At 41.7% G+C, this 122,654-nt stretch overlaps 1 protein-coding gene across 1 annotated transcript; it reads right to left on the bottom strand.

The window, feature by feature from the left end:
- Positions 1-23,701: 23,701 nt before the first annotated feature.
- On the bottom strand, positions 23,702-109,627 carry UVRAG (UV radiation resistance associated). The gene is made up of 15 exons (XM_064726291.1): positions 109,449-109,627; positions 93,921-94,038; positions 92,467-92,501; positions 90,548-90,709; positions 89,660-89,734; positions 87,412-87,497; positions 75,314-75,419; positions 73,354-73,480; positions 72,370-72,454; positions 71,816-71,903; positions 71,202-71,262; positions 69,014-69,179; positions 51,825-51,903; positions 33,848-33,939; positions 23,702-24,535 (listed from the first exon to the last, which is right to left on the bottom strand). Exons 1-15 carry the CDS (start codon positions 109,527-109,529, stop codon positions 23,833-23,835), a joined length of 2,064 nt encoding a protein of 687 aa, XP_064582361.1. The 5' UTR covers positions 109,530-109,627; the 3' UTR covers positions 23,702-23,832.
- Between the last annotated feature and the right edge of the window lie 13,027 nt (positions 109,628-122,654).

A 122,654-nucleotide genomic window follows, 5' to 3' on the forward strand; every position in this document is an offset into this window, starting at 1 on the left:
TTCCTTAAGGCCTCAGCAACTCATTCAAACATAGCATAGAGTCACAGAATGCTTTCAGTTTGAACAGACCTCTTAAAAGTCATCTAGTCCAACCCCCCTTTCCACTAGACCAGGTGTCTCTAAGCCCCATCCTACCTGGCCTTGAGCACTTCCAGGGATGGGGCAGCCACAGCTTCTCTGGACAGCCTGTGCCACAGCCTCAACACACTCCCAGCCAAGAAATTTCATTCCAGTATCCAATCTAACCCTGCCCTCTGTCAGTGGGATGCCATTCTGCTTTGTCCTGTCCCTCCAGCCCTTTGTTCAAAGTCCCTCTCCAGCTCTTAGAGCCCCTTTAGACACTGGAAGGAGCTCCAAGGTCTCTTCAGTGCCTTTTTCTCTCCAGGTGAACACCCTCTGCTCTCCCAGCCTGCTTCCAAAGCACAGGGGCTCCAACTCTTGAAGGATCTCCATGGACTCCTCTAGACTTGCTCCAAAATTCCACATCCTTCTTATTTTTGGAGCCCCATAGCTGGGCACTTATGCCCTGTGTTAGTTCCCTTGGGGCAGCATCATCCCTTGGCTTACAATTCCACATTCTCCAAAGGGCTTTGCTGATGCCAAAGATTATAGTAGGAGTCCTAGTAAAATATATGTATTGTATAAATGGCCTTGCCTGGATCCTAGTTGTTCTTGATGGGCTGCAGCTGTGATGTCCTTAATTGGGCAGCAGCTGTGGCTAATGAAGATAACTGGGATAAAAGGGGATGTGTTGGCCAGTCAGGAAGAGCCTTGGAGGAGTCCTGACAAAGAAGGAGGCATAACACTGCTGAGAGGGGCTGCTTGTGAGAAAACCACCCAGAAGGTATGGGGCTCTAGAAATATGAAATACAGCAAGATAATAGCAACAAAAGATGTTGTCTCTTCATGTGGCATGAAACCATGAGCCCTGCCTTGGGCTCATCAGTGAGCTGTGCTTCCCTGCAGAAGGGTACAAAGCCTGAGCTTGATGCAGCTCTCCATCCTCATCACCAGCAGGGGGACAATTTGGAAGTCAGAGCCAGAGCTCATAGTGCATCATCTGCATTAAGGTTGGCTCTGTATCCCTTCAAGGACAGCTGAGTAAATGTAATCCTGTAGGCTACTAGGATGTTATCAGGGAGCTGATCTGGAGTTTTGAGGTCACAGAGTGAGAACAGAGATCTCTCTGCATTACAGATAACAGGTGAATCTGTCATTTGCCTTTGCCAGTTTTCCCTCTTGGTCCTTCTTCTCCCTCTGGCCCTCTCCACATCCTTCTCATTGTGCTTCAGACCCAGAGAACAAGCTCCTGCACCAGGTTCCTTCAGTGACAGATTCAGCTGGCCCAAGAAAGCTCCTTATGCAGGCCAAAATGCCCTCAAATGCATCACAGGACCTTGGAGGCCATCCTACACGTCAGAGGAGATACAGCTCTATCAGATTTCCAGGCAACCCCTCAAAGGGAAGAATGATGAGGAGGACTCCATGATAGCAGAAGTCTAATTAATTACTTTATTGTACTATATTATTCTATACTATATTACACTGTATCACACTACATCCAAACTGAAACTGCACAAGCACACAGCTCAACTGAGCAAAACCTTGTGACTGCTGCCCGACAGTCTGGACACGCGCTTGGCCCTGACAGGGCAAGGAAACAAAACACCATCGCTTTGGTAAACAATGTCCATATTGCATTCCACTTTGGCACAACACAGGCACAGCAAAAGAGATAAGAATTGTTCTGATCATTCTTTTCTCTGCTTCTCTCAGGTTCAGAGAATGTGAATCCCACACAGCTCTTCTGCCTGTTTTGGTTTTTTTTTTCTCCCTAGGCTACATGATTCCTCCTTTAGGCTACATCTTTGATTTATTGCACTTCTGCACTTATGAGCACCTGGAAAGTGTTCTTGTCCCATTAATTTCAACTTGGAAGTTTCATTGTTTTCCAGAAGAAAAATAAATCACTCGGGATGGGAAGACATGCCCCACAAGCCTCCTCTCTTGTCTTCCACTTTCTTTTCCCTCCTACTGTTCCTTCTCCCGCTATTCCAAGAGGGAAGAGGGGTGATAAATGTGCCGCACAAGGTACGAACTTCACAAACCAGGAGCAGGGTAATCCTATCTGTGCAAACATTGCTTTGCTGAGCACCTAAATAAGGCTCTTTGCTCAGCACATTTCCTATTGCCAGAGATGAATACTGTGGTCCCAGAAAGAGGACAACCAGCTGCAGGGGTCTAATTTCTGCATGGGATCTGTGTTCACCTCCTAAATACTTGTCCCCAGAAGTTTGAAGCACTTTGAACACTCAGTATTCAGCTGAAATTGTGTTTCCTTTAAGGTCCCCCCACATGTGACTCTTCCACCACAATGGTCTCAAGACTCTCACCATGCAGTGCAGCCTCTCTCACCCTCCCAGGTTTCCTCCAAGCTTGTAATCATCCTCCTTGCAACAAAACAACCTACAGCAGCACTCACAGGACTTCCTGAACAGATGGCATACCCCAGATCAAGCCTTTCCCCATTTTATCAGACACTGGAAGACAATAATGAAATGTCCTGTACTCTTGTTTTTTATGGTCAGTCTCGTGCACCTGCCCCTGTTCTTCAGTCTTTGAAGAACATCAGCTGTCAGGTTGGACAGGGCTTGAAGCAGCGTGCTCTAGTGGAATGTTCCCTGCCCATGGCAGGAGGTGGAGATGAGAGGAGATTTAAGGTTCCTCTTAACCTGAGCTGTGCTATGATTCTGTGATTCCTTGCTGGAATCCTGCTGTGTAAGTTGAACTACTGCTATCTGCTAACTCCTGCTCTGCCCTGGGGCCATTGCTCCTTTGCTTTAGGCTAATCAACAACTAGGGTTTTAAAATACCCTCACCACATGGACAAGTCATTCAGATTTCTGCCAGTGATGAGCACATTATGGACAAATCAGATACACTTTGCACTAAAGGAAGTGCTTCAGAATCTATGCAGTGTTTGCCTAATCAAGATCTGTTGTAAAAAATCAAATTTATTTGAAAAATAGCCTCAGTCTCTAGATTCAAACCCAGGTTAAGATTTTCCACAATTTGTTTCTCCTCCATTCAGTACAGGAAATAGAGGGAAGGAACCCCCTGTGAGTTCATTTTGCCATTTATTATATAAACTTCCCCACAAGAATTTAAATTTACATGGTCATTCAATCTGTCATCTACCTGGCCCCCAGAGATTCCTCCACTTGTTGATTTTTCAAACAGTTTTGACAGGAAACTGAAGGTCTCCAAAAATATTATGGTCCTATTTCAACATTAAAATAATTATTCAGAGAAAGAAATTATTTCAAGCTAAACAATTTCTTCTTATTTTTATCCTATTAGCTGATTTCTACAGGGCAGGTGATGTACATAGCAGATTGTAGTAGACAAAATGCACAAAAAACCCAAGGGAATTTTAAAGGGGAAACAGAAAAAAAGGACAATCTTAAAATAAATCAGTTTAACAAGCCATCAGCTTTGAGACAGAAATCCATCACAATCAGACTCTGTTTCCTGTCATTCTTTGTTCTTCTCATTTCTGTCCGGACTTGAGTCCACTCAAACCCTGCTGGAAAGGCAATTCCCTCTGGTATTTCCGGGCTGTCTAGAAATATCTGAATAAAAAGCATCAGAAATTCTTCAAGAGCACACGTATTCAGATGGTTTCCAGTTATGTTTTGCACGCTGCAGTCTCTAGATAGAGGGTGTGCCTCACAACCAGGAGGCAAAAAAATGGTACTTGGTGCAGCACAGAGGCTAGAGCAATCAGTGCCTAACTGGTGGTGTGTCACAGACATCTGTTATGAAAAATCCTTTCCTTAGGATTTTTCCTCCTGAGAAGCTGAGAGGCCTCAGAAACAAAATGTGAACAGTGATTATCTGCTGTTGTGGAATGCAACAGGTGGATCTGTGACTGGTCTCGTGTGGTTGTTTTTAATTAATGGCCAATCACAGTCCAGCTGTGTCTCTCTAGTCAGACACAGGATTTTGTTATTCATTCCATTCTTTGCTTTCCTTGCTAGCCTTCTGATGAAATCCTTTCTTCTATTCTTTTAGTATAGTTTTAATATAATATATATCATGAAATAATAAATCAGCCTTCTGAAACATGGAGTCAGATTCTTGTCTCTTCCCTCTTCCTGGGACCCCTGTGAACACCACCACAGTGGTGGCTTGAACATCACCTCCTGTGCTGATGATAAAAAAAAAAGGGGGGAAAATGGACATTTTCTTCTAGGCTGGAGTTTTGAATTGCTCAGAGATATCACCAAGAGTATATGTAGCACATAGTTTATCTCAGCACAGACTCTGGCAGTACATTGAATGAATTACATCACCAAGTTTCTCTCCCTTAAAAGTGATTTGAAGGGCCAACTTCAAAGTAATGAAAGTAAATGAGACCAGAAAGATAAATCACTTCAATAAGAAAGTTGCTAAGAATCCAGGTCTCCTCACTGTATTGTCGTCTGCCCTTGCAAATTTACAGGGTGGCATTCAAGAGCATCAGAAAGAAGAGTCTTGTGCAATTCCAGAAGTACAGCTCAACAGAACTTTGCCTTGATCAAATTCCACTGGACTGTGAGGATTTCCTGAGGGAAAACCAGCCTAGGAAAGGAGAAGAGCAGGCAAGTGCTCTTGATGACACAAGACACACCTAAGTGCTCTACCTCCAGTGCCATGAAGTTGCACTGAAGAAATTCAGCTCCAGAGTTCAATGTCAAATACAGTGCTAGAATCACACTGCTTGCATTGTTAAGGGGACCCACTTGAGAAAGCACAGTAAACATGATTATTTAATAGTTCTGTAGTGCCTTTCATTCAAATATCTCCCAACACTGTACAACCATTTGCTGCAAACCCCAGGTGAAGCCACACTATCTTTCCTATGTGACAGACAAGGAAACTTGAGGTTACATTTTTTCCAGGAGGCTTTGACAGGGGCCAAAGTAACAGCCAAGCGTCCTTCCATTTATTCACCTTTGCCACTTGGGAATGATGGGAAAAAAGTGAAAATGGGGATTTGAGTCTGTGGTTAGCCTGTGGTCAAGTCAAGGGGCACTCCAGCAATGTTTTCTTTTGTTCCTCCATCAGGGCTAACTCAAGTGACGATACAGGGAATAAATGGAAGATATCAGGACAAGAAGCAAAGAAATCACAATGGAAATGTAGTCAGATCAATGGTACATTTGTAAATACTTAGAGACAGTAGGCATCACCCCAGACCTACAAGACACAAATGTTCTCCTATGCTGGAAGCTGGAAACCAAGGAAAATGCTCTACAGCATCAGCTTGCACTAGATGCCTACAAGCAGACAGATGGACCTTTTGATAACTTCCATCAAAAAGGAGTCTTTGTAGGTCTAATACCCAGACTCACACCACAAGGGAAAACAGAGTAACAGTTCATCTTGTCTTCAAAACCAGTGCTGGTGGACAGAGAATCTATTCACCTGCACACATCCTCCCTCCAAGCACCAGGATTTACAAGCACTTGTGATGGTGAAAAAGGCTGAGTTCAACAGGCTGAGGCTGGAGGCGAGGAGCCAAATCCTGTTCTCAGTAATGGTAAGTATAAAGTCTTTCTGCAAGAAACTTACATGAGATTTTGTCCTTGCTGAGGACATTCCAGTAAGACCAGTTAAAAAAAAGAGAGAGAAAAGAGCAAAAAGTGTTTTGTTTCATTTGCTGCCAAATTTTCAGCATTTTACAGTTTTGGAATACACTGAAACCTCTTCAGCTAGATGAAGGAGCCTTGCCTGAGCTGGGACAAGGTGCAAACAGCATGGCACAAAAGAAACATGGGTCACACCTATAATTTATGTTTAGAAAGCATCTTTGGTTCCAAGCACCATGTCTGTTGCTGCAGCCTCTCTCCATCACAGCAAAACTATTGCATATTGCATTGATTCAAATATATACCCTCCAAAGAAGACACATGTTGCACCAGGAGAGGTTTAGATTGGAAATTAGGAAAAACTTCTTCTCTCAAAGGATTGTTCAGCCCTGGCACAGGCTGTCCAGGGCAGGGGTGGAGTCACCATCCCTGAAGGGTTTTAAAAGCCAAGCAGATGTGGCACTTTGGGACGTGGTTAAAGTGGTGGGCTTGGCAATGCTGAGTTAATGGTTGGACTCAGGGATCTTAGAGAGCTTTTCCAACCTAATGATTCCATGATCCTATGATTCTCAGTCTCCCATGGAAAAGTCATGCACCTTAGGAGGAAACTTACAAATCAAAATACACCATGAACCGGGCAGAAACCAAATTTCCAAATTTCCTAACCACTTGTTCTCCAAGGGGAAAAAGCCACTTCGAACTTGCAGCAGGCTGGGCTGAAAAGCAAAAGCATTCAAAGGGCAGGGAGGGCTGCCAGGGGACATGAAAGGTGTGGAAACCCAGGACATCCCTCTGGCTGTCCAGGATGGCCAACACCCCTGCCAGGGGGCTCAGAAGTCCTGGCAAGGACCCCAAAACACCTGTGGGTTTGATTATGACCCATGGAGCAAATTACCAACCTTATATGAAGATCAGCAAGCCACAACAGTTTAGGTAGAATGATAGTGAAGTTATCACGGGGTGGAAAAGTAGATTTTGGGGTTTTTGATATGGGGGTTCAGGAGGCAAGATGGAGGGAACTGGGTGTGTCCAGCCTTTCTCCTTCTTCTTGGCCTCCATCTTCTGCTGTGATGTTGGCATCTACAGATTGGTCTAGAGTAGTGTGGGATCTCAGCACCTCAGGACTGAGGTGCCGAGTCACCGAGACCACCCTTGGGGGGCTTGGGAGTCCTGGAATGTTGCCAGAAGTGTCTGGTGGCTGGACTTTGACCCTACACAGGAGACGACACCTGTATGAGGATAGGAGGATTTCACCGGGGTGAATGGTGAAGGGATTAGTTAATTAGAGGGTGAAACACAGGGTTTAGGATTTCTGTACAGGGGGGTTTAGAGAAGATGGAGGAATTGGGGCGTGTCCTGTCCTTCTTCTTCTTCTTCTTCTCCTCCATCTTCTGTGGTGATGGTGGCACTTTGGGATTGGTCATTACTAAAAGTGCACCGGGCAATAAGGGTGAAAGGTATTGGGGAAAAATGATAAATATTGTACACGTAACTTTGGGTATAAAGATAGGTGACTGCCCGGAGGGCGAGACAGTGTGCTCATGGCTGGCTGCTGAGCAGACCTCTGTCGGGCCGAGAGAAAATCTTTTAGATAAGCAATTAATAAACACTGAGACCGAGAAAAGAACTGAAGCCTCTTCTCGTCCTTTGATACGCGGGCTGCCCCAAGGCCACCTCGGGCCTTTCCAGGCCCTCCAAACAGCCGAAAACCGGACAGAGTAGAAGCTCACTGTCTAACATAGGTGATAGGTATTGGGAAGTAATTGTGAACATTGTATATATAGTTTTTAGTATAAAGACATAACACCGCCCTGGGGGCAGGCAGAGTGCCTGGAACTGTCCTGTTGAGCTGACCTCAGCAGGGCAGGAGAAAATTTTTTATAGATAAGACGCCATAAACAACCTTGAGACCGAGAACTGAAGAGCTCTGGCTCAATTTTCAAGCGCTCGGGCTGGGAAAAGAGACTTTAACATCTCTCGGGGTCACGGCAACCACCAAAAGATCTCAAGAGAAAGGCAGGAGCATTTTTATCATCTTCAAATGTCAGAGACCCTCTCTCTGTCCTCCTGCATTGACCTTTTACCTTTGAGACTTGTCTTCCCAGACAAGAGAGCTGGCCCTCTTTAGGAGGTCATTGCTTTGAGGGGCAGAGCTGTTGCCGCAGGCAGCTCTTGCTCAAGAGTCAGGAGTGCATAGCTGAGGAGGAGAGCTTACAGGAAAACATTTCAGTAGTGTTTCTGTTCTGTGGGACTCACGGTTTGCATTTCTACCCCCTTGCCCCTGTGTGAAAAAAAAAAAAAGTGTTGCAATGACTCTTGGAGACAGGAGTGATGTGTGGGTCTCTGGCACCTTCCTGTTGGATTCTTTCTGTAAAAGAGCCTGACCCTTCCTGGGGAGGAGGTTCATGCTGATGGTGCACACGATAGGAGGGGAGCATCTGCACCAAGGTGGTCTCCCTGCATGCAAGAACCACCCACAAAGTGTCTTCTCCCCTCACCTTCCCCAAGCACTGCCTCCCAAAGTCCATTTGGTGCCGTGGCTCCTTGCAAGCATATATTTGTTATACAAGATTTGTCCCCATCACTCATCTCACAAACAAAAACTACTCACTCCAGTCATAAAAATCAAATCACAGAATGCTTGCAACATGATGATCTGATACCAGAAGGGTTGCAAATGCTCCAAAAGCCCGTGTTTAAACCTAGGCAAAATCCAGGAGTAGTAATAATAGAATATCCATTACGTGCATGCAGTGGGTGAAGGATGGTCAATGCTGTGGTTATCATTTTGCCAGAGCCAAGCCTCTTCATCTGCAAACCAAGGGGAGAAGCTGGGGCACAGATGAGATACCAAGGCATTTCCAACCATATAAGGCATTTTTTTGGACCTCAAATGAATGCAGAAACTCAGCAGCTTCCAACTTAGACAGGAATTTTCTCAAAAACATTGCCAAAAGAATTTCCCCCTGACATCTAGTGGCTGCTGAAAACAGAGAAAGATAACGTAGCAGGAGAAAACAAGCTGTGCTATAACCAAGAAGATTAATTGCAAGTGCAATAATATCCAGGCCTTCTGATGAAATATTTTACAGTATATTGCCCTCAAGAGAATGGCTTTTTTACTGATTTATTTTAACCTCCACATTACACAGATACGTTATAGATGTCTTCAGAGATCCCTTGGTGTTATTTTCCCCCTGACAGCAAATAATAAACTCTTTCTCAGCTATATAACATTTCTAAGGAAACCCTTGACATGACCAGAAAAATATCAAGGACAATTAAGCCACATGGCACTCACAGCCCTGTGGGAACAGACCTGAGGTCTGCTCCAGCACTCAGAGAGCAGGAGAAACCCTGGTTCAAGTCAAGTAGCAACACTCTTAGAGGCAGCAATGGTTAAAGATCTCCTGGTTAAAGATCCTCTGGGGTCTCTGTATTCTTTTAATAATGGTTCAAGTCAACTTTACTGCTTGCAGAGGAGCCTGGTCCCACAAAGGCAGAAGGGCTCATCTCAAGGGAATGCAGTGAGGACATAATTTTGTTCAGCAGGGAGAAAGGGAGTGTTGGTCACACATGTTTGGGAGTCCAGGTAAATTTGATGTCTCCCTTGTAGGCCCAATTTTAGTCTCACTGGATGAAGGGATATCATGGACAGAGGTTCCTGGGAGGTGGATGCCAGCATGGGGCTCCTATGGTTAAAACATGGTTAAGAGGATTCAGGCAATATGGGAGATTTCCAATCATCTGATCTGCCAGCCCACATGGCTTGATTTGTCCCTGTCCTTGGTTCCTCCTGTGTAACCCTCTGTAATTAATGAAGCAGCCATTTCCCCTCATTGTGGCTTTACCAGCTTTACTGTGTGTCAGCAGGGCCTGGCATTTGGCCACAGAGCCTGGCTGGGCCCCCACTCCCTGTCACACTCAGGAGAGGCCACTGAGAGCAGGGGAGGTGAGAAGGGTGACCAGACCCTGCTAATTGCACACTGACAGACCCTCAGCATCCCCTGGCACCAGAGGAAGGAGGCTGAGCACCCCTGGGCCCAGAGCTGTGGCACACAGCACACAGTGTTGGCAGAATGCCCAGCATGGCTCCCCAGCTGATGCTTCCCACCTCTGCTTTGGGAACAGAGAATCCATCCATCCTCACATCACTGGGGTTTGCAGGGTTCTGGTATCAGTGCTCCTGCCACTCTGGGTGCCACCACACCTCTGAAGGTTCCTCCACACCCGCTGAGCATGAACCTGCTCTTCCCCTCCCTTGCAGTCTCCTCATTCCACCCATACAGTAAAACCTCTCTTTAAATCCTTTGGTGACCGTCAAAGCACCTCAGCAAGAGGGTCTCACCCCATCTGACTCCACAGCCAATTTCTCTTGTTGCTGTTACTCTTGGCCTGATGGCACAGGATTAACCCACATTAACCCTTTCTGCCATGGGATTGTGGAGTAAATCTTGGCAGACAATTGGCTTTCAGCCAACTGAAGCCTGGTTGTGAACATTCACCTTCTCCATTCTGCCCCTCAGGGGACCCACACCCCACACAGAGGAAGAAATTAATTTCTAAGAATCCTAGCAAGTAATAATCACACCATAACTCCTGGGTACACCAGACCAGCCCATGCTACATCATGAAGACCTCAGTTGTTACAGCAGCAGCTTGCATCCAGGTCTCACCTGAATTCATGGTGATTGGACCTGTATCTTTTTACAGCAATTTGGGAGAAAATGGACCAAAGCAAAGTCTTGGTGGCCCAGAGGGACTGTGTGCCCACAAGGGAAGGAACAGCATCTACAGTCATGCGTTTTTCTTCTTATCCACAAGGTCTCTGCAGATTCTGGGCATGAGCCTGCTGGCTCTGTGTTCATAGGTAGTGGATGGTTATGGGTGTAAATAAACCTTCTGAGAAAATCATAAAGGTGGCCTTGTGACTCTGGGTTTTGACTATTTCAAAAAACACAGAGCACCTGGATATTTTCATGACCAAAGAGAATGATGCATCCACTGTGGGTGTTGCCCCGCAGATACAAGGTCCCTTTACCAACACCACAAACTTGAAGGGCAGCTTGCACAGACCTCTGATGCCTTTTTTTTCCCTCCACCCTCTTTCCAAGCCCTGTGGAACTGGAACAGATCCCTGTAAAACCACTCTGGTTGGAGAGCTGTTGTCAGGTCATTTTCAAAAGTTCACAACACTTTGCAAATTGTTCCTGCTGGAGGTTGTACAATAACAGGGTCATTACTCAAAAAGACATAGATCAGATCTCTTCACCCACAACAATATTCCATGGGAAAAAAAAGGAGGAAAATAAATTGTTCAACACAAGCTGGAGATGACAATGAAAAATTTACCCTTAATTATGTATATTTTTATGGAGAAAGGTTATCTATCCATCATCATATACTAGGACAGGAATGAGCCTGTGACTATTTAGATATAAGTATCTTGCATGGGTAGTTAAAGAGAAAACAATATCCTAGAGAGGCTGTCTCTACTCTCCTTGTCCTCTCCCTGTAGATGCCCATCACAAACACTGCATAGATATGTTGAAGCTGCTGATCTGACCTATTTTAATCATCTGTAATTGGGAAGTAATGAGTAGGAGTGTCTGTTTCTCTCCAGAAGCAATAAAGGGAGCAATTAGTCCAGATGTAAAAAACTGCATCACACCAGGCCAATCCCATTTATACATCTTATTTTCTCCATCTGTAAAGCAGAGATAATAAACCTGCCTTTGTCTCAAAAGCAGTTGAAGATCCTTGAGGGAAAAAGTAGTTGTGATATAGGGATGTTTCTCACAAAAAAAAAAAAAAAAACAAAAACACAAACCAACAAAAAAAAAAACCACAATAAGGTTAACAACAAGGTCAGTAATGAGTTCTTATAGAAAATTTGCAGTGGAATTGCAAAAAAGCCAAGGTTGCCCTCAGTTTGGAAAATCCAAGAATCAAAGATTTGGGTTGGAAGGGACCTTTAAAGGTCACCTAATCCAATCCCCTTGCAATGAACAGAGATACCTTCAGCTAGATCATGTGTATAGTCTCCCCACAGCTGAAACTGGATCCTTCAAAATGATTCTTTTTCTTTCTGTCTTAATGTGTCATTTTCAAAAGGCACATTAAAGAAATGTGTTTTTTCTGCAAGTCAGCCACTCAATGTTTCACAAAAGTTGTGTGATCACACTCAGCGCAATTACCATATTTTTCAGCATTTTGGCAAGTTGAAGGCAATAGGTTGACCACAACCTGTACAAAAATTAGAGTGTTCCTCTTTTTCTAATTCCGTTTTGACTGGTTTATCCTATTTATGTTCTCCCTTGCACCCCTGCTTGGACTCCTCAGCATCAATGAAATCCCTCACAGTGGAGAGCAACAGAGCCACCCCAGAAGGATTGTTTTTCCTGGGGCTCTTACACAGAGGATGCTGCCTCACCCCACCCTGTCTGGCTCATGGCAAGCAGCTGGTGCCTCGAGTCCCCAGCAAACCCAGACTGCCCGTGTCTGGTACTGCAGCATGAGCACAGGGCTCTGGGAGGGGGCTGAGACTACAAGAGCTGGGACCTGAGGCCTGGAACAACTGCAAAGAGATCCAGCCCTTGGAAAACCACCAGGTTTGGCTGCTCAGGATGGGAGGTGTAGGAAGGACGCAGGGTTTAGACACATCCCTGCATGTCCTCAGCCTCTGGGCTGGAGCCAGGACACCTGAAAATGCATGGCTGTAAGTGCATGTGCCCTGAAACAGGGTGAGACATCCCCTCCTATGCCCTTCACTGAAAGACTCACTGTGACCCTGTTCACAGGGGTTTTTAGTTGAGGGAAGAGAGGAGGACCTGACTCAATGTTTCAGAAGGCTTGATTTATTATTTTATTATATATATTACATTAAAACTATACTAAAAGAATAGAAGAAAGGATTTCATCAGAAGGCCAGCTAGGAATAGAATAGCAAAGAATGATAACAAAAGCTTCTGTCTCGGACAGAGAGTCCAAGCCAGCTGACTGTGATTGGCCATTAATTAAAAACAACCACATGAGACGAATTAAAGACGTACCTGTTACATTCCACAGCAGCAGATAATTATTGTTTACATTTGTTCCTGAGGCCTCTCAGCTTCTCAGGAGGAAAAATCCTAAGGAAAGAATTTTTCATAAAAGATGTCTGTGACAACTCACCAGTGAGCAGGGCATGGGCAGCCTCTGGTGACTGGGATGGTCTTGAGATGCCATGAGACCCCACAAAACCCATGATAATTATGAGAGACTAATTCTATCATTAGGGCAGGGAAACACCAGTGCTCAGACATCTCTCTGCTTTGTGCCCACACTCTCCATCAGTTCCTGCCCAGTTTTAGTGTGTCAAAGTCTCTGCAAGGGGCTCTGTAAATCCATCACCTTGGACCAAGTGAAGTTTTGCCACCTCTCTGGGTCAGGTCACAATCACACCCTGGGTCTTCAGAGGAGTTTCTGAATTTCCACAGAGTTCCACACCATTAATTTCCTCTCAATCAGTTTTTCGCTCTCCACTGATTAGTCCTTTCTGCCTTTAATACATTTCCAGGCTCTGCAGACTCATAAAACTTCATGGGGGAACATATCTGTGTGGTTGGTGTGGGCAGGAAATTACTGTCATTTTTCACTTCTTCAGCCCGGGAAGGTGTTTACTGGGCCTGTCATCAGAGGGCATTTGCACGTTGGCCCTTCCAGCACCATTCCCAGAGAGGTGTCAGCACCAGGAGCCAATGCAGAAAATAATCCAAGCTCTTTATTTTGACTGGCCTGAGAAGGAAATCTGGGCATTTCAGCAACACAGCTTCTTCAGACAACCCCTCATCAGCATCTCAGCAGGGTAGTGAAGGCTGGAGAAAAACTTCCTGGTCTCCACCAAAGGTTAGCAGCAACCCAAATTCTTCTGTTTATGGACAGAACACACGCTGCCCTGCTTCAGCTGATTGAGTGTGAGCACCCACATCCCTGGAATATTTCCATGCTTTGACACCTCTGATGGTGCCCCTGAGACTCCTCTGTGTCAGGAGACTTAACAGAGGAGCTTTGTGGCAGAGCACAAATACAAATGCAGGACTTGCAAATGTCCACCAAGCTTTGTCTTCTTCCTTCATTTTGATTAAGGGCTGGCTGGAAATGAACCTGGGGGTGCCCAAGTGGGCAAGGAGGACGAGGGCACCGGGCCTGTACCAGCAGTGGTGTGGCAGCAGCACCAGGGCAGGGTTCCAGGCACTGCTGAGGTACCTCCAGCCCTGGGGGCACTTCTGGGCCCCTCCCAGCACCAAAGGGCTGGAGCATGTCCCAGGAAGGAAACAGAGCTGGGGAAGAGGCTGCAGCACCAGGAGGGGCTGAGGGAGACAGTGGGGCTCAAACTGAAGAAGAGGAGGCTCATTCTCCACAACTCCCTGATAGGAAGGTGCAGCCAGGGAGTGGTCAGGCTCTTCTCCCAGGGAACGACGGACAGAACAAGAGAAAAGAGCCTCCAGTTGTGCCAGGAGAGCTTTAGGTTGGATATTGGGAAAATTCCTTCCCTGGAAAGGTTGTTCAGCCCTGGAAAGGGCTGCCTAGGGCAATGGTAGAGTCCCCATCCCTGGATGTGGCACCTGGGGACCAAGGTTAGCAGTGGCCTCGGTAGTTTGTTGGGGATTAGTTGGACTTGATGATCTTAGAGGGCTTAAAAGCCCTCTAAACAAGCTCAGTAATTCTGTGATTCATCACTTAAGAGGAACAATGAAAGGCAAAGACCAACATGTTGGGTTAAGAGCTTCCTCCTCCACTTGCTAAGTGGGGCTTGTGGGTAGAAAGACAACAGCTGGATGATGCAGTTCTTGGGAAAAGCTACAGGATGTGTTGAGCAGCTGGGGAAAGGTCCATTCTCCTTGGCTGTACAGTAGTTCCTCATGGGACATTCCTTTGTATTTTATTCAGGAAAAGCCTTCAAACTTCCACCTTATGAACTGCAACCCATTCTGTGGGAGAAAGAGTTTGCAATGCTCAGTTATTCACACAAGATGACAGGGGCAGAGCCTTGTCCTTTCCTGCCTGCAGAGCTGTGATCCAAGGTTGAGATGCCCATCCTGCATGGGATTTTTCTCATGCTTTTTAGAAAGAGGGACAAGAGGAAACACTTTAAGTTGCAAAAACACGTTCGAGAAATGTGCTTAGCCATAGGACTGTGGATTGATCTGCTGCAATTTAATGAGCTCCCCTTGAGAGCAGCACCAAAACCCTGTTCAGGAGCTGTGCACAGCTGGTGCCTCCCCTCCAGCCCCAGGCAGGAAGAGGTAGGATAAGACAAGGAAGGATAAGGCACCACTGGAGTGGGCTAAAGACAGTTTAACTGTGGCTCCAAAAATATTTTGGCATAACTTGCTAACCTGAATTTTATCTGTAAAGGGTTTAAGTCTGATACCACTAGGAATCCTGATTTTTCCAACACTTACCAGCAGGAAATCCCTGAGTGGAGGGTTTAGCTATAATGAACTTATTGTACATTCAAGCACTGAACGTCAATTTGGATCACAATGTCAAAAATAAGCTCTGAGAGAATGCAGCTGGACCCTGGGGTCACCTGTCAGGAATTCCAGAGTGAAATTCACCAGATAAAGACTAGCATAGCCTTCATTTATATTACAAATATAAATGTGCAAATATAACAGCTAAGACTGTACAGCTAAGACTGTACAAACATACTATGTCTAGGAGATGAGCCCCCTCATCCTCTCCCCAGCCCCTTTCATACTTTGCACATGATTTCCTGGGCTGAGAAGGCTTCATTAGAGGCTGCCCAAAGAGTTCTGGAGTGTTAAGATGTGTTGGGAGGCTAAATTCCCCTATTAGTGCCCATCTAAATCACAGCCACTTGTGTCACTCTGGGACCCTGAAGTGCCAGATGCAGTCATGATTCCCATCCTCCCAGACACAGGTGAGGGCAAGATCCCAGCCCCCGTGCTAAAGGCACACAAGAATTAATCCAGAGCATGGGATGCCAGAGGAGAGGTGCACAGGGGCAAGAGGGATAACACATCTTCCTTTCCAGACACATCCAAGGGCTGCTGACAGCTTGTGCTTGGGATTTCACCCACATTCCTGCATCAGCCTGGATTCATGTGGAATCAGGGAGGCTGGACTGGGAAATTGGGGAACTCCATTCATCCCTTATGCTCCATGCTGAGCACTCAGAAGTGAGAGCTAATTCTCTTCTGCCATCATTACTCACTGCACCCTCCCAGCAGCAGCCAGGGGGCATGCAGGGCAAGAAGCTCAGATCCACAGAGGGGTCACACCATCACACAGGGGTGGGAAAAGGTGCCCTACCAGGGGATGCTCAGAAGAACCTGAAATCCCAGGTACAAGACACATGCCAGATTTTAAAATGATTTCAAGCTGAGAAGAATTCAATGCCAATCATAGGATATCCTGAGCTGGAAGGGGCCCACAAGGACCATCAAGACCAACCAAGGGTGCAAGAGCGTTGTTCAAATACACACCATCTCTAAATAAATTGTTTTGGTAAAGTTTCTATTTGGTAGCTGCTAATGTTATTGTTCTTGGTATTCTCCCTAAGTAATATTCCCAAAAGTTTTCTTCTAAATTCTTCTCACAGAGATTCTCAACATTTTGTAGTTAGCTGGATGGAGAAAATACTTGGAGAAAAGAAAGGTGAAGTTTGGTTCTTCCAACCAAAGATTGTAGGACTGAAGTCTTTTAAAAATTTAAACAAAACAAATATAAACCTTTATTCGTAACTCTACCCCATAATTCTCTAACCTGTTTATGGTGAATCTGGGGATAAGACCAGAACTTCATTTGCTTTGAGGGAGCATTGAAATTCCTCTGCCTTGCACATGCACACACACAATCATCTGGCAGACCATGGCCATTCACCCCATGAATTACCAAAGTCAGCGATGGCATTTGCAGGGCACTTGGAGCCTCTTTTCTTCCCTGCAAACACTCAGCAGCATGAGGAGCTGGTCATCTCCATCCTCTGTCCACTCCTCCTTCTGGCTTCCAACCACTGGGAACAATCTTAGGCTAGAAAGCATTTGTCCTAGCCAAGTCATTGAAAATCACCCTTGGAAACTTCATGCTCCTCCTCCTCTCCTCTGTTCCAGTGACTGCTTGTGTGATTCACATTCCTGAGCCTCTAATTTGCTCTACTTGCACTAACTACACTAGCACCAAAATTAAAGTGAGGGACATTAGGTCAAACTAAACTCACATGCATTTCACAGTGGTTTTGTCAGGGAAGAAGGTATTTCACAGAATCATTTTGGTCAGAAAAGATCACTAACATGATCGACTCCAACCATTCCCACATCATGCAAACCCCACCACTTAACCTTGTTCCCAAGTGCCATATCCACACAGCTTTTAAATCTCTCCTGGGATGGGGACTCCACTACTGCCCTGGGCAGCCTGTTCTGGGGCTGGACAAGCTTGTAATGAAAATGATGGAAAGTTTTGGGACTGATTTGTTTTGGCAGGTAGAGAATGATCACTGGTGTCTGTTTTGCTTGTTTGTCCTATGCTGAAAATCACAGCTGAGGCACAAGTTTGAAGATGCTCAGCTAAAGAGCATGAAAAATGTTCCTCTACTCCACCACTCCTCAGCTAAACAAACTCTGCTCAAGGCAGCAACACTTTTCATTAAGGCTGCAAGCTTCACTGCACAGAGCAAACTCACATACTCCAGCACCTGATATCTGGCTAACATCAGGGAGGATTAAACCTTCCCTCTTTGGCCCCTAAAGCTCCCAGCAGAGCTGACATCATCTTGGAATTATCACCCAGGACAAATCCTACCCCAATTTAGCAAGCCTCCTCAATGGACAATAGGGTAGCCAAACCACTTTCTGTTGTCACACTATGCATTATTGACAAAGTTATCATTATAAAAACACTGAGCCAAGCCAGCTAGGGCCCTCCACTTACTCCAGCATGAGAACATTTCCTGCTAGCTCAGGGGAAAAGGCTGTTAAAGGCACACTTGGAGGCAAAGGTAATGAGTGCTGTGTACCTGCACTTGCCCTGTATCAGTGTTCAAAGTCCAAGGAAGGTGATCTGTGAAAGGAGGGGTCTATCTGGTAGATGAGGAAAATGAAATCCAAAGGTGAGATGTTAGAACAAAATCAGGTAAATGGTAAAAATGTGCAGCAGGAACATGGCTGAACATGCTTAAACTCACCAAGGAATTAAATGAGAAGATGCTGCAGTTTCAAGAGTTTTTAGCTGCCCAAGTCAGTACTCTGAACAGACACAGAATCACAGAATCATCAGTGGGAAAAGCTCTCCATGATCAAGTCCACCTGTTCCCCCAGTTCTGCCAAGGCCACCCCTAACCCAAGTCCCCAACTGCCACATCTGTTAAACCCCTCCAGGAATGGGGCCTCCATCATTGCCCTGGGCAGCCTGTGCTGGTGCTGGACAACAACTTTGGGGGAAAAAAGTTTCCCTGATATCAAATTTAAATCTCCTGTGGCACATCTTGAGCCTGTTTTCTCTTGTCCTATCACTTATTCCCTGAGAGAAGCTAACACCCACACAGGACAAATGGAGATGCGACAGACATCAGTAGGTGGAGAAGCCATACAGAATCCATAGGTCACTTGCCTTTCAAGGCCATCTGAAAAATATGTGAAGTTATCAATTTCTTTCCAAAACAAGTAATTTTTTATTTTTGCGGTTACAAATGTAACAGAAACAGAAAATAAGGAATGTTTTTAGAGAATTCCAGGTAACTTTCAACCTGCCCAGAGGATTTTAAAGAAGGTGTTCCCAGACTGCAGAAAATCACCATACAATTGCTTTCATCCTTCTCTTGCACAGGAACTGATGGTGTACTGCCTGAGCACACAACACAACTGGTGCTGGAAAAACCAGACTCCTGAAAGAAAAACCAGAAAAGCAAGGGCTGAAAAAAGAGACAGATGGTTTTCTGCAGCAGAGCTCCACCAAGGAAGGACAAGGAATTCTGTGCACTTCCTCCTTTAGAGACACCCTGTAAGGAAAAGGAGATTTTCTTCCCAAAAAAAATGCCTTGCTTGTAGCATGTATAGATCTCAGACAAAAATAAATGCACTTAGTATTGGCCGCAATCAACTGGCCAGCTAGATAGTGCCTTCCTGAAAGGAGAAGTCCAAAAAAGACTCATAAGTAGAACAGTCAACAAGAGATACTACTGCTGGGATTCAGGTCTGGGTAGGGGTAGGTAACCCAACTATCCATCATGATGTCACCATTTTGCCACCTTCTGTATGAAGCATGAAGAGAGAAACACCTCCCCAGGAACAGGAGTTCCGCTGCCTGCCCTGTCCAAAAGGTACAACCTCACACCCTTGTGCCTGGCAGAAGCACAACTGACCGAGCTACCTTATTGTTGTATTTCAAAATAAATGCATTCTGCATGAAACTTTGAGGCAGGTAAGAGTGTTCTATGTTTGTACATCTGTTTTATATAAATGTATGTATGCTAGTTCAGGAGTTGCCAGTTGGTTCTCATCCATGGTTCCCCTTAACACCTGAGATGAGACCATACAACCTGATTTGCAAGCTCCTTTTTAACAGAGACATGAGAAACACACTATGTAAGGCAGCTGGCCAGATGGACTCATGGAAGTCCGGGCTCAGGTCACAGTTCAAGCACCATTAGCAAAAGTATTCTTCCAGGAAGACCTTAGATCCCCTGCCAGTGCCTTAAGGGGCTCCAAAGGAGTTGGAGAGGAACTTTGAACAAGGGCCTGGAATGACAGGATCAGAGCAAATGGCTTTCCACTGCCAGAGATTGTTAGGTGGAATATTGAGAAAAAAATCCTTCCCTGTGAGGGTGGTGAAGCCCTGGCACAGGCTGCCCAGGAAAGCTGGGGCTGCCCCATCCCTGGAAGTGTTCAAGACCAGGATGGATGGGGCTCTGAGCAACCATGTCTAGTGGGAGGGCTCCTGCCCATGGCAGGAGGTGGAAATGGATGATGTTGAACATTCCTTCTAAGCCTATTCTATGATTCTAATAAAGTAACCCAGTAAAGCAAGACTGAAGAGTCCTGCAGATTATCTGTTGAGCCAGTCAATGCAATACAATCAACACTAAATTGAGCAGCAGCAGACATGACACCTCACAGTTATTTAGGGCAAAAAAGCTTTCATACTATTTAATGAAAAATTGTAAACCAATGTTGCAATTTACCATATACCAAAAAAAGTTATATTAAAATAACAAGCAATTAAAATATTTGATTCATGAATGTTTTTTCTCATGGAAAATATTTTTTCACCTGGCATTAAGAACAGCTTGCCTGCAGACTGGAGGTGCTCATGGCTACCCAGAGATACCATCTATGCCACATCATTTCAGAGCAGACAGAGCACATTAAACACTTCCACCTGAAAAAGGTCAAAATCCAGACAGCAAGCAGACATACCTTATCTTTCTCTGGCATTTGAAAGGGGACAGAATGAGGCACAGAAGAACCCAAGGTTTACCTAGATTAAGTCCACTCTTCCAGCAGCACCTCCATCTTATTCTTTCCACTCCTTATTCCTCACTTTCAGGCAATTATATTTCAGTAAGGCTGTTCAACATTGTAAGATAGCTTAAAGTAAAATTTCTCTCCTGTATCTTCCCACTTCAGCTCCTGGACTATAGAGATGATGCCCTGGGTTTTTACTCTCTACTGATAGACAGACTTGGTAGGAGGAAAAAAACTAACCCAAAAAAACTCCTAATGATGCCAGTAGAGTCCTTGTAGCTCTTCACATTTCACTGCTTCCCACCAGAGCTGTGGACACACTCCTGCCAAGCCTCATGCAGCCGACTCCTGTTCAAGGTGCACATCAGCATTTTGGGCTGATTCTATGTTGATTATTAGCTGGAATCACAGAAGGTGCTGGACAAGTAGCAGTGCTTCCCTGATGAAGGAACACTGTATTTCCAGTACCCATAAATGTCTGCAAATCCAGCTTAATCCCAGCCCCAGTGTAGGCTGGAGCTATTTTTCCAGCTGCATGCCATCTTTTGGGGAGAAGCATGAACAAGAAGCACAGTACCAGCTCCTCTGAGACAGGATTTGGAGCCATCAAGGCAGTCAGTCCTTCAGGCAAGTCTTCTTGCCCAACCATTCACAGTGGGAGCAATATTGATTTGATGAACAATAAACCAAGGAGTTTTGGGGCTGGGAAGGCCACTGGGGTTTAAACCAGGCTCATAAAGAAAACAAACACAAAGGATCCATTGAAGAAGACACACAAGTTGAGAGATACAAATCAATTTTATTTTATAAAGACAGATGAGCTTTCCTGCAATTGCCAACATAGTTTAAATGTGTCATTTATTATGCAATATTCTGGTCTTGCTTATTTTAAATACCTGGTCAAGCAAGGATAAACCAATGTTGTTGTTGCTTGCTATAAAAATATAGTGGGATCTGATATTCCAAAACTAATATGCTCAAAAATCTTAAGGACTTCTAATGAAGGACTAGATTGAGATTGCAATGAAATGCTTTCTTAATTTGAAGACAGTTGCAGACTTTTAAGTGCCACAGCTGTGCAGGAACTGAAAGGCTCTTGAAAATTGAACATACACTGTGATCCATTATGTCACCCTCAAACCTCCTGTTTGTTTCTCTTCCACTACACTATTTCCAAAGTAATTTACAGGGGGTGAAAAAAATAAACACCAAAAGGAGAAAGCTATGACACAGCTGCAGTCTGTACAACCCCCTTCCTGCTAGCCACAAGGAGCTGGTCAATGCTCCATCAGCCCTGTGATGCTGTCCCACCTCACAGCACCTGCTACATGGAAAGTGGCAGAAGTGCAAGAGAAACACAGGGATAATTTAAGGCTAACTAAAGATAATCCATAGAAAGCTCATCTGAGCAGCTTTGTGCAACAGATGCAAAAATCAACCATAGTGTTTAGCACATTATCAATTACAAGGGTTAAACAGGAGCAGCAACACAACATTGGGGAGGAGAACTAGACTTCATTTGGTTTGTGCAACCTGAGAAATAAACAACTAATAGAAAAAAAAAGTCCCACTGATGCTGTACAAACCTACTTTCACATGTTGCTAAATTGCCACGTTCACCTACAAAATGCAGTGACTTCACAACTACTCTTTGGGTTGCTCTGAAAAGTCACCATCCCACACAAGCTGATGCTTTTATGTTATACAGGAACACGAGTGTGTGCACAAACAGGCCAGTGCTGCCTCGAGTACGCCAGATCCCATCCCACATGGTGCAAAACTGACCTGAAGTTACTGAATTTCACCTGAAATTACACTGGTATCAGAAGATGGCACAGGGCCCAGGACAGGATATCTTACGCTCATCACTACGAAGTGCTGTTCTTTCAGGTGTTTATTTCTCCCTCTCTAGGCCTAGGGACAGCAAGAGCTTCCTACCCATTCCTTTCCAAAGATGATGGCAGTGCTTTGAGCTTCTGCAGCACTTCCTTCAGGGAAGTTTTCATGAGGTTTGAACAGAGGAGCTAATCTGGGGGAGAAGGTACTCATGGATGTGTCCAGCTTTGTACTGACCATGAAATCATGTTCAGTGTCTCAAAATCAAGGTCTCCAAGTGCTCCCCTCTAGCACATCATCCTGGGACAGACCAAAGCCAGCAAATTGCTGCAGAGAGGCTCTATCCTACCACTCAACTGTGGACACAATCATTAAAAGCTAACTGAAGAAATGTGAATATAGTTTTAATGCAATCATTAAGGCGTTACCTGGAAAAATGCATATTCTAGAACAGTGCTATTATGTATACTGGTTCTCACAAACACATCTTGTTTTGACAACAGAAAGCTGAGATTACACATATCCATATTTTTTAAAAGTTAATTTCAGCTAGCCTTACAGTGAAGTTAGGAAAAGACTAGGTTGTGGGTTCAAAAGAAAACATAAACCAGGGAGAGAAAAAAAAGCCAGACAAGATGAAGTATTTTTATTCTGCTATATACTTTTATATTTCAGAGCTCACAACTGAGCTCAGATTCTTGGGTATACAATATAGAAAGCAAGAGCAATGAAATCCAAACTGAAATACATACCAGGAATCACAAAGCAGGCTGCAAATTGCTTTCTCATTAGTGCAGCTGAACACGTGGCAGTGGTAACCGACCCAACAGCAATCTGCACCTCCAGCAAACCACTGGAAGGCTCTTCCCTCAAAGTATAGATGGTTAAAAAAATAAAAATTCAGATGAATAATGTTAAGTGCCTCCTTTTCACAGAGGATGGAGCAATTCCACACATTGACCTAATTCCAAAGTGCTTCATTCCCAGTCTGGGTTTTTTGGAAGATGTCTGAAGTGTCTCAGGGCACACTGTCCCCACTTGCACACCTTGGAGGGTGGCAGCTGAACCCCATGTTGGTACTGGGTTCATTAAGTCTCACTAATGAGATCTGTGCCCAGCCTAAGCGGGGAATGATCAGGCTTAGATTATTACACAGAACCTTAGAGGTGGTTTATTCCTCAAGGTTTCCACTGGTAGGAAGAGCAAGTTTGGAGGAAAAGAGGAGTGGAAAAACCCCCAAATGTCATTTCTGATTAACCAGGTGCAAGGAAACTGGAAAAAAATCACACAGGTGCTCATTCTCTGGCAAGTTCACACTGCCAAGTGAAGACTCCTCAGTGCAAACTAGAACTTCAAAGGCTACAGAGCACAGCCAAAATAAAGTTGTCCAATTGTACCAAATTCATGGTATTTCTCTAATACTGACTACACTGCTCAAGCATACGCAGGAGTACATGGGAGAATGTAAAGACATCTTACCATAAAAATATATTAAATTAAAGGGTTTTTCTTTTGAAAGATTAAAATAAATTTAACTCTAAATAATAATTAAGAACATAACAAACATTCATAGAGGGGGCTGATCATCACTAGAAGTTGTTTTCGGAAAAGCCTTTATAAATGGATTCCAATGCCCTAGAAAAAAAACCCCACAAAACCTTCAATGGATTATAAATACCAGACAGAAAAGGACTTAAAGCAGAATGAAGTTACCTGGGCTGTGAATACACCATGATCCTGTGTTATTGTGCTCAAGTCCATTTGTCTAACACCATAGGAACAACTTTAAGCTTTTTTATTTTCATAATTAATATAAAGAATAAGTGCAATTTTATTTCTATTCCAGATCACTGATTTCACCTCAATGTCTGCTATCAAATCTCCGTGCGAGCTCACTTGTCCGAACTTTTGCGAGGTCTGCGGAAGCTGGACATGTTCTCGTTCAGTGCACAGATCCTTCGAGAGAACTCCTCAAACTCCCCTAGGACTTGTTCATCACACTCAACCGCTACAGCATGTTCCACTGGGATGGAGGTAAAGTCTTCCAGCTGATCTCCCGTGCTGAACCCTGTCGCTTCCATACCCATGATCTCCTCTGCCTGCTCCACGGTGCAGCAGAGCACGGGGTTGAGCGGGGGCTGAAACTCACAGGGCTGCTTGTTGTTCATGGTGCCAGAGCACTCGCCAGGCAGAAACGCCCCATTTATTGCACTAGAACGTCCTAGGAAAGGTTCCTGCCTGTCCTGGGTATTGTTTAGGCTTCCATTTTCTCCATTTAAACTACTGCACAAGTCCTGGCCTTTTTTGGTATTTCTTTTGGAGGAGTCCATGGAGGTGTCCAAGGAAGAACATATGGGTCCAGGTTTTTTATCCAGCTCTCCCACACAGGCTGTGACAGCAACAGGCTGTGTTAAAGCAGAGTTGTAACTAGGAGGAGGAGTTTTGTACTGAAGTCTCTCGCTTCCTGTGTTGGCTCGTTTTCGGAGTCCTTTATCTGGAGAAGGAAGCCCACTGGAAAAACCAATATCCAATCTGCCGAAGCTAGAGCTCTGTCTCTTTGGAACAGGAATTGCACTGGAAGTATGGTGTCGATCGCTGCAAAAGAAGGAAAGAACAGATCACACCCATCAGGCACGCTCATGAGCAACACAGATGCTGAAGCAATTGTTCTATCACAACTCCAGGCTCCGTTTGGCCAACAACTTCTATCCCAAAGTGCTAAAACCCCAAACATGCCATATGAACCACAGAAGACAGCCCAGGGAACAGCTGTAGTGAAAAACAGGTTTTGTAGGAACACTTACAGAACTCTATGGTTTGGCAAGCCAATCACCCAAGAAACCATCACATTATGCTAATTCACACTGTTAACACCATTTTATAGGACTGAGCTGCACTTATGGAATATTACTGCTGACCATATATTTACATATTTATGGCCTGTACTGGGTCATCATAAACTCTTCAAATGTGAGTAATAACATCTGAATACTCTATGGACAAAGAATCCAACAGCAGACTTCCCTGACAGCTGCACAAAGGAGAAAAACCACAACAACTTCACTATTTGCAGAGGGTTATTCTTGCCAGATCTTCTGCTTTTCTGTGCCAGTCATTCCAAAACTCTTTGGACAATTGCCAACCTCTGTTTCTTAAGGAACATGAACCAATCAAGCCTAATTTACAAGTCTAACTTACTGTAGTACAGTTCAACAAGCTACTTTCCCTGTCTCAAGCTTTATAACTTGGAAAATCCACTTTACATCATCTCAGGTGTGTTATGAGAACTTTCCTTCATCAGCTCAATATTTATGCGACTATAATCACCACCCTATATATAAATAGCATACTATACATTAACATAAGCAGCTGGTTCATTTTCCTTCCGAATTAAAAAAAAAAATAGTAAAAAACCAGCTATTATTATCTGCTGAATATACAACTCTAAGATTCAACCACTGTCAGGATGTCCTTCATGAACTTCATTTAAAAGAAACTCCTGCTCAAGTCCTGATCCATTTTGTCTGGCACGGGAAAATCTTGTGTCATGGTTTAACAGATTGTTTGGGACTGCAAGGGTGGTTCCCTGTGGGGATCTAGCACATCCAATCAGTTGGCTAGTTTTGAAGATCAACCCCCAGTTAAACCACTTAAAAGAGCTACTTAGGCCTCTGTGAAAACACATTTAAGGACAGGTAAGTCTGTGAAAAGCTCTGGCCTTGGAACAGGTAACTGGGAGCTGGCCAGGCTGGGCTCTGCTGTGATCCAGCCCCTTCCGAGGAAGCCTGCCAGACCCCGTCCCTTCCCAGCAGGACCAAGCCACTTCCTGGAAACCCCACCAGTCCGTTTCCCTGGCAGCACTGCTGGGCCACGCCCTCAGGGCACATCCCAATGCCGGGAGCAACCATGTGGCCGGGATGGAGCAACCATGTGGCCGGGACCAGCACTGGGAATGGCCCCATGGCCGGTGCTGGAGGGGGCCCCGAGGCTGGGACTGCCTGGCCAAAATCGGTGTGGCTGGGGCAGCACTGTGCTTCAGTGGCTATCTCAGCATGGCTTGCAATGAACTTTGTTTGCTTGGCTGCTTTTAGCCAGCCATGCTGCAAACAGAAGGACAGAAGCAGCAACAGCTTTTCTTTTTTTTTTTTTTTTGATGCCTGTGATATATGTTATATAATAATTTGTGCTAAAGGAAATTAAAACCACAGCATCTTCTGTACCAAGCCAGTTTTGGGCAACAAGCAGTAATAGGGTACGTGATAAAGAATGGAGATTCAAACACCAGGAGGACACTGCCTCTCGGTATGTATATTTCAAGGGATTTCTTTCCATCTGACCAGACCCCAGCAGGAGGCATTTGATAGGCATCATTAGAAGTTTATCCCAGAAAGTTTTCACCTGACAGGATTCCAGGAATTATCCACCGGTTCTCAGAAACGTGGTAGCAAGAAAGAAAAAACTATGATAACATGCTAAAATATGCAAAAGAAGAGCCCCCTTCTAGAGCCCAAAAGACTGTATAAAACAGATCCCTTCGAAATGACATTTTGGAGACCCACAGGGCTTTGGTGCAATAGAGGCCAAATCCTAAATCTTCCTGACCCTGATCGCCTGTCTCAGAGTCAAAATTGCTTGTGGCTTTTTCCAAATTTATACTTTGATAATTTAATAAAGTTGCTTAATAATTAAATTGGAGTATTCATTTATAACAGTGCCCCACATGAACAGAAGACACAGGGTGGTGCCAGCAGCCAGCACGACTCGCACAGTGTCGGTGAAGACCCCGCAACCAACGGAGAGGCACAGTGAGTGATTCCCCCCAGTGTAGAGCCTGGATGAGATCAGCCTTCCAGCACTGCAGAACTCTATACAAAACTGTTTCAGTTGATAAAGCTTGAGAACAAATGAACCTGTGAACACCAATTCTCTCCCAAATCAGGAAAAAGGATGAAGACACATAGAGAAAACAACATGGGACACTAAGGTCAGTGAAGAAGTCTCCTAGATGGGAGGAGACTGAGGAGATCCCTTATTCTTGGGCTGAAATTCTCTTGTAAGGCTATCGTTAAGATATAATTGATACATCAGACTCAATTTTTTTCCCTGTAACTCATGGAATGCATTGGGGGGATGTAGCATTCTATCCACAGCCATGAGCAGAAGCAATGTTGAAGTAGGTTGAACAGAAAGGAATGATGAGAAACCTTGCCCCAGGAACAGAAGAAGAAAACCTCTGTTTCCTAGAGATGGCTGAAGAGAACTTTTGCTTTTATGCTATAACAGCTCATCCTTAGTACCCCATAAGTTGACATGGCCCACGAAAGCAGCTGTGGGAAAACTGCAAGGCATGGGAGAGACTTTCACACTGCAAAGAGATTTTCCTTTCCCGGGTGGCTGATTCACTGTGACCTTAAAGCCAAAGACAACTGTTTCTTGTGGAGAAGTCTCAATGGCATGGCAAGAGAGACTCCTATCCCTAAGAGAACTGAAGAAGACGTGGCACACTGACTGAAAGTCTCAGGTTTTGTCTCTTTACATTGTCAGTGGGAAAGAAAAGAGGGTGTGGGGGGGGGATAGGAGAAGTGTTATGAAGGTTTATTCTGGTTTCTTTTTTCTTTTTTTTTTAGATTCCTTGGTTAACATTCACTGAAATGGACCTTAAGGCTTCAAAACCAGGTTTTAAACTGCTGGAGAAATATGGGAGCAGAGTTCAGAACTCTGCCCATTGCTACCAATAAATATGAATAGGATGTGTTGAGCTTCAGTCAGGAATAAATACAGGGATAACATCCCAAATCTGAGAATGGAGGAATGAAGTCAATAGTATGGTTTATCTGCTTATCAAATATTATCTAAGGCATCTAGATAGAAGTAAATATGTATAAAGGGTTTTGGAGATCAGCCATTGAAGAGTTCCACAGTCACTGGAGAGGAAAAATGAGACAAGAGTGTTAATCCCCTATTTGAGAGCCAGTTATGATCACTGGGAAAGTCATCTTCCCTGGATGCCTTTTCTTGATCACAGGGGCAACCTAGGCAACAAGCTCAGGCTAAGTGAGAAGTGTCTACAAGGCAAACATGAGAAGATAAATAGCTCTCTTTTAAGTAGAATAATGGTCATAGTCTGCAGGCAAGTAAAATAAATCCATAATGACTTATGTGGATTAAATGTTTTTTCCTGTGCTATCACCTCCCTCCAGGTGAGCATGGGAAGTCATGTAGAAGTTTTAGCTCAGAAGTAATGTTTAGGACAGAGGCACAGAGCTCAAAAATACAAGGCTGCTATTAATACCTATGAAAACAAGCAGCTGATCGAGGGTGTCTATTCCATTTGTGTTTTCCTTGAGGCTGTACTGTTACTAGAATTCACAGCATTGATATCAAGGTAAAGTCCAGAGAAAGAATCCCAAAAGGGTCTGGTTTGAAACCAACTTTCAAGACCATCTAGTTCTAATCCCCCTGCCATGGGCAGGGACACCTTCCACTAGACCAAGATGCTCCAAGCCCCATCCAACCCAGCCTTGAACACAGGCTTCCCCACCTTCACAGGGAAGAATTGCTTCCTAATTTCTAAACTAAACCCACTCTCCATCAGTTTAAAGACATTGTCCCTTGTCCTTTGAGCTTCACAGCTCATGAAATTAATAAAATTATACAAAAGTATATGAAAAAGAGAATAATTTTAGAAAACTCTCATCCAGTTACTCACACACTTTGGAGACTGTGAGGTATTGTCCCCAGTGAAAAGGGTTTGGCTTGCAGGAGCACAGCCCTTTACTCTAAGGCACAGCCTTGAGCTGAATTGCTCAGGTTGGGCTGATTCAGCTTCCAGCAGCAATCCCTTGGTTGGTCTCCTGAGACACCAAACAGGTGTGGACATCTGTCCAAGAAGAATGGCCTGTGACTTGTGGGGATTAAAAACTGATTTCATTAACTGTCATTAGGGCCTGATGACTTTTAGTCTAGTGGATGACACTAGAACTCGTTACGCATATGGGAATGTACAGTTCCTGTCAGAAAGCAGGATTTCTAAATTATAAAAAAAAAAAAAAGCAATGAGAAGCCTCAGGTCACCAATTTCAACATTTCAATTGTATTCAAATCTCAAAAGCCAATTCTAACAGTCTGACTTCAGCTCTAAGTTTTTCTGGCAGCAAAATGACAAAGTAGCTGTTTTCTCCCAGAATATTAATTTTCGCTAGTTCCAAGTAGTCACTCTGAGCATTCTTAGCCTTAAGGTGGAAGACACAGACTCCCCACTGTAAACAGGTGAGATAAAGTGACTAAAGTAAGACACAAACATTTCTGAAATTATTTTCTTAGTGAACACATTCTGATTGTAGTTTTGATAAAATGTTCCTTCGGTCAGACTCACTTGTGATTATTCAATCTGTCTGCAAGTGGCTCAGAGAAACTGTAAAGCAATATGAGGGACAAAATACAATTTACAGGCTCAAATATGTATCTTTTCCTCCACACAAAATGTTTCCTGTGAGGAACATTATTGGATCACAGCTGGACAAAATACTAAATTTTGATTGCCTGGCCAAAAGCCAAAACCCACAGCTACAGCTCTTTGCTATGAGAATGCTTAAAAAAACCCACAAAAACCTAAACACCATTTGATCTTTTTGTGTTGTAAACTACGGCCTCATGGCAGTAAGAACACTAAATGAAGGTGTTTTAATTGGTTTATAGCTATCTGAAATGCTTGAAGCTCCATGAGCAGTTCAGAGCCAACATCATGTCAACTGTGCTAAAAAGCAGTGATAGTTTCTCACCTTCTTAGAGATTACTGGTAAAATAATGTACAATAGCAATAGGAAGGCTGCCAATATGAAGTTAAGATGAAACTGCATCTTTTGGCAGTTAAAAAATTTGGCAACATATTTTTAAAAATGAAATCTTCATAAATCAAGCCATCAGAGTTTTCATAACTAAGAAGTTCTGGGCTCCTCTTGATTGTAGCAGTATATTAATCAAGACACAGCCTCAAAACACAAATTTAAGCCTTGGCACTCAAGTATTTTTGAGGAAAGCCTTTAAATACACCTCAAAAGGGCATCTCCCTGCCTACAGACAAGCCATTCAAAAGGGGTATCGTGTATTTAGATAAGTCTACTGTCTATTTGCTAAGAAAAAAATCTTCTTGCTAGTCTGCTCAAGTTTGCAGCATGTTCTTTACTTTCTGTTAATCACAAACACTATCCCTCATAAGTTACAAAGTGAAAAAAAAAAAGCTGAAGAATAGGAGAGAAAATGAGTCAGAGTCTTTTGATTTAATGTAACTATAATCTAAAGAGCCTAAACTTGGGAAAGGTAAATCTGAATGTGAAAAAAAAAAACCCTATTTTAATGAAAAATGTTAAAAATGGACAGACTACATGAAAATGGGGATTTGAAGGGGACTTATGAGAAACAGGGAGAGCAACTTTTTAAAAGAGGCAGAGAGGGACAGGACGAGGGGGGGCGGTTTTAAACTAAAAGAGAGGAGATTTAGATTAGAGATTAGGAAGAAATTCTTGGCTGTGAGGATGGTGAGGCTCTGGCACAGGTTGCCCACAGAAGTCTGGCTGCCCCATCCCTGGAAGTGTTGAAGGCCAGGCTGGATAGGACTTGGAGCAGTCTGGTCTAGTGCAAGGTGTCCTGCCCATGGTTGGAGAGTGGATCAACATGCCTTTAAGGTCCTTCCCAATCCAAACCTTTCTATGATTCTGTCTCAAATGCTGGAATAAACTGCCTGCTAACAAGAAAAAGGATTTAAGACAAAATCTGCTTAGGGCCTTTTGCATCCACAAAAGCTAACCTGAAAAACTGAGCTACTTTTCTGGAAGCCAGTAAAACTCCAAGACTAAAAAGCTGGAAACAGAGAGAAGTACTCCTAAAAGGAAACAGAAAAGATTTGGGGGACAAAAGTAAACACAGCAGAATATTGGTACCAGGAGAGGTATGAAGATGGAAGCAGAGCTTGCAGATCTGCAAGCTTGCTGCAATAAATCACATAAATTGGGATGTGAAAACATTTATTAATCATTTAAATGTAATGCCTGAGAAACCAAGACAACACAAATCTCACCAGGCTCAGGGAACCAGCCACTAAGCCTTGATGGACAAACACTGGACTCTGCACACCTTCCAAAGGGCCAAAGGCTAGCCCAGAGCTCAAGGCAAAACAGAAGATTGTGGGAGACACTTTACAGCCAAATTTGCTCTAATGGATGTATGAAATAAGTGAGCTCTTCTACAAAAGCCATGGAGTATTTTTTGGGTTTACTTTTAATCTAAAATGGTAATGATCATGGTGGTGACAGAACTTAAATTCAGAAAAACCCAGCTACTGTGCTCAGAAAGGAAACTGGAGATCAGCAAGAGAACCAAACAAATCAGGCAGTGCAAGTGAGTATGTGGATAAGAAAACCTCTTGTCTCCCTGCTCTTATCCTGCAAACAAAGAATAGCCTGGAAATATTTTACTGACAACACCTTGTCAGAGAGTATCAGATGACTCACAGTAACCTGAAAACAAAAAGTTCCTTTCAATATTCATTTTAACAGCTAGTGGCTTGTCTGCTTGTTTCAATGTTCGTAGTCAGGTATTATCCACAGGACAGTGGACATCTGTATTCTGCCCAATTATGAAAGTCTAGCCAGTTTTCCCCTCAAGACAGACTCCCTGTAAAGCCTCATTTCCATTTATATAATTAGGAAGCATTAAGAAGCATTAAGAAGCATTGATTGGAATCATCACTTTAAAAAAGAAATAAGTTAAAAATTAACAACTTCTGGAAATGAGAAGGAAATGAGGCATAGACATCCATGGGGAGAAGGGAATGGAATACTCCAGAAGAATTATGCTTAATATTCCTACATGGAAATATTATCCAGCCAAAAAAAAAAAAGTGCTTTCTTTTGTTAATGATTGTGCATCACCTATAAAAAACAACAGGATTGTATGGTGTGGTGGCAAAAGCTCCGAAGCATAACTAAAGTTTCCAGATCAGTTCCTCAGAGACAGCACATGCCAGAAGGGAAGAACAGGTATCCCCACTGAAAATAATTCCCATTTCATATGTTCCAGTGTCAACCCACTTCTGCTTATTTAAGACTGTAGTAGACAGCCCTCCCACTCTACTGATGAGCAGAGAGAAGTGCTACAGATATCACAGTCTTACCCCTCATTTTCAAATTTTCTGAGGGGACCACACATCATCTGAGGATTTTTACACTGCTGTGATGGATACCACATGAAAACTCACTGTGATATTTTCCTAATGAAGAAGGCTTTTCTTGCTAGAGAAAAAACAAAAGCAGGGAGAATCTTTTCAGCTGTGTCTGAAATTACTTACAGAATAAAACTGCACAAGGGGCTGAGCTTCCTTTTCTCAGGACATATTTACTTCCTCTGTTGGCTGAGCTGAATTTCCATCAGGCAACACTTTTTACAGTATTGCTGAAAGACAAAATTTTTCCTACTCCTATATTTGCTTTCCCTTGCCAAGACTCCAAACAGCAACCTGGAGGTGAGGGTGTTCAGCCTGGTTGAAGAGAAGGCTCCAGATACCTTAAAGCTCCTGCCAGTGTCTGAAGAGCCTCCATGGGAGCTGGAGAGGAACTTTGGACAAGAGCCTAGAATGACAGGACAAGAGGGAATGGCCTTCTTCTGCCAGAGGGAAGGGTTAGATGGAATATTGGGGAAAAAATTTTCTCTGTGAGGGTGGTGAGGCCCTGGCACAGGTTGCCCAGAGAAGCTGTGGCTGCCCCATCCCTGGATATGTTCAAGGCCAGGTTGGATGGGGTTGGAGCAACTTGATCTACTGGGAGGTGTCCCTGCCCGTGGCAAGGTGTGGGAACTGGATGATCTTTAAGGTCCTTCCCGCCCAAACCATTCTGTGATTCCTGTATCCTGTTACAGTAGGATTCACACAAGTACTTTTCAACATCAAAATCAATTTTAAAAAGAGGAGAATGTAGGGAGAAGAAACTGCTTTGCTCATGAGAGTTAGGAAGGCAGGAAAACAAAACCATTTTATGATTCTACGATTAGATGAGAATGCAGGACAGAACAATTGCTTAAAGCAATAGACTGCATGAGTGCACACAATTCAAAGAGCATAAATTAAAACCATGTGAATACAAACTATCATTTGTTGAAATCCACTGGGTAGTAAACTGTTCTTCACATTTAGTGAAATTCACCTCAGTTTAAGGAGAACTGGTTAAGCCTCCTGCTTAAACAATTGCTGCAAGATAAACCAAAACCAACTTTAGCCTTAAAACACAGAAACCTGTCTGATTTGATTTTCTGCAGTCAGTAGAAGATGAGTCTTAATCCTCCAGAGTGAATCAGAACAGAAGTACACGGGATTTCTGTGGGAGATACTATTACCTTCAGTTATTTATTAATGTAGCTTCTCATTTACCAACAACAGTGAACATGGAACAGCTATTTTCATTAGCAGCAATTATACTGCAGAGAGGTTGTATTGTTTATCTTTTAGATTCCTGTGCAGCTCACTTGAATTACACAGTCAGGAACTGCCCAGGCTACGACTTGTTCTACTTGATCAGTTTGGTATAGAAGGTGCACCTGCTACCAAACATTAAATACAGTCTTATGACAACAATTAATTCACCTCCCTCTAGTGAAGAACATTGTTTTTTCAAATAGGATTCCCTTGCTACATCAACCTCTGAGAAGGGTTATGGGCCCATCATATGGAAAAACTTGTAAGAGCGTAAGAAAACAGTAGAAAGTTGTGGACAGTTACAGAGTCTGTATTTTGGGAAGGTCATAATCTCACCTAGAATTCTCAACTTGTGAAGAGGAGCTGTTTGTTTGAGACAAATCCTTACCTTCAATTTTTTTGTAGTACCCACCTCTTTCTTATAAATTACAAAAAATACTTACCACCTAACCATCAGTCCAAGCTCCATGAAGTTTTTCAGGTTAGGAAGAGTTTGCCTTAGATCTGGAGTACTCAGCCCATGCTGGTATCTAAGCTACAAAACCAGAAAAAAAAAATCCTAAAATTAGCACAGCTTTCCAAATGCCAAAGAATACATCATTGTGGTCAGTTAACTCACTAGGTTTTTAGAAAGTTTAGGATGATTATCCAGCAGTTCCAAGATATTTATTTCCCTTAAGAAAATGGTCTATTTACTACTTGTATTAGGAAACCCACCCAAGAACAGGGACAAAATAATCAGTCAACCTGACTCTTAAACCTCCTTACACTTTCTCCATTTACTATCTGCAACAGGAGAGCAGGTTTACAGCTTAATAAAAACACAGCCATTATGGGAAGACACCAAATTTCATCACAATGTTCTCTATTCATGAATTCCAAATATTAATTTGTGTGTACTTGTCAGTCTGAGTGTAATTTGTGTGTACCTGTCAGTCTGAGTGTATCAGTGTATACTGGAATCAGTTATGGAATTATTACAGTAACATCAATGAGTAAAAATACATATTGTCACACAGCTGATCAATATCTGTGATCCTTACACAGTTTACATCAGCATTTAAACACCTGTTATCAGTATCATAATTAAATCCAGCACCCAAATCACTTCACTAAGATGCTACTTAGCAAAGGGAAAGGCTTTAAACACTGATATACTTTAACCTGAATATTGGCTCCTACAAGTTGTTCTTAGGTTGTCCACATGACATAACTGTCACTGTGTTTAACAAATTAAAAATACCTCTGAAGAAAACAGAACATGGAAGGGAAAAAGTCTTGTCTTTCAAGTTCAAATCTCAAAATTTCAGGGAAATTTTGCAGAGAAATGTATCCCTTGTGTGGTTAAAATATGAAAAAAGAACCAACACCCTACATTCCAGTAACCCTAAGGCTGCTGGAATGATGCACTACCAATTTAATAAGCAGTTCTCAGCACACATTAACACACTTCAGAAATCTCTGCTGGACTCCAACACAGGCACACACAGTAACTGCATAAATTTAGTGCTGATACAGCCTACTTGTTGAAACATGAACAGTCTCACTCAAAGTTAAATTTCTTTTGTTTAGAATCACACACCTGTTTCCACAATTCCTGACAGCAAGATGCAGGAAAGTATCATAAGTTTCAAAAATTTTTGACTTCTCCCAAACGATCAGTTTTGCAGAGAAAAAGACTCCTGAAATTGGGAATCATTTTTGTGCGTGTCTGAGTTTCAGAAAGAATAATTACTTTGGAAGAAAATCACCCTCAGTACCGCATTGTACAACAGCTGGCCATTTATTACAGTTTATTATTTCCATATGGACAAAGCCAAATCATATGGTGGGCTTGGGCTCATATTTTCTGGTACAATGACAGAACCTGGATTAAGACAACCATACAATATAAATTACAAAACCATCACCACATTCTCCTGATGGGATTATAGTGGAATTCGTTAACTGGAGAATTAGCCTGGAGCAAAGAAATAAAAAAGAAAAAACCCACCAACTCAAAAACTTTACATTTGTTTCTCCTCCAACAATGAAAAGTTCATGGAATTGCCCTTTTTATAGTCATTCTTACATTTTAAGGTTTCAGAGCACAAAAATAAGGTGGATTAAGGGATCTCTTCAACAGCCAAGATTAGAAGAATTCATGGGAGACCCCAGTATCCAAATATGAGCAAAACCACTGCTTCTACTAAAATTTTCATATTTCCAACAGTAGAGATGCATAATAAGTAAAGTTAGGATGCAAGTTTCATGAAACCCCTAGAAAAAGTTATTATTTAACTTCATATACTGCGTACTATTTGGCTTTGTAATTGATTAAAAGCAAAGCAATACTGCCTTGTGTCTGCATCAATACAAGCTGCTGCTGCTGGATTTACAAACCCAGAAATCACTGAAAAGCTTATCTGCCTTCTAGGAACAGAAAGAAACATTCAATAATCAGCTGATGAATCGGGTTTTAGTCTGGATTCAAAATTATCACCACATGAATGCAGCAAAGGTTAAGTCCTGCTGGGCATAATTCTGTAGTGGTCTCACATATCTTAACAAAGAAATCTCTGCTTTGCTGCATGATGCAGGCCACTACAGGTACAACACCAAACAAATGTGAACAGGGAGGTGAAAGGAGTTTAAAAACAACTTTTTTTTTACTTAAAAGACCAGAATTCCTCTTTCTCCTCCCCTTAACCTCTGACAATGTAAAATAACAAATATTAGTAAGGACTGGTTTTTTTCCCCAATCCATAAAGCATTTCTCATACACGTTCCCTTAAGTTTAATTTTTTTAACATCCAACACCACACATGCAGGGCTGGCTAATCCACCTCATCCAATAAATAGTAAGGCACTGAACAACATTCATGGCCAGAGGAGGCCATGGAGATAAACCAAGGGTTGCCAAGCACCTCTGCTCTGAAGACAGGCTGGGAGAGCTGGGGGTGTCCAGCTCTTGGAGCTAAATGGGCTCCAAGAGCTGGAGGGGGACTTTGGACAAGGGCCTGAAATGACAGGACAAGGGGAAATGACTTCAAACTAAGAGAGGGCAGGGTTAGATGGAATACTGGGAAGAAATTCTTGGCTGTGAGGGTGGCAAGGCCCTGGCATAGGTTGCCCAGAGAAGCTGGGGCTGCCTCAGGTTTGGAAGGATGGGGCCTCAAGGCCAGGCTGGACAGGGCTTGGAGCAACCTGATCTAGAGGGGGTTTCCCTGCCCATGGCAGGAGAGTGGACTTGGATGATCTTTAAGGTCTGCTCTAGTCCAAACCATTCTATGAGTCCCTGTGACTTGTAGGATTCACACAAGTACTTCTTAACATCAAAATCAGTTTTAAAAAGAGAAAAATGTAGGGAGAAGCTGCTTTGCTCATAAGAATTAAGAGGACAGGAAAACAAGAGCAGACAGAGGTAACCATGTGCTGCCTTGATTCTCCTAAGAAACTGTTCAAATTTCAATTGTCACTATTAAAAGTCGCCCATCTCCACACTAAGCTACCAATGCAATAATTTTCAAAATAATTTTCAAAAGCAGCATTTTATTCAAGATTTTAGAGATCTGATTCAGGATATTACAGACCCAGCCATCCAAAAAAATGTGCCCATTCTAACTGGAGTGAAGAGGTGTCCCAGATTTGTGTTCACATAGAACACCATGTATTCTCCACAGAACTTTGAGTAAATCATTAATGATGTTCTAGTGATAAAATATTAATTCTGATTTCTACACCAATATTTAGCTCCTATGAACAGCTTTATTTTCCCAAGTGCTGCTCTCATGTTTGTTACTAACAACACTTACTCCACAGAAACAAGGTATAGGAGACAAGATCCATCGTATTTTATGAACAGTTCAAGGCAGAAGAACTTAAAGAATTCTCTGTACAGAGAAATCTCAAGAAATAGGATAATACATTTACTTTAAGGCCAACTTCTCTACAGAAAACCAGCTAATCATACCAGTGGGTATTTTCTATTATACCTATATGTTCCAACATCACAGAAAACCATAAATGTTAAAATAAACTGCATTTAAAACAGTGGTTCTCAGAGCAAAAGGTAGATTTATTCTTAAAAAACATGTATTATTCTTATTTCTAAGAAAGTGTTTAAAGACTAAATTTCCTTAAAAGACTAATACCAACAAAATCACAGCATTAGCTGTAGGTGAGGCATGACAAACTGTTTAACTGAAGTTAAATTGTAACAAAACAAGCATAATTATTTTACACTCTAAGATGAGAAAAAATAATATTCAGCTCCTCCAGTTTCTACCTGTATTTCCTTCTCTGCAATGGTCTGAACTTACACTGGAAGGTAAATGAGTGAACCAGGAGTGAACAGCTCCAATCTGAGCATCTCTACTCCACTGCCAACCAAACAGCTTCCAAGGATTCAATTCATCAACTGGACTGTTAGACTTAAAAATCATGACCTAAAATCATGTTAGACAACAGAAAAGCTTACTGCCTTCCTAAAAGTAACAATTCCACAGCAAAATGTTCATTCATCAAATCTACCAGTAGAGATACATAATTTGTTAACTAAATAAAATACAAATCTGTAAAAGCTCAGTTACTTTCCTATAAAGTCTAGAAGAAGTATTAGGACTACTGAAGTTTTTCAATCAAGTAGGCTTTAAAAGAAACCATTTAGTTATCTTTCTGTTACTGGGTAATTGCAGGTTACACCCAAGATTGAAATTAGGAGGTTTGCCACTCTATATGCCTGCTCTTAAAAAAAACAATGATATCCTGCATTTATGTGCAAAAAACAACTGTCCACTTCCTATCCTAATTCTTGCAGCAGTATTTCATGACTAATGGTATACAAGCACATACATTTACTTCCAGCCAGAAACCACAGAGTACCTGGGCTCAATTATCTTGTTTTGGGGGGGAGTGCAGAACTGACTCCAATTCTAACCTCATCTTGTTTCCCCAGCCATATTCATCTTGTTTTAAGCCATGTGGAAGCTGTCTAACAGCCAGAATATGTTATTAAAGCTCAAAATAGCAGCCCCTTTAGTACATATTGTGCATAATATTCAAGTCTATGCCAAAATCCGCTGTATTTTGGACTTCCCTTAGTCCCCATTGCAATCAACTGGTTCTTGATGTTGTAGCAATACCTGTACCTACACAACAGGTGGACTCAACCCACTATTACACTATGCAAAGATCTTGCAATATTAAGGCAGTCAAAATCAATTTTGAATTATTTTCAGCTATATGAGGAGTTCCTCTTGATAGCATCAAGAATTTCAAAAAAACATCTGCTCCACAAATGTGAAAGCCTACAGAGAAAAATAGAAGCAAAACTATTGTTTCAATCAAATTTGCAGAGCTGGTCACAAGCCAAGCATTTTCACAAGGTTTTCAGAGAATGTCAAACACTGAAATATTAAGAATGTCAAACAGAAATATTAAGTTTTAGAAGTTTTAATAAAATGACATAGTTAATTGTTTTACAAGATCCTGGGCGACTTTGTCAGAGTAGAACAGAACACTGGCAGAGATTCAGATTACTAAGCACTGCAATAAAGAAAACGGGAAGTGTTGTTACAATGCCTGTTGCTATATAAACAACTATGGGGGATCACTGAAATAAGGCCTGCTGCTATATAAACAGTTGTGTGTGTTTATATCTTTTGGGAGCAATTATAAAATTTTTTGCTTGCCTTTGTTTTATTGAATCTGGCTAGTTGTTCTAGCTCTGAATGCCTAGGTGGGTTTACTGAAAAACCCTTAAGCTACAACATTACTGAAACATCTTGTGGTAACCAACAGCTCTTTAAATAATGTACCTCCAAACTAAGCACCTAAAAATCATTTTCATTTTTGATACTTCAAAAGACTATCAGTAAGCATCAATTACAGTTTGGAAGTAAACATAACAAAAGGGTTTTTAAAACTTTTTTAAGATTCTTGGGGAAGTAGGAGCTGAAAAAAGAAAAATAACCACTGTGATTATAACAAGTCTTGAAGTTCTCAATCTTGCTTACTTACAGAAGGAGCAAATAGAGGACTGCTACAGTAGTGACAGCCCTCATCCAAGCAAGAAGTGCCCAAATATAACAGCTATTTCAATAGATATGACTTATCTTTATATGCCTGTGTCCATCTCCCAGAGTTACACCTGAAAAGTAGATGTTTACTTTGCTACTCATTCAAGAGAATTAAACTAACAAGCAAGCAAGTTACATCCATATCCTTGAGGACCCATGTCCTTCATTAATCCATTGAGCATACTCTTTCCAATTCCACAAGCCAATCCAGCGTGCCTAAAGCCTTCACTAAAACCATCTTAAAAGACTCCCACCACAATTTTGATATAGCAATAGCAAATAAGGCACACAAGCAGCAACCAAAGGAGTAAGAGGAGATAATTGCATTTTATGCTACACCATTGAAGGATAATTACAATCAGTAATTTTAAAAGCATGCTTAGTCTGAAGTAACCTGATTTGTCTCACATCTACAAGGGAGATGCTGATTTCAATAAGATAATTTCCAGGTATCACAAAATCCTAGAATGGTTTGGGTTGGAAAGGACTTTTAAGCTCATCCAGCCCTAACCTCACCACCATGGGCCTACATACCTTCCACCAGACCAGGCTGCTCCAAGACTTGTCCAGCCTGGCCTCAAACACTTCCAGGGGTGGGGCAGCCACAGCTTCTGAGGACAACCTCAGAAGCCTCACCACTCTCACAGCCAAGAATTTCTGCCCAATATCCCATCTAAACCTGCCCTCTGGCAGTGGGAAGACATCCTTCCATGTCCTGTAACTCCAGTCCTTCCCCTGGTCTCTTAGAGCCCCTTCAGGCACTGGAAGGGGCTTTGAGGTCCCCCTGGAGCCTTCTCTTCTCCAGGCTGAATCCCCAACTCTCCTGGCTGTCTCCAGAGCAAAGGGGCTCCAGCCCTTGGAGCATCTCTGTGGTCTCCACAGGACTTGCCCTAAGAGGTCCATGTCCTTGTGATGCTGAGGGCCACCCACTCTCTCACTCTGACCTGTAACAGTGGTAACTAACACTGGAGATGCTACACAGTCCCTGGACCAAGACAGTCACTAGCACAGTCCAGAAATGTTCATTTCTACATAAGAAAAAAATGTCCTCAGAGAGCTCTGGCTGATTCAGCTCTCACAAACTGCATCAAATTGAGACGGAAACTTTTTCTCACCACTGGTTCTTCCTGCCCCAAGAACAGCCTGTCTCTTTCCCTCTCCTCTCAGCCTGGAGAATTTTAATTCATTTCCATCTGAAAGGCAGGGGAAATTCATGCATGAAATCTACATACAGGAATGGTTCAGAAGTGATCAGGGAAACTATATTCTCATCTGATAACAGACCTAATGCCTTTTTACTTTCTTTGATTTGTCCTGGAATTACATTAAGCCGCTTCTTCCTCTTGCATTCACCAAAACACGAAGTTTGATATTTATTCAAAGACAGCAGCAGCCTCAATTCTAAATGCACAGCAACTTTTACTATTCTGCCAAACATTTATGAAGCAGTTTTCTTCTTATTCTTAAAATTTCAGCAATATTTCACACTGGATTTTGGTTTCACAGCAATAGTGTTTACTGGAGATAGACCTCAAGAAAATAAGGAAATAGGAGTATGTGTTTGAGTACATGTAGAATACACTGTAGAACTGAACATTTAGATAAGCCAAAAAGCTGCCTTTCCTCAAGGAGTCTCTCACTGCTGTGTATGAAACTCTTCTTGAGAGTGAACACAACACCCCTCCAGAGAGGTCTCAAACATTAACCTTCATGGTTTCAGCCTGGTGTCCAGTAAGGGGAACCATTGTCAAAGACAGGCTGGGAGCCACTCATATAAGTAAAGTATTCCTGTAAAACTTAGCAGTTATTGGGCTTGTTACAAAAACCAACATATATGGGCCCCCATGCCCATAAAGGTACACCTCATATGCCATGACTGTTTCATAAAAGAACATTTTAAAAGGCAATTTAGAAGATAGAGCAGTTACCGGCCTCCAAAAAGTTTCCCCCACTCCCCAGTGAAGCACTCAAATAACTAAAACCATGTTTACTGCAGTCTTGCTGTATTTAAAGCTTGATGAGATGAAACTATAGAGCACATAACCTTTACAGATTCAAGTCAGAGCTTCTCAAAAGGCTTCAGTATCACTAATTGATGTTCACTGGAAAGTGATGTTCACTGTTTATAGGAAATGGGTACACTTATTTCCTATTTCATGCTGAGCTTTTGTATTAAAAATCATTACATCAGGCACAGAACAAGAGGTTAGACATGCAAAAGTCAAAAGGGGAAAGATAAGTAACATTCTGTGCCTCCATCTTAAATTTTCTGTGTGTGTTTAGCTCCCCAAATGTAATTTGTATACCTGAAGTTTGCTTTTTACCTACATATGAACCTATGGACACCAGAAGGGCAATATTCTCAGGGAATACCCAGGTATGTACAGAGAACTCTACCACCCTGTCCTGGATGCAAACCAGAGAAAATGTATGGTTAGGGTTACAGAGCTACACACTCCTCCTCCACTTCTCTGTGACTTTCACATTGTAATAAATCCACTCCAAAACCAGGTAATTTTCACATATGACATCAGTCCAGCTCCACTCTCTACTTTAAGATGTTACAGGAAAGGAACCCACAGAATTATTTCAGTGGGCAAACAATGAGCTCCATTAGATGTTGTAAAATCTTTCAGCTATTTGTTCTTTCATGTTGTGTTGGGAAAGTCCTTGTTTAAAATAGGTGAAATTGAGTTTCTGGCCATTCATTCATCCAGGTTTGTGATCCCAGCTCTTTCAGGTAAAAAGGCTTTTGCTTCAAGAAAGCTTTACTCAAAGAGCAAGTGATTCAGCCCACGACACAGAGCTTAAATGGAAGAAGAATTTGGGGTTCTCTGCTCCCAGCCACATCTTGCATTTCAGTTGAACTGCTTTTCAGGTATCTATTACATTACTGTCAGTGAAAAAAAGAGACTGATTTCTAAAAAAAGATAGATTGTAAATCAAATGGAAAGCCCTCTCATTTGAGGAGTACAGAATGAACAGTTTAACCTATGAAAGCCTTGCTTCCTATCAGGGTAACACCAGCATTCAGTGAACTCCACTTGGCAGTAAGGTACACCAATACAGGAAATGGTTTCCCATATGATGGATGACATTTCAAACTTAAAAGCTGAGGTCAGAGAGGACAGTTCAGCACTGGTGTTCCTGAAAACATCAATCTATATGTGTTAAACTGAAGCAGAGCTTGGTTGTTCCTAATTACACAATATTAACTCCATGAATTACATACAAGACCAGCAAAGAGAAATGCAATAACCCCTTCAGTATTTCCAGTCTCTTGAAAAACAAAACACTTTAAAGTTCTGGATTTCCAAACATTATGGACCGACCAAAAAGTGAATGAGCCCATACATATCAGAGCCTTTTATTCCATTTGTTGGAGAACAACTTGCTCTGAACTTCAACCCCAGTTAATAAAAAACCTGAAAGGCATTTATGGATGATTAAGGAGCTGACATACCAAAAGTATTCAAAATAGGTTTTGTGCCCTGATGTGCCAAATCTTATGCACAGAAGTATGAGACCAACCCTGACCAAGGAGGACAAAACATACATATTAAACTATACAACAGAAGAACACAGGATGTGGGGGGAAATGTGAAAATAACAGAGGCTCAAGGACAAAAAAATCTGAACCCCACAAGTCACAGAATGTCACTTGCTTGCAAATAAGAGATAAGAAGAATTTTTATGCATTAAAACAAGTGAAGTTTTAAGAAATTAGGTGCATTTTACCATAATTTCTTTTTCCCATTAAGAAATGGGCCACATGGCAGAAAGAGAGAAGGCTCTGAAGGAAAAATCAGGCCTACCAAGCAGGACCTGGAAATCCACAGATGTGAACACTTTGTATTTGAATGTCCAGCTTTGCCTCCAGTGCACACACCAACTTGTTAAGAAAAACTATACACTGCAGCTTTTTCCTACACCGATACATTGTGCCAGGGCTTGATAACAGATTTCCCACCTCCCTGTCTCTTTCAATTTTGCAACATGGAACTTTTATACACTACAAAGCAGCTGAACCTGGCAGACAACATGTGTTTATGTCAGATTAACTATATCAGGAATCCATTTGCATTTTGTATACTTAACTTTGGTTCTATTTTAAAAACATACTCATTTTTTTTAGGAATTCTTTTAGTCTGAAGAGCTAATGCACAGAGATGATGACAGCTACACAGTACAAAAGCTATGTAATACAGAGAAAATGCCTGCAAGGCTGGTCCCACAAAATAATTTTGGAGAACTGACTCTAAGCACAGCTGGTGATGCCTCTCCTATTCATAGAAACCCATAACAGCTTGGGTTAGAAAGGACTTTTAAGCTCATCCAGTCCTACCCTCCCCCACTATGGACCTAGATACCTTCCACTAGACCAGACTGCTCCAAGACCTGTCCAGCCTGGCCTCAAACACTTCCAGGGGTGGGGCAGCCACAGCTTCTCTGGGCGACCTCTGCCAGGGCCTCAGCACTCTCACAGCCAAGAATTTCTGCCCAGTATCCCATCTAACCACGCCTCTGGCAGTGAGAAGCCATTCTCCCTTGTCCTGTAACTCCAGGCTCTTCTCCAAAGTCCCTCTTTAGCTCTTGGAGCCCCTTCAGGCACTGGAAGGGGCTCTGAGGTCTTCCTAAAGCCATCTCTTCTCCACTCTGAACAACCCAAGCTCTCCCAGCCTGTCACATATGAGAAGTGCTTCATCCCTCCAGTCACCCAACCATACTGGTCATCCCACCACGGCTGCAGGAGCCTCCAGCAGTGCCTGGGCTTAGGCTGCAGGTGCCAGGATCTGTACGGGTTGAACATCCAAGACCTGCTCCTTCATAGAGCAAGTTCATATTGGTATTTGCCTACAGACAAGGATAGGCAGGTTTTCAGCTGAATGAAAGCCAGGACTTCAGTTACAGCTAATCCAGCCTCATTTCAACCTATTTTTTCTTGGCATGGGTGATAGGAAAGGAAAAAAGAAAGCCTTTCCAAAAAGTTTGCAAAAAAAAATACATTTTTTTGAATTCCCCAATTCTAAATGATCTGGCTAAGTATCAGCTCACTGTTACTCTAGGAAAGTTTCAGGAATGAAACCTCTCCTAAGAGCTTTTGGCTCTACACAGCTGGAGAAGGTACTTTGTGATGTTTCAGGTGCAGTCTCTTCCTCTTAAATTGAAATGAAAGCCTGGCACTTGACAAGACAAGGACTAGGCTCTGGCTTAAGCCTTTGTTCTTTCAAGAACACTTTTCCGTATGTAGCTGAACTGGCCTTGGATTCAGACAGTGCATTCTTTCTGAACTGTGTGTTTTATGATCTTAGTTTAGGGGCCTCATAAAAGATGTAGAGTGCAAGTCACAGTATCCTGCACTCAAAGGCCATAACCACTGCATGTACACCACTACTCACAGGATTCTTTAAAGACACTTCTGCTCCTTAGTGTTTATTGCCAAAACAAATTCTAGGCCTAACATTTCTGCTGTTCAACTTCCCATGGAAAAGCTTTTAGTTTGTGTTATAGAGCTGATTTTCTCTCATGTCTGATAGTCTAACAGAACCAGAAACTGAACCTCTTGCCTCATTTCATGTTTAACAGCTGAGTTTCACTTCAGCCTCTTACATATGGTAATAATAATACTAATACATAAATATTAAACTTTAATTTCATGCAGGTATTAGGAAGATGGCACTTTACACCTACAATGTAACAAGAATTTTGGTTTTCTTCTATGGTTCTGTGAATGTTACTTTGTGCATTAGACAAGCAACTCACCCACAAAGCAGCATTCCCAGGAAAGCAGCACTGGCTGCTCAGCTTCTCGAGCAGATTACACAAAGCAGGTAAACGCCACCTGCCACCATGTGGACACGGTGGCCATGGACACACAAGAGGAGGGCCAGACATCAGTTACTTACCTGGATCTGTACTCTATTGGTGAGAAAAAAGAACCTTGGGGGAGCTGACAAGAGAGTATTCTGGTTTTTTTCATATCAAATTGCAAAGTTCATGTGTTGCTAATGACTGTCAGAACTATTCTTTGGCCAGGGCTGAGCAAGTGACGCCAAAGTGAAAAGGAGTATCAGTCTAACACAACACAGTATTGGTCTGACAAAACAAATGAGGATGAGGAAAGAAGCCTTCCTTGTGAAACAATCCTGACCACAGCATTCAGGCTGAACAGGAGAAAAAATAATCTTTTTTTTTTTCAGTGTAACAAGTTCCACAGGTTTCACTAAACTTGGAAGTGATGCCTGGAAGGTGATGCTTGTCTGACACCATATGCAGAGACTCTGCTAACAAACACAACTATGAACTTTTTACATGGGTAGACAGGGACAGAAAAAGGGGAAGATATTTAAACTAGAAGAGGGCAGATTTAGATTAGATGCTAGAAGGCCCTGGCACAGGTTGTCCCATCCCTGGAAGTGTTCAAGGCCAGCCTGGACAGGGCTTGGAGCAACCTGGTCTAGGGCTGGTGTAAGGAGGGTGTTGGTCTAGGGAAGGGTTTCCTGCCCAAGAGCAAGATGGTCTTCAAATTCCCTTCCAACTCAAACTGTTGTATGATTCTATGAACTGAGGTTAAATTAGACACATTCACTCCTTGGGTTGGCTGTAGGAAAACAAAGAGTTGTAAAATGATCCAAATTATTTGACACTTGGTTTTACAAGTCTACTTTTCAAGAGCCAAATTATTTAGACAAGGACAGAACACCACTGCTCCTGAGGCCATGTTCAATAAAGCCAGATGGAGATAGTGACCAAGGTAACAGCAAAAGAAGAAAAGAGGTCTCACAACATACACATAAGCCCCCTGCTTATGTGGTAAAGCTGAGATAAGACTTAGAATAAGAAATCCAGAAGATTAAGAGGCAAATTAATTTGATGTCCTTCAGTGGTTGACTGAAACAGAAAATCATTTGACACAGAGTGTAAATAACTTCACTGCCCCATGCAAGAAAATAGCTGCAATAAACTCCCTTCTCACTGGTACCTAAAGAAACCAGCTTGACAGCTCTACTGAAATTATGTCCTCTACAAGTAGTCTGGTAACTGGACAAGAAATAATGCCTGTCAAGTATCATGCAAAAGACAACCTCTTGAATACCTAAAGAAATTGGAACTTTGATGAACAAGATGGACATGCTCTCCTCAATGACTACACATCATAAATGCATGCATTAGACATAATGACCAATACAGGACAGAAATCACTTAATATAGAATTACAGAATTGTTGGGGTTCGAAGGGACCTTTAAGCTCATCTCATTCCAAGCCCCTGCCATGAGCAGGGACACCTTCCACTAGACCAGTCTGCTCCAAGCCCCATCCAACCTGGCCTCAACTTTCTGCATATACAATTTTGGGCAAGTTATTCTCTCACAGTAACAATGTGTGTGCTCACTAGGGACTCACCTCAGGGAGGATGGTCACTAAATTAAGATCAACTCATCATATGTAATGAAGAACCTACAGTGAAGTCAGGCTGAAGCAATTAAGGCTCTGGGAACAAAGGGGAGAGACAGCAAAGCAGCCAGTAAAGCAGCAATAAAGATGCTTTCTTTTTACAGCCCTGAGACTCAAAACTCAAAGCCACTACATTCTCAATAACCCCTACTTCAAAGTTTAAAAAAATTATTTAAACTATTGAGATGAAAAAACCTAGAGCAGCAAGACCACTGCCCAAGCACTTGTGAGAGCTCAGTTCCACAAGGTCTCTGCCCCAGCAGAATTGGGTGCCACCCACACTGTTCAGAACAAAGAGAACTCTGAGAGATGCTATTTGGACACTGTTCTGTGTTCACTTATCACCCACAAAAAACTTCACCAAACTTCAGGGATTTCCTAATATTCATCCACCATAACAAGAGGTTTTCATGGTATAATCTCAATTACTCCACTGTGAATAGCAGGATGAGAGTTCACTTCTTTCTCCTACTAAAGCCTCAGCTTCCTCAGATACTCCATACACATCCCTAACTCAGGAGCTACAGGGTTTATGGGGCTAGTACTTGCTGAATGCTCTCAGCTGTCTAATGCTTTGGAGAGCTGTGCAATTCACTCCCATTTTAGCAACTCTATTGTACTTCACCTTTGATAATTATAATGATTTTTTCTGTAGGTATTATTAGACGCAAGTGACTAATTTATCTTTGAAAAAAAACCCCTGCATTTCTATGCTAGTGAGAGTCAAACAGCTGAAATCTTAAATGGAAATTTACAGCCTTAGATAATGTTATCCAACTCAAAAGGCTCCTCTGTGAACTTTGTCAGGGATGCAATTTTACAAACAGAAAATATGGGTATTGAAACAATTCGTGCTCACATACAGATGGAAGTTATTATGAACTCTTAGAATTAACACACATTGTTTCAACTTTGGAATGTAACAGCAAAGCAAGTTTCTCCAAAAAAAACTCTACCAAGCCAGCACTAGGCTGCTTCTAATTCCAGCTGAATTCTCCTGAGTGCAAGATGTGGTTTCCAGTGTTATTATCCTGCTGTTTTACAAAACAGTACCCCTTTATCTCTAGAACAGTTTTTATGTCAGTAATTTTATATCAATCTCATCTCACTTCTGCCACACTCACATTTCTCCTTGCTGCCAGGATTCTAGGTAATTGTAAAAGGAAAAAAAAAATCTGTGAAATCAGGCGAGCTTATACAAATAATTTCAAAATATTTCTTTAAGTTGATTGAATTTTTCTGGGCTCTTGTTTGTAACAGTGTTCAAAACTTGCATGAATGATTCAAGTGAGGTAACAGAGACCCAGGCTCCTGTTTTCATGCTCCAGTGAAGTCACCACTATTCTTCCCAGAGCACAGAGGGAATCAAGCAACTGATTTACATTTGTTCCTGACAAAGAGGACTGGTTCTCTGAATCAAAGTAAACACCTTTGGGTGATGGTCTGGAGATAAGAGAGAGGCAGCTGCTCATTCTCTGTCCAAACCTAATTTTTCACACATTCACAAGAACTAAGCATATCTGAACACTTCTCTGAAAGCAGCCATAAGGTCTGCTAAAAGCTATGTCAATTCAACAGTTCCAGCATCCCAAGAAACATACAAGAACTCAGACAATCTTGGGTTTTTAGGTCAAGTCAGCCCCAGAGCACAGAGGTTTTATGATGCATTGCTGCACTTTACCTACCTGCTCTGCTTTCAGAGTGGAATTTCCCCTTGGCAGAACTATATAAAGCAGCAATATTTGACCAAGGACATGAAAACAAAGGTGACTACAACAGTTTATGTGGACATTATAACACTTCCATGATTAAATAAGTAGTAGAAGCACCCCCAGAAACTCCAATTTACTTTTATTATGTTTTTATATCCAACAGCATACAATCTCAAGCATTTACATGGGAATCACTAGTGTTCTACTAACCACTTTGAAGTTTGGCCACTGACTGGCTTGCACCAGCACCCATGACCTCAAGCAGAGCTGGAAACTCTTTTTATACCAATACATACTTAAAGCCTTCATTTACTTTTATAAGTTTGAACATATGCCATTGATTTCAGAAACCAACTGCAAGGAATTGGAAAGCAACATGGGTGAGTGATCATGTGTTCAACCACCCAGAGTCCTTCAGAAACAGGACAAGAAAATCAGAATGAAAGGTTTCAGTAGGTATAAGAGTGGTAACATTTTAAAGGTGACAAGTCAAGGAGATAAGGAGGAAAACAAGTGAAGTGATGACAGTTTCTATAAAAAAATACTACAGGCACAAGTGTCAAGTAACCCAAACTACACAAACAGGAAACACAACCACCCTGGCCTCAATGAAGAATTCATCATTTCAATGAAAAAAATGACAGAGCTTCTTGCTTGCAGCACATAACTGAACGGCAAACTCCAGAATAAGGTAAAGACAAAGAAGGGCTGAAAGGCAAAGCAAGCAGCATCACACTCACAAGTTACAGAATGAACTAGCAAGCAGAGATTAAGGAAAGCATTGTTTTGATAGTAATGAAGAGAGAGATCTATCAAAGCATCTGAGGGAAACACTAATCCCTTTTTCTCACTAATCTTCCCTCTGGAGGTCAAGTGTGAACAGCTGGCTGCCATTACCAATACCACCAACAAGGAGGTGTAGTCTAAGATACATTAACAGCCTGGCTAAGCCAATTTCCAAGATTAGTAGGACTCGATTAACTTTGTCTTAAGATATTTTAGCCTTTAAGTAATTTCAGAGGTTATTGTCCAAAATACACTAAGCATGGGGTATGGAAAATGGTAACTGCAATCCAAGCTTAAAAAACAAACAACACAAAGACTCAGAAGCTTTACTTCAATTTGGGATAAGGAATGGCAAAAAATGATGGAAGAGAAAACTGGAAAAACAAACAAGACTAATAGAAACTAAGCATAAAAAGGTCAGATTTTTCAGGAATAAAACTGTAAGACTAATGTAATTTCAAACAGATTAGAAACAGAAATGTCATATTTCTCTTGGAATTTAAATCTCTTGGCATTTTCTGCTATAATATGCTCACAAGCATGCTGGGGAAATGGTATATTGATGAAGTATAAGTGAATACAGAGAAAGTACTCTTTGGGTGTAATAAAGAATGGCTCATGACTACAACTGAGGTGCTGGCAAAATGGGACTCCACCTGGAATAACAGAACCCCAGTTCTATCCAATATTTTAATTAGGTAAACTGGATAGGGCATAGGCTCAGATACAGCCAGCATAAAGCTGAGACTGAGTTCTTAGCTTTTTTGCTTTTTTTTTTTTAATTTTTTTTTGCCACCAAAGCATAAACATGATTAAGAACAAGAAAGTTCTTCTTTAAGAATACATTCAAGGTACAGCATATAAAATGTGAATTAAACAAATCACCTGCTGTGACAGCTGCAGTTGGTCTGAAGCTGCACAGATAAATTTGGCCATAACAGACCCCAACTTGACCAGCCTAGTTCATTAAGGAGTAAAAGTAAACAAGTCCTCAGGAAAACAACATTGGATTTGCACTCAAACAGGGGAGCCCAGCCAATCCCATTCAATCCTGAATGCAGACATCAGCTGGCCAGTGAGCTGGGTGGTGTTGAGACCTCAGCCACTCAGGTGTTCAAGTATGGGAAATTTGAGCCCCCTATGAAAGGGGGTGTCCATCAATAAACATTGGGTGTTGTCACTGGAACTCGGTGTGTTCAGTCCTGTGCCTGTCTCCAGCACTGCAACAAACCTAACAACCTGCACAAATTCAGCATGGAGTGTTGTGTTGCTGTGCAGGAAATACCTGGGGTTGTTGGTTGCACAGAATCATAAGATTTACTCTGCTAGGCTTTTAAGAGTACAAATCTATTAGAACCCAATGAACTGGAAATAAAAGGACAAGACTTGGGAAGCATTTCTCTCATCCTACTCAATGTTTTGAAAGCAACAGCTGCTCACTGTATCCAGCGTTGGGCATTGCATTTCAAGAAAAATATGTATTCAGATGGAGAATCTGAGACAAGAGAAGTGTTGAAAACTGGTTTTTCAATGCATAAAAGTTTGCAAAATGGAAGAGACTTAAATGGATCAGATTATTATAATATATAAACAAAGGCAAGCCAGTTTTGGACCCAATGTCAGAAATTAGCTGTGTTTAGTGGCCAAGACAGTCAAGCACTGGAACTAAGCAGTACTTATATCACAGGTTTTTCTTCACAGAACATCACCAGAGGCAGCATAAAAGCAGCTGACTCTGTCCTAGGACTACATAACAATTGAAACAGCCAGGCCTCTTTAAGACCAGCTTTCTGAACATTCTCTGAATTCCAAACCAAATGTGTTAGCTGCAGGTATTGCTGCCATCTCAAATACAAGTATGCAAAGTCTCTTCCATTTTTCAGAGTAATAGATGTTGGGTTTTTTTAATACATTAAAAACAAGGAAGTAAGGTTGACTAGAGAACTTTTTAAATAAAAGTCACACATTTGCAATACTTCATATTTTACATGTATTGTGTTTTCTTATAAGGGTAGAATACCAGTTGAAGTAATAATACAGCAAAATTAAAGACACATGAGCAAGAATTACATGAATAGATCTTCAAGTATGACAGAATAAAAAAATCTGAGAATATTTACAGTTTTCAAAACAGTGTGAAGTCTATAGACTCATAGAATGTACCATTTGAAAAGGAAAAGATTCATTATTATCTGGCAAGTACTTCTCTAAGCACCACAGAAGAAAATCTCAAACACAAAGCTGAAGATAAGTGAAAATTATGTTTTCAAGGACATTTTTATTAGTTCATAGTTTTTTACCACAGAGAGCAGCATGACAGGACAGCACATGCACATTCACGTCATATTGACAACCAAGCAGAAAATACATATAAATTATAATAAAAAGCAATCTCAAGTGTACCAACCTGTGCTATATTTTTGTTGAGAAGATAAACTCCATATTCAAATTGAAGCTTCTCCCCTCCTTTTGCATATAAAGGAAATCTGATGGGAAAAAAAAGGGGGGGGGAAGTATTTAAGGTGAAATTATTCAGATGCTTGTGTAAATTTCAAGAAGCCACAGATTCCTTTTCTGAGAAGGTAAAAATTAAAAAAGCTTCCTTTGCTGACTTCTCCCAGGAACCTCTCCATAGGATGTATTTAGGAACCCCCTGCAACTCCAGTCAATCAGCATTTAACAACTGATGCCAAAACTCAGCTACAGAATTCCATTTTTAAAGTATTTGAGGTTTTTAAAAGACACTTTATGATTCTCCCAGGGCTGCAACATCCCTCTCACCAACCAAAGTGTAATTTCAGAAGCACACAGCACAATTCCAGATCCCATGTTATCCTTCTGCATTCACTCAGTCACACTTGGTTAGCTCATTTCCAAACAGAAAGAATATTTTAAAAAGTTGTTCTCTTTTGATCATTATCCTGTGATTGACAGAGCACAAAGCCCTTTACACAGAGAAGAAATTTGCAGGCTCACTTACCAGAACAACATACAGAACAGAAATGATTCCTTTCAACAAACTTCACACATGCACCAAAGGCTTGAGTAACAGCATCACAGATCCCTATAGCCCTTGCAAACATTTTATTACTGATCTTTATTTTTCCTATGTAATAAATATTGCTCACCATTTTAAATGCAAATTTGCTTTTATATTTATATACCCAAATGTATCAAACAGCTTGTAAGAACATAGCATAGCACTGCTGCATGAGACAGGAGAACTAAAACATTAGTCCCTTAAATATTGAAACTCTTTGACAGTTTCTGCATTAAAGAATATCGTTTTATATGTCAGCTTAAAGAATCTCTGCTTAAGTGAAGCAGTTCTCAAACAGCTGTAATTGCTGTACACTGCACTTCTAAGGATTGTCTTTTGACTCCTCCTCAGCACCAGAGGTTATGAGGTCACCATGGTCAATTCAGAAATCTTAGCACAAACTAAAATTTATTTTTATGGGAACTACAGCATGAATCAAGTTTTTGTCTTTTCATGAACTATCTCGTGCAGCTCCTTGTCAAGATGCTGAATGAAGTATCCACATAAGCCCCACCCTATAGCAGAAACTAAGGTTCTCAAGTATAAGATAACAAATACAGGAGATCAATATCTACTAGAAACAACACACATTCTGGAGAGGTGATTAGGCAAAGTGAATTTTATCATCCATCAGCCCCACAGTAGAGTACATTTGTAATTTTAAGAATGATACAGTGTCATTAAAGCTAAAGGTTAACAATCACAGCAGATCAAACTGTCAGCTTCAGGTTTTCTGCTACTTTCAAATTTGCTAGGTCTCTTTAAGCTGAGGAACATTAAAATCTCTGTGAATACCATATATCTAGCTAACCTCACTTAATAGATCTATAAATTGAACTAGTTCCCCATGCAAGAAAATGAAACTCCCAAATGCTACAAAAATTCTGCAACACATTATTCTACGTGCAAAATACAAAGCAAGAGAAATTCATTTCACTACCTCCAATTACACTACCCAAACAGAGCAAGAGTTAGATTTAAAGAATAACTTTACAATTAACAGTCTACAACTGACCCATTTTTTAATAAAAGCACCATTAGCAACACAAACCACGGTTCCCTAGAAAGCAGCATTTCATGATGTCACTGGTAACAGGAACCATGCATTCTATTATTAGACACAGAGCTCTTTGATCCATGCAGTATAGAAAGGGGGTAAAAACTGGTGTATGGTGCTCACTGACACCTCCCACACACAGATTCTTTTGAAAGGGAAAATCAGGCTTTTCTGCTTATCACATTGATCCTGCTTCTTTGCCAATATTCAGATTTCTATCCTCTAACTTCCACTAATTAATCTTGAAAGGCTTTAAACCACGTACATCCTCAGGTCAGCTTTCACAACATATTCACTTAAATTTAATTCTTGAAACTGCCAGTGGATGTCTCTGCATATACATATTAATGACTCAAGAGAAAAATATCACTAGGTTTTGTGCCTCTCTCTTTGTGTTTTATCTTGCTTGCCCAATATGCCTGATCACAAGCAATAAACTCAAGGAACCCAAACATTTTATACAGTGCTTCAGTGAATATAATTGAATCCAACTTGAACTGCTGCCTCCCTGTGTGAAATTCTTCTTGCCCACTCCACAGAAAATGGAGTAAGCTTAATCCCTCCCTTTGGCATGCTGCAAAAACCTGACTCTGTTGTGTAAGGATTTAGTTATACTAAATACTTTTGTAAAACACTATTTTAGTGTTTTTATAATCACAAAATGCATAGTGAAATTCAAAATGGCATCCGCCTACCTATTCTACTCCAAAGTGCACCTTCCTTCTTTCCATTCTTGCTGATGTATTTGGGGAAAAAGAATCACTAAGCTCCATTAAAGCAAAAACAGATACTTATTCTGAGATAAAAAATTTGAACAAGTGTGATATGTTTAGTGGAAAGAATCAAAAAACACAAGCTATAGGTACCCTTTCTACAATCAACAGAAAAGATTATCTGAGAGAAGTTATCAAGTGTTGGAAATTTGTTCTCAGTCCAGATCAGAGCTCAGAAGTTGAGCTCTGGTCCTCCTCAGAGTAGTACTTACACACTCTAGGAAACCATGCATCTGCCATGAGAACAGTCAGGAATTAGGAACAAAACAGCTTCTGCTCAGTGAGGGTCAACATGTGCCTTTGTAAAAATATGCTGTCATTTACATACAGCTAGGGAATATGACATTTCAATGGTATGTAGACTTATTAAAATACAGTGCTAACACACCCTGAGTTTACAGAAGATGGTCTGTTTCTGTATATAAAGAGACTGGCAATGTAGCAAGAGTAGTTTTAACAGTGATTTGTAAAGAAGCTCCTGGTTTAGAGAAGATTAACCTGATGCAAGAAAAAATCCACCATGTTTAGTAACTTGTAACAGGTTTACTCCATTTGGAGCTGTTTCTGTATCTGGTATTCCCACTGCTTTCAAGACATGTCAGCAAAGGAGGAGCCTGTACTGGGGAAAAGCAACAACAACTAGGAGTGACTAGGGAATAATCAGCCAGCAGGCATGCATATAGGTGGCTTTAGGATCTAAGAGAATTGTGCCAAAGATGCTGAAATTAAACAAGCCCCACTGTGAATTCAGAAGGTGGAGAACTCTGGATCAGAGTGATCCAAACTGCACACTGGACTGATTTGAACCAGATGGTCAATATGTACTTTGAAGGTTTAAGGTAACATAAAGAAGATTCTTAATCTTAAAAGCTTACATTTGTTTTGGAAGTCTCATGTTTTGCTTATTTGATCCTATAGGACTGTGACAAACACTAAGTTTTTACTAATGTTTTCTGAGTCATGATCTGTTTTATAGGGCTCACTGGGATACAAGTCAGCTGACCAGTGTTACCCAGATGCATCATAATGCACATCTACAATTAACCAGAAAACACTTGCAGGGCATTTTTAGGCACATAGCTCACAGCTCCTTCCATGGCATATCACTTGGACAAAACGTGTGTTTTTCTATGGTGATGCCACCATGACTGAACAGTCTCTCCCCTGGTGAAGCAACACTATTGTGTTCAAGACCCAAGCATTCCCAGTCCCACAGAAGACGTGGTTTTGATTGTCATTTCTCACAGATGACCAAAAAAACCTAAATAAACATAAAACAGCAGAAGCAGATAAAAGACACTTTTAATAATCTCTGAATAACTTTATTTTAGTGGAGCTTAAAACAGAGATGGCAATTCATATGCCCTAATCTTACCTCTCTCATCCCCACTCACTTGAGCTCTCTCCCATCTCTCCTGCTTGGAGGGTTCCCAAGAATAAGCCCCTCCTCTCTACCTGCAATCTTAATTTCAGCAAGTCATTATCCACTGCTTTATTTCAATCCATTCCCTGTTAATTCCTGCCACACTTCCTAAGCAGACATCAGCTACTGGATAAAGAACTCTTCAGCTTAAAACTTGTTTTTCTATCAAAATCACCTAACACTCAAATATTTAAACCTACAGAGGATCTGCTGATATGCAATGAGTAAGGAAAGTGTGAGCAGGTCAAGGCTCAATAGAATTGTGAAAAAGAAAAAGCAGGCAGAGGTTACATGCTTGGCTTAGAGTTACCCTGATGGTTCAACATCAAGTCAGACTTTTAAACAAAAAACAGGGCTGAAAGTCTACCTGTAATCCACACTTAAAATATAAAACCAGCATATTACCATCAACAACAGAATTAAGTTTTGAGCTCAAGGACCTCACAACACTCCACAAATGCTAAGTTTTTAAAGAGTTAGTTTGAATATTTGCATTTAAAAATATCATTCTGATAGGTATAAAGTTTAAATGTACCCAACTACACCATCAACAAGACTATTGGGGAGCTGTAACTCTGCTTAGTCTAATTAGACTTTATTCTACCATGATATTTAATCAAGTAGAACACTCTGTAGACAAAAGAAACACATGTAACTCTAAGAAACTTAAAAGCAAAGTATAATAATAATAATCTCACTACAGTAAATCACATTAAGGTTACAAAGACCAGACAGAATACTAAATCATCTACTCTGGTTTAAAAGTCTTTCTATTAAAAAACATAAACCCACTATATGTGTTTCCAGTCAATATGAAAAACCAATGGTGGCTGGTTGTCAGCATTTCCACTCCAGCTGACTCATGCACATGCTAACAGCTGAACAGAAATCTCAGTGTCAAACCAAGGCAAATTCCAATTTTCAGTTGAAGGAGGATTCCTGAGTATGTCTAAACACATTCATGGTCTGGTGGCAGTACAGGAGCAGCAGAGATGATTTCAGATGAACACTTTTGCCAGTTGGGCTTGTCTAGGGGCCTAAAGGCATTTCTGCTAGAAGTCAGCTCTGTAATTCTACAGGATCCCTTCAGGAATCTGATCCAGAGGCTGCAGCCGCCCATGAGGCCACAAGCCACTGCTCCGTGTTGCCGTTCATCCAGATACAAGGAGATCATCCTGCAATCACAAAGCTACAGGCACAAAGAAGCCTCATGTATCACCTCTAAGGCAAGCTCAAACCACCCTGTACACTCAGCTATCATAACAGTTTCCTCTAAAACATCATCCTTCCTAGAGGTAGGAAGGTTGTTAAGTCACCTTCCATTGTTAATTCAAGTCTTTTCCATGATTCAAGATGTCACAAAGACTGTGCTCATGCGCTGCTGAAAGTAAAACCAAGAAATTTCATACACAGACAGAGAAAAAGCCTCTTGGCAAGGATTTTTCATTTTCATATTTAGAGTTTGAGGTGTGATGCGTGCAGTTCATATCCATAACCTATTCTGGTGAGGTTTTTTTCCTCATTGACTTCTTAACAAAAGAAAGGGTTCCAACCCTTCTCTTACTGACTTTTAAAACCCCTGGCTTTGGTAAGAGCATAGGCAACAATTTGCCAATATAGTGTCTCCAATCAAAACTGCTCACTAATACTGATACATTTAAAAACCAGAAAACTGACTACAGAAAAAGAGAATTACTCTGGAAAATCAGAGGCCTGTTTCAAAGCTACAACAATGATTAGACTACTTGTGGTGTTTTAAGCATTAGACCATTCTTACAACTCAAATTGTGCTAAGTGTTCTACTCTAATCACTAAAAACTCTTCACTGTCCTTTTTCCAGCTGACCCTCAACAAGTTCTCATCAGCCATCAAGATCTCATTTAATTTCATATATTTATCTCATCTTTAGCTGTTTTAAATAGTCACTTTGGTGCTTGATGAATACTCAAGTAAATCTCTACAGGATTCCTGGCTCAGGCAGATGGTAAATGTTAGGAAAAGCTGAAAGAATCCTTATTCCATGCATTTATTTCAGACCTCAAGCATCTCTTATGAATTCAAGTCCAAATAAATTTACTGTTGTGTTCTGTGATTTATGAATTCTGCATCCAGAAATATCACGTATGTCCCAATATACTGATGGCCCACTTTTATTGTCTATAACCACCTGCCTTTAACACAAACTATTTTTAAAGCTTATGAAATTGCTTCATTTTTAACTGCTTTCACCTGCTTTTACTTTGGTAATACACCATATGTTTTAGATCTTCTATTCTCTCTTCAGTTCAGACCTCTGCCATATCCCAAATTATATTAAAGTCTCAAAGTTTAATCTGTACTTCAGAAAGCTCTTAAGGGAAGAAGTCAGTAAAATAATGGTTTTTACACATCACATCCAACTGTCTTGCACAGGACAAAGTCTGGCACAATTTAAATATCATATTACATCTCATTTGGCAAATCTAAGTAAAATTCCAAATCTAGTTTGGAATTATGTTACATAGCCTTAACTTTCCAAGTGATTCAAAACTTTAAGGACCAGTAATATTTGCAGCTTTATAAGCTACATTAGGACACTTATGTTTTAGGAACACTTAATTATCACAAAATGGTTTGTGTTGGAAGGGACCTGAAAACCCATCTTGTTCCAACCTCCTACCATGGGCAGGGACAGCTCCCACTGGACCAGGTTTCTCCACCCCTGTCCTTCCTGCCCCTGCACATTTCCAGGGATGGGGCAGCCACTGCTTCTCTGGGCAACCTGTGCCAGGGCCTCCCCACCCTCACAGGGAAAAATTATTCCCAAAATTCCATCTAACCCTGCCCTCTGGCAGTGGGAAGCCATCCTCCCTTGTCCCATATCTCCAGGCCCATGCCTAAAACACCTCTGTAGCTCTCTTGGAGCCCCTTTATGCACTGCAAAAAGCTCTCAGGTCTCCATGGAACCTTCTGTTCTTGAGGCTGCCTCCAGAGCAGAGGGGCTCCAGCCTGGAGCACCTTTGTGGCCTCCTGTGGATTCATTCCAGCAGCTCCACATCCTTCTGATGTTGGAGCCCAGAGCTGGAGGGAGCTGTGCAGGTGGGGACTCACCAGAGCAGGACAGAGGAGCAGAATTCCCCCTTCACTGCTGCCCATGCCATGGGATCAGCCCAGCACATGGGCACTTCCAGGTGCCAGCACACATGGCCAGGGTATGTCCAGCTTCCCCTCCAGCCATCTTCCCAAGCTGTCCTTCTCCTCAGAGCTGCTCTCAATCCATCCTCTACCCAGCCTGAACTTGTGCTTGGGATTGTTATGATCCCAGTGCAGCACCTTGCACTGGGCCTGGTTGAACTTCACAAGGCTGGCACAGGACCAGCTCTTCAGCCTGTCCAGGTCCCTCTGCCATCCCTTCCCTCTACACAACACACAGCTTGGTGCCATTGGCAAACTCCATCTCACTGGCCATGCCATTGGCTTATAAGTTAAACAGTGCTGGTCACAATTCCAAATTATGAGAACATCAATCATCACTGCTGTCCATTTTGACATCAAGACATTACCCAGTAGTTAAGTGCAGACTGGAATCTTAATCCAAAGATTAAACGAAGCTGACACCACTGCACTTTCACATGACTGTATTTACACTATCTTTGATACTTCCTGCCCAATTGTGTCCAATTTATCAGAGAACAAACTCAATCTGGCTTTTTCTTTCACTTCTCATTTTCAAGGACAGTAAGCAGAATGACTGCAGAGAGGTGGCTGCAGCACAGACTTGCAGAATGCAGCTGAAACTCAATTATTCATTACCATACAGATAAAGAACTGATGTCATTTCTGTGACTGTAAGTCACTCATGTCATAGCAGAGCATCTACCAAATCTGGGGGAACAATTTGTATCTCACAATTGTTACTAAATTGTGTGTCTCACAACGCTACTAAAAATGGGTCAGTTCAGAAAAAAAAAAGAGTTTTAAACTTTAGACCATGGATAGGACACTCTATACAAGGATAGGACTAAATAGCACAATCCAGGTAAGATAATGGCCTGAAAAAGCCACAAGTTCTTGTTTGATATGTCTGAAGTATGAGGAATGTAGAAGAAAAGGTTTAAATATTTACTCAAGTTTGAGTTATTTCAGCTTCACCCCCTTTTGGGGTCTGCAAGGGGGGCAGGCAGGGGAGGAAAGAACTCGTGTTTTCCCTCCAACCTAACCACACCTTGTTTGCTCACTGTAATGGAATGTCCTATTCAAAGGAGGAAGCTTGTGTGACTTAAAAGTCCTGAGGCTTCTCTGAACCAGAAGAAATTAAACCCTGAAAGCCTTTTAAGTCAGAAGGACCACCACTGTCCAGACAGCTCTCTTGAAATCACAATTTCTCAGGACACTTCAAATCAAATACTAGGACAAATAAACTGCTCAAGAGCCACAAGCACCAAAATATCCAGCATTCCTAACATCTTAGCACTCCACCTGAAGATCAAGGCACAAGAAGCTTTGGCTGCACACCTTTAAAACCAGTTTCCTTCTCAGATAAGCTGCACCACAACTCTATCAGCTTCACAGCAAAGACTGGACAGATCTGCAGAAGACCCAAAATTAAATAAAAAGACAGAAGAAAGGACTACAAGCATGCATTTTGCTTGTAATTACAGATTAAGACATAAATAAGTGTTACAAATCACAAGCAAATTCAGACTGGATTACTATATGGTTTTGAGTTCCTACTTAACAAAAAAAGCTACACTTGTAAAACAGATTTGATGACAAAAATACAGACTGCCATAAGGAAAAAGCATATCCTCATTCAAGCTTTATACAATAAATAAAGAATTAGTTTACTGGGGAAATAAAACATTAGTTTAACTTTATGAAATGTATTTTCAAAATGCATTTCTGAACTGTTCAGATGATGTTAATCAAAAGCAGAAGCATCTTTCTGTGCTAAGTGTAACTGCTGTGACCTTGCTCTTGGGGAATGCACAATAGCTTCAGTATGTACAGACTGTGGAAAGAAAATAAAAGCCAATGCCCAAGTTGTGAAAGTCAGGCAAATCCTGACAAGACAGTCACCACTTTGTACCAGAGGGTATCCTTCTATTGCTTCAGCAAATGATTTCAAATACCTCAAAATCACAGCAAAGGACCTATGGAGCCAGTGACACTGACGGCTTTTTGTAAATTGGGCATTTCCGTGACATATTTCAGCTTGGATTCAAGGCTTGCACCATACCAGCCATGATCAATGTCACAACACATGGACTATCTGTAAGGACAGAGCAGACAACCTTGCTACCAGAACTTTAAATCTCACTGCCACTGAAGAATCATTTTTAACTAGAAGACACTCTATACAGGTCAAGTCCCAGCTTATTTTAAAAAATGAAGTAATGTTTTGGAAAAAAAAATCTCAACAGGAGTATAGTGTTCCAATGGGAGTAGATTAAGACTAGTATGTCTTCACAGAAACATTTCTCAGCTGGTCTCACATGTCTGGGGTCAGTGGTCTCATATACTGCTGTAAACAAAACCTGCTTTCTCAGACTGGCCAGGAGCATGTTAAAACTTCTAGTTCCCAGAAACAGTGTTAACATTATCTAAATTCATTAAACAACACCTGATCTAATTAATTCTTTATCTATAGACAGCAATATGTGCTGACTCAATGAAGGCAAAAGTATTGTTTTGCTAATCAAGAATCAAATAAGCCAGGATTCTAGCTAAATATCCTCAAGAATTGTAGAATGTAAAAATACAGTTCAAGACAAGTTCATGGCAAAAAGCATTCTTTGAGCAATACAGTTGAACCCTTAACACACACTCAATCTGCCCCAAAGAATCAACTTTTCTTTGATAGCTATTAGATTTCTCAAGCAACCATCTCCCTCCATCTAAGTTTGCCAAGATTTCTTCCCAAAGCTGCCATTTTATGACCTCAGCCAAAGTACCAAATATGATTAAAGACGTGTCAATTGAGTTGGAAAATTTCAACGTCAGTGAAAAGTTATTCTTCACATGCTCGTGTTCTGATTTTTCAGACTGCTTTGTTTGCAAGTGACTTATCTGCTACCAGGCACAGAGCAATAACAACTTTAGTGGTGTTGTACTAAGTCTACTGTAGCTGAAATTCTTGTTTTCCCATTCTTCCAAACTGGAGTAAGGCCACAATAAGGAGGATCACTTACAGATTATGCTCATTCAACAAGTGGATTGCAAATGCTCAAAAATTATCCATAGGCCAGTTCAGCAACACTTATCTCCACTTACTTGCAAATCCAGCATGCCACACTTCAAAGAAATTAAAGATAATACATCGAGACAGATAATTTGGAAGCATTTTTTGGAGCAGAACTGGCAAGGAATCCCATATGTTTGCTTTATTCCTATTTTACCCTGAAAAGAAACTTTTTACTTCAGAACTTCCACTATCAGTAACTCACTTTCCACGACAACTGTGTGAACCACACACAACACACCAGTTTTTCTGAGCAAATGAGTAGGTCTAAAATACAACACCAATACACCAAAATAATTGCTTGAGTATGTGTAGATTCAGAATATGTCCTGCCTGATTTACTTAATCTTCTCTGAAATTTGGTTTCCTAAGCTAATGAAAAGCAGCCCAAACTGGACTAATCCAGTCTGCTGGGGTTTGAGTTCAAGGTTCAGTCAATAAACTGTGGAGATACATCAGCATTCCCCACATGCAAAGGCGCTGCAGACCTTGCACATCAACTAAGATAAACTTACTCAATGCTTTGCATCCTTAAGGAATCCAGAACCACTCAGAAGACCCAAGAAGGGCACCTCTTATTTATGCTTTATGCAACCTTCAGTTGCAACAAGTCTGCACCACCCCAGTGGAGGGTGACCTGGTTTTTTTATTTATACATTTGCCCTTCCCACAAGGGCTACAGCAATGACTTCAAACTGGCCTTCAAAGTATCAGCACCTAGAGAAATCAAACATCAAAACAAAAACTGACTAAGCACTGCAATCTTCTGGCTTGCTTGAGGTTTTCAATAATGATCAAGGTGAGCTGCATAAAAAGACAAATTTGAGCTGTAACTATATTATTATTTAGCTGTCTTTTGATCTTGTTTTCTATGAGGGCGCAGTATCACAATAGACAGATGTTTCCTACTTAAATGACAACAAAAGGAATTTAGACAGGACAAGTAACCCATGGTAGCATCTTTACTTTCACTCCCTCTTACACCATTTCATACATCTTTTGGTACCTGAGGTACATCAAAGTCAAAACAACTGCAAAGATGTCAGATGCCTCAAGGTACATGCCCAAGACTTGCATGGTAGCTGTCTGAATCCTTTGGCCTTTGCTGTGTTTGTCATGCACAATGGAAGGAAAAAAATCAACCTTTTTCTAAATTACAAAATACCAAGGAAACCTTTACAGCTGTTTACTGTTATCTCAGATCAACTAAAGCCAAATATTCCTGCAAAAATGCACCAGACTAGATCAGGTTTCTTCCATTACTGTCTGGGTCCTGTTTGCTTATCTTTAAATTTTATACATATTTTTGGCCTTTGTAACACTGAATACCAACAAGTTCAATATTTAAACATATAACCAAAACAAAAAAAGGCCATTCCTGGAGATCAGACAACTCTGCAATGTCTTTAAAGGCTCCAGCAGCTGTGCTTGCAAATGACAATGTTCTTGCTACCTTTAAAATGTAAAACCTTTTTAGGCATTGATGCCATTTTCTACCCCTTCATTTTTTCCCCAACCTGAAGTATGACTATGAGGTGGCAACTTTCTTCCTACTGCTCCTACTAGTCCTCCCTTAACACATTTTGTTGGGAAGAAGGTGTAGCATCCATCAGATTGTGTGTACTATTTGATTTCTCTGTACTATTATTACAGAGAAATAATGTTAGTAAAACTATTTCTTGAAATAGCTTCCAGTTCCAAGTTACCTAGCAGGGAAGTAAGAGCTCTTGAAAATCTTTAAGAGACATAGTAGGAGTGATAGCTCAAAAAGTCAACATAAATAATTCAGCTGAATGTGCATTTCACTTGTCCAGATACACAAAGCAAACCAGAAAGGTGATTAAACTTAAAAACCCCAATTTTTCCTCTTAGAGGAATATATATATATTTCCAAGCTGTTTAAAATACTATAAAATGAGCAGCAACACCAGCACAGGGAATGTCACTATGTATGTCTCACTCCAGACACAACAATCCTTATTTTGCCCTAAAGTGGGAGCCATTCTTTGTTAAAAATCTGTGAGCAGACTAACAGAAGCATTAAATACAGGGCTTGAGAAACACAGTCTAGAACATATCAGAAATAGTTTCATCTTAGCATCCTCACCCTGTTACTGAGGATGTGATGAAGCGTTAGGTTTCAGTTCCACCAGAACACTGCCAAAGAATTTGGGTGATTTATTCTGCAAGCAAACTTGTTCATCACTGCAGAGAGGGACATGCTGCTGTCTAAGTAGCTTTAATGTGGGAGTTACATACCCACAGAATCATTAAAGTTCTTAGATCTTTAAGAACATCCCAAATCCAACCACTCACCCAGCACTGCCAAGGCCACCACTAACCCATGTTTCAAGTGCCACATCCACATGGCTTTTAAACCCCTCCAGGGATGTTGACTCCACCACTGTACCAGACTGGACCAGGGCTGGACAACATTTTCAGGGAAGAAATGTTTCCTAATATCCAACCTAAAACTTCTCTGGCACAATTTGAGGCTGTTACCTCTCATCCTGTCACTTGTTACCTGGGAACAGAAACCCCCCCACGTGGCTCCACACTCCTGTGGAGTTGTAGAAAGTGAAAAGGTCCCCTCTGAGAAGGGTGGGAGCCTCCTCTTCTCCAGCCTGAGCTCTGCCAACTCTTTCAGTCTCTCCTGGTGCACCAGACCCTTCCTCAACTCCATCCCCATCTCTGGGCATGCTCCAGTTCCTCAATGTCTGTCCTGCTGTCTTGTTGAGATTGGAAGTGCCTGATCAGTGCCCAGCACAGGGGGACAGTCACTGCCCTGGGCCTGTGCCATATCATTACTGGGACAGGCCAGGTGCCATTGGCCTCCTGATCACCTGGGCACACACATGTTCAGCCACAGCTGATCAGCACCCCCAGGGCCCTTCCCAGCTTTCCAGCCACTCTGCCCCAAGCCTGCAGCATTCCATGGGGTTGTGGTGACCCAGGGGTAGGATACAACCCTTGGCCTTGTTGAACCCTATACAACTGGCCTTGTCCCATCAATGCTGCCTGCCCAGATCCTTCTGCAGAGTTTTCCTGCCCCCTCCAGCAGGTCAACATGCCTGCCAAACATGGCGTCTGTTGGGGAAGGTGGAACAGGAAAGCCTTATAAATATGATTGTCTGGCAAAAGATTTTGAGAATATAGAAACTATAAGTGAGACTGAAATGAAAGCAAGCTTTGAGATACCTTAGTTACTGAACAACTGGAAAACAATGGTGTGGCTGGCTGAAGGTGATCCCCTTTTGATGAAACAATTCCCTCTGCCTGCAGACAGGTCCAGGGGTCAGAGCAGACCCTACTAGCTTGGCAGAAGGGGTCCAACAAGTAGTTTTTAGGGTTTAAAATGTAACACAGTATGGTGATGTAATGATTCTTATAGGCTGTATGTAAATGCTATAGGATTTGTATATTGTACTAGATTAGTTAGTGAGAATTAGAATATTCAACACAAAAGAAGATTTATTGTATTGTAACAGGAACCTCGCTCTCTTACCCCTTTTACTCCCTTACTCTCTCACCCTCTCATCCTCTCTCCCCCTCTCTCCTCTCGGGCCTGCTCTGAGCTGTGGCTGCAGCTCCCAGCAGGGCCCTGCACCCAGGCCCTTTGCAATAAACCACAAGTTCCACGGCCTGGCTGCAGAGATCTCTCGTCTCTGTCCATCCCATCCCCCGACGCTCCAACAGGCGTCCTCTGCAAGCTGACTCAAAGTGCACTCATTGCTTTGAAATCTTTCAGACTCCAGAACTTCTGAGAATTCTTTCTTCCTACATATTGCATGCACTCTGGAGATGCTGAAAGGGACCACTGAAGAAATGAGTTAATGAGAAATTTTGTCAAAATCAGATTCTTGCCTTTACATGGTAATTCAAAAAGTCATAAAAGTAGACATCATTGGAGAAAACTTAGAGCTTTTTGGTAGTACCAAAATCAGCTTTTGGAATACACGAAAGAAACAGTTATTCAACAGATTACAAACACTAATATCTCTACAATTACAAGGCTGACCATATGCTACTGGTAGTCACTCTGTACTTCATTCTAAGTTCAGTACTATGGCCAGACAAGAGCTGAGTTCTCACCACTCAGTGAGTTCAACCTCCTACTTCAAAGTCCCAATGTAACAGTTATTGTAACAGAGAAAAACTGTAAATTCTCAAGGTCCTCATAGAAGTGACCTGGATCATGCAAGTAAACCAATCTGAAGCAGAAGAATTTCCCAGAAGTTACTGACATTCTGAAAGCTCTCAAAATATTTAAGCAGCTCAACAGGAGGGTTTAGAAAAGTCAGTAAAGAAACTTGGAAGTGTATTAACATCTTTATACAGTATGACTTTAAAAACAAACACCTGTACTTAATGAATTTGCTCTTGAGCGAAAACCTCAGCTATTTCCCCCAACAAAAAATTTCTAGAAATTCTAGAAAGATCCTAATAAGGATCTCAGAGAAACCCAGTGCCTTGGCTTAAAGGACAAGTGCCTGCCAAGGAAAGTGGGAACCTTACTGGGATGGAAAACATGAACCCCTTCCCTCCAAATTATGGTAACTTTGAAATTACACGGCTTTCAGGCAAAGATATGGGAAAAAGAATAACAGGGCTTTACAAATATATATATGTATAACGAGACAAACAAACAACAACAATGGCAGCAACAACAAAATAAAAACAGAAACAGAACCACAGCCTTCTCTTGGCCATTGAGCACCTTCCCCTTCGGTGCAGTTACTGCCACAGCCAGCAGCACAATCCTTCTCTTGAGAGAGAGAATGAGAGCTCAGCCCAGCCCCTAACTCCCAGCCAATTCTCTCAGTATCCCTGCATTTTCCAAGATAAAACCTCCCAGCTAAGAGACAGAAGCAAACTGTGCCTGTCCCCAGCCCTGGCCACATCTTTAGTCTCTTTCATGTATCTGTCCTTCCCATCCCTTGGACAACAAATGGGAGAAAAATTTCCTGAGAAAGGAAAAAAAAAAGGAAAAATCCTAACCTCCAACACCCTGCAATGAAAAAAAAAAAAAAGCCAAGTATGTAAGTATAAGCTAGTCAATAATAAGGATGCTATGTGTTACAGTAAAGATCAAATACAGGGATTACATCACTGCAATTACTCAACAATTTATGTTTGAGTTTGAAAAGCTGCTAAAGGACAGGTAACTGACATAAAAAAAATCTAATAATGTATGCTAACTGCTGTGGTCAACACAATTAGGAGCAAGGGAGAAACATGATCTATTAGTTTAGAAAGATAACTGTAATTTAAGACATTTGACATAAAACCTTGGAGTTGGTAGGATTGTTTCTCCAATAGCTGGGAAGAGAAGATCTCCAGCAGGAGCTAATTCGGAAAAAATCTTGCACAACACAGGTAGATAGCTCAACAGAGATAAATTTACTTAGATAAAATCTCTCCTTTTCAGAAATCTGTAGTGAAATCAAGTATTAAGTCACAAGATTTTGGAAGGCTGCAGCATGAAGGACTAAACCTTCTAATTTGTATGAGAGAACAGGAAACTGAATTAATCTTTACACACCCACACACAAGGAGCTCTACTACTCAGAAATTTGTTTTCAGGATACAAATGTTCTAGTTTGCAGCTCTCTCAAAGTGATGTACAGGAAGAAGTAGGATCATCTGCTTCAAGATCTACACTGAGGCAAAACAGGCCAATGCTCTATTAAGGTACCCAGAAGTGTGTTTGGACAAGTTATTAAAATGGTATCAAAAGTACTGTGCAAGATATAATTATATAGTTGTGTTTTATGGTGTCACAACAGGAAGACAAGTTTAAATCTTAAAGCAAATTACCTTGCCCATCCTGCCTAAAGTCACTAACCTTCAAAGAGAAATCAGACCCTTCCAAGCATCCAAATTCTGACAAGTAGGCACAATAAAACCCTTCCATCTTTATTTGGATTATGAGGAATTAGTGTTAAAACATTGTAATACTTTAACTGCATATTTCCAAAGAGAAGAATTTGTTTTTTCAAAGCTTCCTGTCAATAGAGTCAGGAAAAGTCAATACTTTTCCCAAGTTCATTTCCTTTGCTCCCTTTTCAAACTTTTGTGGAAAAATGAATTTAATGATGCTGCAAGTCTGACTGCAGCCATCCATACACACATACAGGGTCACATAATTCCTGAGCTGTAAGGGACTTCAAGCTCATCCCATTCCAACTAGACCAGGTTGCTCCAAGCCCCATCCAACCTGGTCTTGAAAACTTCCAGGGATGGGTAGTCCCTAAAGCCTCTGGGCAAACTTTGCCAATGCCCAGAATCTGAACAGAGCAGTTTGGCCTCCCACCAATGGTCAGTGCTGCATTCCTGGCAGTTCAGTGGTTTCAGGCTACAAAGGGAACCTTAACCAGTAATTGCCATTAATCTCATGTTAGAGCACACTGGGCCAAGATAGTGGGGAAATAAACAAAGCTCCAAAACACAGGACAAGACATTCAGAGTGTGAATTTAAAGACAGCAAGACAGTTTCCTAGAGGGAGAACAGTAACAGTGTAGCTACATGTTCAAAGACAATGATTACAGAACAAATGAAAAGCTCTACATTGAATATTCAGTTGATTTATAGTAGGTGGCAAGCTACTGTGCTTTTTCAATTGATTAAAAAACTCTGTGTTAAAATAGAGTTTTAAAAAGCAATTTGTTTTCTCCCATTTATCAACCACTATTAGGGCACTGGCAGCAGCTCCCCAGTGAAACTACACTTGCTATCTGCAGTTTATTCCCATAGCCAGTAGCAAAACACAAAAGACAAGTTTTCCAAATAGAAACCAAAACTCATGAAACACTAAGAAACACTATTTAAGTTTTTCTAGCATTACTGGATGCCAAATCAAAGCCATATATATGCCAACAGACCCAGAATATTAAAGCTGAGTTACTCTGTTGTATCCCAAAATTCCAACAAGAGATACCCAATGACTATTCCACAGCTACTGAAAGCAGTAACAAGTAACTTCAAATTCCTTATCACCTCAGACTGCCCAAAAGTGTTTAGGATGGGTTTTTTGGTGTTGATTTGTTGAAGACAGCAGATCAGTGTATTCACATTATACTCACTCTCGCTCTTTTTCCGTCAGCTTGTCATTTATATTGTCTTTGATTGTAGACCGGGAGCCCTTGTGAATGATGGGATACCTGAGTGGCACTTGTAAGAAGAAGGAGATCATGGAAATTAGGTGAGCAGTATAGCCCAGGGCAACAGCAATGCTTCCATCATCTTTTGCTGTCAATGACAAAAAGATGCTATTATTAATTGGATCCATTGAATCCTAATCTTCATCTTTATTGCTCAATACAATATTCATCAATATTGCTCAGAACAACAATTACTGTAGCTCTCAGAAGTCAGAACGCAAGGACAGAAGGAGACCTGGTGTCACTTTGGAGAGCTTTACAAATGTTTGCACTTCACTGTGCTGTGTTTGCCTCTTGCCATGAGGCACAGAAAACTGGTGATGGCTTGTTCTCCTGCAAATTTTACTTTCAAAGCTACACTGCCAGGATGGGGGAGGGTGAAGAAGAGATGGGAAAAGTGAAACAAAATTCACAAGTCAAAACTCAAGTATTAAGATTTCTGCGTTTCTCTAGATGGAGCTGACACGTGTGACTGGGATCAGGAGAAAGCTGCATTCCTCCTTATTTGCAAGTGAGATCAGTTGGAGAGACACTGACCCCAAGCTATGAACTCTGTTCTCTGCCAATAGCTGGAAAAACTTACATTAATCCATTGTTTTCAAGTTTCATTTTCAATTTGACAGTTAAAGTTTCAACCTTAAAGCTTCACCTGCTAGGAATACACATAGATCTTGCAATCGAAACTACATCTTTTAGCCATATAAAGGCTTTTCCTTTCTCTTTTCTCTATTTTAATTCTTTTTAAGGGATACAGACAGCACAACAGCCATCCCTTTTGATGCATCCATGAAACCAGCTGAACTAAGGACCTCCAACAAAGCTTATAATGATACTCAGCAACCATACTGAGCTCTATCAGAGCCTGTCATGATGTATGTATTTAAGTTACATACCTGCCAAAATGGATTGGATTTTGTAGAAAAGGTTCAATATTTGCAGCAGAAATGGTTTTCTGGATTTTTTTTGACACCTAATTTTTTATAAGATAGTATCTACTGAGTCTGAGATAAGATCCATGCCAGACAACTGGGTTTCAAATTTAATTGCCTGTTTCACTAAATTTAATGCTTAGTACTTCTTCTTCACAATACAATTCTTCTAAAGACTTGGATAAAGAATTAGTAATTATTTTGCAATGAATTAATACCAGGAAACCAAAAATGGGCCAGAAGATGGCACACCACTCATTCCTCAGAAGTCAGCAAACTGAGTTCATTACCACATTTAGTGCAATCAGGGAATCAAAACAGACTGATTTTTGTCCTACCGACAAATTAATTTGTTTTAAAGATTATTCCTCTAATATTCAAGCATCCAATATACATATTATTAGTACAAGTTAATTACTATGGGGTGGCTTTAAAGAGTCAGACAATTGATGGAGGTTTTACTCAAGAAACCAGAGTGAACAGGTACTAGGGGCAAGAAATCCTCAAGGAGATTTTAATGGATTTCCAGTTCACGTCAAACATTTGTAGATGAATGCATGCAGTTACCTGTACAACTGTTATACAGGCAGGCATATGATATATTTGTTTCTGGAATAGGATGAGGGTTGATAGTTCAAGTAGAAGGTCACTTGTAAAGTACTCCATACTGTCAGAGATGTTCAAAGTCTTTTTTTGCAAGGTATTTATTTGGCAAGTTACCAGCAACTACAGCAAACCAAATGGGGATTCATGCCTGTTGCCCCACTGAGATTTATGGACTAAAAGTAGCCCCAATGGAATTCTAGGTCAGACACCAATATTTTCCAGAATCACTGAGTTTGGAAGGCACTTCAGCCCTGGCTCAGAGCAGGCTGTTCCCAGGACTGTGTCCAGCTGGGTTCTGAGCATTCCCCAGAATGGAGACTTCACTGTCCCTCTGAGTAACCTGTTCCAGTGTTTCAATATGCAGTCTTAGAACAAAGAGGTACTTTACCAAGGGTCAAAAGGAACCTCCTTTGCTTTAGCTAGGAAGTACCAACAAATAATTAGTCAGTTTTTTTCTAGTCTGTATCTCTCTGGTCAAAAATCTGGACCCCAAGCTACTGCTACCAGTTTTCTTAATTTTACAAAGTTTAGAAGCAGTGTGAACTGTAACAACTACATTAAGAATATGCAGCTACCTTGGAAGTCTTCAGAATTAGGAAGCTTCACTCCACAAACAAAGTAATCCTTTTGGTTGTTCTGTAAATTTAACATCAAGAGTGGAAAGTGAGCATGAAACAATGACATCCTGAACAATAACCTGCATAAAACATGGCAACAAGGCTAACAAACAATAAAATAAAAAACCTAAATATTCAACTAAACTTAGAGTGACTGACACAGTATTTTAGTATCTCACACAGTTCAGAAAATAAATGCAACTTTTTAAAGAGTGAAGAACTTTATATTAATTAATTATATAGAAGATTTTTAATCCCAACATTTTAACATGTTTCTGTGCACCCAGCTAGCCTACTGTCAGGGTTACTTTATGCATTTGTACACAAAATGGAAAACACCCATTAAATTGCAGCTATTCTATTTTCATAGAGGACACTGTGTAAGAGGTGCTGGCCTAAGTTCCCTCCCTGTAAAGTTTGCAATCTAAAGACCAAATGTAAGAAAAAGCTGAAATAAACAGAATGAGCAAAGAGCAGATCCTGTCACAAGTAAAGCATAATATTTGTTTGCAGTGTAATAAATAAGAACTACATTTCACATTGAGCAGATTGTCAGGATGTTGAAAACATACCAAATCAATCGGGTAGATGTAGGACAGCTCCGACAGCAGCTGCTTGCATCGAATAGTCTGCTGGGCATTTATCTTCAAAAACTGTTCTCTTTGGGGAAAGAGATTCCAAAACTATTATTTTCTTCAAAAGCTCCAAATAAAGGTATCAAGTTGTCATACCCCTTCTGCAGCTTTCCAATTTTCATCTCCTATCCTCCAAAAAGTTATGTAAATCCACCCAAAAATAATACAGCACGCAAAGCTAATTTCTGTTTTCATACATACCATACACTATAGACATAATTTGACTACAAGAATCAGGTATTACAAAGCTGTGTTACACTAAAACACACCTGAAATTCCTATCAGAGTCTACACATACAACCAAGCATTAGTTCTCTTCTAGACTTGCCACTGGTAATCACTTTACCTATCTACAAATTATAGCAGGGATATCTTAACAGAAGTTTTAGGGCAACATGAGAAGAATTTGGTGCCAGAAGTCCCATTTTCAATGGCGTGCTCTCAAGCTTATCTTTTTTTTCTAGTTACAGAACAAACATAGATCCTTTTACCTCTTAGCAGTGCATTCCTTTCTTGATTCATATAGAGATTCATTATGCTCTTCAAGTTTCTGGTATTCAGTCCCAAATGCATTTTCTAACCAACAGGAGAAATCAGGAAAAAAAATAGTATAAATATTTTCTTAGTTATCCAAAGTTTTAAAAGTAGATTCTGACAAAATGTTGGCAATAATCCTCCACTTATTCTTACCCCTCCATTTTCCATATTATGCTCCCAAACTAGAGAATGTCAGACAGCACAGGAGGAATACCTGTCTTCATTTACCAGCCAAATATAATGCATCAGATTTCATCTTCTTTTAATACCTATTCCTCTCACAACCACACAGTGCAGTAATCCAATTATAGCATCTCAATACTTGCACAGCAAGAATTAAGTACATGGTAAAAACCATCCTTTTTAGTAGTAACTAATTACTTTAGACTCAACTAAGTATTGAAAACTAAAAACCCTGCAACAAAATGAAGTATGTGTATAGTTTGGTCTTGGTGAGCTCTGAAGAGGCAGTGATATAACATTTAACTATCAGAGACTTGCCTGGTAAAGGATGATGCCAAGATGACAGTTTTTCATCTGTCACTTACATATTAAAATATTAAGAAGGATTTTTGTCTTCTAATACTTTACACTGAATCCAAATCACAGGTACAGCAACTTCCCTTGTGACATGAAGTCCCTTTATGATGGCAATGTTTACTGTACTGTACTGCAGTTCTTCTGGTGTTCTCAAAAAATGTCAAACACAGATTTAAGATTGCTTTGGAGAAGTGTCATAGTAAGAAGTTATTTAGAGACAAGATACCAGAAACTGCTGTCTAAAACTCAGTGTAACATATAGTGAAGAAATTATACCTGGCTGCAAATTTCAGACAAAGAAAAAACACAAGCAGCACATTACAGCCAGACAATGAAAACAGAAAAGAAACCAGCACTTTCATTCTGGTCATAAACTAGGGAAAGGTTTCTACATTTACCTCTGTCAAGCAAAGTACTTTTTTGCTTATGCAACAAGGCTACTTCTTGACCAAGGGCCTTCTTCTGTCGCTCCAGTTCATTACGCAGCACCAGGATCTTCAACTGTAAACATTCACTCTCCTTTTTCTATGGGAAAAAGTACAGATTTAAAACAAAAAAAAATTCTCTGCACAGAAGCAGTTCCATAAAAATGTGGTAGGAGAGAATGAAAAAACAGGACAAGACTAGCATCTGCCTAAGAATGGAGTTCATAGATTACCACAGGCAACAGATTCCCAAAGACAAATAATTTTGCTGCTTTGGAAGGAAAGCAATGCAGCTGTGTGTCACAGTGCTTGATCCTCCTGTGGGATGCATCTCTCTTGAGCCCAGACCAAAAACTAAGAACAGTGCTTCACCAGGACATAAAAACTGACAGCACAGCACTAGCAGCAGCATGAGCATTCATTCCTGGCAAATGGCTCACCAGCAAGAGGGAAGATGAGCAGTAAGAAATCTATACAAAGTAAAGGCAGGAGCTGGAAAAAGGCTGAAGATATTCAAGCTGCACTATTAGATTAAATTCCCAGTCCAGGATGATGAGAATAAGAGGATACACAGAATAAGCTGAGAGAGTGTTCAGCCTGAAGAACAGAAAAGGCTCCAGGGAAACCTTAGAGCCCCAGTTCTCCAGTAGAGCTGTAGAGGGAGTTTGGACAAGGACCTGAAATTACAGGACATGGGGAAATGGCTTCCCACTGCCAGAGAGTAGTGTTAGATGGGATATTGGGAATGAAATTCTTGGCTGTGAGGGTGAGGAGGCCCTGACACAAGTTGCCCACAGAAGCTGTGGCTGCCCCATGCCTGGAAGTGTTCAAGGCCAGGTTGGACAGGGCTTGGAACAGCCTGGTCTAATGGAAGGTATGCCTGCCTATGGCAGGGGTTTGGAACTGGATGAGCTTTAAGGTTCCTTCCAACCAAAAACATACTAGTATTGTTTGATATAGTTTTGCTCTCAGATATTTAAAAATTAAAAGCCTTTGCAAGGAGGAACCAACATATCCATAACTGAAAAGGTAATGGTTAAACAGTCAAGATACCAGAAGGCAAAGAAACTCTGGGTTGGAATGATTCACAAGAGATTTTATATTGCCCTATATGGAAGGTGACTTCTTCACTTCCTCATCTACAACATAACCCCTGTAATTACAGAGGGTAAGCAATCTCCCATTTTTCCCATTTTGTCAAATCCTTGAACCAGTTTGACACTTTCGGAACTTAGCTGAGTACTCTCAACTCAGAATCTGCTTTAGAGCAATAAATTACCTTCACACTGCAAATGTGTCCTTTACAAGGCACCAAACACACACCACTGAGTACCAACATAATGAAGGCACCACAAACCACTCCTGTCAACTCATCTTTGAGCCAAGATCAGCTTTCCTGGGCAGAAAGCAGGAACTAATGTCAACAGACTTCTCTGGGGAGGGGAGGACAGCAGGCAAAACCAAATGTCAAAAGTCATTGTAAGATCTAGTACAGTTTCTGTTTAAAATGAGTATGTCACTTGAATGACAGCATTTGCATGAACTCTGTTCATCCAAAGGGAGTCAGGGTGCAAGATACAGCCAATAGACTCACCTCACTCTAAATCCACCACAGGTTCCTGTCAAGTTTCATATAAATCATTAGAAGTTTGTTTTTCCTCTAAGACCTCTTTTGTGCAATGTTTATGCTTTGATAGCATGATTGTACAAAATAAAGGTAAAAATAGGATAACTGATTTATCAATCCATCTGAGTACCTCACACAACTCAAACTGATGATATTACACAGTTCTCAAATGAACTCCCATTTAAAATGACAGGTGTAAAGAAAGATTCCAGGTACAAGTGTTAAAAAAAAAAAAGCTTACAGTCAAGACATCAGTCAGATGCTTCAGCAAGCCCATAAAATAAGGTTTTAATAAATCAAACATACCAGTTCATTCCTTGTAGATGTACATCTCAGCTTTTCTTCAATCTCCCTTCCTATTTTCTGAACAGTTACCTGAGTCTGTTTAATTGCACACTGAGCTCTGTGGAGCCTGCAAGGAAAAAGTTACAGCTGTGATAAAGGTTCCCCACATGTGCAAACACCTCAAAACCAGCAACAGGAATGCAAACTCAGACTGTCAGTTTCCATTTCAAAATACCACATGAGGAAGCACAAGGAAGGCAGGGTTAGGTGGGATATTGGGCAGAAATTGCTCCCTGTGAGGGTGGTGAGGCCCTGGCACAGGCTGCCCAGAGAAGCTGTGGCTGCCCCATCCTTGCAAGTGCTCAAGACCAGGTTGGACAGGGCTTGGAGCAACCTGGTCTAGGTGCAAGGTGCTCCTGCCCATGGCAGGGGGTTGGAACTGGATGAGCTTTAAGCTCTCACAACCCCAAACCATTCTGTGACAACCTGCATAGTTTATGAAGAAAACAGTCAAGTCCTTAAATTCAATCCAGTACCCAAATCTCTTCAATTTTTCACTTCAACAGATAGATCAGGCTGCAGGTGAGAGAGCAGGCAATTACAGGTACCTCACTTAAGCTAAATTACCATTAATGTGAAATATAGATACACACAAGCATTGTTAGCACAGGCCAGCTTTAGAAAAAGTGCCAGTATCCTTTAGCTAACACACAGCTACCCAGCCAAGAACATGAAACATTCTTCAGTATCTCCCACTATGCTATCGGTCCTTCTGTAGCAAAAACATAGATTTCTTAATTGTATCACGTTTGAAAACAATAAAAGATTATGATGATGTGTTACTGATTGTTAGCCCTGGCTTCAGGATGAAGAGAGAAAACCAATTATTTGCCATATTTATTAGGGAAAAAAAAAAACAGGCAGAGGAAAAAAGATGGCAAAAACAGGTCTAAGGAGACACATTAACATCTTTCTTAAAATTAACACAGAGTAGAAATGATTGTATTTATTAGAAAAAGAGGAGTTGTACATGGAAACAAACAGTGCTAGTAACATTAAGAAACAAGGTCTTGTTATTTAGAACTTTTACATGTTACAGCTCTAAATGAATACATTTATATCACCAGATGCTTTTAGTTCCTTCACACTGCTGCTTCTCCTAAACACCAGTAATAGCATAATTTAAAGCAAAAGTTTAAGTAATTTCTTTGGTTTCTCTTGAGTTTCCCAAACTGCCATAGCACCAGCAGCTGCAGAGCTGTTCAGGGGCCATCCATATGAGGAAACACTGCCCTGCTGGCTGCTGAGGGGGTGGGAGGGGGCTAAGACTGCTCAGACCAACAGTCCTGCATCACCCAAGGGCTTGGTCTAAACACACCTAATGTAGAACTGAGACCTCCTGGAAATCCTGATCCTACTGGGAACTAATCCTTACACCTCTCACCTCTGTGAATGCATCCCAAGGCTGCTGACTGTGGAACATGTGGTTACACAGGTCAAAGCCAAGGTTTGCTGACCATCCTAAGCATTGCTGAGAGCTCTGCTGCCATGTCTTCCACTTCCACACTTTCCAATTTGTCTCTTCCCAAAATTCTGGAGTGTTTTCCTTCTATATATAGGAAAGCCTTACCCAAGATAAAACTTTTTGGTAAAGAGTAATAATTGAATGACATTTCCCCTTCCTCTTTATGCAGTTTAACACTGGAAGAACATTCTTGATTTAGTCCATCAGGTGATCATGAGATAGTCTTACAAGTTTTCGCAGCACTCCATTTAGGCAGCAAAACCTCCTGGAATGTGTTCTACTCATTGAAAGAGTACTTACATAATGGAGAAATTATTAGAAAGGCCATTTGCTATGTGAGTTCTTCACAGTGATTTGATCAACACTCATTAACAACCTAGCAGTTGTGCAGTAACTAAGTTCTCCTATGCATGCTCAAAGGACAAGGAACAAACATCTACACAGACTGACTTCTCAAAACAATAGATTATAGTCAAATACTTGTTCAACTGGTGAATCAGTATCTAAATATAAATTTCTGACATATAAAAACTGCTATAGAAAATAATTCAGCAATAAAATCTGGTTTTAATAAAAAATGTATTTCTTTTTAAGCCAAGCATCATCCACTCATTCCTTGCAGAGTTAAACTTTGCTGCCTTGATGCCAAATAGGGCCATTTACACTGCAAGACAGAAAAATTACTGATATTGGTTGACTCAATCCCAGTACATCCACTGTTGTTCCAAGAACTTCAGAATGGTAACATGACCACATCCAAAGTTAAATCTTACAAGATTAACATTTTAGGGACTTCATGTCATAAAAGCAGCAACCATCAACAGATTTTTTTTCTCAGCCAAAAAAAGCCTCTATATGGAAATCTTTGGTCATCCAACAAGGGGAATACAAACTAAACTATTAAGAATAGCAACATGGAAATTTTGTGTATCACTTCAGCACAAGCAGACTTAGGTGGAAGCAATTATGATTGCACAATGGAGATCAGCAAGCTGAGGCCATAAATCTGGATTAAAACGTTTACAGAATAAACAGAGAGAAACTTCAACCCTGACTGACCACATCTTGTTTCCATTTCTAGGCTAAATGCAGGTCCAAGGCTACAGCTTAGTCAGCACAAGCTGTGCTTTGAGCACAATCCTGCTTGGTTTAATAACTGTCAACCATAAGCCAATTGATTACATCACCTACATGCCATCAGCCAACCTGGGATTCTTCCTACGTTGCCCAAGACTTAATTTTTTAAAGTACTTTATTAAAAATAGCACTTCCATAGCACTTTAAAAGCTAATTGAGGACTTGAAGAGGCCACTGGCCTGCTACCAAATTTCCTCCAGCAATTGGGAAAGCCAAGCTAGTTACAGCAGAAACTCCAGCCTTTTTAAAGGGATAGTTTAGCCAACAGTGTTGTCACTCAGTGTCTGCAGCAGCTCACAGCCATTGTCAGCCAGGAGCAGAGCAACTGGAAGGTGCTGACTGACAGATTTACTGCTGTTGCTTGGGGCCCTGAGAGCTGCTCTGCAATTGCCCAACATCAGGCCAGGTCCATGCTGCTGCCTGGGAAAGACCGGAAAGCAAAGCAGACATTTCAATTCTTGAGCATCCTGACTGATTGAAGGTGGAGATCCACAAGGCTGCTGTTCTACCTCCATTCCAACAGCACCAGCTTTCTGAGATGGGAGAGATAAGGAAGACACAAAACACTCTCCCTTCCTTGAACAGTTTAGAAAACATTTGGATACATTAAAAGTGCAATCCATGTATTGTAAGCTAACACTAACACAAGCTGCATCCCTACTTGGTGCCAGCCAGCTGTAAGATTTTTTTCATAACCTCTTAAACCATCATTTGCTACATCTGCTTTCCCACAAGAAAAAAATCCTAATTTATAATCATATACTCCCTTTCCAATTTCTTAAGATACCTATACCTACAATTTATCAAAAGCAGATGTAGGGCAAGAAAAGACAGTAGGGAGTAAGAAAACAATAAAATACAAGTCTGACTTAATAATTTGTGACATCAAACCCCTACAAGAGCCAATGCTGTAAGAAACTATGTGATAGATGAGTAATGTGATGGTTGACTCTCACCATTAAAAGGCAAATATCATGTCTATATGTTAAGAGAAGTTTTATAGATTTATAGTTATGTTTTACCTCCCCTTGTGTTATTATCAGGGGGTGGCCTGGGTTTGGGACATTTGGGATGGTCAGCTTGTCACTATGGCAGCACCTGACCTCCAATCCAGATTTGAGGAAGTGAATTCCAGCACTGGACAGCAAAGAAGAAGTCCATGGACAGAACTTTGGGAGGGGGTAAAGAGTTAAAAGGTGAAACCTCCATTGTGTGGGTGAGCTCATGGTGGGAGAGATCCTCTGCTCCTGGTGCCATTATATTTTCACAATTCAATCTTCTGTTGTATTTTTGATAAGGTTTTAATAAACCTTTTAAAGTTTTTTAAAGTGAGTATCATTTTTCACACTCACACAAGTGAGTGATGCAGCACAGATAACTTTCCATCATTCACTCAAACAGTTCTGAGTCCTACAAATATAAATCACTTACATGTATGCCTTATGTTTACACTGGAGAGTCTACGCTTAAGCCTTACACATTTAAGACTCAAATTAAGCTTTAAAATAATCAAGTCCATGTGGATTTGTGGTCTGCAACAGCAAATGCTTTGAGCTATTTGGAAACGAGGAGAGGAAGAGGAAGAGGAAGAGGAAGAGGAAGAGGAAGAGGAAGAGGAAGAGGAAGAGGAAGAGGAAGAGGAAGAGGAAGAGGAAGAGGAAGAGGAAGAGGAAGAGGAAGAGGAAGAGGAAGAGGAAGAGGAAGAGGAAGAGGAAGAGGAAGAGGAAGAGGAAGAGGAAGAGGAAGAGGAGACGTCTTTCAAATGGGCAGGTTCCAGCCTCCAGTTTGAGGAATACTTAAGGAAGCTAGCTAGGATACAGATCACCTTCAATACTCACAAGGCATGAATGGAAGAGGAGAGCCTTAAAGTGAAACTCAGTTTTTTTGAGAAATTAAGCAACAAATGTGAGATGTCTCTAGTTCCAACTCAAATTCACAGATTTAACGCCAGTTAAATAGATGGATTTATAGGTTAGTTTTTTTAATTCAAAAAACAAATGTAGCAAATTACAAAGGAAGCTTCTTTTTGCTCTTTCTCAGTTTGTGATTACAGAAACCTTGCTGCCTTGCTGGGATTCACCAAACAACTGAAAAGGACGCTGCACAAAATCAGACTGAAAGTGTTACAGGCTCCACCCAAAAAGAGACCAGGTGCTCTCCACTTGATTGTGTTCTTCACTCAAGGCCACACAACTGATAAAGTGCTTGTGACAGCAGAGCACAGGCTTATGGAATGGAGGAAGGAGGTGAAACATCAGCCAATATTCAGGTGACTCATCTTTCAAAGCTGCATACTGCTGCACTTTCCTCCTGGAAGCCACCTCCAAATTCAAATCTGAGTCTTCTTCCAAGGGAAGCAGAATTCTGCAGCTATAGTAGTGAAAATCCCCACCTAACAGGGATGGTCATAATGCTTTCCTGAGAGTTCTGCAGCTTCTTGGACATTTGTGCACTTCCTGCCTTGCCCTGCTTTAATGAGCAAATTTATTAGAGCATTTTACCCACAACAAGATCGTTAATTAGATTATCTTGTTGTGGGTAAAATGCTCTAATAAATTTGCTCATTTAAACAGGTTAAGACCTGTTTAATTTGTTCTCAATCAAAATTTTGCCTTGACTTTCTCTGGTGTGGTTGGATAGTTCTGAGGATTTTAGAGACATGACTGCATTCACCAAAATCTTTGCCCAGGCTGAGAGAGAAAGCAACTCACAGCACCATTCTCATGGCCATATCCAGGACAAAAGTGTAAAAAAAGAAACAGTCCTGATGTTCACAAAATCCTCCTTCTTAACAACTTTCAGGTATCCATCAGTAAATACTTAGATTCTCCTTTGGTGGAGATAGCACTAAATAGCACTTTGCTATTTAGATTAATGATAAGTAAGACATTTTCTACAATGAGGATGGTGAAACAACAGCACAGGTTGTTCAAGGTGGTAGTAGGTACCCCATCCCTGGAAGTGTTCAAGGCCAGGTTGGATGGGACTTGGAGCAACCTGGTCAGCCATGGCAGGCAGGCAGGATGATCTTTAAAGGTCCCTTTGAACCCAAACTATTGAACAATTCTACAACATGCTGGTTTTCATCCAGAGCCAGAAAAAGGACTGGGTTCTGACTTCTCAGTATTGCTTCATTAACACCATCTTTTACACACTGTCACAAATAAAGAGGCAGAATAAAGCTACTTTTTAAGCCCTGCACAGCTTTGTGTAATTCCTCTCAAAAGTGCTTTGAAACAAAATTTGACCAAGAGCTAGCAATATATCAAAGCTAAAAATGTGCCACTGCAGGGGTAGCTTATTGCATATGGCATATTAGGAAAATTGAAGATCAGAGCAGCAGCAGACTTAAACATGTGCTGCTCTTATGCTTCATGGACTGTTTCAACTTGCTATGACCCATGCTACTCTCTGGTACAGATTTTGGCAAAAGGCAGACTTGTAAATTTATTGTTCTAATGACTGAATAGCCTCAGTTCCCATACAGCTCAGCACCACAGAGGTAAAATGCATGGGAAGACACTTGTCCAGAAGTCTGATGCCACCAATAAAAATCCCTAAGGAACCTATCATGATAAAAAAAAAAATCAGATCCGAGTTTTTATCTCCATTGCTACTTCTCAGGAAGCCCCCACAGCACAATTCCAACCCACTAAGTTTTCAGGCCAAGAAGAATCCACACTTGTTAAACTGTTCATCCATTTCAGTACTGCTTAATTAAGCATACAGAGGCACTCTAGAGGTCTGATTCCAGCTCCTATTTATTCATCTTGGCCTTAGGCCTCCTGGATTTGCCTGTCCAAAGCCAAGGGGGGATGCCTGCCTGGTCTTGGCTGCCTATTAGGTACAAAGTGCCAAGTCTTCCAGGTGCAAATCTTTCCTGTTTAGAAACAAACCTGGCCATCACAAAATCCCCCCCAACATTTATCACGAGCAAAGGGATGTTTGAGCAGAGGAACTTGGTGATTTAAGAGCAAGTAAGAGGAATCCTACAACCTTTTTCACACTTAAGATGGTGTATCTCTGCATCAACTAGGAGAAGATGATGGCAGCAGCAGTAGCAACACTGAAGTCCAAAAGTCTGCAATGTGATTGCCAAGATACTCTCAGAAAAAGCCAGGGCAAGGCACTGCAAGAGTGTCAGGTTATTTATTAGTGATCACCTTTCCTGAGCCATTCACATGCTACAAAAAGATGGTGACTGTTCCACCATGTGAACATCAATAACACCAATGTTTAGAAGTTTTGGTCACAGCTGAGTTGGGACCCCTCTCGAGTAAAGGACAGCAAAGAGAAAAGCCAGAAACAGGAGGCTTAATTATCAGTGCATCTTCTAAAATTTAACTAGATGTTTTCTTATCTCTATGCAGCTACCAGCATGCCACAAAGAATAGGGTAGCAAAAAGCAACTCTTTTCCATGCAATCCCATCTACTTCCTAACTCCATTGAGTTCACTTCTTTCATGGAGATGAAGACAGAAGTAGAGGAACTTCAAGGAAGTTCAAAAGGCAGTACAGCTTTGTGTGGCTTACATCTGGATTTATCAGATGCTGTGCAACTCTTTCAACACCACAGCCAGTGATGAGATGTCTTCTTCCTGCCTTCCCTCCTTTTCACCCCAGTAAACAACTGGAAGCCTAAAGTTTGGAACTGCTACTTAAATCAAGCATACAATAGCAAAGTCTGGCTGAGCTCCTGGCACACAGGACACTGACTCTGTTCAAGATGGGCTGGTTTACACAAGTCAATATACCTGAGATACACCTCAGCACTGAGCAGCCTAAGCCCACAAAGCCCTTGTGCTGCTCTAACATTCCCTACTCAGAGCTTATGAAAAAGTTTCACTTTCAGCATTATTTCCATGTGTTAAAAATAGCTGCACAAAGGTATTACATATATATTTGGCATATGCAATTCCAGGGACCGCAGTCTCAGAGAAACTGAGGAGCTACTAATAAGTTTTTCAGCTCCACAGCAGCCTACACTGACCATATATTTTGTCTTAACTTTTAGTTTCAAAGATCAAGTTCTGTTTGTTCAATAAAACTGTTAATAAAGATGGAAGAATTTAAACAAAAGCAAAATAGCTGTTTAAAACCATCTTCCCTAAATTAAGCAGAGCTAAACAAAAGCTGATTTTATAACATGTCAACATGTTTTAGCCATGGTCACTAGAAGGTGATTTTATGAACATCTCAGTTTCAGATCACAGAGAAACACTACCAATATTTGTATTCTTAAATAATATCTCTTCAGTAATGAGACATGCACTCTTCTTTAAGTGAACAGTTATATTACAGATGGCAAACCCTGAGGCAAACTCTGTCACTTGAAGCATACCCCTGCCCCATGAGAGATAAATCCCCAGAAGTATCATTCAAATCAAATTCTGCCAGATTAGACACTAATAATATTAAGCAGCTGCCTGGAGCAAGTCCTTTTACCCAGCCCAGCACTCAAATGATGCCAATGTCAGATTCTGTTGTTGGTTTTCTTGTAAAAAAACACTGTTTTAAAGCAAAAACACAAGCAAAATGTCTTCAATCTGCACGAAGTGGCTGACTAACCACCACAAACACACCATGCCATCTGCTGAAGAACAGTTAAGCCATAGAGACAGCAGTTCTGAGTGGAGTAATAAAAACTGCTGGAAGCAAAACTTCAAAGGGGCAGATTTTCACTAGTTCTTAGAGTCCTCTTTGTCTTCAGGAAGAATATGGGAGGATTTCAGGCAGTCACATGCTTAGAGACACAAAACAATTGCTCTGTGTCACAACAAAACAAAAAAGCAGTTGCAGAATACACTATATTAATTTTTGTATTAGACATTGAAGTAAAATTTTATTACATAGCATTTTAAGCCCTTTCTTTAGTGATCTCATCTTCCCAACACTACTTAATACTACATGTCTATTTTTCAAAGCTTTAGGAAAAGAAAGGCTAGAAAACCAAGAGAATCCTAAATTTAAACCTATTCCCATTAGTGCTGCAAACGTGCTCAGAACTTGATTATTGAGACATGTCCAGAACATGACCTCAGATGAATTTGGCCCATCCTGAGTGCTGTGTGAAAGTTTTTACTGTATAACCCATTACTATCAGCAACATAATGTTTAGAAAGTCTTCAAATTACCTTTTTTCAAGAAACAAAAACCTCAAAATTTGAGCTTTCCAGTTGATGTGGTGAATTTTTGTTAGCCCTTTTAAAGCAAATGGCTGGAAGAGCATTTGTCACTTTCTTATGGCAAACAACTTCCAAGCAACACCATGTTTGCCTGAGGATATTGTCCCTGGTCCCTGAACAAGAAGGGTCATGAGCTGCAGAGGTGCTGAAATGTTCTTTGGGTAAAGAGGAGTTGGCTGAACATTTCACTTTTTCCTCCTGTTTAACTGACTTATAAATCCACGTAACTCAGCATCTGAACACAAGCACTACTTTAATCCAATGCACAAAAAAATTTCTATTGTTCACACACTGTCATTCCCAATTAATTTTATTAATCAATTTGAGCCAAGCATATACTTTTCATTAAGGTCAATTCACAAGCTTCATAAATTTGAACTATTCACTTCTGAGGAAAAAAACTACATCACATCTTCCCCCAAAAGCAGTTTTGAAACACAGATCAATCACAGAAGTTCTCACAGTGCAGCCAAGAGTTAGGGGATGAGCTAGAACCAGTTCTCTCCATTTTGGCTATCAGTGGCTTTGCCACATCTGGCAGCACAGTACCACCACAACTGGGACTCAAATGCCACTGTCACCAAGATTTGCTTCCTTTTGTAAAAGTTTAAATAAAGCCAGTACAAGCTGTTCTTAATATCCACATTTATTGTGAAAACATTAGGAAACCACATGTGCAGCCTGTGAATTTTTATTACAAACAAATATCTTATCATGAGAAACTCTTCAAAACATGGGATTTATGTGACCAGATGCAAATCTTTATGGTGTGGACACCTCAGTACTCTCTTTACAGCCAATGGACAGAAGAAGGAAGAGAGCAGCTCATTTCCTCCTGTCTTAGGTTGCAAATGCAAGATGTGGCTGGGGGTGTGTATTCTATTGCCATCTGTTAGATGTGGGGCAGTTTCTGCTGTTACTTGGGCCACCTGTTAAAAGCAGGTGGGACAGTGTTTCTTTATCTCTTCCACTACCAATCCTCCCTCTGGGAGAGATCTTCTGTTAATGGGGCATTGAGTATCACTGCAGGGCTGATAAAATTACAGCATCCCATTGTGAGATGCTCTGCCCAGGGGCTGGAGCCAAGCATTCCTACCTGGGTATAATCTGAGACTTGGAACGCCACAAGCAACCTTTTTCCACTGGATTCCCAAAGGAAGACCATGCCCATCTACACCACCACTGGACCTTCAGAGGAAGACTACACCCTTCTACAGGATCACTGCTCCAACAGAACCACATCTGACACCCCAGGAGCACTGCAGCCACCATTTAATTGGACTTCTACCAACACCCTGACCCACAGTGTGCCAGGTTGTATTCTGACTCTGTCAGTGTTGTTTTGTATTACTGCATTTTTTTTTTTTAATTTTTAATTTTTTTCCTAATAAATAACTGTTATTCTACTCCCATATCTTTGCCTAAGATCCCCTTAATTTCAAAATTCTAATAATTTGGAGGGAGGTGGTTTGAATTTTCTGTTTCAAGTGAGGCTCCAGCCTTCCTTAGCAGACACCTGTCTTTTCAAACCAAAACACCTCCCAGGAACTTAGACACAACCTATCTAATGAATCATAACTCAAATTATGCCCATCTCTCTCTTTTGTTCAAAGAGGAACACACTCATACAAACTATCTTTGGGAAGAGTTCATGGGCTGGCTATTTAAGCATGGACTGCTGGAGGAGGTGGCAAACCAAACTGCTTGGTAGGAGAAAAAGGACACCTAACAACAAGTGACTAGAGATTGTTTTAAACAAACACCATCACCAGGCTTTTCAGCTTGATATCAAAGCTAAGCAGCAGTATAGAAAATGCAAACAGAGTTAATGTGAGAGGGAATAGAAAGGATTCTAAACTACACAGATGACTCTGCTTAGTTCCTGATGAACTTTCCTAACTACAATGAAATCAGACAAAGAAGACACCTAGGCAGAGTCACAAATTACAGCTTCTAACTTCTGCTGGAACTAAACAAGGCAATGTAAACCCCTTGATATGGTATGCAGAGTCCACTAAAACACAATAAGCAGCTGGCCTGATTCTAAGACTTGGAAAACACCATTCCTTTTGGGACAAAATAGAAAAGGAGAATTTCTCAGCTCAGAGACAAAACTTAATAGAAATTAAACTCAACAGCATGCCTAGGCACTGTGAGAGACTTGAGCCTGGTCTCTCACATCCCCAAAACAGAGAGAAGCTCCAGTAGTCAGGGCTCAAAACAGCACTGGTCATTCAACAAGGTGACCTTTATCACAGCTGATATGTTAATTTCTTGTCAGCCTGAGGAAAAACAGTCAGGCATGTTCAGAAGAAGGATTACAGATCAATTACAGAGCTAGACAGGGGTCAAGTTCATGACCATAGTGAGTCTTTTTTCTGCATTTGTCTTCATATATAGAGGTGTACACAAAACGTGAAAAACACTCCTGAATGAAGTAATCAGGGTACACTGCACATGTTTTCCTTTTTCTGTCTAACAAAGAGTTAATGTTAGGTAGTACAAGTTCTCTTTTAGTGGACTGTGCCAGAATGTAATCAGAACTTCCTAATACGCCCCCTGGTTGATTCCCACTAAAAGCACAGAAAACAAACATTTAGAAAGCAGCCTTCAGTTTAAATATGCTTTACAGAATCAAGAAAGAACAGTGAAATTTTAAGAGAGCTTAAATAAGGACATCTGAATAGGCAACCTAAGCTGACTTTTCCTCTCTCTTCAGACAGGCAACACTGACACCTACTGTCAACACTGTCAAATGGATTTAACTTGCACAACTGATTTAAAAAGTCAAATGTTTACATAGACTTTTGAAAGCATATTAAACATTACCTATTCAAAGGTTTCCTTCATAGCACATCTACTGCCTTTACTGCAGAACCGAAGTTATTAGCCTGTCATGTAAAATACCATTTAAATAGAGATTCCTCAAAACCAACTTACTGATAGTGGTGGACCACAATTATACTTTTTCATAACTAATATTTTTGAACTACTATAATTAAAGCAGATCTGAAAAAGGACATCTTGTTTAACTTAATACTAGCACTTTATGTTTTTTATCACCACAGATCTACACAACAGAAGCCCAGTGACGACCACTGAACACACCACAGCCCAGCTCCTCACCACATGAGTATATTGGCACAACCTGGATATCTCCTTTGCGCATTCCAAACCACAATGTTGGGGTTTTTTAATATTTGGAAAGATTCCTCTCACACAGACGCTACAGAAGTTACAATAGCTACACAATATAACATCAAAAACCTCACCTAAGCAAAGAGAAGACATCGTAAGAGTTACGAACACAGTTCTGATCCACCTGGAGAAGACTGTTCTTCAGGGTACCTGAGTGATCCTTGAGGAAAAGAAGGAATATTACTTTAAAATAAATTTTAAAAAAACCATCTTGAGTAAGAGCATACACTTTTAGTAGAATAAAGATCTTGCATTAAATTTGAATTTAAATCTGTCTTTACACATGTTTTATCTAGGGTAGGTAGAAACAATTTAAGGTGGCAATAATACCACTTACCTATAAAGGAATAAAAATATCAGTTTATCTACGTTCTAGCACATAGTGTTGTTTTCTTGAACTTTATAAACCATAACTGTCTGAATTTTATGCATAGGAACACAGAAAAAATGCAACTGACAGCACTGCCATTCCTCAGCTTCACACCTGAGAGCCCCCTCAGTCATGTGCAAGAGAATTACATGAACATGAGATAAAGCTCCATCCTTTATCCGTGCTGTAACACATTAAAAGATCAAAGTAATCTCAGTTTTGAGTGAACAAGTTTCTGGAAGTCACAAAGTAAGAATGAGGTAAGGTTGTTCTTTTAAGAGACCAGAGTATCCATTCTGCTCAAAAGGTATCAAAACAGTAAGAGAAAAATAGCAAAACAGCAATTCCACATGCTGCAGATGTCAGACATTGAGCTTTTCCATATCAGGCAGTGTCATACAAATTCCTAGAAAAGCTGCAAACTTAGAAGAGTTGCTTTACATGATAAAGTAAATTTTAAGCAGGTCAAGCCACTGGCAGCACTGTAAGATTATGGATTGCAGGGAAAAAAGGCACTTTAGAGTAAAAGCAGCCCTATCTCATACCTGTGATCAGGCAGCTTTCCAACAGACAGAGGAGGATTCTGAGTACCACAATCCCTGCCTAAAGAGTCTTTCCTGCCCCAACAAGAGTCTGTCTCCATACAGAAGATGTTGAAATTCAGAAGCAAACATCAACATCTCCTGACACAATTGTGTTAACCATAGGCCACACAGCAGACATTCCTTTCCATCAAAAATAGGGTTCCATCTAAATAATCTAAATAATTCTGAGATCTACACATTGTGCAGCACCATCCTACTGCTGCAGAGGCACCATCCCAGCAGCTCTCTCAGCTCCTCATTTTCATACCCAAGACACTGGATGCTAAATGCTGAAATCCAGACATCTTTCCATTAAAAAAATACCAAATTAAAAACATCTTAATGTCTGTCTGAAAGAACTAGGATGGTGGAAAACTGAAAATGCACAAGTTACCATCATCACCATGTCCTTTCCTTGGAAGTGTTTAAGGCTATGTTGGATGGGGCTTGGAGCAACCTGATCTAGAGGGAGGTGTCCCTGCCCATGGCAGGGGGCTGGAATGAGATGGTCTTGAAGATCCCTTGCAACCCAAACAATTCTATGATATGATTCTATAACCAAAACCAAGAAGTACCTTTAAACCTTATGAGCTAGGGAACAAGTCCTGACAACAATCAGAAAAAGAAGACAATGTTCCCATCTTTGAATTCAGGCCCAGGCTGTCCGTACTGAAATCTTGAAAAACAACTGCATCCTGCTTCAGGAAAACTGAATGCAGAAACTGCAGCTGTGTGTCAAGGAGTCATTTCCTCTCCAACCACACAACCTATCTGGACCACAGTACTGCCACCAACAATTTGAGATTTAAAAAAACCCATCAGAGGCACTATTTACAACAGGTAAGTTTAAAATTCCTCATCATCAATGAGGTAATAATCAGAGACAATACTGGATGAAGAGGCACAATTACTACAGTAGATCCTTGAGGAAAAAACCCATGGGGTAAAACAGGTGCAGCATGAGCAAATAAATAGCATACCATTAAAGACCTACAAACTCTAGGCTTCAGACTGATAACCAAACTTTGTGGCTTTATACATGCCATGAAAATGAGTCTTAACAACCACATCACTTTCAGTATGTCCTATGTCTGAAAGACCTGTCTGCCTCAAAAAATACAGTCAAAGCTTATTTTCAGTAACTAGAGGGTTTTTGGACCCTAAATGCTACACTTAAGTCTTTTGAAAACATCACAGATATCCATGTAATCAAGGCAAGGTATTTGTTTGGATCTGTCATGTCAAAAAACTATTCCTCTCAAAACAAGCATTTTAATGTTATGAGTATCCAAATGTGAAAAATCAATCTCACAGGTTGAATTTCAGTTTGTCACTAGTACCAACAACTCAGAACAAGTACACCCTTACCTTCTGTTCAAATGAAGCTCCATAATAACCATCATTGAGACCAAAAATAATCTCATTTGGGTTTCTTGCATGGATCTGTGGGGAAGGAAGAAAACGAACCAGTTTACACCCAGCTTACTGCAAATTTTCACATCAAATGAGCACAAATTGCTCCAAGAGTCTAAGGCAGTTTTTCATCATTTGTAATTCTAAAAGTACACAAAAACTCACAGAAAACTGAATTTAACATGGAAAAATCACAGCTTTAGCAATAGTCACCATGCTCAGCCATTCTACTTTGAACTCAGAAACACCAGACAGAGTATCTTTGCTATTACTGCATTTCCAGGTGACAAAAATAAATTAAGATAGCTGGAAACTAAACAGAGGTAAGACTCAAGAGGTTGATGTGGAGAAGAGAAGGCTCCAGGGAGACCTTCTAGCCCCTGCCAGTGGCTCAGGGAGCTCCAGGAGAGCTGGAGAGGGACCTTGGACAAGGGGGAATGACTTGTCCCTGCCAGAGGGCAGGGTTAGATGTGATATTGGAAGAAATTCTTGGCTGTGAGGGTGGTGAGGCCCTGGCACAGGTTGCCCACAGGAGATGTGACTGCCCCATGCCTGGAAGGGGGCCATGATGGGCAGGGCTCAGAGCAACCTGGTCTAGTGGAAAGTGTCTCCACTCACAGCTGGGGGTGGAACTGGATGATATTTAAGGTCTCTTCCAACCCCAACCACTACATGATTTTACGATTTAAAGCTCTGATGTAAATTCACATGAATATCTGTAATCAAACTTTAAAATACAATCTTTAAACACATTCATTTCCTTTCTCAGCATTCTATTTATTAATTCATCCAGATGTTTTGTTTCCTGAAGAAAAAAGTTGAGAAAAAATATTTTCACATTACCTGCTGGCCCAAGTACTTTAATCCATCTAAATTGACCTTCCATTCAATCAAAAGCTGAAAGTGTTCCTTCTTGCCACCCCAGATCCTCACAACAAAACAGGAGACAGAGGTATCAAGATGATCAGGCATTATTCCAAAGTCCAGACTCCTCCATGTTGGATTCTAAGTATTCAAAGAAGGATAAATACAGTTAAAGCAAGCTGAAACTAGTCCATAAATTGACATTTCAGAAAGCACCAAAGCCTACCTCAAAGATTTTTAAAAATCTTAAGAATGAGGAACAACAGCCATTTCAAGCTCTGCTGCTTCCTTACACGGTTTGCTAGAGAGAATTCCTCAGTTAAAAGGTACATGCTGTAAAGTACTTCAGAAACTGTGAATGGGTTTTGCTTCCTTCCATTACAAGACCTCAAAGAATTTACTTCAGAAATTACTAATTCAGTTTAACCAAATAAGGAACTTTCAAAATGGAAGTAATGTTCCTTTCACAGTTACAATTCAGCTTCTGAAAACCAGAGTATAGCATGTATTCCCAAAGTTAAATGCTGATATATTCCCCAATAATTAAATTTGCAGAATTTGCTGATGTATTTGTTCACATTCTTCTCCTCTTGGCTGATGCTCAATCCTGAAATGCTGTCACTAAAAGCTCATCTTTACTCCACAAGATCACTTGCACCTGGAGCTTTTCAGAACCAGCACACATTAAGCTAAACTGCAAATTCCACCAGAACACAGACTTACAAAGATTCCAAGAATTTTTCGACTCATCTCTAACAACATCTAAAGAACTGACCCAAGCTGTAACAAAACCAAGTCAATCCAACATTACTAGTGCCAAGAGACAACAGAGTGTCCAAAAGCAGAAATGGAAAAGTGCTTTTATTTATATTTATTTCTCTCCCTCCTCTGCTGAACACAGAAACAGTAGCTCTTGCAAAACAAAAGGTAGGAACCCACCACCCCATGAAAGAACCTGCCTTCCCTTCTAGTGCTTAAGCAGCTTGGAAAAGGCCAAGCATCCCTGAACTGGAGTCAGTTTGAAACAGGATGCCTCTGAAAAGAAGGGAGAGGCAAAGTTACCCAGTAAGGATTACAGAAGAAATGCATTAATCAAGTCCTCCTAACAAGAAGGAATATTTCATAGCTATTCAGGCATAAGAATACCAGGTCATTCAAATACCTATAGGTTATATAGAGGATGTCCTCAAGACATCTTTTATTTAGATTTTTGTTATTCCATCTCTTATATCCTGTGGTTAGTTTCCCTTTTGTTTTTCCTTTTCCTGATTTAGAATAGACAGAACTAAAAATCCTAACAAGAAAAACTGGATAAGTTAGCAGCCTTGAGTAAGCAGACAGCTCTTCCTTCATTCAAGGAGGGTTTCAAAGCATTCACCCAGGGTGCTATAAATGGAGCAGTTCTACCTTGTTAATGCAGGCATTAAAAAGTCTTCAGCAGGTTTTCAAACTCCCTTAGCTAATATTTGCAACATCCTACTCCTATTCTATTATTATCCTTCCTCAGTAACTAAACAGTAATAAACTGTTTAGTTCTGGCCCCTTCATTCATCTAAACTGAAAAATTTAGAAAATCTAACATGTTTTTAAACTTCAGCTTCTAACAGCTATTAGCTCTTCAAAGAATACATGTATATTTCTGGCAGGTACATGTTCCTTGCTGTTTTCCTACACAACATGAAGATGTTAATAGAAATCAGCATTTCTACTTCTCAGCAGCTCCCTGTTCTAACCCTCATGAAAAGACCCTGAAAAGGAGGAGAAGAACACACTGCTCCTAACAGAACCAAACAGTGGAAAAACACATTAAACAGTTATGGTATTCAGCAGAGAAATCAATATACTGCACTAAATACACAACTTTTTAAACAAAGTTTTTCCACATCAAAGTAACTTACCAGAGAATTCTTGATCACCTCACTCTTATAAAATTCTGAAGAAAAATAAGTAAAAAAACACCTTTAGATTAGCTTAAACACTGAAACAAATCTTAGTATTTGAAACAGGAAAAAAAACAAAATAAGTAACAATCAAGGAGGACAAATGTTAATGGATCCAGTTTATTAGTAACCAATTTATAAGACAGACTTTGAAATGCAGTCATACTTTTGACTATAATTACTCCTTCACACTTACTCATTACAAGTCATTATTTAAGTTTAGTATTTCATCTTTATACCCATGAGAACCCTCAAGTTTTACAAGGCTTTGATTTCTGAGGAAAGAACATGGCACGGCAGTTAACAGATTTTGGATGACATTTGCAAAAATGACTGGTTTGCTCCTCCTGGAGCACAGCAGCTTGGATAAATTAATTACAGCACTTTCCTGCAGAGCGCTGGTGACCTGTTCCAGGTGCTCAGAGAGGAAACAGCCAAGTTACTGACAAAGGTGCCAACAACCCTGTGTTTAAATGGAAATAAGCAACTGCTGGCACATGAACCTTGGCTTTCCCAGTCAAAGCAAGAGCTTAAAAGACTTTAGACAGCTCTAGAGGCAGGAATACAGATTTTGTACAATATCCCAGCCCAGTGGAGACCAGGGATAAAGCTTTGAAAAAGTGCAAAAGAGTCCCTAACACCAAACACTGCAGAAAAAAGTAATCAGTGACAGGTTCAATCAACCACAACAAAGTCCAGGCAGCAAGCTCAAGGTGTGTATTCTTATCCTTCTAAAACACCAACCTTGGTAAAAAAAGCAAGGTAAGATGCCAGATGTGTCACTGTGCCAGATGAAAATAAAAATTAAGAGAAAATCAAAATTCATCTCCAATCACATCAAAAGGAGCATGAAAATGTATTTTTGATAACATCTCTCCACCATGAATTATATACTGTAGTGGGGAAAAAAGGCAAGGAGAGGAGAACTAATGTTCAAACACAGTTATCTAAACTAGAACAGGTGCCTGGATGCTTCATGTCATTGGCTGACAACTCTATTTTTTGAAAACTTTGACAACAGTATGTGCTGATGTATGCTCTGTAAAACAGCTGGTATGCACTGAGTGGGACACTCTTCCCCACAAAAGGCAACCAAAGCTCCAAAAGTTTTAACTATTATGTGCCCTTGGGAGTCCCCAGTTTCTTACATCATCACTCAGGGAAGAACAATGACAAAAATAGGGTGATTTAAAAGAGTACAAAAACCTGTCGTCTGTTTTGCCTCCTTGGCTGCTAACACTGAAAGCTTTCATGAAACTGAGGAAACTAAAGAGCTCTTTTCCAGTGTTAGCAAAGGTGATGCAACTAATGGCAGAAAGTTGTCAAGACCCACATAAAAGGAAGAAAGAGAATTGATATAATAAGAAATCAAAGATCGACTAGCAAAAAGGTTGATAGCAAGGCTGCTTTACCTTTGTAGATCTTGGTGTTACCACACAAGTGAAGAGTGAAGTACGTATCCAAGAGGCGGTGACCATTCTTATTAATAATGTTACGCGCAGCAATATTCCGAAGATGACGAAGACGGCGCTAAAAACAAGGCAAAAATTTCAAATCATTTTCTTGGATTGAGAATTAACCCTTTCTCTTTTTTCAAAGCATTTTAATGATTCCCAAAACAGTGTTGTAAAAAAAAAAAATCCCACCAAACACTCCATTTTCTCTGTCAGCAAGTGTGAACAGCCAGGATTCTGCAAAGCCACAGGACAAGCAATAAGCACCTACAAGCTTGGATTCAGCAACTCTGATATTCAAGAGAAGCTGTTCTTATTCACGTCCTGTATGTCATTTTTATCCCACACAACTATATCACCCTGACTCTGAGCAGCTCCAAGCAATGTGACACTACCAGCCTCAGACAAGCAGCATCACCCAGATGTTTTGCATCATCACACTGGAAACACTCCCCAGCCAAAGCTATTTTCAACAAGCATTAATGGACAAATAGCTCAAACAAACCACCAGCTAATCCAGAGCCACAAGGAACTGGCTGAACAAAGCCTCCTGATTTCATGGTAATCCTGGAAACTGCTTTAACAACCTTAAATAAAAGTAAAATACATCAGGAAGACATATCAAGATTTTCAGGGAAAATTAAGGGCACAGTGAAATTTGAGATTTTCACTGTCAGTTACCATCTGCTGTGATGAGAGAGTTCTTTTCCCTTGGAATGAATACAGGAGGATATATCACTAAAATACTTAGTTTAAGTGATTTTATCCAACTCCAACATTATTTTGCTTTACTACAATACTACACCTTGAATGAAAACCATCAGATGAAATCAATCTCTCTCCCACCTCACTGTGCCCAACAGCTTTAATAGCTGTGGCTAAGGTCTTAGCTTCAAGGCACATCACACCCTTAATCTTTGACAAATATTTTACATTATTAACTTCTTATAAAACTTAACTAGTTAACAAAGCAATTTTGCAGGACTGTCACACTTAAATCATTGCTTAGCTGTTGTTCCTATTGTAACTTCAAAGACCCCTGCTTCAATCAGCCTCCCAGGAATGCAGCACTCAGTGAAGTGCCAACTCAAATACATAAAGTTCTCACCAAATCCTTCAGTGCAATATTTTCCCAATCAATCTCTCAACTCACCAGTGTCTCACCCACTGCCATGGGGACATTGACAAATGGCTCCACATACTTTGTGGATCACCACAATACACCAACAAGCCTCAAACAACTGCTTAGTGCATACTTTTACCTCAGAGCTCATCTTACACCATTTTTTCTCAAAAGCGTCTTTATTTGTAAGGCTGAATCCACCTTTGAAGCTGATTGATCAAAAGCACATTTTAAAGCTTTTGAAACCAAAAGAATTTTCCTGTTTGTTGCTTGTCTTAAAAGGCTTTTAACAAGAACTGAAAGGCCATAATCAGTTTTAGAATCACAGTATGACACTTGATATCACTTAACACCACTCCAGTGATATATCAGTTTTCCTTTATGGAAAGGTATGAGGAATATTCAATTTTTGTTTGACAGCCTAAAAATCACTGATGGAGTCATTCAATTCAACCTCTGTTTATGACTTAGACTATAAACACAGCCTGAGATGGGATGCCCAGGTACCTCTACTACAAATATACAAAACCAAAAAATTAAAAACAAAACAACCTAATAAAGAAAAAACGTTCTGTGAGACTACATGGTCTTATTTTCTTAGAAAGTGGTATCAAAAATGTCAACAGAAATATTATGCCTCACTTAAAAAAAGCCATATAGACCTTTAATGTTTTTCCACATCTAACCTCAAAGCTGGGTAGCTTCCCTGGCTGTTTTGATGTGCAACTGAAACGCTCCTTAAGAAAAGGCTTTGCACATGAATTTTGCTACCTATAAAAATGATTCAAGAATTTTATGTGCTATCTCTCTTTTAATTAACATCAGTAGCAGAGAAATCAATCAACTACCATGCTCATTCCCTTCATTTTTGGTATCTTTTTTTTTCCTTCATCCCTTACAAAGAACCAAAGAACAGTCCACACTGTACTCTAAAACTAAGACAGCAATTTTCTCCAGGTCTCTCTAGGATTGCAAACTAATTTGTGTGCCTGCTTTAAGTAATATGTTTCATTGATTAACTCTCAAGCAAAGTTAAACAAGTTTCTTACCACTTGAAGTACACAATGAGGTCAACAAGGTTTGGAAAAAAAAAAAGTTCTCGAGTGTCCTAACCTACACCTGCACCTCTGAACAAGATGTGAGTCCTTATCTCCATGATTTGTGACTTCCTTGCACCCTTCAGCATCTGGGGGTTAAAGTCACACTTCCCCTAAACCTGTTGGAAGAAGATAATTAAATCTGGGAGAGATTTAGAGACCACAACATAGTTAAGAACTCAATGTGCAACAGGTAATGAATATTTGAATCTGCAGCTTAGCCAGCACCCTCCTCCTATCCTTTTTGTGAAGTCATGACGACAGAGAGACTTGAATCCTGATAATACATCTTCCCATTCGCCCACTATGTTCACCGATATTATATTGAATTATTCAAATTTCCTCAGAACTCTACACTGGCAACATTGAGTAAATTAACCTCTCCTGATCAAAGATAATTAGCTTAAACCAGGAGACTTTCAGCTGCAAAGACACACCCAAAGACAACTGAAATAGGTTCTAGAATTCCTCATCAAGGGCTTTGTTTCGTGACAAAGTAAATATTAATTTTGAGGGATGTTTTAAATATCTAGTGTTACCTCCTATGCATTTCATATCATTTTGTGCTGGAGACACTGGAATACACAAAACAAAAACTGTGTTGCAGCTCAGCTAGCCCCAGCATCAGCCCAACACCACCAACCCCCAGCACTGCACCACCCTTTCTTGTTCAGTTACGCTGAAATAAACAGGGCCAGGAGACTTCTCCTTTTTAATGCCTTTATTAAAAGTGATCAGCTCAGGATTGGGTGGCTCGGCAGGGCTGCAGTCCCCGTCGTGTCTCCCAGGGCGGCTCAGAGGAGGAGGATATGCACAGCTCTGTCCACTGGGGGCAGAGCCGGGGGATCCAGGCCTCGTGGGAGCCTCTAGGGCGTGATGTCCCCGTCAGGTGTTACTCTCAGCCTCGGCGGCCACCTGGTCCCGGCGTTGGGACGACTCCTGCTCAGGGCGAGAGGGGCTCCGCATCTCTGCAGGCTCAGCAATCGGCTCCTCATGTCCAGACACCATTTTAGTCTCTCAATTCTTATTTGGCTCGTTGTTTTTGGGGTTTTCTCGTTGCATTTTGGAGTCGAGGTCTCAAAGCACGCTGGTCTTGGAGTCACTTTGCATAACCCCCCCGCACCCTCTCAGGTGTCTTCTCTATGCTGGAAGGGCGCACTGCCTCGGGGAAGGGCCATCACCCCACCCAGCCAGGGCTTTTACTAATACAAAAGAGGAGATAAGCCTCAACGACCCGGTATTACAATAACAAAGCACTAAGAACCCTGGCAGAGACAGATCTGGCTGCGTCCCTGTAACTCTTTCTCACAAAAAAATATTAACCGAATTTTTGTTCATAACAACACCATAAACAAGCACTTGTGCAGCTGCTCACACAATCACGTCTGGGAACCAGAGTGGATGGAAACCAACCACATCTCCCTTTTCCTGGGTAAGTTTCACCAGCTCACTTCCCCCACATGGCTGGAGCAGCAGCTGAGCAGACCAAGGAGGGCACAAGCAGCAGCAAGAGGCTGAAGGCAGGGAATGGCTGGAGTGACACCATCAGCTTGAAATGTACGTGGAGCAACAGAGCTGGCACTGCCACGAGCCAAGGGGAGCAGCTCACAAGGAGGTACCAGAGCACTTCAAACTGCAAAAGCAACTCTTTTCAGAGAATAAACCAGTATGGTGAATGCAGCAGCTGTAGATAACACACAATTCTTTCATTTCCTCCTCCTTCTAGGTGAAGTGCTAAAAAGGGTCCCTTTTTTTTAGTGACAAGTTTCAGCTATTTTGCTCTTTCTGTAAAAGTGTCAAGAACTCTTCATCATGAGGGAGGTTCCCCCAGGATAAGATGCTCTGCACCAGAACAGTCATTCTAAAAAGTTCATCTTAAAATTCAAAATACAAGGGCTATAAAATAATCTAAGGGCCTTGACAGCCTCATGAGTCATTTAACTTCAAAAAGGCCAGTGTGAGTGCAAGATGATAATGCAGGACCTGTTTTCATTTTAAAAAAAAGAGCAAAATATGCAATGAGTATAGCTAATTTTCACTGCTATCTCTTCAAAGAGTTTACAGGTTACCAGCAATACAGGACTGAAGACCTCAGAGGGGCATCTAAAGCAAGTATCTTAGTGAGATATCCTACAGCAAAAAAAGTTATTTTTGCAGAATACATACCATGGAAAAGGTTGTTTAACCTTTCCAAGAGCTCTCATTTCAGCACATGCAGCCTTAACAGGGGCATATCTGGATCAGTGCTTAGCACAGTAGTACAGCAGGTCTAACAGGTCATTCTCAGGGGGTTGTGACACAAGTTATTTTGGTCACAATTGTCCTAGACCTTTGCAATTCCCAAGAAAACCAATGGAGCAGTGAAATTACATTACATGCCTGGTTATCCTTTGCTTTAATTGCCATTCTAAGTTGCATTTGATTAAAAGCAACAGCTATATAACAACTACATGCTGATTCACATGAAAGAAATGAGTGCTTCCTTCTATGTTGAAGATAAATGACTACAAACCAGGAGAAGAGATACACTTATTTTCCATTAGGAGAAATCCTGAGTGTATTTTAAAAACACTGCTGCACCTAAAGATAGCACAGGTGATAAGCAGACAGCAATCCCAAAGATACATAGAAAGTCTGATCAGGAAAGCTCTGGGAGAGATCTGAAGAGCAGAATCTACCCAGGTTTCATCCCTCGTGCCTGCAGGCAGGACAGCACCTTCCCAGAACACTGCAACAGCATCTTAACAGAGCTGCTGTGGAGCACAGCAATGCCATCCCTGCTCAGTGACTGCCAGCTGCACTCTACACAAATCAGCTCCACAACCAAGTATTTCATCATCAGCCTTGTTAAGATGGCTTTTTCATCAGGTGATTCTAGACAGTCTGCCACATCTTCTGAGGTCTAAAGGACTGAAACTGTCTGGTCCCTTCATGCTTTAGTTCCCTCAACACTAAGACACCGTAATCTTTCACTACCTCTGCCTAGAATGCCACCTTCAGCATGTTCCCATCCTGCACAAAGTGTTTTGTGCAGTCTTATGGCGAGGATCAAAAAATTAAACCAAGGAAAAGCTGCCAAAAGCAAAAGTTACTAAGGGTAACTAACTGGGTAAGTAAGGGTAACACCTGGCTAAATTCACCTCTCTACAGCTACACAGATGTGCCCACCACAGAGGACAGAGGCAGACTTCAACACTTAAGTTGCTCTGCAGTTTAAGTTTATCCAGATGCCACTCTTTGCTTTCCTCCAGGCCTGAGAAACAGAAGTGATAAGCTACTCACTGCTTTTTGTCTAATAATCTGGTATCATTAATAAAAATCACAGTAGAGATGACACAGCAGGGAGGTAAGAAAAGGAGTAAGTCAAATGAGAGAGAAGTGCACTGCTGTTAACACAAGGTCAGGACTGCTCATGGCAGGAGAACAGGACTACCTACAACAGCCTCAAGTATTCTTGGAATTTCAGAATTATTTGCTCAAGGTCATATAATGGGTAGCAAAAGCAAGCATAGAGAGTTCTGATTCCTCTTCCATCTTAACCACTTCATTATTCCCTTAAAAGAATCTGATGACCCTCAGATTAAAAAAAAAAAAAAAATTCAGTATATTCAGGCTGGATGAGAACACAGCCAAACACCATTTTCTATTTCTGGTACTCAGCCATCCCACTGACTCCAGCTCTGGCCCCAAGTATCAATTGTGAAGCTCAGGTCACTAAGTTGGGCAACAGCAAAGCCCATTCTAATCACATGGAGCCCATCACGCTGTCGCAGCTGGGATGATCTAATGGCTCACAGCTGGCAAAGGGGGAGCTCTGTCTTCTCCCTGTCCCACATCTGCCTTCTCCCAGTAGCACTGGCTCTTTTAGCAACACTGTTCATGAATTCTGCTCTCAGCAGACCCTTTGACGTGCTAAATAAATTTGCAAAGGTGTCAAGGGAGTATCTGAACTTAAGCAAGGCAGGTGTGGGATCTCAGCACCTCAGGACTGAGGTGCCGAGTCACCGAGACCACCCTTGGGGGGCTCGGGAGTCCTGGAATGTTGCCAGAAGTGTCTGGTGGCTGGACTTTGACCCTACACAGGAGACGACACCTGTATGAGGATAGGAGGATTTCACCAGGCTGAATGGTGAAGGGATTAGTTAGTTAGAGAGTGAAACACAGGGTTTAGGATTTCTGTACAGGGGGGTTTAGAGAAGTAAGATGGAGGAATTGGGGCGTGTCCTGTCCTCCTTCTTCTGCTTCTTCTCCTCCATCTTCTGTGGTGATGTTGGCACTTTGGGATTGGTCATTACTAAAAGTGCACTGGTTAATAAGGGTGAAAGGTATTGGGGAAAAATGATAAATATTGTATACGCAACTTTGGGTATAAAGATAGGTGACCGCCCCGGGGGGCTGGGAGTGTGCTCATGGCTGGCTGCTGAGCAGTCCTCTGTCGGGCCGAGAGAAAATCTTTTAGATAAACAATTAATAAACACCGAGACCGAGAAAAGATCTGAAGCCTCTTCTCGTCCTTTGAAGCGCGGGCTGCCCAAGGCCACCCCGGGCCTTTCCAGGCCCTCCAAACAGCCGAAAACCGGACAGGCAGGCAGTTTGGTTTCTTCCAGCAAGAACCATCCAAGATACCATCAGTCCCCTGGGTGAATGGAGGGTTTGGCTGACAACTTCCAGATGTTACCAAGTGACAGTGGGCTCACTGCACCCATGGCCACAAGCAAGTTTCAGAAATTCCATCAGGCAGATTTTTTAAGAATTTTATAAATAGAAATACATTTTCCAGAATCAAGCTTAAATTCAATTGCCCAGGCAGAAAGTTGTATACATCTATGACTGAATTTGAAAAAGGCTTCACCACCCATCCCATTCCTGACGACTTTCCATACGGCCCATGTAACCAGAAACTTGAAAAGTAAATACAATGGTAAAACCAGCATTAAGAAGGCTGGGAAATCATCCTGTACAAGCAAAGTAGAAGTTTTACATAAATTACTTAGCCCAAATTCACCAAAATTAATCATCACTCAGGGCTCTCTCAGAGGCCTGATGAGCTGAAAAGCAATTATTGTATTTCCAGAGCAAAGAACTTTCAACACTGGCTAAAATTTCAGCACCAGGTCTACTTCCTTAGCCTTTAATGGAGTACCCTAGACAGTCTTCATCTCTGGGCACCATCTCTGTTTTCAGACTGGTGCCTTCCTCACAATTCTGTCAAGGAAGTAAATTCCCTGAATTCTTTTCAGATCAGGATCAGCTCTGACCTCTGTATGACTTGGTACACACCCTGGTTTTACCTGGCTTTCACATGAATTTCATAGCTTGCTTCCTTGCTCTATGGCCCACAGAAGCTCTGGAAGAATTTAAACAAAATCCTTTCAACTATTTTACATTAAAGCAGGAGGCAAAGATTAGTTAGCAACACAAATGTTACTCCAGCAAATCCACTGGTTTTGAACTGAATGGACCTGAGCTTGCAATGTCAGCTATTTAGATTTAGTCTGCATTTTTGTCAGAATTAAGTCCCATTAAAACAGAGGGCTCTTGTGCTTTGTAGCTCAGAGCAGACAGGTTGAGCTGGGTCTTTTTCTTAAAAAGCATAAAACCTCCAGCCCTAAAACACAAAAAAGTCACCAAAATATGATCTATATTTAGTCAATGCGAGCATTATTTATTATCACAGCACTGCTCTACATCTCCATATTGCACCTATCAACTTCCTCAGATTTTCACTATTTGCTTTCACCTCTCCATGCCAGTTTGAATATTAAGAAGCAATCACATGATCCAATCTCTTGAAGTCAAATGGTAGACAAAAATTCATAATTAATTTTACATAAGTTTTCAAGCTGCCTCATTTTCCAATTTAATACCTTTTTTTTTTAGTGGAGCATATCTTGCAGAAGGTTGGGACACCTCTACTGCAAAACATAAAGCTTTTAACATCCAAGAAATGTACATGAGAAGTTTAGGCATTACTCAGATGGTTACTTAAAACCACAGGAAGGGCATGAAAATGCTTGTACTCTAATTTACACATTTGCTAGGAAGATTCATGAGGTTTACAATTTAACAGTTTTCCAAAGTTCAGAGTGAAGAGAATCAAATGGGCTTTCAGACCTACTTCTGAGGCAAAGCAGAAGCATTTGATATGCACTTTTTGGGGGACACAGCATTTAGAATTTTAAAGAATTCTATTTTAATGTCTTCCAGCACACACTTGAAGACAGCAAGGCCCTCAAAGCTACACAGCCATAATTAGTTCATATACAGCCATAATGAATCACTTGTAGTTCTTCTTATGACTGTGCCTCCTTCCTATCTCCATTTCCCCATGTCAAGTGACCACCAGCCATCCAGGAACTCCTTTCCCTTTCTAAGATTAAGCTACTTTCTTGCAAGTGCCTTTAAGAAAACAATTTCTACTAGGAATCAGAACTGAGGACAACACTGGTTTGAAGATGCACTGTAGGAACACAACTACACCTTTTTTTCCTGTGAAGGTGCAACACACTCACATACATCACATCCCTCACATTCCCAAAGATCTCATGCAAGGAACCAGGTACACTGAACCTGTGCAGAATGATTTACCCAGACTAAATGACCACAAGAAAAATCAAAGCTATTTCATCAACACAGGCTCAAAGCTTTCTAAGATGGACAATTGTGAATTTTAGTTTACAGATCTTTAAATTAAAGAGCCTCCTTTCCTTTACACTTCTGGGCATCTGAAAGGCTTTTGAAAGTTTCCCTTAAAAAGGGAAACAGCTATGCAGCTTTCATGTGAACATATCAAGGGTCAATACAGGTTTCTAATCATCCATACCCCCTGCCATGGCTGCTCCTGCTTCTGTCCTGCACTGAGAGCTTCAGCAGGAACAGTCAGCAAATGGGAGATGTTCAAAAGACATCAAGTCTGCCCTAATTCACACAAAGAGAAAGTGAAACAGGAAGAATAAGGAAAATCTCAATACTTGACATGGTCCATGCAGAAATATAATTATTTTCCAGCTATCTGAATGCAAAACAGCCCTTTGCAAGGTCAGTATGGAGTTAAAGAATGCAACATCTGAAGTCAGTGTTAAATCTAACAAAATATGCTAGTCTATGGCATTATCTGCTCCTTTAACTAAAGCAACAGTCAAACCAGAAAATAATTAAAACAGGTAACTATACTATAACTGAAAAAACTTAGCACTATGTATTACTCTTGAAAGACAGCTGTGTTCTCTGATCTCTCCTTCCCTGCACCCTTTGCTACCAGCTAAACCTCTAAACTACTTCCTCACTAAATAATTGCATTTACACTGAGGAGCAACTCAGAACTCAACTTCCACCCCCACGAAATGATGTAAACAGCTGGTAACTGTTCAGCTGGCACAACAAATCTTCTCTTTGTACCCCATAATCACATGCAGAAAATCTACACCACTCACTTTAGAGTCCAAAATGAATGAAAGAACTAAGACTAAAACTGATGGGAGCTCATGATGTTCACACAACTCACTGTGACAATCTTCTGTATCTTTTTTTTTTGTGCTCATTTCTGCACAAAGACTGTAAAAGCCTCTTATTTAAAACATATTGGAGGGGCAGGTACAGAATTCATGTTCAGTCTTGGGACACAAACAGATGTGGCAAAACAAGACTCAATGCACAGAATTAACTTTAAGACAATGTTAGCAGGAAGGACTCAAAAGCCAAATCCTGTGCCTATGCAGAGTCTTGGGCAAATAAAGTTGTTCCTGGGTATTGTTTCAACAGCTGTATTTGGTTATGGTCACTATAACATCAAGAGTGACTGATCCAGTGAGCTGGCAAACACCAGAGCTCCAAAGAGTAAGAACTGTCAGCACACCCTAAAAAATTGCTCTAAACTATGGCTAAGAAAATCTTAGTGGGCAAATACTGCCCAGTGACCAGATAAAGCTCTTCTTGCTGGGTGTTTACATAAGATGCAAATAATAGGAACTAGACAGTCTTTCCATCTTTAACCAAAACCTTTTAGAAGAAGTGGCTAGAAATAACATCTTTCCTTATTGATGCTTTTTCTCTGCGTTTGTCTAAACAAGTGTTTAGTCTCAAGATGAAACACTGAAACTGCAGCTGCTTCTTTGACACAGCATGGGAACTAACCCACCAGACAGAAAAGAACATCAAGGTGCAAGTCCCATCCATTAATAACACTGCAGCAGCTGAGGGAAGTCCCTTAAGCCTCTTAACGTGACCTTGGGGAAGGGAGCATTGGTCCACATTTGCTGTGGGAATAACCGGGGAATATCAAGATGATACTCAGAAGGAAGCACCCAAAAAGTAAACAGAGCCTTACAGAAACAGCAACAAAAACAAAACAGTGGCAGTTTTGACCTTAAAGAAGCATTAAAGGACACTCTGGGTTGTACAAGTAAACAGCATATGATGATTAATAACCTGAAGCATATTAATGCTGATCTTGCTGCTGGATGATAAATCAAGAGCAAAGAAGTCAGTTTCCCTTCATAAATGAGACTTCAGTCTTTAGCTAGAAAGTTGATCAATTAAGAGCATTCCATAACCCACCACAAGCATCCCATATAAAGCATGAAAACTGATTTAGTACAGCTTTTGGATATAACAGTTTAACTTATCAACAGATCATCTGGTCTGCAAAACACTCCTGCATCCCTTGTGGCATACAGAAGGTACACTGCAGATAGCAAAAGTCCAGCTCCAGCTTAACAGCCAGTCTTTGGGGCTAAAACTACAATTGTCCAGTAACTTTAACAACTACTCCTCCTAATTTACCTCTAACAAACACTAAACATTGATGCAGCTGAGTATGGATACAACTGAGTAAGATCAGCAGGTCACTCACACTGTGGCCTTTCACTGGAGCAGCACTTCCCTCCCACTCAGCATTTAAAGACAGTGTGTGTCAGAGAAGTGAAAGCAATATTCCAGTACAACACTTACCACACATTCTGATTGCTCCCCTCCTCTCATATTTTGTAGGAAAGGGGAAGTAAAATATTTAAGAATCAGGTTTTTTTTTTCCAGATAACTCAGGAGAATGTGTAACAAGAGTAACAGAAAACTAATGTTTAAAAAGATACTATTTTCTCATTGTTTAAAGTCTCATTCATGTGCAGCCCTGGGCCCATACAGTAACTTTCTTCACTTTTATTACACAAGACCCTTCAAACACATTTGTCAGCACATTTTGAACCCTCCCTTTCTGCCACGTTGCCCAAAATGCTGTGTATGAGTGATGCACATCTTGAAAGAACGAAATCCAAGTTGAATCTGGAAGTGAACCTGGCAGAGGACGCAAAACAAGGGCTTGTCCACGTACACTACCCAGAAAAAGAAAGCCAAAGGTGTTACCCCCTGGTAAATAATGCTGGAAAACTGGTAACAGCTGATGAGAAGGGTGAGGTACTCAACAACTCTTTTGCCTCCATCTCCAATGACAACCTCTCTTCCTGCACATCCTGAATGGATGGACAGCAGGATGGGGACTGGGGGAACAAAGCCTCTCACACTCTAAGATTGAGTTCATGACCACCTGAGGAACCTCAATGTGCACCAGTCTATTGGACCTGATGAGATATCACAGAGTCTTGAGGGAACTGGCAGATTTAGTTGCCAAGCCACTCTCCATGATAGTGGAAGTTGGGTGAAGTGCCAGGTGATTGGAAAATGGGAAGCATAGTAGCCATCTTGAAAAAGGCCAGAAAGGAGGACCCTGGGAGCCACCACCCTGTCAGCCTCACCCCTGTGCCTGGGAAGATCACAGAACAGATCCTCTGAGGAGCTGGGCTAAGGCACGTGGAAGACAGGGAGGTGATTCCACAGCCAGCACGGTCTCACCAAAGCAAGTCCTGCCTGAGCAACCTGATGGCCTTCTGCCATGGGGTGGCTGCACAAGGGGAGAAGGGAAGAGTTACAGATGTCATTCATCTGGACTTCTGTAAAGCCTTTGACTCACTCCCCCACAACATCCTTCTCTCCAAACTGGAGAGATTGATTTGATGAGTGGACTGTTAGATGGATAAGGAGGTGGTTGGACGGTCAAACCCTGAGGGTAGAGGTGCTGGTGTGGAAGCCACAGGAGCCATGTACAATGAGCACTGCTCTTGGACTCATACAAGTGCATGAAACTCCACCTGGAGCTTTAGGAACCCCAGCCTTAATGTTACTGGAGGCCACAGAGTGTCCTTGACAAGTTTCACTAACTGGTTGCTCTGTTTTGCTTTACCCTAAAATACACTTCTGACACCTGTAGCTGAAACCTCATTGCTGCTCCTCTCCACAGAAACTTTCACTATCTGTCAAGAGATGTTTGTGAACTGAAAGACACAGAAAATATTGGGTCACCTGATCTGACACTGCTCATGGCTGTGCACAATGGCACAATTTCCCCCTTCCCTCCTTACCAGCACATCCACACTCAGCAGAGAGACCCCCCCTCCCTCCCTCACATTCATGCCAGGCAGTGGCTCTGCAGTCCATGCCTGTGCTTCCCTGTCCCTACACAACCACACATGAGCTCTGTTTTGGCCAGCAATTAGCAGGGCAGCACTCAGCAGATCATTTGACTGTGGCATGACTGCCTCTGTACACTCAGGCTGCATCTTTCTGTCCAATCCCTTCCACTGAGGATGTAGAAGAGTCTGAAAGGTTTGGGTCCCCCAACCCCTCCATTGCTTTGAACTGCTTCCAATGACAGGACTGAACAGTTTGAGCATTCAGAAATCTTTAAGTTATTATGATACTCCCAGTTTTCTTGCATCTGCCAACTGCAAAGAGATATTACTAAAGAATCTCTGCTCCTGAAGTGTAGTTGTTTCACATTTTCAGTTCTGTTGCGCTCACTTGTACAGCAAGAGAACAACATCCTGACACAATTATTAAGGGATTCAAATGGGAATTTTATGCATTTCTTTACAGCCATATCCTCTATTTCTCTTTCTTAAAATACAGAATAAAACAGCAAAAAGCATTCTCTGCCCCAGTCATCCCACCACACAAACAAGTTACAGAAGAGGTCAGTCACTTTTGACACAAGTATCATCACAGCAGCAAAAGGTTTCAGACTTAACTTTTCACTCCTGCAAGAGTGTCAGTAGCAGGAACATTGTTTCTAATCAATGTGAATGTTACTGGAACAATTAAAGCTAGACTAAATCCAAATTGCACTGACAGTACCTCTGCCCCTAAAAAGTCACTTCAGTCATTAAAAGCACTCACTTTGAATTCACAGTTGAGAATTTGTCTTTGGAGAGATTTATAGCCATGACTCAGACCATCCTGCTCTCAATTCTTATAGTCACTATAACATCTTATAGTCAAACAAATGCAGCTTTGGGTGTCCTAGGAAAGCTGCCTACTGAAACAAATCACTGAGCTGATTTTGTGCTGGCACAGAGCAAACAATTACCTTGCATAGCATCACACAGCTTGGGTCAGCCAGACTGTGGCATTACAGAGGTGATACAATATGGAAGGAATGACTTATCTTTCTCATAATTCTGCAGTAAAATAGCTCCAGTGTGATCAGCCCACATCACACCACAACAGAGCCCCTTCTAGGTATCCTGCACTTCAGTAACAGACTTTTGAGCTCAGAGAATACAAAGAAAGAGGGTGATTTGCTATCAGTGTGTTCAGCTGAGCCTCTCACTTTGATTCCAAGTAAACACAGCACACAGATCCCTCAGCACATGGTCCTTGTGTTGGCAGAGCACACAGCAGGATGCCTCAGTCTCTGTCACAGCCTTACACTTGCTACAATTAACATACAAGCAGCATCCTCACTAAGTATTTACTCAACTGGAACAGCCTATAATTGGTGACTCAATTTCTGCTCCTAGGAACTCCTATAAAAGTGTCTGCTCCTAGAAGAAAAAGCCTGTGTTTTGGTCTCACTTTCACAAACGAAATCCAATGACTAATATCACAGGCTTCTCCCTGCAGCATTCACTTGGTCCTTGCACAAGCCTGAGAAAAAATAAAGCCAAAAATTCAGCAAGGAGAAAGCCATACTTGATCTCATGGACAATCCATTGTTTCCTGTTCGTACAGAGCAGCGTTCATGTTTATGTTTACTAACACAGAGCAGACCCACGTATCAGAGTAAGCACTTGCTCACAAATTAGGGTCAGGTGGGCAACAGCCACCTCTATTTCCCTCCTTTGCCCCCAAGTGGATGTCTTCTAAAAAACCTGTTTATCAAAAGAGCAGTTATAGATCCATTTCATTAACATCTATTGATTTTTTCTTTAGGTACTCTTTATATTCCCACCATAGCTCAAGTAAAACAGATTGTGTGGCTAACTCATAATAACATCCACTGCACTGAGGGTCAATGAGCCAAAACAACATTCACATCTTACACTATTTCTAAAGAAGAGCAAAATTTTGCAAATGACTCCTGCCTTCACCAGTCCTGCTCTGGCTTCTGTACAATCAAAGTGACCACTTGCAAGAGGGGAAAGGGCACAGAGTCGGTTTGATAGGGATTGCTCAATGCTCAGGCAGAACCTAGTCTTCCTCACTTAAAATTAATGCTCTCCAAAATGAAAACATGGGACAAGTGCCCAGTAAGCCAAAAGCCAACTATCAGCAAACAGGAAAAACAGAGCTGGGTGAAGGAAGGACACAACGGGGAGAGAACATTTCAGCAGTTTTCAGAATACCCCTCATGTTATATCCACACTTGCTCCTCACCCCACCAAGAGAAGGAGGAGGGGACACCCCAGCTGCTCCAGCCTCACGAGGTGCCCAAGTTTAACGCCGATTTTCACGGTGTTATTCCTACTGCAATTCTCACCTTTAGTCTGATCTTTTGCAGGCACAGAAGTAGTTTTCTGGGAGAGAGGCACAGACCCCTGGCCCCATGCTGCCTCTGGCCTTCCTACCAGCCTAGGAGAAAGGTGCTCAAATTGCCCCGGCCTCAGGGACTCCCACCAGCTTGGGGACTGGATCTCAGGTTCCCCCAGACCTCGGGGAAGCCCCACTGGCACCCCATGGAGCACCTGTCCCCCCCTTTACCGCAGGGAGCAGCCCCTGCACGCCTCGGGGAGCTGCTCTCCGTTCAGGAAACATCTCCCTGCACCCCAGAACAGCCCACACCTCAGTGAGCACGCCCCTGTGCACATCCCACGCCTAAAACAGCACATCCCCTTCACCTCAGAACACCCCACACTTCAGGGGACACCCCTGATTCACCTCAGGACACCCTCCTCCTCCTCAGCCCCCTCCGAGCTCCGCGCCGAGGCCCCGCCGTACCTGCTGCGAAGGCAGCTCCACATGCAGGGCGCGGGCGGCGGAGCCGGGCGGCAAGGCGGCGGGGCCGGCAGCCGAGGTCATCCTCACGCAGGGTCCCCGCTCCGCTCCCCCGAGGCCGCCGGGCGCGCAGGGGTTAATGGCGGCAGCAACGCCAAGCCGGCCGCCCGCTACGGAGCCATATTACCGCAGTGCCGGGGGGTGGGCGGGGCTCCGCCTCCCGCGCACCCATTGGCCCGCGCCCCGCAGGGGCGGGACCCCGCGCTCCTTCTCTACTTACGACTGGCTCAGCCCGACGCCAATCAACGCCCCGCTGCGCCGGCCCTGTCAAACCGCCGGAACGCGCGCCGGCGCCGATTAGAGCGCCCGCTTCCGGAAGGCGGGACGGCGCCCGACTGCGGGCAATGATTGGAGGAGACGGAGTTTGATTGACAGCACGCCCTCCGTCACGTGTGCGGGAGCTGTTGTCATCACGTGGGGGACGGAAAATAGTTCGGCGGAGGGGCCGAGGGGCGGTCGCCATGGCGACCCTGAGGGGCGGCCAGGCCGGGCCGGGCCCCGCGCTGAGCATCGGGAATGGTGTCGCCATCAGCACCCCCTCCACATCAGCCCGACCACTCAGCATCATATCCACCTGCCCCATTTGACACCTCCCCCAAACAGGCCCGCCTGCCCTGTGTCACATCCATCTGTGTCATGTCAATATAAAAGAGGCTTTAGGCTATTGCAGAGGGTCCAAATGTGAAAAATGGATGTATTTTATGATTGGCTTTTCGCAAATATTAAAATGAATATTATATGTGTTGTGTTAGAAAGTAATGCTGTATTAATTCTCTTAAGTAGTGTGTTAAATATAGTTATAGGTTATAAAAAATGTAAAAATAGAAACTAAGCTATGTAGGATACTTTTTTTTAAAGAAAGGACTCGCAGCAAGATAGCAGCCACACATCACCTAAATCTTTCAGAGAAAGAGAATTTATTGCCCCATTATCAGAAGAAACGAACTTCTTCCTGCCTCCTGAAGATCCCATCAGGATTCAGAGGAAGAAGTTGACACTGACCAGACAGAATCCTGTGTTTGAATGGAATTTATGCATCATGTATGAGGTGTATGAATATACAACAGGCTGTTGTTTTTAAGGGTTAATCCTCTGTTAACGTGTGTCCTTTTTCGGGCTTGTGCTGCCCAGAAAAAGGTACCCAGACATCCGTAACACTTTGTCTCTATTCTCTCACATTGTCCTAATTCAAATTGTCCAAATTATTATTAGTCTAATTGTATTACTAGTTTTATAACCATTTTTTAAGTACAAAACTTTTAAAATTTTAAAAACAAGTGATTGGCCTTTTTTTGACACAAAGGAGGACCATAAGGAGGGTGAAGGGTCTGGAGAGCCTTATAAAGGAGCGACTGAGGTCACTTCTTTTGTTCAGCCTGGAGAAGAGAGTGAACAAGAGCAAGCCTCATTGAGGTCTTCAGTGTCCTCAGGAGGAGAAGCAGAGGGGCACGAATCAGTGTCTTTACTCTCATGACCAGTGACAGGAGCTGAAGGAATGGCCTGAGGCTGAGTTGGGAAAGGTTTGAGTTGGAGATTAGAAAAAGGTTCTTCATCCAGAGGGTGGCTGAGCATTGGAATGGGCTCCCCAGGAAAGTGGTCACAGCATCAAATCTGACAGAGCTCCAGGAGCATTTGGACAATGCTCTCAGACACAGGGTAGGATGGTTGTGGTGTCCTACACAGGGCCAGGAACTGGACTTGATGATCCTGATGAGTCCCTTCCAACTCAGCTTATTCCACGATTCTGTGATTCTATGAACCTTCCCCACATCACATCCACTTGCCTCACATCACACCAGCCTTCTCCACAGCACATCCACCTGCCCCATGTCACCCCAACCTGCCTCATATCATCACCCCAACCTGCCCAACAACAGACCAGCCTGCCCCTCATTGTGCCAACCAGTCCATATCAGACAAACCCTTCCCACAGCACATGGACCCATCCCATTCCATGCCAAGCCATCCCCCATCAGGCCAACTCGCCTGACATCATACCAACCACGATGCCTATGCACACCAAAGATGAATGCAACCATCCCCTCAGCACCTACCTCCATCCCATGCCACCCAGGCAACATCCATCCTGAACAGAGAAGACCATGCCCACCTGGAACAGCACCATCCCCACGCAGGGTGCAGCTCTCAGAGCCTGTGCCCACCAGGGCCAGCCATCCCAGGAGCACTCTGCAGCACCTACCTTGCATAGGTGGTGGTACTCAAGATGCCCATCCCATTCCCATGGCACTGTCAGGCACCATCAGGACTGAGCCAAAACACCTGACTGAGAACAGCAGTCCTGCCATCCCTGCAGGAGCACTGGGAATGCCTGTCCCTAATGCATGCCACAGCACTGGAAATGCTTCCCTGGAAATGCTGCTCTGAAAGGGTTGAGTGTGCTGTGAGTGCTGGAAAACCCCATCCTCTGCTCCTCCTCTCCTCCAGTTCTCCTGTCCTCAGCACTAAGCACCTCCCACAGCATGGAGAGCATCCTGCTGGAAGCCCAGCAAGTCTTCATTCACCTGCAGTACTCCTCTGTTTGTCATGTTCCATGCTCCAGTGAGGTGTTGTAACAATATTGTCTTCAGCACTTATTTTGGTCAATTTGGCTCAAAAGTGAACTGGTTAAAAAGAGGGAGTAAAATAAAAACTGGAATGGAAAGTCACGTTTTCTGGGTTTGATGCCCATCCTTGTAGCATGAAGTCATCTTTCATTCCGCTCCGTCCTTTGCAGCTATTCACCATGGTCTGCTTTTCTCCAAAATGCTTCCTAGTTGAAATGGAGATACTAAACTTTTCTTCTGCATGATTCCCTGGTTTATCCCATAGTAACATATCTATAGGGACTTCTTTTCCCAAATTATTTGATTCTACGTGTAGGCATCAAATAGATCCGATACCTCAAGCTTAAGTTTTGGACATTTTTGAGCCTGGTGTGTGTGAGTAGAGAATGTTGCTGTCTCTGATTAGGGAAATTAATTAAAAACAGTGGCCTTTTATGGAAGATCTTCTGGGAAAAAGTGTGTCTCCATTTTTTTTCCTTCTGATGAAAAAAACCCTTCTATTTCAGTATTTTCTGTAGCCAGCGTTCTATTTTCAAGCACCCAGACTCCTGAGACATGCTGAGAACAGGAACTTCAAACACAGTGATTTTGGACCTGTTGTATTAGTTTGATTCACCTCCTGGTTCCTGGCTCAGTACCAGACACTCCTTCCTTTTAAGCATTCCATCTTCACCTTGGACTATTGAATCTTGATTTTTAGGATGAAATCTGAGGATTTTCTTTGCTCAAGGTGTGAAAAATGCATTCAGAATGACAAAATTATGTAAACATCAAGAAATTTTGAGAATGCTTTCTGCCTTGGAGACTCTTGATATGTTTCCTCAGAGAGCAAAACTAATTCTAGCTTAGACTTAGATATAAAATCAAAGATCACAGCTTTAAGAATAGTTTTTTCCTGAGATAAATCACTAAAAACAACTTATGGAAGCAGTGTGAAGATGCCACTGCTTGTTTGCCCAAAATATAAAAAACCCCAAACATCCTTTAAAAAAAAGTCCATCCTCAGATGAAACATGATATTTCTGATTTTCCCCTACTTCTTCACCTTCTCCTTCTATAAAAAGTATGTTATCAACATAAATTCTCATCCTAAATCCAAAACACAATCACATACCAGCTACTAGGGAGAAAATTAACTGTATCCCAGAGAACACCAGGACACTAATTTGCACAGTGAAATTTGCTGAATTTTAAGTCCATAAGTCATTACTATAGCAAGATTTTCCTACTTTTCTTCTTTTCCACAGGACCAGACTGTGTTGATAAAATAATGATGTTTAGAAAAGTCAAATTATTTATTTACCATAGCAGTTCACCTGCCCTGTATATGGAGATTGCATTTGCTGCTTGATGTAGACTGAGAGCTCTAACCCACAATTCAAGGAGTAAAAAGTAAAATATTGCTCAGAGAAAAATTCAAATATGACCCCAAAACCCATGTGGATATATTGCTGATTTTGTGGCAGTGGAACTCATACAGCTGCAAAGAAGTCCTGGCAGATTTCCAGCTCACGCTAGCTCAAGCTTTGGCCTTATTCTAAATTTCAGATTTATTGATAGGTTTTGTTATGTCAGCATGAAAAAGAACCATTTCCAAGGGCATTATAAAATGAGAAGTTTGTAGGGATAAGGTTTCAGATTTACAATTGATTTTCATGAGTTTTGAGAGGTTTAGTACCTGTCTTGTATCATTCACCACAATGACCATTCAACATGGTCATTAATAACCATTAATTCAGATTGTTCCTGAATTATAGGGCTTACAATAATTCATTCATTAATTAGGATTTTTGGATTATTTTAAGCAGAGCATTTGCAAACTTCAGCTGGAGAGTGGTTTCTTTTGCCCCTAATTATGAGCAGTCACTGGAGGCAGCAATGCTGGAGCAGTACTGCCCAACTCACCCACGTATATGGCATCACACAGGACCCTGTGTAATTTACTGATGCCCCAGGAAACTGTCATCTGAATTTTTTAACCAAATCAAAAAATCAAATCAAAAGATCACAGTATAACCTTTATTATGTCCCTATGGGTGTTCCTGCAGTGTGTTATCATAAAAGATGATGCTCCTGCAGCTGCAGCAAGTACAGTAGACACACCACTCCGGCTGGGCAGATGGAGATGCACACAGCGCTCCCACATCCATAACCTCCCTATCTGCCCAGCCTGAGTGGTGTGTCTGCTGTGCAGAGGGAAGGGATGGTGTCAAAAGGGATCTGGACAGGCTGGAGAAGTGGGTCTGTGTGAACCTTGTGAGGTTCAACCAGACTATGTCCAGGGTCCTGACAGCAATTGATGAAAGAGACGTGGACTCCATGGTTTGCACACATGAAGCCATTTATTGATTCACAAAGCTGAGCTTATATACCTCTTCAGCAATTAGTAAAAATAGCACTACTATAACATTTATGTAACTAGGTAACATTGCTTAATTCAGAGCCTCCTACTAACTCGTGCAGGTGTGTGTTATCTCATATGAGTTCTGCTTACCAAGCACACTGTTAACTTCTGCATTCCTTCTTTAAGGTTCTGCTTTCTGTTGCCAAGGCTTGCAGCCCACTAAGGCTAACATATCCACTTCTGTCCTGAGCTGGACAGTGCTCCCAGCTTGGCTTTCTAGCTGTATTCCTACAAAGTCCTGCACATGGGTCAGGGCAATCCAAGCACAAACACAGGCTGGGCGAAGAATGAGCAGGGGAGAAGAATTTTAGAGTATTGATGGGTGAGAAGTCCAGCAGGATTGACCATGTGTGCTGAGAGCCCAGAAGTCCCCATGTGCTGGGCTGATCCCACAGCCAGGGCAGTAGGGGAAGGGGTTCTGCCCCTCTGTCCTGCTCAGGTGAGGTCCCACCTGCAGAGCTGCCTCCAGCTCTGGGGTCCAACATCAGAAGGGCATGGAGATGCTGGAGCAAGTTCAGAGGAGGCCACGGAGATGTTCTAAGGACTAGAGCACCTCTGCTCTGGAGACAGGCTGGAAGAGCTGGGGGTGTTCAGCCTGGAGAAGAGAAGGCTCCAGAGAAACCTCAGACCTCCTGACAGTGCCTAAAGGAGCTGCAAGAGAGCTGGAGAGGGGCTTTGGACAAGGGCCTGGAATGACAGAATAATCCTAGTGGGTCCAGCTCAGAATATTCTGTGACTCTGTGGGTGTGTGACAAGGGGGAATGACCTCACATTGACAGAAAGCAGGGTTAAATTAGGTATTTCAAATAAATTTTTCCCTGTGAGTGGTGAGGCCCTGGCACAGGTTGCCCAGGGCACAGGTTGTCCAGAGAAGTTGTGGCTGCCCCATCCCTGGAAGTGTTCTAAGCCCTGGAAGGGGCTTAGAGCAACCTGGTATAGTAGAAAATGTCTTTGCACATGGCAGAGGGCTGGAACAAGATGAGCTTTAAGGTCCCCTTCAATCTAAGCCAGTCTGTGGTTCCGTGATTTTCAGTTTTCTTCAGATGAATTCAACAGTCAAAAACATCACCAGATTACTGACTCTGTCTTGTGTTTATGTGTTGTCTAAACTCACACTGGAAGCACCTCACTTTGACATTATGGAATACCAGAAGGCATTTCTTCTGGACATTTTTTTTTTTTGGAAAGCAAAGCAAGAAAATAATCAAAATTACTACTAACAAAATTCCCAAAAGCAATTTAAACAAAATCTGGTATAGACTCCTGCAGAATGGAGTGTATTTTTGAGAAGGCTCTGGAGAAAGCTGTATGAAGTGCCAGTGAGGAATTGTCAGAAATTACACTGGAATATTTAATTACCATTTCTGGAAGCACTACTTTATCAGTAGACTTTTTGCACTGAAATTTTGATACATGGACTCACGTCCTTCAAAATTACATATGGTAGAGAGATACTACCTGCAAGTTATTACAGGTATTATTTAATAGACATTATTGCAAATTTTGGCAGGGTAGCACCTTTGGGAAGGGAAGCATTGACCTTGTGGCTAATTCCTACTTCTGCCACAGATCAGGTCAGATATGCTTCTTATTGGGGTATGAGATCATTGCAAAATCCCTCCAGTGAGACAACATACTTCACTGATGGGTAGAAGCATTCCAAATGCAGAGCAAAATACTTGAGGTTTGTGAACCTTTTACATGGATGAAAGGACAAATTCTGCACTGAATGGGTATTAAATAATGTATTTTACAGCCATAGATGTGGGGTTAAAAGGGTTTGTTTAGCGTTCCTTTGAGAGGGACCAATCTCAAGCGATAGTGACTAAAACAAGAGACTGGTTTTGTGGGCATTGACCTTTGCACCTGTTTGTTTCCAAGGTATTTCTCAGGATCTGTATTTCTAGTTGCAGCTGAATATGTTTGCTCCCTTCACAGAGGTTATTTTGAATTTATGTGAGACACTTGCAGATCCCTAAGGTGTTCTGGTAATCCCTAGACAATGTATCAGAAGCTCACAGTGAAAAGCACAATAAAGGTCAGATCTTTTTAATGTAGAGGGCCTTGGTTTTAAATTAATAGTAATATAAGCCTTTAAGGCAATAAACTCCAAGGGGGACTGTATTACTTTGCAACTGGCCATTGTTTGCACTTTACCATCACCATCAGCTACATAAATATGGGGGTATTAAAATGGATTTATTTAATTTACCGTAAGTTTCCCAAGTGTCCCATTATAGATAAGCCCCACCTCAGACAGAGACACTTAATTGTGTTTTTGACACACCATCAAGCTGTTTAGGTTACATTATGTGCACAAAGGACATCCATTTTCAGTAGAAGACATTTTCAAGTCAGCTCATAACCATTAGATAATTTCTACGCAGGACACAGAAGAGGACTCCTGATGCTTTGGAAGGCAAATGATGCTCAGAATATCTGTTACTCTCCTGATGCTTAAAAGGGTTATTATTTACATGGAAAAAACTTCCTTCTCAGACTCAAACATGTATTTTAAATATATATTGTGAATGAGATAGGGAAAGTAGTGAAAGGACTAGAGCACAAGTGTGACAAGGAGCATCTGAGGGAGTTGGAGGGCTCAGCCTGGAGAAAAGGAGGCTCAGGTGGGCCTTTCTCCCTCTCTACAACTCCCTGACAGGAGGGTGGAGCCGAGGGGAGTCAGGTTCTTCTCCCAGGGAACAAGGGACAGGACGAGAGGAAATGGCCTCAAGTTGTGTGAGGGGAGGTTTAAGTTAGATATTGGGGAAATTTTTTCACGAAAATGGTCATCCAGCCCTGGAACAGCTTGTCTAGGGCAGTGGTAGAGTCCACATTCTTGGCAGGACTTAACAGATGTGTGCATGTGGATGTGGCACTTGGAGACATGAATTAGTGGTGGGCTGGGAAGTGCTGGGGGAATAGTTGGGCTCAATGGTCTCAAAGGCTTCAGAACTGAAATGATTCTGTAATTCTACAAAACTAAATATATTTTAAATGAGAAGGCAATTAAAGGAAGGAGAACAGCACATGGGGTCCATCACACCCACTGACCTCAAAGTGGTTGCTACTACTGGGGACATTAAAAGCCCAGGTAAATCAACCAGAAGAGGCTTTCTGATTTCAGTGGGTAGATCAAGGCCAAACACTAGTGGTTTGCTACTGAACAAGTGTCACAGCTGGTCTGTGGCTCAGCAATTAATTCAGCTATTAATAAGGAACCCAATCCAATTCCATAAACCGGTCCCTCAGTGAGCAATGATAGGATATATTCAAACCCAAACAGGGACTGCAGACTGCACCCAATCATTCCATCCTAAGCCACAGACATCACACTGCTCAAAGAGCTGGGTGGTGTTAAACCCAGACCAGTCAGTTTAGACCAAGGTGTTTCAAACCCCCTATATAAAGAGGATCTATATGAACAATAAAATCCATTGTTGGTGCATGGATCCCTGAAAGTGTGTGTTGTCTCTGTCTCTGACTTCTGACCCCACATAACAAAGAAGCACTGGGACTGCAAGAGCTGTCTTCCAAACAAGAATTGCGAAATTCCTAAGCTCCCATGTAAGTACAGTCATGAAATATCTCCTGGTACATTACCATAAGTCCCTGAAGGAAACTTATTTCTGAATTCTGCTTGAAATAAAGTCCCTCCCTTTAGTGCACCTGCATTTTCATCTTGCAGAGGTGGTAATGTGATTTTATCACTTAATCTCATGTGTCATGGTTGTGCTTTCCACTCCAGAAGTGATTCCATTTAATCTATGGGAAAAGTAAATCCTTGTTTGGAATATTTATAGATACCTTTAAGGCCCTTTGAATGAAAAGTTTCTGCTGGATGAAAGCATTGGTGACAGCGAAATATACATAAGAAGATAAAAAAACAGTATAGGCATTGAACTAGAGCCTACTGGCTGTTAAGCCTCCCCAGGACAGCATTTGCACCAAAACTTTGTGCTTTCATTGCCTATAAGCATCTCCCAGACAATATAATGCCATTTTACCAAAGCACCAAAACTTTGACCTTTGATACTTATAAGGTATCATCTGTAGGTTGTAACATCCTGATTGACTCTTCACTGATTAAACCTTTACATCTATTTTAAAAGAATTTGGGATATCCAGACCTTTGTCTGATGTGACAAAGGAGGAAGAATGGATGGGTTCTATGGTTGCTGATACTGTACAGCCTATTTGCATAAAACTACAGAATCACAGAATCATTCAGGCTAGAAAAGACCTCTCAGATCATCAAGCTCAGCTGTTCCAAAGATCTCACACAACGGCAGTATGACATTTTGGCACAGAGGCTAAGATTGGCTCAGTCTGCTTCTGCCTGCATTGTGCTGCCTTGATCAAAGCACACCCCAAAGCCAAAAACTATTGGAGGAAAAAGCTCCCAATGTATGATTAGCTAGAAGTATGGATCAGATCTAAGAGGAATCAGGGACCCAGTAAATAATCAGACCATGGATGGAGTTCAGATTCCCACCGGGCTTACATTATGGCCTTTTACAACCTGTTAAAACATCTTCACTCCAAAAACGCCATCTGAGAGGAAAAAAGATAACCACAAAGCAAAACAAAGAAATCCCTACATTAGCATTTTTTTTCCTGCCCTTTTAGCTGCCTAATGTGTTCCCTTGAATCCCAGGCATTAGCAGGCAAGAATATGCCTATTTTTCTGATAGTATGGATTTTTCTTTAAATGGAAAAACTTCAGTTATCTAAGCTGTTGCCAAACAGAACCATTTTCAAGGGGATCATTTTACAGCATGAAGCTTTGAGAATGTGCACTGTAGAAAAATAATTTGCTATTCCTTGTGGTACTGCTGCTTGGGCTAAATTGACAAAAAGTTCATTTAGAGGGTAATGCATCTATTTCTGGTCTCTGCCTCCTCAAAGGAAGGCTGTTCTAGTCTGGGTGAACGATTTCTTAGCTTGGCGTTTCCCCAAAATGCTTGAGGCTTTGTTACATGATCATGGAGTTACTGACAGGCACCTTATGGGGGCAGCACGTCCTCTCTGTTTTTTCAATCTCCTTCATTAGACCCAGGTCTGCTTCCACATTGAATTTAAAAATAAAAAAAAAAAAAAAAGAAAAGAAAAAAATAAAAAAGCTGTGTACACACTAAAAACAGCACTGTTCTGCTTATGCTATGCTAATTAACGAGGGGCTCAAGGCAAGCTGGTGATATCCCACCTTTATGGCTGGTGCTGTAGGAAATAATGCTGCCCCTGCTTCACAGAGAGGGAAAAAACAGCTGAGCAAACCCACAGAATCAGGAAGATTGGGAAAGCCCCCAAGACCACTGAGTCCAACCATTCCATACCGAGCCCACTACTAACCCATGTCCCCAGATACCACACCTACACTTCTGTTAAGTCCCTCCAGGGATGGAGACTCTGCCACTGCCCTTGGCAGCCTGTTCTAATGCCTGACTGCCCTTTCAGTGAAGAATTTTTCCCTTATATACTGTGTAAAACCTTCCCTGGTGCAACTTAAGGCCATTTCCTATTGTCCTGTCCCTTGTCCCCTGGGAGCAGAGCCCGCCTTCAGCTGACCTCACTCTCCTGTCAGGGACCTGTAGAGTGACTAAGTCCCCCCAAGCTTCCTTTCCTCCACACTGAGCCCCACCAGCTCCCTCAGCCACTTCTGGCACTCCAGCCCCTTCTCCAGCTGCATTCCCTTCTGTGGACATACTTCTGTCCCCCAATGCCCTTCTTGTCACAAAGGGCTCAAAACTGAAGCCAGGATTCACGTAAATGCTCAGGATGCCCATGGCTGGCAGTCAAGGAAGGGATAAATCACTGCAGGTGGCCTGCATCCAGCTGCCATGCCTTTTCCATAAACTGAGTCATGTTCCCTTTTGCTCTGTTTGCCAGAGGGAGAGCTCTGATTTGAGGCAAAGAGGACAAAACAGGACAGTAACTATGGATAAACACATGAGGGAAAACGGGTGAAAGTGGAAAGGGACAGATTTATCAGGGTTCTTGCAGGAATAATGAGGAATGTTAGGAGAACAGGGAGATCTTAAAGAACCACAGAAGTGCAAATGTACTTCATATATCAAGCTAAACAAAAGCAGAGGAAGGGGAGGGGAAGTTGTTGAGCTAAAGGCAAGACAGGTCTACAGGAAAGCAAAGATGCTCATTTCCCAACAGAGATTGTAAGGACAGCTTTATCAGGGCTGGTCTATAGTGGAGAGCAGCCTATCTCAGCCAAGGGAAGTGACCTAGATAAGGCAGCAAGAGCACAGCAATTCCATCCTGACACAATCCCAGCAATACACAGCATAGTCACAGAACCAAAGAATCATAGAACTGTCACAGCTGGAAAAGCCCTCTCTAAGATCATTGAGTCCAACCATTAACCTGGGACTGCCAAGGCCACCACTAACCCACTGCCCACAAGTCACATCCATAGACTTTTAGAACACTCCTAGGGATCATGATTCCACCACTTCCCTGGGCAGACTGTTCTAATGTTTACCAGCACAAAGTCAGAGGTAATAATTTTAACTCCTATTAGTGCTTAAGCTCATAGAAGCACAGAATGGTTTGAATTGGAAATGACCTTAAAGATCATCCAGTTCCACACACCTGCCATGGGAAGAGACACCTTCCACTAGACCTGGTTGCTCCAAGACCCATCCAACTTTACCTTGATCACTTCCAGGCATGGGGCAGCCACAGCTTCTCTGGGCAACCTGTGCCACTGTTTCAGAGTGAAGAACTTCTTCCTAAATACCCTTCTAACCCTGCCCTCTGTCACTGTGAAGCCATTACCCCTTGCCCTATCCTTCCATATCTTTGTCCAAAGTCCTTCTACAACTCTGGGAGCCCCTTTATGCACTGGCAGGGCTCTAAGATCGCCCTGAAGCCTTTTCTTTTCCAGGCTGAACATCCTCAGCTTTCCCAGTCTGTCTGCAGAGACAGGCTCCAGCCCTCAGAGCCTCTGTGTGGTCTCCTCTGGATTTGCCAGGTCTGTGTCTTTGTGGGCACTCCAGAGCTGAAGGCAGGAGTGCAGGTGGGGCCCCAAAGGCAAAGGGACCAGGTCATCTCCCTTGAGCTGCTGCCACACTGCAAGATCAGCCCAAGATGCATTTGGCCTTGTGCACACTATTGTATGAGACAACATGGGCTAGTACCTTGGGCATGTACCTTTGTCTGATCTCAGACAAAATTCAGACCAAAATTCCTCTTTCATAGACTGCTAATAGCAAAAGAACATTCCGTGTCAATCTCTTGTTACACTCTTAGCACAGCCAGGAATTCAGCAGAGCTGGTCCAACCTTGCAGTATGGAAAATCACAGGATCTTCATTAGTATATCCCTTTTTGCAATGGAGCCTTGTTTGAAATAACTTTCCCCCTCCTCTGTGTTAGGGGGATTTTCAGTCTGCAGCTATGCTTTGATCTAGAACTTGATAATCAAAAACACTGCTTGGAAAAAGCTCTGCAAGAACTGACCCCCTCCAGTTCATGGAATCCTCAAAGGGGATTCCAGTGACATGTCACAAGTAGCTATAAAGAGCTTGTCTTGTTACTCATTTCCAGAGAAGTCACTGGAAACACAACCTTCATGTCAGCTAGCAGAACACACAGATACAAACCAATCCTACTAGGGGTGAGGAAAAGGGGAAGCAAGCAACACACCAGGTTTATCTTCCTCAGCAGGAGACTAAAATTCCATTGGCCACGCCTGAAAAGGGCAAAGAGTAAGTTTGGCTTTCACCTTGGAGAACAGCATTGTGAGGCTATGAAACTCAGCCAGCACTGATAGATCACCTCCGTGGTTCACAGGCCAGACCCAGCCCAAAAACAACAGGTTAAAACCTCCCTTGTTACTACAAGAGCCCACATGAACTTTTCAGCACTGTGAGCTATTCCTGCAGCACTTTGCAGTAGTAGAAGTCTGGGGGCTCTGACAAGAATAATCACAGAGTGGTTTGAGTTGGAAGTGACCTTAAAGCCCATCACATTCCAACTCCCCTGCCATGGGGCAGGGACCCCTTCCACTAAACCAGGGTGCTGGCCTGGAACACTTGCCAGGATGAGGCAGCAAGAGCTTCTTTGGGCAGCCTGTGCCACGGTCTCACCACCCTCACAAGGAGGAGTTTCTTCCTAATATCCAATCTAAATCTCTTCTTTATTAGGTTTATTGCCTATTTATAGA

The sequence above is a fragment of the Zonotrichia leucophrys genome, chromosome 1 (genome assembly GCF_028769735.1).
Source record: "Zonotrichia leucophrys gambelii isolate GWCS_2022_RI chromosome 1, RI_Zleu_2.0, whole genome shotgun sequence".
NCBI classification, from domain to species: Eukaryota; Metazoa; Chordata; class Aves; order Passeriformes; family Passerellidae; genus Zonotrichia; species Zonotrichia leucophrys.

Bases quoted from the DNA above. Each gene is read 5' to 3' on its own strand.
- UVRAG (XM_064726291.1), bottom strand. From the start codon at position 109,529: ATGACCTCGGCTGCCGGCCCCGCCGCCTTGCCGCCCGGCTCCGCCGCC. The intron at 51,904-69,013 runs GTGAGTATAATG...TTTTCCCATCAG, and splicing joins CTGACGGAAAAAGAGCGAGA to ATTTCCTTTATATGCAAAAG. The intron at 24,536-33,847 runs GTAAGTATTTTT...CTTCTTTTGCAG, and splicing joins CTTGGACTGATGGTTAGGTG to CGATCGACACCATACTTCCA.